Raw genomic sequence first — 144,179 nt, 5'->3', positions numbered from 1 at the left:
TAGATGAATAAATAAATAAGAGGTGATATAAATACAATGGAATATTATTCAGCCATAAAAAAGAATGAAATCTTGCCATTTGCAACAATATGAATGGAGTCAGAGATTAAAATTCTCAGTGAAAGAAGTTAGTCAGAGAAAGACAAATATCATATGATTTCACTTATGTGTGGAATTTAAGAAATAAAACAAATGTGCAAAGGAAAAAAACATATATATATATACATATACATATACATATATATACATATGTATATATATACATATGTATATATATGTATATGTATATGTATATATATATACATATATATATGTATATGTATATATATATATATATACAGAGAGAGAGAAGCAATAAACTGATTGTTCCAGAGGGATGGTGGGGAGAGATGAGTGAAATAGGTGATGAGGATTAAAGGGAACACTTATTATGACACAAAAAATGAAACAAAACAAAAGAATTTTTAAGAACACAGTTAATACTAATTCCCATACTTTAAATTTTCTTCCTTTTCCTCTCTGCGTGGTGTTTTGAGTTGAAAACAAACAACCTCTCACTCTAGCATATTTTTACTTATGCCAAACTTCTATTTTAGAGAGGATGGGGTTGAGTAGGTCCTCTGACCTACCAACATTTTTAACATTAACACACCAAATATTTATGCACAAAAACATGAGAATCCACAATTTCAGTTGTTGTTTTGCTTACCTATTAGATTTCTGGTCTAGTGCTTCTCAGTTTCAATCTGTTGGAAACTTTCAGGCATCTCTACTTCTTTGGTTAAAGTCAATAGAGTCTAGAATCTAAAAGGAGAAATGAGAACTTTATGATTTTGGTGATAATTTATTTTTAATCCAGCATGTAATTCTGTCACAAATCACGGGAAATAATGGTCATATTCTTTTGAAACAATCTTTCATCACTGGTAAATATTTATAAACTCTTTGTTTAGAATGATCTGGGTGCAATCTTAGCCATCTAGTATCATTTTCTTTCCCAAGTTTTGTTGCTGCTGTTGTTCCTAATTATTTCAAATCAAACTAATATTCAGATTCTAAGCCTTTGTGCTAATCTATATTCTGACACCAACCTTTGAGGTCGATGGCAAGATTGATGGAAAGATGTCAACTGACAAAGACAAATGATACACATCTTCTTAAATGGAAAAGTAACTGAAAAATTACCAAGACAACTATAAAAATAAGGAACCATGAAGCATCTTTCTAAGTCCTCAGTTTCCTGTGAGAACAGAGGTCTGCAGAAGATTCTTCCAGCCATAAGAAACTTGCCTTGCCATTATAAAAATAAATCTATCTTGGTTACTCTTCCGGAGAACTTGGCTACCTACTGGTATAAGTAACGAATGCAAATAATTTCATTTCATTTTATGAACTTTTTTGGACACTGAATGAATTTGAATTATCAGTCTGCAAGGTAATCCAAGGCTTTATATATGCTTGAGTTAAGTTACTTGCTTGGGCATCCACAAGTGAGGTAAAACCTGGATTCAAAACGAGGTCACTCTCCTTACTCTACTATACTGCCTGTACATTGTCACAGACTCTTACAGAACTGATTTCAGTTCATTAAGCTTTGAAGTTTTAGCTCAACTTATACTGATAGAGGAATAAAAGCAGATGCAGACTTACTATTCCTTTAATAAAAGTCCATGACACAAATTACTTTAAAATATAGGTATTTAAAATCCTTGTCTCTCCTTACCACATCATTTTCTCATGGACAAAGAAAATTATGCAACTAGTGACATTTTCTTATTTTGTTTTGGCTATCAGGAGATTCAAAGTCAAATTGGGGAACACATTTTGTAATGCATAGGAAATCTGCCCTCATTTCATTTACATTTTCCTTGAAGCTGCAACATAACATTCTTTATTTAGTGCTGTTTCACAGGGGGGAAAAAAAACAATAACTATTATGTGGATAATAATAGTACAATAACTTATAATAATTGATTTTATTCTAACTCTTTTACATACAACCTCTTATTTAATCCTCACATTTTCCTTCGGAGGTGTAAACCATTATTTTCCCAGTCAGTGGAAATAAAGAGATTTGAGGGCAACTTTATTTAAGGCTGTGACATAGAAGCTGTATCTAACTGGACATAATGTAGCCATATAAAGATCAGCCAGGCATATGGATTGTGGATAAGTAGAATTTTTTTGTATTGTTTAAATCCATATTTATTTATTTATTAATTCGTATTTAAATATGAAACACTTTGGCCTGAATTATCCAGTTAAACTATTTACATTGATCATATAAACTAGTAAGTATTGCCATATCCCTCAAGTTATTTCTATATATAAAGATTAAGTTATACTCTATTAATGTTTATTGAAAAATATGCAATTATATAAGGCAAATGATTTAAAATTGCTGGAACACATTACAAATTGTCTGAAGAATATTGTATATTTAATTTGAAATACTTTCATCATAATGACCCATGCAAGGACCCATGCCCTTTTACTATGATTTTAGTTTACTTTCCTATAAAAAAACACATATGTGTCATTTATTATTAATATTTTATATTGAGTATGATTTATTACATTCTATTTTATTGGGTACATGTCAAGCACATCAGATTTTAATGCATTGGCTATCCTGAGCCATGGCACATAATTTAATTTTTATTCCACTAGTCATAAGTTTGGCAATATATTTGTGTCATGAAACTGTTTTCAATAAATATACTGAAATTAATTTGTATTGACATCAGTATTTAAGAGCAGTTGTGAAATATCTTATAACTATAGATCCATAACTAACAAAATTCAAAACCACTCTGTTTTGACAAATTTTTCCTTATTGGAAGTTTCTATAAACCAAATATTTATTGGGTACAAGGATTTTTTTTTATTTTTTGTGTTCTAGTATCATCTTAACTTGAAGACTGATATAAAAACAGCAGGAACTCCAGCCTCCTTCCACAAGATAATTAGAGACTGAAGGCTCCTGAGAAGACGGACCAACTTAGTCAAAGGTGTCTCAGCATATTCAACCAGGTTGAGGATGGGGATTGAGGTAATTTTTGCAAAAGAAAAAATCGTTTAGCCTTGTTTTGGAAATATATGAAGATAGTATCCGCAATTGATAACTTTAAATGGTATTTCTTTTTTTTAGTAGTATTGAGTTTGAAAATAAAAATCATCTCTTTTTCTCTTTGTCATTTATCACCCGTTTTTTTCTGTAACTGGAAGTCTAGAGTCTTAGAATTGATGTAAATCAATTTTCTGTTGTGTAAATAAGTAAATGCAATTTGAAGGACATTAAATTACTTGGTTGAGAACGTGCACTACTTAGTGAAGAACATGTCTATGTATTAATTCAACAATAGTTTTAAACACCTATACACCAGAACCTGGCATGGGTATTGGAGGTAGTGTGGTAAAGGAAATAGTCTCTGCCTTTGTGAAGCTTCCAGTTTAGACAGGAAAAAGGAAACAACAATTAAATACACTGGGATAAAGTTACACGGCGTTATTGGTAGTATGGAGAAAATAAACACGTAACTACTACTCCTAGAGTGGGTGACCTCAGCCAGCTTGCAGGATCAGGCAAAGCTTCGGTGAGAAAATGGCCTTTTACCTAAGATATGGATAAGGAAGAGATCTTAACTGCCAATTACTGATTTTGTGGTGCGTTTTTGTTAGGTTTTAACGTTGCAGACTCGCTGTAGTGCTCTTCCTTCCATCTGTCCTTATTTCTCAGTAGTATGTAAGTAAAATATTATTCTAAAACCAAAATAAAATATCTCCACACATCAAAATGGTGTAGAAAATAATATCAAATGCTGGCAATGATGTAAGAAACTGGATCACTCATAAATTGCTAGTGGGAACGGATTGTAAAATGATACAGCCACACCAGAGAACATTTAGCCAGATTCTTATAAAACTATTCACTAACCATATGATCCAGAAATTGCACTCTTGGGAATTTAGTTTATAGAATATGAATTCTCCTAGCAGCTTTATTAACAGCCCCAAACTGGAAATAGCCCAGATGTCCTTTAACAGGTGAATAATTAAGCAAACTATGATACGCCTACACTAATGTGATACTCCATACTAATAAAACAGAACACACTATTGAAATCTACATACATACTGAGTAAACCTAGCATGTAGATTTTAGTTTCTAATACCATTCTCCAATAAGAGGAAGCAGGGCTCTTTAAATAAATGGCCAATTCTATGACTGATGAAGTAAGTATAAAAGATGAGCCTGGAATATCTTGTATTGCCAGCAAATAAGGAATCAACAAGAATAAGGAAGAAAATACACACACACAATAATGGGGGTATATGAAAAAGACACAAGAGCCAACCAAAGGAGGTCCTAATGACCCAAGCTGAAACAATTTAAACAAAATCAAACATTGTTGGAATATAAAGCATGAAACAAGTACCCATGAGTTTATGGTAAATAAGAAAATGAAAAAATAAAGGGGGAAGAAGAGACAAATCTCCAAAGAAAAAGCCTGTATAATTTATAACACACTTTCTCATCAAGGAGGTGGAGCACATTTCTCACTTTTTAAGGGTGGACTACACACAGTGACTTCCCAAGAATACTGTTTGGAAAGTGGGAAAAAAAAAGAAAAAAACCCAGCTTTTCAGTGAGGAAACCTGACAAATACTATCTCAAATGATTAAGGTTAATATCAGCAGTGATAAGTCATATTGATAGCATGAACCCCTGACAAGATGTGATGAAAATGGTACTTTACCTTTGTGATCTTCCCACCAGAACTCATAAATCCAGTCTGATCATGAGAATAAAACAAAACAAAACAAAACCCAGAAAACATCAGGGGCGCCTGGGTGGCTCAGTCAGTTGAGCATCTGACTTATGCTCAGGTCATGATCTCACAGCTCGTGGGGTTGAGTCCCGCATCGGGCTCTGTGCTGACAGCTCAGAGCCTGGAGCCTGCCTCTGATTCTGTGTCTCCCTCTCTCTCTGCCCCACCCCACTCGTGCTCTGTGTCTCTTTCTCTCTCAAAAATAAATACACATTAAAAAAAAAAATCAGACAAATACAACTGAGGGACATTCTTCAAAATACCTGAACAGTACTCCTCAAAACTGCCAAGGTTATCAAAAAAAATTTCTGAGAAACTGTCACAGCCGAGAGGATATTAAGGAAAATTGACAACTAAATGTAATGTGGTATTCTGGATAGAATCCTGGAACAGAAAAGGTGGATGATATTTACGTAAATACTGAGGAAATATGGAAGAGCTTCTACTTTAATGATAATGTATCAATATTATTTCATTAATTGTAATGATTGTGCTATATTGTAAGGTGTAAGGTGTTAATAATAGGGGAAACTGGGTGCAGGCACATCAGGACCCTCTGAACAATCTTCATAACTCCCCTGTAAATCTCAAGTATCCTAAAAAATTAAAAAGTTTATTATCAAAAAACAATGAAGGAAAAAATTTAAAGCTTGCACACATTCAACTTATGTAATATCCTTCAAATGATAATACTTTAAAAATGGAGAATAGTTAGTGGTTGTCAGAAATTATAAAGGAAGGAGGAAGAGAGGTAACCGTGGCCACAGAAGGGTATAATAAGCGATCCTTATGATGGAATTGTTCTGTATATTGGCTATGGTCTATGACTATAGTCATGTGATTCTATACATGATAAGATTGTGTAGAAATATACACAGATATGGAGCACTTGGGGGGCTCAGTCGGTTAAGGGTCTGACTCTGGATTTCAGTTCAGGTCATGATCTACCAGTTCATGGGATGGAGCTCCAGGTGTAGCTCTGCATTGAAAGCATGGAGCCTGCTTGGGATTCTCTCTCTCCCTCTCTCTCTGTCCCTTCCCCACTCTCTAAACAAATAAACAAAACAAACATTAAGAAAATAAATATACACATACAAATAAGTACATATAAAACCAATGAAAACTGAGCAATGTTGGTCGATTGTATAAATGCTGATTTCCTGGTTGTGATAGTATACTGTAATTATGTAAAATGTTATTGGAAAAATAGGTGAAAAGTTGACAAAATATTTCTGTATTTATTATCTCTGAGAACTGCATGGGAATATATAATTATCTTAAAATAAAAAAGTTTATTTTTAAAAAATGCTTATTAATTTATTTTGAGAAAGAGAGACAGCACAAACAGGGGATGGGCAAAGAGACAGGAAGAGAGAGAGAGAATCCCAAGCAAGTTCCATGCTCAGCACGGATCCCATGTAGACCTTGATCTCATGACTGTGACATCATCACCTGAGCCAAAATCAAGAGTCGGACCCTTAATCAATTGAGTCACCCAGGAGCCCCTCATTAAAATATTTTATCTTATAATCATGTCAATATATTTAATGGTATACAATAAAGAAAGTAGGATAAGGACCCAAGGTTGTAAAAATCTTCATAGATAGAAAGGACATCACATGCAAAAAAACTTGTCATAGAAGAGATCATGTTGTATTCCCTGAACAAACAGAACAAAGAACCAATGTGGCTGGGGTTTCAGAGTCTAGGAGATGGGGATTCAATATGAGGTTGGTTGGAGTAAATAGTGACCATATCTTGTTGAGCCTTTTAGGACACATCAAATTTATGCTCTAAATTTTAAGTGCCTTTTAAGACATGAAAGTGTTAGAATTAAGCTTTTAGTAGATGTAGTCAAGGATAAGTTTATTTCTTAGAAATTCTATGATACTTAGAAACTATTAACTATTGTAAGATTAATTATATGTGTCTCTTGGCCAGATTCTCCCATATTTATAACATAGGTCCTTATCATCACTGGATGTTTGACCTTGAGCTACATATTTATCCCTTGTAAACCTCAGTTTTTCACTAGTATTTACTCAGATGTGTCTACCTAATTGATCACCAAACTCTCAGAAGTATGCAATCAGGATCAAACAACATAAACCATGTGCAGCACTTAGCATATTGAACTTTACACATTAGTCATTAATTTCTGTTTCTCAGAGACTTAAGAATTATACAACAAATACAGATCAATTATATAAAATGTCTGAAAATAAACATGAAATAAAATTTAAAACACCAGTTATGGCACCCTGTGTCCCTAAACACCATTAAATGGCCATGCACCAGTTAAACTCAATTATATTGGAAAAGGGAGATAGTGAGGACAGCTAGGAGTCTGCCATATCAATTTTCCTCATTAATTTTAAGGGCTCACAACAACACTTTTCCATTGTTGTTTATCCAAAACAGAAAGGAACACAATAAATATTTGCTAAATAGATGGGTTAAATTAAAGGTAATATATAATGGCCTCCATTTTTCCTGTGAAGTAGCAGGTAAGATTTTCAACAGAGGAATGAGTGAGAGTGAAGGAGAGAGAAGATTTAAGAAAGTGGTGAATCTTTGAGATAACAACTACAGAAATGTAAAATATCAGATACATCAAAAAGAGTAAGTGCTAAAAAGTGCTGAAGTTTCAGATGAATGTTAGACCACACAAACACAACATCACAAATTGAATGTTTCTCTCTAATATGCCCTCCAGTTTTAGCTAAGATTAAAATCAGAGAAAGGTGTGGCCAAATTGAGCCAGCAATAAGGGCAAGCAGTACAAGAGTAGTGAAAATAGAAAGAACAAGACTTGTAGGTATTAATTAAATAGTGTATTTGCAAGAAAAGGGGGTGGAATTGGGGTGGTAGTCTGTAGATGCTAAAAGAAACAGATGGAAACATGGAAAGTATTGATGTACAGGAAGGGTCAGTATATAAGTCTAAGATAGTGAAAGGATAGAATGTTGGGTTGCTGAAAAGGGTATACTCATATAGTTCTATACTTTGTGTACATGGCAATGATTAGGTGCATTTTGTTCATTTTATCAATCTTCATATATTATCAATTATTTTGCCCTGTCTCACCTATAACTAAATAAATAATTTGTATCTAGGTCAAATTATACATTTAGAGACAATTGGAATGAGCACAATAATCATTTAGGTGTGTATTTTGTATGTTTATTTAATTAATTGAAATTTTGAGAATATGTCTCACAATGTATAAATGTATTTCTATAGCACTATTTTATCACACATATAAATATGTAAAAAGATATACTGAGAATACCTAACATGATATCTTCATGGTTGTACAATAACAATGGATTCGAGGGGCGCCTGGGTGGCTCAGTCAGTTGAGCGTCCGACTTCGGCTCAGGTCATGATCTCGCGGTCCGTGAGTTCGAGCCCCCCATCAGGCTCTGTGCTGACAGCTCAGAGCCTGGAGCCTGTTTCAGATTCTGTGTCTCCCTCTCTCTCTGACCCTCCCCCGTTCATGCTGTCTCTCCCTGTCTCAAAAATAAATAAACGTTAAAAAAAATTTAAAAAAAAAAAAAGAAAAACAATGGATTTGAGATTAGTATCCAAGAGGATGAAAGAACAGATGCCAGTAACGGATATTGGAGAACAACTGAGTTGGAGATATGGAATGGTTATTGAAATTTAACACTGCTATCTTTTTTTAACGTTTATTTATTTATTTTGAGAGGGTAGGGAAGGGCAGAAAGTGGAGAGAGAGAATCCCAAACAGGCTGTTTACTATCAGCAGAGAGCCCAACGTGGGACTCAATCTTATGAACCTTGAGATCATGACCTGAGCCAAAATCAAGTCAGACACTTAACCGAATGAGCCACCCAGGTGCCCCGAAATTTAACACTGTTCCTAAATTTAATCTGACATATTTATTCTTTAGTAAATAGAGAACATCTTCCAAAAGAAATGTTAAAAAAATATATGTAGATGGCCTGCCTGGGCAATATCATAAACAAACAAAAATAAACAAAAAACTAAGTAAACACATGCCCCTAGGAAAATCATTTACCTTCTCTAAATCTCAATTTTCTCATTGGGAAATGAAAATAATTGGTTACTACTCGAGTAGGATTACTAGAATAACTTTTTTTTGTAACACAAAATTATGTTCTATGTTATAGTCTATACAAATGCAAAGAATTATTTTTGTTACCAAAAAAGTAAGAGAATAAAAGGAATCAAAGGCTTTGAGATGCCAAGAACTGATGTTTCCCGCATCAGCCCTGAAGTATCAGTATGACTTAAGCTGCTGTTCATTCAAGAAAGTAGCTGAGGTTACAGGAAGATGTCTTTAATCCTTTTTACTCTCACACCCCAAACTGACACAATTCTCTAAAATAAAATAAGTCACTGATGAGCAACTCATCTCTAGAGGGAAAGGATAGAAAAAGCAATGAAGATAGGGCACCTGGGTGTCTCAGTCAGTTGAGTGTCTGACTTTGGCTCAGATCATGATCTCACTGTCTGTGAGTTCCAGCCCCCAGTCGGTCTCTGTGCCGACAGCTCAGAGCCTGGAGCCTGCTTCGGATTCTGTGTCTCCCTCTCTCTCTAACCCTCCCCCGCTCATGCTCTGTCTCTCTCTGTCTCAAAAAAATAAGTAAAGGTTAATTTTTTTTTTCAAAAAAGAAAAAACGAAGAAGCAACAGTGCCTGTGGAAGAAAGACTTAGATGGCATGCCCAGATAAGCCGCATATGAAACAAAAAAAATTGTTGGAAGAGATTCAGTCTGTCTTTTATCTTTTACACAGCTGGTCAAGGAATAAGCAACTTCTAAAACTATAATCACTGGCTGTTTTTACAGAACTCATATTAAAAGAGAAAGGCTTTTCATGTGGCTAAATCCTTTTCAGACTTTCAATTCCAGAGATGAGACATTGCTTTTTTTATTCAATTACTTTAACTCTTTATTCGATTCTCTGAGATTAAGTATTCTGTCTATATGGATTTTTCATAAGAATGTGTGTATAAAGAAGTAGGTGTCACAAAGACATAATTATGAAATTATACCCATTTCTTGGTATCTTTGGAAATGATGGTTAGAGCAAAAAAAGGCATAATAATAATTATCAGCATTTTTGGTACGTTTATATGAATAAATATATGAACAAAGTTGAATGGCGAAAGAGAAGAGATCTTAAGACAGTGTATATAAAAATGTGACAGTTTTAAAATTTTAAAAACTAATATCCAAAAGATAGTAGTTTATAAAAAATATAAATTATATATTAAATTATATATTTTTATATTATATAAATTATATATTATTAATTATATAATTGTATGATACATTGTATAAAAATACTATAATATGAAATACAATATAAATTATATAATATATAAAATATACTATAATATCTAATAGAAAACAATGATATATGTATATTTTATAAATATATAATTATTAATAATATAACTATTATTAATGTATTATATAATGAAAATATATAAATAGTATATAAAATAATATTTTCTAAAATGTTTTGTTATTCAGCATTATTTTTTTCATTTTTGACTTGTAAAAAATAATTTTTCTCCAGCTAAATAATATACTATATGAGCAATCAGATCTTGCTATTACTTTATGATTATATTGTATATTACTACTGTCTGTTATTATTTTTTTATTTTTCATTTTAGAGACACAGAGCACAAGCAAGTTAGAGGAGCAGAGGGAAAGAGAGAGAGAATCTTAAGCAGGCTCTACACTCACTGTAGAGCTCGATGTGGGGCTCGATCCAACAACCCTGGGATCATGACCTGAGCCGAAATCAAGACTCAGTTGCTCAACCAACTGAGCCAGCCAGGAACCCCTCCCCACCAATTGTTGTTATTTAAAAGAAAGACAGACATTGTCAATGAGTACCACTAAAGCATTTTTCTATAGTGCATGTGCGGACTTGTGTTTTTGTGAACTTGTTGATAATTGAAGTATCAAAATTATTTGAATGAGTTATATTCTAGAAATACTATCAGATATTTTTGCCATATCTTTTTTTTTTTTTCTGTCCAAATTGTAGTTAAAAAGTACTAGTGATTCTGATAAAAAATTTCCCAGAGTAGCTATTCAAATGTAGCCAGCAGAGGTCTCTCTTAGACTCATCCAATCAAGACAATGTGTCCCTTTCTCCTCCTTGAGTTGGAACTCAACATGCAAAGCAACTTTGTTGAGGATACTAAAATTTAATGGCACTTGTTCCTTGAAGTACTATCAATGTAATTTAAGCAGGCTGCCAAATGTCAAGATGACCTAATTTCCAAACAAAGGAAAAGAAAAAAAAATGTTTCTTTTATCTTTAGAGAAATAACTGCCTGGTTCAAGAAGAAAAATACAAGACACCGTGAGGCTGAATGGTTAAAAGTAATGGCACAAACAAAACAAAACAAAAGCTCTAATTCACATCTGTAAAGAAATAAATAGTTCTATCAAGGAAATCTATAACAAATGTGAATAATCTGTGCAGCATTGTGCAACATTAGTATACTCTGAATGAACTAAATTCAGATTTGTCAAAACATGAAAAAAACACAAGGATTAAAATTGAAATTATAATCAGTTGTATGTACACACAACGTTGGTAAGCTGAAATTTAAAGACACATTTAATTCTTGATGTTTAATTTCTTCCCTTTATAAATATCTCCAGGACTTTTTGTAGGCAAGTAATTTACTCAATAAGCTCCCCTCGCACTTATGTCCTCTTATGAACTGCTATCAAACTTAACAAATGAGGATTCACATTTTTAAAATTCTTGAAATCATATATAAGAGTTTTCAAAGTTTTATAAACTTTTTATATGTCATTTTTCTTTAAGATTTATCTACTTTTTTGTTTTTATCACTGGTTATGAATCCTTTCAATTAACTTTTGAATATATAACTTTGAAACCTGTCACCCAGTACATGAACATTTCCAGAAGTGGAAAATAGCAATTTTTGCTAATAAAAACACTCTAGGTATGTTAAAATTGGCTCCGATCTCTTGATCTGAGTGTTAGAAGAGGTCATTGACAGGAGGTGACTGCTGGTTGACCCACAAGCTGGACTCAGGCCATCAGAGACTCTTTACCCACTTCCCTGCTCTTGGAATAAACATTCACACCACTGTTTCCCCCCTAGCATCTGTTTCAAAAATGTAGTCTTGAGAGCAGAAGGTGGTGTTAGGATCATTTGGACTGTACAGGTGACTGAACCCCACTAAGACTCTATATAAACTTTTAAAATGTGACTGTGGATGCAAAGATCTTCTTATCTTACATCCATTGAAGACAAGCCTAGTATGTAAATTCCTGTGTGTATTCAACTTGCCACTTCCCAGTCTGGAGTGAGGTCGTAGCCCTGCCTCCATGGATGGAGGCTAGTTTCAAATTTCACCTGGGGAATTCCTCAGGATGCAAACCAACACTGACTTCGATTATCTTATTTGCTGGTTTTAGTGGCCTTTTTTAATGATCTGCACAAACTGAGCTTATTGTCTCCTATAACTCTTCTATTTTTCAATAAAATGTCATACTCATTTCTCAGCTAAAATTTATTTCATTCAGCCCTGTCATCTGATGGTCAAATTATTTATAAACATACTTGACACTTTATAAACTTAACGGGTAATATATACTCACAGAAAATGTTAAATAACATAGAAGTTGGCTTTCCTACCATTTCTATCTGTCGTTTTTTTAGTTTCCCTACCCATAGACAAGTTTTGATACTAGTTCTTTTTTTTCTTTATAAAGGTATTAGATAAACTTTGAACATTTAACTTCCTTTCAGATACACATTCTGTTCCTTATCCAGTACAGTACTCCAAGGCATTGAAGATGCCATATGAACTCCTTTTGATAGTATCATTCTTTTTCACTTTAATTCATAAGACTGAAAACAGGACAGCAGCTTTCTATCAAGTTTTCATCATGCCCTGGCTTAAATTCTCCTTGTGTGCTATGCTATGTCATACTATTCTGTTTCTTTTAGTCAATCAAAGATTATAATTGAGCACCTATACTGTACCTAATACTATTCTGTGCATGAGAATACAGCAGTGAAAACAATAGAAATTAAATTAATTTAATTTAATTCAGCTAGATATCATGTAATCTAACGGGTGACTTCAGGTGCTTCTTACAGTTGAGTAGTCATATTCAGAGCTATTTAACATACATATTGAGACGTAGTTGCAAGAATTGCATTTGAAGGACACTATTTCAATTCCCAGGAATAGCGACATTGCATTTCTGGACAAAATAATGCTCTTAAATGGGAGGATAAGCGCCCAGATGTCAGGGAACCTTCAGGGACTGACTTATAGATACAATGCGCAAGTCTGCATGTGTGCATATGAGTTTGTGTGTGTGTGTGTGTGTGTGTGTGTGTGTGTGTGTGTGTTTGTGTGTGTGTGGTAGGCAGGGGATTGGTTACAAGGGATACAAAATAAGGATCTATGAAACAAGACTAACCAACTTGATTGATTCAATGCTGGGAAGATAACCCGTTGTCCTCTTTCAATGTTGCAAAATGAATTTCTTAATTTGACTCTGTCAAGGGCACACAAAACAAGGCCAGACCAATCCCTGACTGATTTTACCAATAAAGATACAATGAGTCACTTTCAGATTCAGAGACTTTATTCCTTACATAGAGAAAAAAATGATTAGCTAAAGGAACCAGCTCCCCACAATCTTTGTACCAGCACCAGAAAGAATGGCACTGAAACCAAATGAGCTGAATGGGCGTGAGACATCCTGTTGCTGAAGGGCTCATTCTCAACAGAGGCTAAGCAGCTTTATGTTTTGAAGTTTCATTCGGAGTGTGGAGTTCTGGAAGTCTAGTATCACATCAGAACCCAGGAGGTGATAAGAAACTGTCTCATGTTAACCTCCAAGGGAATATGGGTGAAAGGCCTGAGTGGGATGCCTTGTGGATGCTCTCCACATTCCTTCTTATCTTCTTGTGTTCTGGTAGCATCATAAAGCATCCTGTCAGGACTCAGATTAGCTGGGGCTCAAATTTCTGCCTGTGTACCCCATATGAATACATGCAAGTTTGCCAAGGTGCCACATGGAGTTCTCCTACAGCGACGGGACCAAAATTTGAGTCACTAAAAGCACTTAACATGCTGCTTTTTCATTTTTGTCTCCATAGATTTTCTAACATGCTGTATGAGAAATTGGATCAACTGTCATCGTTTACGTTATCTCAGTTTTAAGCATCTTTCAGATGATCTAAAAGATAATGTATAAAATGACATTATTTCTAGCCAATCCATTTTATTAAATTTCATTGGCAACAGACTAACCTCACCCACTACTGGGAAATGTCCATTTCATCCGAGTGTAACCGAATACTAAGTTCTGCTTCAGTGATAACCTTTTCAGTTAGTCCAGTTGCGTATCAGTTATTCCTTCCCCACCATGTTATTTGTATTGCCATTACTCTGCCTCAAACACAATTCCTAACGATAGTTACAGAAATCCCCAGCAAGTTTTTCTCTGTATAAAAAATGTTTACACCATCTGATTAGACAATATTTCATCTTCTGCCTCTTTTTAAGAATAAATAGCTTTACAGTGGTTAAAATGTAATCCCAGAGTGGTTATTCATCATGGATTTTGGTGCCTGGTGGTCCAGAATTCACAGTGATACTTTTTTTTAAAAAACTTTAAAACTAAATTAAATCTTGAACCCTGCAAAATTATACACAATGCATATGGTAAGGACACTTAATGGACTCTATCAGTTTGGTGCTAACAGCTATTTTCTCCTCATAAATTTTCTTCATAGGTTCCATCCATACTACCAACCAAACGAAAAAAAAAAAGAAGTTAGAGGAGGGAAATAGAACAATATAAACATTTTATTTTTCTTCTAAAATCAGGACCATTCCCTATTGACCGATGGAAGGGGGAAATAAGGTATATTTGACCAAAAAAGAAAAAAAAATCACATTTCCTGCTTCACAAGAAAAAGGGGGGGGGCGGTCAGAGAAAGAGAAAGAGGGAAGAAGAAGGAAAAGAAAGGGAAGGAGAAGGAGAAAATATAACTAACACATTAGGAATAATCACTTGGATTTAATTAATAGACATTTGCCATATTTAGACCTAATATTTGTTAAAGAACTAAAATATTACAAAAGAAGTTGAAGGCTCTTGAATATCTTTACAATTTTATTTCTCACCTTTACTTCACTGAAAGAAAAATTATTTTATTTATGCGATAATTCTACCCTTGCTTGAATAAACTTACCATGTAAGTATACATAAATTTTCTTTTGTGTATTATTAACAAATGTATAGTATATATTTTTATAATTATACAAAAACCATCAGTATAGTAAGTATTCAAAAGCTTCCTTCTATTTTTCTTCTTTATCAATGTTTTAGCTTATCTTGGCTTTTTCAGTTTTGTATACATTCAGGAAGAGTTTAATCAAATTCTGTGAAATAGAATGAATGGAATAGATTTTCTCGGCCAGAACTGGCATCTTTACAATGCTGAGGTTAGCCACCCACAAACACAGTCTGTGTCTTCCCTCATTTAACATTCTTTTATTTATTTCTGTAAGTAGTTTTATGTTTTTCCCATAAATATATTACATTCTCCTTTTTCAATTTATTCCTGCGTAAAAGTATTTCTTACTATGGTTATTGATATTTTTAAGTTTATTTATTTTTAGAGAGAGAGAGAGTGCAGGGAGGGGCAGACAGACAGGGAGAGAGAGAGAATCCCAAGCAGCCTCCTCACTGTCTCCACAGAGCCCAATGTAGGGCTTGAGCTCATGGACCGTGAGATCATGACCTGAGCCAAAACCAAGAGTCATCCACTTAACTTACTGCGCCACCAAGGTGCCACAATAGTTATTGATATTTTTAAATTAAATTTCCTTATTCTCTTTTCATTTTTGCTTTATTTTGTCAAAATTATACATATAGTGAACTTGAGTATTTTTAAGTTTATCTCCAAACTCCTCCTAAACTCAAGCAAATCTACATGACAGGAAGAAAAATACTCATTACATCTTTTAAAAAGTAGGCAATAAGAGTCCCTACAAATCTCAGAACAAACATGAGGTTGACCAAACCACCAAAGCAGCAACGATATAATAGCAGCTGGGAGAGTGAAAATACATATAAAAATAACCGTAAATCATGGAAATACTTCTCCTTTCCCCAAAAGCCAGAAAGAAATTATTACCACTTAATATAATGTGTTTTACCTTGAGTGGAAACCTGAATAGATGCAATGAGAAATAACTAGTAAAACTGGGGAAATTACTCACAGAGGATAATGGCAATGCAAAAACCTCTGAGCAGGTATACAAGATTGAATATTGCCACTTCAGCATATCCTCCTGAGAATTTCAGATATCAAGTTCATACTCTCTTGCAAAGGAAAATGGCTCACAGAAAACAAATATTAATTACAACATTGAAAATTAATAAGATAAGGGGCACCTGGGTGGCTCAGTCTGTTAAGCATTAGCCTTTGGCTCAGGTCATGATCTCACGGTTCATGGGTTCGAGCCCCACGTCAGGCTCTGTGCTGACAGTTCAGAGCCTGGAGCTTGCTTCAGAGTCTGTGTCCCTTTCTCTGTCTGTCCCTCCCCTGATCACGTTTTGTCTCCCTCTCTCTCTCAAAAATAAGTAATACATTTTAAAAAATTAGAAAATGAATAGGACAAAAACAGTGGACCTTCAGTTCAAAGAAGGTATCACAGATAGCAAATGCTCGAAAAAACCATGAAATTTGAAAATGTGTTCCAGCTATTTGTTTTTCGGGAAAAGCCTCATGATTTAAACATAAGATACTTAAAAATAATAAATAGAACAAAATCTAACTCCATCCCATTTATTATAAGAAAAAAAGATAAAAATAAACCTTATGTTTGAATGAATAATGGAAAAACACCAGGAATTCACATTGACAAAGACCAGTAATTTGTATATACAGGTGGAGAAAATGTTTTTAAAACTATGCAATCATTGAAAGATTGACTGAAATGCAATTTGTAAAATATCAGAAATGTATGTGTACAAGAAGTTCTAGTTCAAGACGATGACACAGGAAGATCCTGAACTCACCTCTTCCAACAGACTTACTTAGTCAATGGCTACACATAGATAATTTTTTTCTTAAATGCTGACTGTTATGAGTACACAACAGGTAAATGATAAGAAAACTATATTGATGTAGGTACACACACACACACACACACACACAGACACACACACACACAGGGTTATTATTCAGCCATAAAAAAGGATGAGATCTTGTCATTTGTGACAACATGGATGGATCTCGAGGGCATTATACTAACTACAATAAGTCAGATGTCTTTCTCTTAGATTTGTCTTATATGTGGAATCTAATGACAAATAAAACACCAACCTCATAGGTACAGAAAACAGATTACTGGTTGCCAGAGGCAGGGGTAAGGGGTGAAAGAAATGAGTGAAAGGGGTCCAAAGATAAAAATGAATAAATAGACAAATAAATAAACAAAGAAGATATTGGTCAAGACCACTGGGAGATTTATTATAAAAGCTATTTAATAAGGGTGTCTCTTTCTAAACTAGAAATATAGCATTAAATTTAGCCCTCCTTGATTTCAAAGAAATTTTAGTGTACTTCATTGTAATCAGGGCTAAGGATCATTAGGCAAATTAAACCTTAGGAAAATAAAAATTAATAAAAACAATGAAATAAAATGAGTGCATACCTACAATAAATATTTTTTAAGAAGAAATATATGTCTGGGTGACCAATAGTATACAACGAAACCTGTCAGGTATTAGGAAAGACATACTGGTGTGGCAAAGAGATGTCACAGAAAAAAAAGAGTAAGGAACAAACAGAAGATAGAAAAAGAGGTTGTACAAAAATATTTGAGAAATGAGAAAAACAGAAGGGAGAGAGGAAAGAGTATTTTAAAAGGTAAATGAAAATAAAGAGTAAATATATTTAAAAATCATAGATGATAAAAAATTACAAGCAGTGGTAAAGGTGTAATAACAGGGGACAGAGTTATAATCCCATCTGAAACAACCAAAAAGCATAGAGAAGGAAAGAAAAAAGAAAGAAAGAAAAAGAAAGAAAGAAAGAGGAAAAAGAGGGAGGGAGGGAGAGAAAGAAAGAAAGGAAGAAAGAAAGAAAAAAGAAAGAGAAAGAAAGAAAATAAAAAGATGTTTTAGCATATTTTAAAATGTATTTTACATTTTTTTTGCAGAAACAGTGTATTAAATTATATTTTACCAGTAGTAAAATATGTGTGAGAAATATGTGAGAAAGCCTCTGGCCATTTTCATAAAGTTTTATCTGATGGAAAGAACTTACTGCTTTAATTTATGTTTCTTGATTAATAAAGTTGAAAAATATGCATATTTTTGTCATTTATTTTCCTCCTTTTGTCTTTTTTTACTTATTTTTTCTGGTAGTGTGACTTCTGTTTTTTAAATTGAGAATTTATGTTTTAGAGCAGTTTTAGATTGACAACATAACCGAAAAGAAAGTACAGAGATTTCTCATCCATCCTGCTCCCTGACGCATACATAGTGTCCCTCATTATCAATACCTCCACTAAACAATACAAGTTTTCTCAAGTCAATAAGCTGGGATCAACCTCTTCCGGTTTGCTTCTCCTCTTTCAGGTCTCACTCATTGTCTTTTGTTGTTTAATGTTCAGTGTCTGAAAAACTATCTTTTTAAGGCAGTGAAAGTACTCTGGAAACATAATGATGGGTAGATGTCATTATACATTCATCCATATCCATAGAATGTACAACATGAGGAGTGATGCCTAAATGGAAACTGTGAACTTCAGGTGATTATGAGTAAAATACTCAGGAGAGTCTTGCCTCAGGAATGGGGAATAATTAGCCCAATACTTAGCACTGTTCTAGAACCACCTAAAAAAAAACAAAAAACAAAAAACAAAAAACAAAAAAACACGAAAGCAAGACCCAAATGGATTCACTGATTCTAGCTAACTAAACTTCCTCCTGGAGCAGAGATCAAAAATGTTTACAGAAAATCAAAACTAGATAGTACCATTTGAATATAAAATTTGACATGTTCAGCATCCAATCGTAGGACCAGACATGATAAGAAAAAGGAAAATATGACCTCTAATGAGGGGAAAAAACAATTATCGCAAACTGACAGAGCTTGACACGAATGTTATGATCTGTGGAAAAGGACATTAAGCTATATTGTAACTGTATTACATGTGTTAAAAGAAAATAAACCCAAATTCTAGAGATAAAAACAATTTCCGAGATGAAAATATACACAGGGGGTGCCTGGGTGGCTCAGTCTGTTTAGCGCCCGACTCTTGATTTCAGCTCAGGTCATGATCTCGCAGTTCATGAGTTTGAGCCCCATGTAGGGCTCTGTGCTGATGGTACAGAGCCTGCTTGGGATCTCTCTCTCTCCCTCTCTCTCTGCCCCTCCTCCACACATGCACGTGCTTGTGTGCTCTCTCTTTTTCTCCCTCTCACTAAATATAATAAACAATCTCAATAGATAAATAAATAAATAAATAAATAATAAAAAAATACACTGAATGAGATTAATGGAATATCATAGGTTGTAGTAGAAAAGATATGTCAATTTGAAGACAAAAATTAGTATGCAAAATGAAATACAAATAAATAAAAGTTATCTACAAAAATTCTATAGCTGGCATTAACCTTCATATTGAAGATAATATGCTTTCACCTTAAGAATGGAACCAAAGCAAGAATATTTGCTTTTACCTTAAGATTAGAACCAAGGCTATGTTTATTTGCTTTTACTACTTCTATTCAACATAATCGTCTCTAGACTCATTCAACACCCAGAAGTTTAAAGAAAAGAAGAAAAAGTCTTGTTTTGCTCCTGTTTTCAAAGAAGATACTGATAATCCTGAGAAACTTAACAGAAAACCTTGGGGGAAGGGAAGGTGGAAAAAAATATAGTTACAAACAGAGAGGGAGGGAGGCAAACCATAAGAGACTCTTAAATACGGAGGGAGAACAAACTGAGGGTTGTTGGGGGGGTTGGGGAGAGGGGAAAATGAGTGACGAGCATTGAGAAGGGCACTTGGGATGAGCACTGGGTGTTATATGTAAACAATGAACCCCGGGAATCTACCCCAAAAAACAAAAGCACATTTTACACACTTTGCAAATTTATTTGACAATAAATTATATTAAAAAATTAAGATGCTGATATTATTGTATTAATAGTTATAAGGTTTGCTGAAGGCCACAAGTAAGTAGCTTCTAGAAAATTAAGGAGATCTTTCAATTACAAATTTTACATTCTTATAAATGTTTAATATTATGATTTTTTTCTTATCTCACTTAAAGGTACTATATGTTCTCTCTTTTTTAATCTATTAATATAGTGAATACTAAATCATCATTTAGTATTGAGGTTTAACTCTCTTATATCCTGAAATAAATGTTGAAAGAACACAATTAGTTTAATGTATTAATATTTCACTTATGGTCTTGATTTTTTGTTCATCATTAAATAGAACTGAATTTTTATTTATTTATTTACATTCAAGTTAGTTAGCATACAATGTAGTATTGGTTTCAGGAGAAGAACCCACTGATTCATCACTTACATGTAACACCCAGTGCTCATCTCAACAAGTGCCCTCCGTAATGCCCATCACCCATTTATCCCATCCCCCACTCATTTCCTCTCCAGCAACCCTCAGTTTGATCTCTGTATTTAAGAGTCTTTTAGAGTTTGTCTCCTTCTCTGTTTTTATCTTATTTTTTTCTTCCCTTCCCCTATGTTCATCTGTTTTGTTTCTTAAATTCCACATATGAGCACAATCATATATTTGTCTTTCTCTGACTGACTTATTTTGCTTAGCATAATACACTTTATTTCCATCCATGTTGTTGCAAATGGCAAAATTTCATTCTTTTTGATCACTGAGTAGTATTCCATTGTATGTACATATGTGTGTGTGTGTGTGTGTGTGTGTGTGTGTGTGTGTGTATCACTTCTTCTTTATTCATTCATCAATCAGTGGATATTTGGGCTCTTTCCATAATTTGGTTAATGTTGATAACACTGCTATAAACATTGGGGTGCGTGTGCCCCTTCGAATCTGTATTTTTGTATCCCTTGGGTAAATACCTATTGGTACCATTGTTGGGTTGTAAGGTAGTTCTATTTTTAACTTTTTGAGAAACCTCAAAAGTGGTTTTCCAAAGTGGCTGAACCAGTTTGCATTCCCCCAACAGTGCAAAAGAGTTCCCCTTTCTCCACATCCTACCAACATGATGCTGAATTCTTTTCATGTGTCTCTAGCCAACTGGATGTCTTCTTTGGATAGTGTCTATTCATTTTTTCTGCCCATTTCTTCACTGTATTATTTATTTTTTGGGTGTTGAGTTTGATAAGTTCTTTATAGATTTTGAATACTAACCCTTTATCCAATATGTCATTTGCAAATATCTCCTCCCATTGCGTTGGTTGCCTTTTAGTTTTGTTGATTGTTTCCTACACTGTGCAGAAGCTTTTTATTTTCATGAGATCCCAATAGCTCACTTTTGCTTTTATTTCCCTAGCCTCCAGAGATATATCTAGTAAGAAGTTGCTCTCACCAATGTCAAAGAGGTTATAGCTTGTTTTCTCCTCTAGGATTTTGATGGTTTCCTGTCTCGCATTTAGTTCTTTCATCCATTACAAATTTATTTTTGTATGTAGTATAAGAAAGTGGTCCAGGTTCATTCTTCTGCATGTCACTGTCCAGGTTTCCCAGCACCATTTGCTGAATGGGCAATCCTTTTTCCAATGGATACTTTTTCCTGCTTTGTCGAAGATTAGTGGCCATACACTGGTGGGTCTATTTCTGTCACGCCCTCTATCTGTTCCATTGATCTATATGTCTGTTTTTGTGCCAGTACCATAGTGTCTTGATTACAGCTTTTTAATTCAGCCTGAAGTCCAGAATTGTGATGTCTCCAGCTTTGATTTTCTTTTTCAACATTACTTTCGCTATTCAGGGTCTTTTCTGGTTCTGTACAAATTTTAGGATTGTTTGTTCTACCTCCGTGAAGAATGCTTGTGTTATTTTGATAAGGATTGCATTGAATGTGTATATTGCTGTCGGTAAAATAGACATTTTGACAATATTTGTTCTTCCAATCCATGAGCATGTGATGTTTTTTTCCATTTCATTATGTCTTTTTCAATTTCTTTCATAAGCTTTCTATAGTTTTCTGGGTACAGATCTTTTACCTCTTTGGATAGGTTTATTCTTAGGTGTTTTATAGTTTTTGATACAATTGCAAATGGGATCAGTTCTTGATTTCTCTCTCTTCTGCTTCATTTTTGATGTATAGAAATACAAGTTATTTTTTATGTTGATTTTATATCCCTTGACTTTGTTGAATTCGTGTATCAGTTCTAGCAGGTTTTTAGAGAGATCTTTCCAGGTTTTTCATATAGAGTATCATGTCATCTGCAAAGAGTGAAAGTTTGAATTCTTCTTTGTCAATTCGAATGCCTTTTATTTTTTAATGTTATTTGATTGCTGAGGCCAGGACTTCCAGTACTATGAACAACAGTGGTGAGAGTGGACATTCCCTGTCATGTTCCTGACCTTAGGGGTAATGTCAGGAACATGAACTTTTGTTTTTCCCCAATGAGAATGATATTAGATCTGAGCTTTTCATATATGTTTTTTATGATGTTGAGGTATGTTACTTCTATCCCTACTTTCTTGAGGGTTTTTATCAAGAAAGGATGCTGTATTCTGTCAAATGCTTTTTCTGAGTCTTTGAAAGGATCATATGGGTCTTGACCTTTCTTTTATTAATGTGGTATATCACAATGGTTGATTTGCAAATATTGAACCAGCCCTGCAGCCCAGAATTAAATCTCACTTGATCATGGTGAAACATTCTTTTAATGTACTATTGAATTCAATTTGCTAGTATCTTGTTGAGAATTTTTGCATCCACATTCATCAGGTTTATTGGCCTGTAATTCTCCTTTTTAGTACGGTATTTGTCTGGTTTTGGAATCCAGGTAATGCTGGCTTTATTGAATGAGTTTGGGAGCTTTTTTTCCATTTCTGTTTTGGAATAATTTGAGAATAGGTATTAACTCTTCTTTAAATGGCTGGTAGAATTCCCCTGGGAAGCCATCTGGCCCAGGACTCTTATTTGTTGGGAGATTTTATTTTACTAATTCAATTTCTTTGCTGGTTTGGGGCCTGTTCAAAGTTTCTGTTTCTTCCCACTGAGTTTTGGTAGTGTGTGAGTGCCTAGGAATTTGTCCATTTTTTCCAGATTGTCCATTTTGTTGGCTTATTATATTTTATAGTATTCTTATAATTGTTTCTATTTCTGTGGTGTTGGTTGTAATTTCTCCTCTTTTAGTTTTTTTTTTTTTTTTTTTTTTTTTTTTTTTCCTATTTGGGTCTTCTTTCCTTTTTTTATGAGAAATGTGGCTAGGGTTTACCAATTTTTTTGTTCTTTCAAAAACTAGCATTTAGTTTCATTGATCTTCTACTGTTTATTTTTTGTTTGCTTATTTGTATGTTTGTTTGTTACTAAACTGCTTATTTCTGCTCTAATCTTTATTATTTCCTTTCTGCTGGCTTTAGAGTTTATTGGCTTCTGCTTTTCTAGCTCCTTTAGGAGTAAGGTTAGATTGTGTATTTGGATCATTCTTGCCTCTTAAGATAGGCCTGAATTTCAATGTGCTTTCCTCTTAGGACGCCATTGTTGCATCCCAAAGGGTTTAGACTGTCGTATGTTCATATGTTCATTTTCATTTGCTTCCATGTATATTTTTATTGCTTCTTTAATTTCCTGGAAAACCCATTCATTCTTTAATAGGATGTTCTTTAACCTCCATATATTTGAGAGCTTTCCAAATTTTTTTCTTGTGGTTGACTTCAAGTTTCATAACATTATATTCTGAAAATATATATGGTATAATCTTGATCTTTTTGTACCTGTTCAGGGCTAATTTGTGACCCAGTGTATGATTTGTTCTAGAGAATGTTCCATGTGCACTCTAGAAAAATGTGTATTCTGCTGCTTTATGATGAAATGTTCTGAATATATCTGTTAAGTCCATCTGGTCCACTGTGTCATTCAAAGTCATTGTTTCCTTGGTGATTTTCTGCATACATGATATGTCCATTACTATAATTGGGGTAATAACGTCTCCTATCATTGTAGTATTATTATCAATGAGTTTCTTTATGTTTGTGATTAATTAATTGATTTATTTGTACCAAGTTGGGGGCAAAAATAATTATAATTGTTAGGTTTTCTTGAGATAGATCCCTTAATTATGATAAAATGCCCTTCTTCATCACTTGTTACAGTAGTGATGTACTTGTCACTTTTAAAATCTAGTTTGTCTGATATAAATATGGCTACTCTGGCTTTCTTTTGACCTCCATTAGTATGATAGATGGTTCCCCATCCCCTTGCAATCTTCAGGTGTGCTGACATTTAAAATGAGTCTCTTGTAGGCAGGATATAGACAGATTTGTTTTTTATCCGTTTTGATACCTTATGTCTTTTGATTGGGGCATTTACTCCATTAAATTTTTTTTTTACATTTATTTATTTTTGAAAGACAGAGACAGAGCGTGAGCAGGAGAGGGGCAGAGAGCAAGGGAGACACAGAATTTGAAGCAGGCTCCAGGCTCCGAGCTGTCAGCACAGAGCCCAATGCAGGACTCCATCCCACGAACCGTGAGATCATGACCTGAGCCGAAGTCAGATGCTTAACTGACTGAGCCACCCAGGTGCCCTGCATTTAGTCCATTTATATTAAGAGTGATTATTGAAAGATGCCATTGTGCTATCTGTGCATTGGTGATTCTGGTGATGTTCTCTGGTCTGCTGCTTTAGTCTTTTTTTTTTTTCCCTGCACTACAGAATCCCCCTTAAAATTTCTTACAGGGCTGGTTTAGTGGTCACAAATTGTGTTAGGTTTTCTTGTTGTTGTTGTTGTTGTTGTTGTTGTTTTTCCCCCTCTGGGAAAATCTTTATCTCTCCTTCTATTCTGAATATAGCCTTGCTGGATTAAGGATTCTTGGCTGCATATTTTTCCTATTCAGCACATTGAATATTCCCTGCCACTCTCTTCTGGCCTGACAAGTTTCAGTGGACAGATCAGCTACTAACCTTATGTGTCTACCTTGTTACTTTGTAGGTTAAGTACCTTTTGTCCCTAGCTGCTTTCAGAATTCTCTTTATACTTTTATTTTGCAAGTTTCACTATGATACATTATGGTGTCAGTCTGGTTGTTGTTGTTGTTGTTGTTGTTGTTGTTGTGGCTGTTTTCCCCAAGGAATTCTTTGTGATTCTTGGACTTGAATGACTGTTTTCTTTGCCAAATTAGGGAAGTCAGCTATCATTTGTTCAAATAAGACTTCTGCCCCATTTTCTTGCTCTTCTTCTTCTGGGAATCTTGTGATATGGATATTGTTTCATTTCATAGAAGCACTTAGTTCTCTAAGCATCCCTTCAGGATTTAGCAATTCTCTTTCCCTCTTTTTTTTTTCAGTTACATTATTTTCCATAATTTTATCTTCTAATTCACCTATTCTTTCTGCTGATTATTAAATCTTCACTGTCATTGTATCTAGTTCATTTTGCATCTCAGCTATAGCATTTTTTTAATTCATCCTGACTAGTTCTTCAGAGTTTGATCTCTGCAGCAAGGGTTTCTCCGGTGTCTTCTGTGCTTTTTTCAAGCCCAGCTGGTAGTCTTATGACTATTATTCTAAATTCTTGTTCATATATATTGCTTATATCTGCTTTGAACAAGTCCTTGCCTGTGATTTCAAGAAGAAATCTTCTTGACATTTCTTTTGGGGAGAATTCCTCAATCTTTCATTTTGGTTAAGTTTCTGTCTTTTGCATGTTTTAAAAGCTTATTATGTTTCTTGCACCTGAGAGTACTGCTATATTAAAAAGTGATCATACACTGTCCAGGGCCTGGCACTCCAGGGAGTGTTTCTTGTGTGTGCTTTGTCGCAATCTGCTGTTGTGTTTTGGTTGCTCCATCCCACTGGTCAGTCCGCTGCAGAGCTCCTCCTTGGTTGCAGTGGTGGAGTGTTTGAGCTTTTAACTAGGTGTGCTTTGATTTGTTTTTTGAAGTAACCCTGGGGGAAGAGAGGAGGGAGTGAAGCCTGATCCCAAAAGAAGAGAAAAAGGAAAGGGGAAAAATAAATAAAAAGAGAATTAAAAAAACAAAAACAAACCCAAAACTATAAGGCTGATTTCAACGATTAAGAAAGGGAAAAAAATAGGAAAAAAAGCCAGAGAAAAGAAAAAAGAAGGAAAAAGAAAATAATAAAAAAGTCTTATCAACAAGAAAAAAAGGAGAGAGAGAAAAGGAAATGAAAAACAAAATAAAACAATAAAAGAACAATGAGCTCAATTCCAAAAGAAAAAAAAAAGGAGAAAAAAAGAAAAAGAGAGTTTCCTATTGGTTCCTGGGTGTTGGTTGTGCTGGTCTTCTGGAAGAGAGGCAGGCTGTGTGGGTTCAGAGTCAGTCTTGCCCCTGTAAACCAGCAGTTGCAGGCAAGGGGGAGGGGGGGTGAGAGGCGGGAGGGCAGGGTTTAGTGTTAGCTGGTTCTGCCTTCACCAGGGGCTGCTATGTTGCTCTCTGAAGTCCCACCATGGTGGTGGTGGTGGGGAAAATAGCACCACCCCAATATCTCATCCCTGGTCCAGGGATCACAACTCCTGCTGTTCAGGCAGCCCTCACAGAATAGCAGGGGGAGTCAGCTCATCCTGCACCAAACCTCTCCTGCATTTTTTCTTTGGTGCGCATCAGGGATTCAAAACCTGAAGTCTTAAAAGACACAGCACAGCACAGATCTTCTCCCCTTCTCCAACCTGCTGGTGAAAGGCATTTGGCTGGCACCCGCAGGGTCTTTTGTCCTTGACAAGGCAATAAACCCTCTTCCAAAAGTACTCCAGGAAGGGGATCATTCTTTCCCAGTGTGCCCCGGAGATCGCTACAGCACAGTCCACACTCCAATGCCAACTCCCACCTCCCCAGGAGTGCCTGCCATGGCTCTGTTCTGGTGAAAGTATCGTGCTTCCAAAACCTCAGTTGCAGCTCAAAAAGCTGTTTGCAAAAAAAGAACTGGGACACTCAGTACTTTTTACTCTCCAGTCCATGGTACAGAAAGGTTTTTCTCTTGTGCTAAATTGATGCCACACTACCTCAATCCCTTTCTCTTTCTCTCCTTTTATTCTCTTCACAGAAAGGGTTCCCTCCTCTCAGTGGCTCTGGTGTTCCCTCCCTCCCCAGTTTACATTCACCCACCTCAAACCTGCCATGCTGTCTCCTTCCAACTGTGGAGAACTTTCTGCCATTTGTAGACAGATTTCTTGGGTCTTCAGAGTGATCTGACCTCAATACAGCTGTGTTGAGGGACGAGGAAAGGCTAGAGTCCCCCTACTTCTTCACCATCTTGACTCATCCTCCCAGAACTGATTTTTTATACTTTGATATTGTCAGGATTTTTAAAAAATCAAGTTTATACATAAACTATGAGAGAAGCTGAGAGGTGTTCTTTGTCCTTTCACAAGCCATTGTAGGGATTCTCAACTCTTGGTGACATGGAAACCTATTGGTAGTCTATTATACAGAAATGAAGCATGAACAGAATCACACTTTTAACATGAAAATTCTGGTATGTTAAAAATACACTGCAATATGGGTAGAGACAAGGACGGAGAACAGAAAAGTCACTTGGGAAACTATTGCAATAATCCAGATGAAAAATAATGGTGGCTCGGGTCAAAGATTTAGTCCTCAACAGTTAGAAAAGAGTTCCCACTAATTTTAGAAATTTTCTAAAACATCTGTAGATGGACCATGTGTGGAGGCAGTGGAATAAACATATTAGAAGCTCGGCTTTGAGTATAGTCAATTAGATACGTGTGTTAAGACATTCCAGGTGAAGATGTCAAAGGGGTAACTGTCTATATGAAGCTGGATTGCAGGGGAAAGAAGATTGCAGGTATATAATTGGGAAGCATTAACATATAAATGACATTTAAAGGTCACCAAGGGAATTAGCATAAATAGAAAAGAAAAGAAATCCAGATACTGATCCCCCGTAAGCCCAAACAGTGTGACTGAGAGTCAAGGAGGAAGCAGTTAAGGTGCATGAAAGAATTATATTTTTAGAAAGAAAAAAAAAAACCAACAGAGAGTATAATTTCCTCAAAGCTACAAATACATCAAATGATGATAGTAGATCAAATAAAATAAAACAGAGAAATAACCATGGAAATCTGTTATTGGGATTCATTGGTGACCTTGAGAAGAGCCCATTTTGGTTGAGTGTTGGCAACGAAAGCCTGTAGGTGGAGGTTCAGTAAAGAATGGGAAAATTTAAATTGGAAAAAGTGAGTATAGACAAGGAGATAAGCGGAGCAGTCCTGGAAGGGATGTAAAGTTAAGAAAGGTGTTTTTATCGTTGTTGTTATTTGTTTGTTTGTACGAAAGAAGTTCATGTCTATGTACTTAGGGAAGATTCCAGTAGAGAGGGAAAACTTGGTGACAAGAGAAAGGGAAAATTGCTGAGCAAAGACATTGTCTGTGATAGATGATGTGATCTAATTCACAAGGTGAGAGGGTGAAGATGTGTGGCAGAGAAGGACAATATACAAGTTCAGATGCAGGTGGATTATTGGAAGTAGGGTGGGGGCTTGTGGAAAGTCTCTTCTGATTGTCCCTATCTTCTCAGTGAACTAGGTGGCAAGGTCATTAACTGAGGTAGTAGGGAGTGGAAAAGAAGGGATGAAATACTTGTGGGGAAACTTCTGAGTATAAATGGAATAGTGAAATGTAATATTATTGTCAAGCAACTTGAAAGCACATAATCAAGGTTTATGATTAGGAATTTTAATTGAGAGCAGGCTATGGGTGTGGGGGTGTGGGGGGATGCATGGTTACGTGTGTGTTCTAGCCACATGTGGTGTACAAGTGTATATGTGGAATAACAAAAGGTTAGCAAGTCTTTCCATAATATAATGATGAAATCAGAGAAGGTTGAGAAGTTTGGAATTATAAGCTAGTAAAAGAGAATGAGGTCACGCTAGGTGTGAGGTACGGAAAAAATGTTAGGACCAATGTTTTGTAAGTGTTCTGGGTTGAACTGTGTCCCCCAAAAGATACATTCAAGACCTAACCCCTGGTATCCATGAATGTGACCACATTTGGAAATAGTCTCTGCAGATGTAATCAAATTAACATGCGGTCATGCTAGATTAGGGTGGCCATAATGTAATAACTGGTGACCTTATACGAAAAGGAAATCTGAAACAGACACAGAGGTAAGACAGCCATGTGAAGACACAGGTGGAGAATGGCACTATGCTGCCACAAACTAAAAAGCACCAAGAAGCCTAGAAACCACCAAATCTAAAAAAAGGCAAGGAAGGATACCTCTGCATGGCCCTGCTGACCCTTGATTATGGACTTCTTAACTCTTGATTATGGTCTCCAGAATTGTGACAGAATAAATGCCTGTTGTTTGAAACCGCACAGTTCATGATACGTTGTTATATAGCAGCCCTGGTGAACTAACACAGTAAGTCAGAGCAACATCAAAGTTGTAGCCGAACCAGAGATATTTAGCCATGGAGACAGGAAGTGATGGCTGGACCGCTCAGGATGGAGTGCTTATCTATGGCAGAGTGGTAGATGGAATGTGAAGATCATCGGATAAGAGAACTTCAAGAAACTGAGATGCCAGGGAATTGCAAGGATTATCTTTGTGGATGTTAAAATCATCAAAAACGAAGCCAATAGTGACATTAAAGAGAGTGATGCAAATGTGGAAGTCCAAATATGACACTAACACTGGAAACTGATTTTAGGGTTTTAGATGACAACAAAAAAGAGGGAAATGGGTAGAATCCTCTGATGACGTAAGATTTAAAGCTGATATTATTTTGTACGTTTAAAAGCATCATTTAATTGGTAACAATATGTATTCTTCAAACTGAATTTGTGTGTAGCCTTATATTTGACATTTATCCATATAAATATATGTTCACCAATTTCTGCCATGTAGTAGTCCATTGAAAGCTACGCCAGATTATTTATCAATTCCCCTGTTAATAGATGTCTGTTTTTTCTAGTTCTTAATATTAAAAGCAAAACTCTCTTTCATTGTTTTTTTTTTGTTTTTATCTTACTGCACCTATAATTTTGTGTCCATTATTTTATTATTTATTTATTTATTTATCTATCTATTTAGAGAAAAAAAGAAAGGCTTTAGTCAAAATCTTTACAATAAAATAATTATAATTATAAATGGAATGGAAATGAATAGTTTTCCAAGCAAATCGAATACAGAAATATGCCATCTTTTAGAGTAAAATGCCAGTTTAACATTCTTAAACAGCTGTGTGAGACAATGGCTCTGCTTTGTGCGAAACATGATAAGCAAAATTAAGAAAAAACTCTGCAAAATTCTTTAGTTACTCAAGGAAATTGCCTAAAAAGAAAATAGTACAAGAAAAAAAAAAAAGGAGTACATTCTAGTATTTGATTTGTATACAGAGGCTAGCATGACCAGCACTAATGTAAGCCTCATACCTGCTAAATAAATTCTTGGGTAGTTTCAGTTTGAAGTTAATAGCTGAAGTCCTAGAAACTGTGCTTTTCTGCAGCCACATGGCCAAAAAGGTAGATGTTATCATAAAGGTGCCCTACAAAATCTTCACTAATGTGTTGAGCAGCACGACAGATATTTCAGATAAATTCTTTTTGACATTTTATTCTTTACATGAGGTCTAGTGAGGTCAAGGGAAAGAATCAATGAGCAGCACAGTATGTAGACAACATCAGGACTGAGGCCGAGTTCTCGCATTAAATCGGGGTTACAAGCACAGAATCTATGTGAGAACTTTGTTATGAGACTTTCAAGATACTCCTCATGCTCTTCAGAGGCGTTGATATGACGAAATAATTCTCTTGGTACATTGGGCAAGAATTGATTTCTAAAATTATGCAACATTACAAGGTCATCCAAGACATCTCTTTTTTTCACCAAGATAGAGTCTCCTTTTTTAGTATTCTTGTACAGAAGATAAACTTTGCTATTTCCCTTGGTGACTCATCTAGGATACCCTTGGACATAAAGGAGTTTATTCCCTCCTCTGGGTTGGCATTAAAGGTGAGGCTACGTTCATCCAGCCGCATATACAATTTTCTGAAAGAAAATCCTGGGGGAGGGTTCTTACTATACATGGAACAGTGACCCCAAGTGGATTGACACAACTCTCACCAGAGAAGTTCATCATTTGCAAGGTCCTGCCAAAAGCATGACCCTAGGCAGAAGTCTGTTGCATTCAGGTAGGACAAGAGGGTAAAGCTTAGCTCGGGGCCAACATTTCCAGATTAATGAATTTTTCCTGATCTTTAGCTTCCTGTGCCTTCAAAGGATGATATATATCAATGCCTCCTTGGACTTGTTTACGACGACTGGTGTTAGACGTCCATCCTGCTCTGCTGTCTGCTGAAGTAGCTGGGCTCTCTATGGCCTTCCTGCTGTAGCTGCTGGTGTCCCGCCACTCTCCACAGCCCCTCACCAATCTGCAAGTTGTTAGAAACAGGCTCACTTGACTCTGGAGGTGGGGAAGGTGGGGGGGGGGGCAAGCATGGAATCTGTGGGTCAGGCTATCAGGAAAGACAGGCTGGAACTCTCTGGAATGGGCTGAAACTGCCCTCCGCAAGCAAAATTTCTTCTTCTGGGCCTGACATTATTTTAAAATTGTGCCTCCGGTCTTTCTTGGCTGACCCGTCCTTTCTGAATTTTTTTTTCTCTTTTATTAGCCTTTGCAAAAACCTGGATTTTTTTTTTAATATATATTCTTTGTTTTTTCTTTGTTTCCTAGAAGTGATTATTTATTATTTTTTTATTTTATCGTATTTATTTACATATTTCTAGACGTTGTGGGAGCACTATTATGGATATTATTTCACTGTTTGATGTAGAATAAGCACTTATGTCGTTTATTCTGATTTTTCTCAATTTTTAAAAAAATTCACTTGAGATTTAAATTTCTATGGTTTTTGCTACATTTCACAACTATAGATATCCTCTCCATTCAGTTATTAATATTTTATAATTTCCAGTGAGTTATTCTTTGAATTCAGTTTTAACTAATAACATGGAGAATGTTACATACGCTTTCAGTTGTATGTTGTTTTGTTTCTTGCATGCCCCTTTTTTCTTCTAAGCTTTAGGTCTCTTTTGTTGAGATTCATCTTCTACTAATTCCTTCAACAGTGTTAAAGCCTCTTATGCTTTTGTATGCAAACATTTTTATTTTCTAGTCAGTCCTGAATCACAGACATTCAGGTAGAAGTATACAGTGTCTGCCTGATAAATTATTTTTGCCATTAATGACTCCCTTTATCTGTATAAAAGTATATTAATTGTATATTAACATTATTATATGTGTAATACTTGGCTGATCCCTTCCCATTTCTTGAATTTTAAACTTTCTTCATCATTATATTTTAGGTATGATTCTTTTAAATAAAATTTGTTACTTTATCAGACCTAACATTCTCTGTATTTAAAGAGGCAGATTTATATTTGGACATATTTCAATTTGTTTTGTTTTGTGGATCTACTCATCATGTTTTCTTTGTTCTTTTTACTTTATTGACTTCTTTAAAACTGATACACATTTATCTATTTTCTTTTCCCCATTATTATTTCAGTTGTTATTTGTATTCCAAATTTTGTGTATGTGTACCTGACACTTTTTACCTCTTTCTAGAAATAGATCATTCTTCATTGTACAACTCAATGAGTTTTCACAAAGTGAGCATGTCCTTATAACCAGCCTCCAGATTAAGAAGCCAAAGATTCCAAACATTCCAGAAAATCCTCGGTGCTTCCTGCCAGTCACTATCTGTAGTTGCTTAGCTTTCTGTGTGGCATGTTAACCTAATTCCTTAGATTCATCCCCCAGTTAACAAATTCTCTGTTTAGCTCCAACTAATCTCTTTAGTCTTTCCGTTGAGTTTTCAGTTCCATTATTGTACACATACTATTCACAAGTTCTATTTTATTTTTTCACATTTGTTCTTTTCTTCCTTTATTAGCTCTTCGGTTGTTTTAAGTCAATTAGCTCTTCGATAGTGTATATTTAATGGTATCCTTATTATTCTCCTATTTTAGCTTTTAACTTCAATTTCCGTTTCTTGCAATTACTAACACCCTCATGGAGGCTCCCTTATCATGTTTTAAAATTGAGTTTTATGAGTTAATTTTCATCAACCTTTTTTTTTTCACATCTCATCATATTCTTTCAGTTTCCTTGTTTCTGACAAGGTTATATAGATTTCAGTATTCTAGGGGAAATTGTAGGTGAATATTATCAATTTGAAAGCTGGGTTTAGACCTGTTTGGCCCCAAGCCTTTGATTTTTCCTAGCTGCCTTTATACCTTTTTACTCAAGACTGTAGACAGAACAGAAATTTTATGGCCACATCTTTGTTTGTGTATAGAGTTTTTCTAGTTCACTTTTAATGGATGGAGAATATCTATGAAAAGATTTTCAAGCAGTATTTTACACAGCCTGAGGCCATTTTTTTTGTCTTCCTGTGTAGATTAGAAGGCTAGGCTTCAGCCTCTAAAGCCTAAATATACGGTCAAAATCTCTATGGGCTATAGGGACATCAACATACCATGTTAATTTTTATTATTCTCTGTACTCCTGAATCGTTCCTTTCATTCCTTTGTGTTTGACTAGATATTATTTTTTAGAGTGTTATTGTACATATAATCTCATCTTAGTAGCAGATAGGAAATTCTCTGAGTCAGCTTAGGGCATCGTGTTTTTAATAAAAGAAAGGAGTATAAACACTCGACTAACTTTTCCTATTAAAGACAGTAGGCAGCTGGACTCATCTGTGTCTCCTTTACTATGCTTAATCCTCATGACCCCTATTCTCTTTTGCACATTTCTCACTAGCCTCTGTTGTTACTCCCCAAACAACCAGAGACCTAATCTCCTCACTCATATGCGGCAGTTCTTCCATTTCACTCCAAACACCAAAACTCTTTCCTGAACTTCAGTTTCATCAAATGTAATTCCCAGGAATAATTTCTCTAATTATAGACTTAGGAAAATCAATTTACCACTCTATTTTTAAAAATTAGTTTTTAAACGTTGATTTTTCAATAGCGTGTTGTAGAAAAGACACTCTCATTGTTAGAGAAAACAAAAACAAAAAGCCCATGGGGCGCCTGGGTGGCTCAGTCGGTTCAGTGACCAACCTCGGCTCAGGTCATGATCTCATGGTTTGTGAGTTCGAGCCCCGCGTCGGGCTCTGTGCTGACAGCTCAGAGCCTGGAACCTGCTTCTGATGCTGTGTCTCCCTCTCTCTCTGCCCCTCCCCCACTCATGCTCTGTCTCTGTCTCAGAAATAAACATAAAAATTAAGCAACAATAACAACAACAACAACAACAACAACAACAACAAAAGCCCACAAAAGACCTAACATGCTCTATAAGATTTATAACTCCAACGTAAGAAAGGACTGGAAAATCATGCACACAAAACTGTAAGGAGACATAAAACTATCATGAAAACCATGGTTATGCCACAATCCTTGATTAGCTGGAATAGCAGTTTGGTATACATCTTATACCATATGTAAAGCCATTAGTCAGCAGAGTAAAATCATTCCAATACTGATTCAGTTCGATGCAAATTGAAATCATCCGATTTGCTGATTTCAGATTTTCGTATTTACTTTCTTTTGCTCATATGTTCTCTAGAGTCAAAGAGTTTTCCTATATGATTTCTTCAAGCTATTTGGTTTAATGTTTCAAAACTATGATCATTAAAAGTGAGGCTTTTTGTCGCACAACATTGTGAATGTACTCAATGCCACTGAATTGTGCACCTCTGAAGGTTAGTTTTATGTTATGTGAATTTCACCATAATAAAAAAAAAAAGTGGGATTTTTCTCACCACCAATGTTGACAGAGTAGAAACAATTAATTTCTACTTATACACTGAATTCACTCCTGACTTAGTCCTTGCTTAAGTTCACACTTAAGCAAGAGGTGGAAATAAGACCTCTGAGAGACTGTGTCTGGCATCCCCTCATTTTTGCGCCCAATTTCCCATTAATATGTACATTCTATTAATATGCACATTAATATGTACGCTACTACCTGATTTTCACCTGTGCAATTCCGGGAACAGCTCTAATGACAGTTTCCCTGTTTGACAAATACCTTAAGCTTTCTGCAGTATTAAAAGTGGAGATAAAAAAACTTCCTCTTGGGGCACATATTCATGTCGGTTAAGCGTCTGACTCTTGATTTCAGCTCAGGTCATGATCTCCAGGTTCGTGAGTTCAGGCCTCACATGAAGCTCTGTGTGCAGTGTAGAGCCTGCTTAAGATTCTCTCCCCCTTTCTCTCATGCTCTCTCTCTCTCTCTCAAAAAAAAATTAAATGAATGAATGAATAAATAAATAAACCTCTGAACACTCTAAGAAAATTCAATTAATATAAACTCCATGAGACAAAGACCATATTAGCTATTCCACAAATATATTAATTGGATGAATTAATGAATCAAAAAGTGTATTTTACTTACATATTTGGCATCTGTATTTTTATTCAGGACATCAAAAATGTTATCTTTCCTATATTTCTAAGATAATGTTAAGACACTACTTACATATTTTTTCTATGGTTTGTATATGCAACAGATAAATATTGTGTTATGAAATAGTCTGTTCGTTCTTCCTTGCTTCTGTCAGTAATTCTGAACTGAGATGCAGCCAAATTACTATTATTACTTCTTAGATGTATAAAAGCTCTCTTTAGACCAACGTCAATGTTTTTTATTCTAACATTACTTTTTTAAAAGGGAAATTACTACTACCAAACTCACAGTTAAGGAAGGAAGAAATGTTGTCATCAGCTATGGGCATTACATTAAATAGTGAGTAATAATACTGTTTATTTGAAAAGAAACTATTTGCACCTGCATGCTTTCATTTGGCTGTATATAGATATCTTTTTAAAATTATGCGATGATTATAATATTTGCTGTATTCATAAAATATCCCACTTTTTGCAATTATAAAAGAGTCTAAGGTATTTATTAATTCAGCTACACTTAGAATCAAATATTTTGTGCAACGTCATGACTTAGAAGATTTTCCCCAACTTCTGACCAACACTATGTGATTGTCAAGATAATGAAATTATAGCTCTACTCTCTTTTTCACGGGATTTTAAGTTAATATCAGTTTGTTTTGCCCTATTATTTTTATTGTGAAAGTTTAGCTTTATCATCAACTTATTTTACTTTTCCACTTCTTAGCCATTACTGGAACATAGTACATTTTATTATATATCTTTATATATATAAAATAAGATATTATGTGTCTTTATTAAATTGTCATTGTCATTTTAATCAATCTCCCCCTTCTGCTAGTTTTATGCTCTAAGTTGATTCAAACATTCTGACTTTCAAGCCATTCTATTTTTCTACTACTTTTCTGAATAAATTATTTGTACCTGTATTCTCTTCTTCCCCTGGGTCACTGCAATTAATTAAAAGAAAAGCAGACATGCTTTTAAGTATTCTTTCTTTAATTCAATCTATCTTGGCTAGAGGATATTTGGAGGCTGACAATTTGGGTCCAAGTTTCTGTAAAACAGTGAGTAAAGCTGGGCTCAGTCACCATAGCAACACCAAGAGAGAAGCATCCCCTCAGGAAGCGTGGCTCTAATTTTTCACTCCAGAAATTGGTTTATCCTCATACCATCAACTACCTTGACCAAGTCTTTGTAGAAACTCACTTTACTGTTGACACATTAAACAGTGAATTCAGGATGACAATTGTTTAGAAGAATATAAATGCAAATATTATTTCACAATTTGGAATAAGGAAAAAATATAAGAAAAAAAGAAAAACATTAAAAATCAGTATCGCTCTATTTTGGGGAGTCTTTATTTCCTCTTCACAGATATTCAGAAAAAAATTACTGTCACTGAACTATTTTACCCTGGATCTTCTACTCATTTAGGATCTCCTACTCATTTAAAATTCCACAAAATGGGGCACCTGGATGGCTCAGTCAGTTAAGTGTCCAACTCTTGATTTCTGCTCAGGTCATGAGGTCACAGTTCATAGGATTGGCCTTGCGTGCGGTTCCCTGCTAACAGTGCAAGGCCTACTTGAGATTCCCTTTCTCCCTCTCTATTTGCCCTTACCCCACTTGTGTGTGTGTGTGTGTGTGTGTGTGTGTGTACATGTGCATGCATTCTCTGTCAAAAATAAAGTTTAAAAATACAACATTTAAAAATATAATAACACAAAATGCTGCATTTTTTTACCATTTTGCATGTAAATTAAGCAGAATTCTTCCCTATTGTACAAATGTACTATAAAGATATATGTTTACCTCATATCTCCGATGTTTCAATAGAATTTACCTTCTCTGTGACTTTGTAAGTGTCACCTTGGCAAACTTATGCCAACTGAGTTATTTTTATCAACAAGGGAGGATTTGTTTAGACATATAAATGGTCTTAAAAACATTAGTATAAAGTTACATTAATGTGAATTCAGGGAATAAGAACGGGTTCAAATTCTAGCTTCAGCATTTAGTACTTGCATGAGTTTTCCCAAATTATTTGACTTTCCTAAATCTAAGTTCCCTCTGACTTCATGGGATGCCATCTGTTGTGCAGTTCAGAGCCCAGGAAGTCATATACGTGAGCCAAAGAAACTTTTCTGTTATTCTCTTGAATGTGACTGGTAATACCTCATGATTGTGTCTTTTTTGTGGTGGAAATGGATGGCTAACTTATGTAATTTATGTATTTAGAAAAATGTCTTGAACCCCGTACCTTCCCAATGATTACGGAATATTAGTGTTATTAGCTTTTATCCCTCATCTACTTTTGCTGCACAACTACTTTGAAAATACTTTAAACTCTATTATCCAATATTTCATAAGCTCTGATTAATCCATTACCTGCTACCATTTATTTTATCTACCCTGTGTCAGAAGTAGCATCAAAATCTGTTATGCAACCCGTACAAAATAAAACAAATTAGAAATCTGAGACATAACATTTACCCAGTAGTTTGTGAAAAATACTTTACTTTTGTGAGGAATAATTAACCATATTGCAATATCTGTGATCTATAAACCTATGATTATTCACATGTTAACTTCATCTGACAATATCACTTCCAGTAATACTGTATAGCTTCAATACCCTCTAGAACAGATTATATGAAGACACAACAGAAATCTACTAAGCATTACTTCATTGCTCTAAAATAATTCATCATAATTAACACTTAATTGCAATAATTAACTTACCCTTGCTCTGCCTCTGTCTCTTCTTGAGTGTTTTATGTTGGAGATGAAATGATATACTCCATAGAGAAAACTTTTTACTGAAAACAAATTTAATTTGAGGTCAAGAGAAGAAAGACGAAAGAAAAGGCACAGTGTAACTATTCGTGTGGAGTTGTCCAAAGTCCTTTGTGCTTCTTAGTTGTCTTTCAAAAGGGTAAGATTGAAAGGAGGTTTGGGGATCATCTCTGATTTGTAGTATTTGTTCTGAATTGTCTGGAATTCTATTTGTTTTCTCGCCCAGTGCTGACATGGGGTTGATGGCTGTAAGTTTCTTGTCATTGTCCCCACAGGATCCTTTTCCTTATCAGCTCTTGGCAGATTGTGACCATTTAAGGAAAGACTTCTTTACTGGTTTATCAACCTTATTTTCATAGCTTCTCATTTCCCAATGTCAAAAAGTATTATGTACATTAAAAAAATGCACTCATCCACGCCAGGCAATTGTAAGTGGAATTGTATTTTAAGTGATACAGCAAACAAAAGTGACCTTGGTAAGTCTCACAGCTCGTCAGAAATATGACTATTTCTTCAATTCGAGTTTTATTTAAAGAACTCTAGAGCTAAGCTTAAGGGAGGTGGACTGTTTTTAGAAGAAAAAAATAGAAAATGATAGCTTATGATTTTAAAGCCCATCAACTCACACTATTATAAAAACCCACCAAGGAGTGTGGGGGGACGGAAGAGCTAAACTGCACATAATAAACAGCAAAACAAAACCTTATAAGGGAGAATAGCAAAAGTCAGAAAGGAAAGAACCCCAACCCCAAACCTTGCAATGTTCCCTTTGACTCACTGCTAATCACAAACAATTCCAGTGATTTACTACCAAACAAGGCAAGAATTCAGGATCCACATGTTGAGGATTTACTCTACGATGCAGCTTATGAAAACAGTGAACCAATTTGCCATCAGAAAAAAGTGTGCACTAACCAGAAATTTCTTGAGAAAATATTGCCAGATTGGGTAATAGCTTTGTGAATAAGCCTGGAAAGTAGAGGGCTTTATGGAGCTTAATAATCAAGACAGACTCTGGGAGTTGAACAAAATGCCTTTTGTCTTCAGTCATTTGCATAACAGCAGTTTTTTTTATTTTAAAAGGTTTCATGCTGAAACTAGAAATGCTCTAAAAAGAGAAACAGTGAGAATCCCCATTTTGCAAACAAGCTGAGTAGGAGTGAAACTATCGCCAAGTGGTCTGGCTGCATCTCAGGATTGTTGTAAAAATAAGTTATGGTGAACTCAGGCCTGAGTCAAAGGCTATGGACACAGGGGTCAGGATAATGGCTGAGTACTGAGGAGCACATTCCATTCCCATTGCTATGAAAATAGAAAGCAAGTATGAAGAATGACGTTTTGGTGGGTGCAGAGAATTGCAGGCAGTGCCCTTACTGAGGGGAAGGTTTGCTTTTTCCTCCTGAAGAAAGGATACGTAAAATGGTGCACCTTTCCCTTCAGATTCATAAAGCATCAGACGTGTGCATATTACTAACAACATCATGATAATATCACTGCCCTAAGCAATTGTTTTTTATGGAAATGAGTACCAACAATTAAAGTGGATCACTTCTTACAAGTATTAAAAACTTTACATCCTTGTAACATGTACTTTATAATACAGGAACTCCTTTAAACTTGAATAGACAAATTTTGCAAAAAAGTTTTAGCTTGCAGACCAAATATGACTGCCAAATAATAAGCTTTAACACAAAATATAGCTTTTTAAATTCTCAAATTTTAAATTCTTTAACCACTTTTTTAGATATAGTTCATAACCAGTTGACTATCTCAAAATAGTAATTTTTATTTAATGTTGACATCGTGTTAAAGCCCATATTTTGCTATCGTCCACTGTATTTTCTACTTATTGGTAATTTTCTCCATCAGTCTTTGAGGTTAACTTTCATTGTTTTATGAAGGCAATTTAGCTGTCGATATAAATAAGAGAAAATATGCCTAGATCTCAATACTTGTATGCAAGCCATCAATTACTAATTTCCTACTTGGAAAAAAATCATTATAAATAATGTATCCTATTCTTACCCACTGGAGAATAACTTTCTAAACAAAGAATCTTGAAAATGATAACATTTTAAGACCATAAAGAAGTTTAACTGAAATATCATCTGGTATAACTCCCACTGCATAGATAAGGAAACTGAACCTCAAATTACAGTAATTTTCCCATATCACATAGTAACAAAATTAAGAGTCAGATTAATTCCCAGCAGATTATAAACTCTTTGAGGGAAGGGCACTTTTTTTAACCTTTAAAGTTTACAGAGCACATATTATAATGCCTTGCACATATAGTCACTAGGTAATATTTAATGAATACAATATGTTTTTGAGCTGTTTTTAGTCTGAAAATTGGGGATGATATATGTATGTTCGCAAAGTCAAGATTTAACATTTCATCTCACTGAAATTTAAATTTCTTAATTTAAGTGTTTGGGGGTAATATATTTATTGTATGTGTCTCATAACAAAGCACAGTGCCCAATACCTAGTAAACGTTAAGTGAAAAATAGCTCAGTGAATACAAAGTATTACACATTTTATATATTGGTTGTAGTAATGAATAGTGATTAATTTTAATATTGAACATTCATATTAATAGTTGGATTAGTGACTATTAAATACATCGAATATATATAAAATATATCTCACTTTAAAGAAAACAAGGGGCACCTGGGCGGCTCTGATAGTTAGGCATCCGACTCTTGATTCCGGCTCAGATCATGATCTCACAGTTTGTGTGACCAGCCCCGTGTTGGGCTCTGTGTGGTCAGCTCAGAGGCAGAGTCTGTTTGGGATTCTCTCTCCTCCTCTCTCTGGCTTTCCCCATCACATTCTCTCTTCCTCTCTCTCCCTCTCTCTCCCTCTCTCTCTCTCTCTCTCAAAATAAATAAATAATTTTTTTAATAAGCAAACGACAAAACCAGATAACCAGATGTGATGGTTAGTTTACGCACCAGTTTAGCAAGGTTATCGCACCCAATTATTTAATCAAACTACTCTAGGTGTTGCCGTGCAGGCATTAGGTAGATGCGGCTCACACCAAAAACCAGTTGGCTTTAAGTCAAGCTTACCCTGGATAGTATGAGTGGGTCTCATCCAGTCAGCTGAAGCCCTTAAAAGCAAAAACTGAGGTTTCTTAGAGAAATAGGAATTCCGCCGTAAGGCTGTGACGTGGAAACCCTGAGTGTCTAGTTTGCCAGCCTGCCTAAAGGTTTCAAAAGTGCCAGTCCCCCCAGTGATGCAAGCCTAGTCCTTAAATTACACATAATATACATATATCTTGTCCGTTCTGTTGCTCTGGTGAACTCTGAGTGACACACCAGAATTATGAAATCAACTTGGGAAATATTTGGCACTTCCTGTTAACAGTTTTGTTAGAATATATTACTGTCATTCTTAACATTAGACAATTTAAACTATTTAAGGATACGTGATCAAAAGAAAACAGAAACAATTAAATATATTGCTGATTAGCTATCTAAAAATGTGTATTATCGATGCCTGGGTGTCTCAGCTGGTTAAACATCAGACTTCGGCTCAGATCACGGTCTCATGGTTCCTGAGTGAGCCTGGGCCCCACCTCAGGCCCTCTGCTGTCAGTGAAGAGGCCAGTTCAGAAAACTCTGTCTTCCTCTTTACCCCTCCCCCACTCACTCCTGCATGCATGCACATGCATACACAAGCATGCTCTCTCTCTCTCTCTCTCTCTCTCTCTCTCTCTCAAAAATAAATAAACTTTAAAAACATTTACGTTGTCTTATTTATTCATTTTCTTCTCTCCTTAACGAAGCATTCAGAATCTTAGCCAGGGCTTTCTATGATAGCTCATGATTTTCACAAACATATTCAATTCTTTATAAGCAAATGTGGCTTAAATATTCCTCCTCTGTGACCAGGTTTATATATCCAATCCCTTGAACACAATCACCTACTTCCCTATTGTATGGTTGAAACATGTCACAGAAAGGAAAACAATGTTTTATAATATTCTGCACAAATACTGAAACAAATTAACTGATTTATGTTACAGAAAGAAAGAAAGAAAGAAAGAGAAGAATATGTAAAAATCCAGACACCTGGTTTACCCTTGCTGAATATGTGTTTTGAAAAAGTTTAATTGAAACCATCTGTTGATGAATCATTCACTGTTGAATCATCTCAAGTATTTTTTTTCTCCAATTTATACCAATGTTCCACAACATGCCTTTCAAAATTTCTAAATTACCATTTTCGACCAAAACAAAGTCAACCCAAAAAGTACATATTGAAATTAATGAATCAGTGAAGGTTTTTTCCTGAAATTGAAATGATCGTGTGATTTTTCTTCATTGGTTTGTTTTCTATACATGTTTTATTTTTTATTATTTTTAGCTTTATTGAAATATAATTGACACATAACCTTGTGTAAGTTACAGTGTATAACGTGTTAATTTCATACAATTATAAACTGCAAAACAATGAGTACTGTAGTATTATCTACCACCTCCATCACATCATATAGTTATCATTTCTTTTTCGGTGGTGAGAATCTTTAAGATCTATTCTCTTAGCAACATTCAAGTATATGATAGAGTATTATTAGCTATAAACACCCTACTATACATTAGATCCTCAACCTCATTAATCTTATAACTGGAAGTTTCTGCCCTTTGATTAATATCTCCCCATTTCTCTCACCCTCCAACCCCAGAAACCACAACTCTGCTCTCTTTCTCTGAGTTTGTCTTCTTTAGATTCCACATATAAGTGACATCATATAGTATTTATCTTTTTCTGTCTGACTTGTCACTTAGCTTAATACACTCATAGTCTATCCAAGTTGTCCCATTGGTGGGATTTTCTTTTTTCTCATAGCTAATGGTATTTTATATATCATAATATAAATACATATACACATTTTCTTTATCTATTCATCAATTGACAGACACTTAGATTGTTTCCATATCTTGGCTATTATGAGTAAAGCTGCAGGGAACATGGGAGTGTAGATATCTCTACAAGATTCTGGTTTCAGGGCACCTGGGTGGCTCAGTGGGTTGAATGGCCGACTCTTGATTTTGGCTCAGGTCATGATCTTACAGTTGTGGGGTGAGCCCCGTATTAGAGTTCATGGAGCCTGTTTGGGATTCTTTCTCTCCCTTTCTCTCTCTCCCAGCTCATGTGCATATGCTCGCTCTCTCTCTCTCTCTCTCTCTCTGTCTCTCTCTCAATAAGTAAATAAACATTTTTTTAATCCTGATTTCAGGGGTGCCTGAGTGACTCATTAGGTTCAGTGTCCAGCTTCACCTCAGGTCATAATCTCACAGTTTGTGAGTTTGAGCCCTGCGTTGGGCTCTGTGCTGACAGCTCAGAGCCTGGAGCCTGCTTCAGATTCTGTGTCTCCCTCTCTCTCTGCCCCTCCCCTGCTCACACTCTGTCTCTCTCTCAAAAGTAAATAAACATTAAAAACTAATTTAATTCCTGATTTCAATTATTTTGAATACATACCCAGAAGTGGAATTGGTGGGTTATATGGTAGTTTATGATATTATAATGATTAAAATCCAGGTGTTGTAGAAGTAGGATTTCAATTATCTGAATCATAAGGAAGAGATAAAGATATGGAAATATCTTTCTAGGCCTCTTGAGGAGAGAGTGAGAGCTTGATCACATGACAGAAATGAAGAAAGGTATTTTAATATATTTCAAAACTGACCATGATTGAAGGACTTGGCAAAAAGCCAAAGGGAGAAAGTAAATAGAAGATGAACAAATAGAAGATGAAAGAATAGAAGAGGGAATGATCAATGGAACAATGTGACCAAGGGAATGAAGGTGTGATGGGTTATCAGCAGCATAGCCTACAAGGGTCATGGCTGGGGAACACAGGAAGATGTTTATTTAGAAAAGGGAAATAGCATTTCCTCCTTTGAAAAGAGAAAGGATTAGGGTGCCTGGGTGGCTCAGTTGGTTAAGTGTCTGACTTTGTTTCAGGTCATGATCTCATGGTTCATGAGTTCGAGCCCTACATCGGGCTCACTGCTGTCAGCGTGGAGCCTGATTCAGATCCTCTGTCCCCATCTCTCTGTCAGTCTCCCACTCATGCTCTCTCCCTCCCTCTTGCTGTCTCAAAAATAAAATAAATAGGTAGATAAATAAATAAATAATAAAACATTAAAAAAAGAAAATAGAAATGATTAGCAAATCATGAAAAATGTTCAAAGAAATTTTGACAGAGATGGGTACCAACACTAAAGAAGTCATAATAAATGGCTTTATTTGTAAGTTAGGAGGCAAACTTAACTCATTGTAATAGTGAGAGGGTCAGAATGGCCTTAGGACCTTCAGGGAAATGAAAATCTTACAGTATCTGCAATGAGAAATGTATAGGGATTTATTTATGTATGAATAAAAAGAACACCATTTAGCACAAAAGACCCAGCTGAGGTTAGACGCTATGAATTTTAATGAAATGCAGAAGCCTGACTAAATAATTTCTCTCAAATCTAGTAACAAAATGTGTCCACTATTTTCAATGATGCAAGAGGGAGAGGATTGGAGACTTAACAAGGTGATGGACTTTGGACATCAGTTAATGGGCACCTGGAATTTAAATATTTCTAAGATACTAATTGAATTCTGAAAGTAATAGGAGGTATTTACTATTCCCCAGAATCTAACATAATAGGCGGAAAAAAAAAACCAATTTTAACACTGTTTCCACTCATATGATCATCTTCAGTTGTAACTCAGTTATTTTATTTCTTTTTTGTATTTTCCTGGAATTTTTATTCCCTTTTCTCTCCTTTATTTTTTAATCTGTATCCTTATTCCACCAGTTCACTATCTTTTTCCTTACAGCGTGCATTCTTTCTCTCATTCCTTTGCTAACTCCCCTAGAAATCTATTTTTTAGCTTTTATTTAAACAAATCTATATTTTCTCCATACTTAAAAAGATTAATTTTCTAAGGAAAAATATACCTATAAAGTCATGATTTTAAAATTAAACAACAAAAATTAAATTATATTAAATAATACTCTTGAGTATTATAATAATCTACCTATATAATGTTAATTTATAATCCATACTCAGGTTTTCCATATAATCTGATCAAAACTAAAAGCACGTGCACAGGCCAAATTATCAAAATAAGCAACTGGAACGAGCCTCCTTTTTTTCATATTTGATTGTTACCTATCATTTTGTGATTTTTATCCACATGCGTTAAATTTTAGACCTTTTCAAACAAAAAAGAAAGCATTTTACTTGAAGTTTTCATTGCTAATTGCAACTACGGTTAGCAGTTCAGTTAAAAAAATGACAAAAAAAAATTCAGCCTTGCATGTGGGCAGAGAGAATTTCTTATGCCACAACGTTTTACTAAATTTTTGAAACCCTACTATTGTCTAAAGCACGATGCATCTGATGGCAATGAGAATCTGTACCAGAACGATGTTAATACTTTGATTCACATTTTCAATTTAATTAAAATTCTTCCCTGTCTTTAGATTGTTTTCATTTATATCTGAAGTCAAATCCCTTTGTGTCCTCTGCCTGTGGGCCCAAGTTGATTTATGTAGCTGCACTTGTGACAGTTCAAAAACATGCTTAGAATAGTTTATTCCATTTTCACTGTTTTGATTTAAATACGTGCTTCAAACATCAAGGGCAATCGCTTCCCAAGGCCTATAGGAAAATTGTACAAGTCTTCTTTCTAGTTTCGTCAGTAATTGTGGCAGTATTAGGCCGACTAACATGCCTGGTTTGAGGTCTACATTTAAAGGCATGTCTAAGCTGTTATAGCACAATTATAACTGGGAATGACATCAAACAAAGTTGAAAAGCATACCATGTGAGACATATTCTTCATAGAAATGAGAGCTCAGGCATATAAAACCTTGCTAAAACTCTTGGACTTACACTTAAGTTTAGCTGAAATGAAGGTACAAATATATCACATAGTAGTTTATAAGTTGGATAGCCAATTCTTTTTTTTTTTTATCTTTTCTTAAAAGTTTTTATTTAAATCCCAATTAGTTAACATAGCACTGTATAGTTCCAGGTGTACAATACAGTGATTCAACACTTCCATAAACACCTGGTGCTCATCACAGCAAGTGCACCCCTTCATCCCCATCACCTATGTCACCCCCATCCCCCCACCCTGTCCCCTCTGGTAACCATCATTTTGTTGTCTACAGTTAATACTGTTTCTTGGTTTGCCTCTCTCTCTTTTATTGCCCTTTGCTCATTTGTTTGTTTGGTTTCTTAAATTCCACATATGAGTGAAAAAGTTGCAAAAAAGTTGAATAATCCAATGTATAGCCAATTCTGTTGGTAGTAGAGAAGATGAGTAGAGCATCACCCACAATTATAAGGCAAAGAATTTGAAGGGCACAAGAGAACAGTATTAAATATCATCTCTTCATAAATCTCTGTGAAGAAGACATTTATTACTCAAAGTCAAATCATAATCCTTTTTTTAAATTTATTTCTTTATTTTGAGACAGAGACAGTATGAGTGGAGGAGGGGCAGAGAGAGAGGGAGAGAGAGAATCCCAAGCAGGTTCTGCACCATCAGCGGAGCGTCTAACTTGGTGCCCAAACTCGCGAACAGTGAGGTCACGACTTGAAAAGCGATCAAGAGTCCAACACTTAACCAACTACGCCACCCAGGTGCCCCTCTGTGAGTGTACTGTCAGTGCAGAGCCCAAGGAAAAGGCCTAATCACGAAATCGTGAGGTCATGATACGAGCCCACTACCAAGAGTCAGACGCTTCACTGACTGAGCCACCCAGGCGCCCCAAATCATAATCTTTACAATCAAGTATTTCTCCATCTTCAAAATGTAAATATAAAAAATGTCCAAACTAATACATTTTTTAATATGGAATATCTTAGGTGTTAATTTTGCCTGGCATAGAATTCGACACTTCTATATTAAAATATATTTCTCTGTAGCCAATAACGTTGTCCTTAATTGTGGACTTAACACACGCAGGCATATACAGAGACGCATGAAACAAATGAGTAGTTTTAGAGAAATACCCTATATATTATATGGTGAATTTCCCAACATCAACGCCTACCTTTCTTTATTAAACCCATGTAGGGTTTCCCATGGGCCAAACACTCTTCCAACTACCTTATGGGTATAAACATATTTAATGCTCAAAATCATCCTAAAGTTATGCAGTATGAGTGCCACTATTTTACATATGAGGAAACTGAGGCACAGAGGGGTTGAGCGAATTGCCCAAGGTAGTGTCAGAGCAAGATTGTAGAAAGCTTCTAAGATGAGATTCAAACCCAAGCACTTCATGTAGTTTCCTTGAGCAGGGCTGTGTCCACCACTGCTAAAAGAAAGCAAATTTAGGGTTATGCTTCTCTACATTTTATCCACAGTTATCTATTTTAGAGACTGAGACATTCTCATCAAAGTGCCTAATGGTATCTACTTTTCTTCCTTGCTTTTTCCCCTCATTACTTTCTTTCCTTCCTCCTTTAATTTTTTCTCAGTGCTGATGAGGTGCCAGGCATAATTTCTGGTCTCTGAGGCTGAAAAGCACTCAAAATGCTGAAAACAAACACAATGTGCATATAGGTATACAGACAAGTGTGGGCTGAACATAGTCGCTCACATTATATGAAGATGCATGTGGGGTGGAAAGCTTTACCCATCCTAGATGCAGGGCTTTCCTAGATCTCCTGAAAGTGACCTCTAAGGTGGGCTTATGCAAATGTGGTGATAAGTAAATACCATGGGGGTGGATAGCAAAGGGCAGACGATACAAAGATGAGAAAATGTGAGCAGTTCTGGGAACTGCAAATAGTATGTTGTAAAACCAGAAAATTAAATAGGAATCAGAGCATTAAAAGACTAGTTGAGAAGGTAGGATTTTATTCTCCAGATTACCATATGACATTGAAAATTTTCAGTTAGGACAGTATCTAAACTCTGTGAGGTAATAAGATCATCCCAGAAAATACACCAGTTACTGAGGAAATGTTTAATCATGCACTATGAAATTCTTTTTTTTTTTTTTTAATGTTCATTTATTTTTGAAAGAAAGGGAGGCACACAAGCAGGGGAGGGGCAGAGAGAGAGGAAGACACAGAATCCAAAGCAGGCTTCAGGTTCTGAGCTGTCAGCACAGAGCCCAATGCGGGGCTTAAACCCAAGAACTGAGAGATCATGACCTGAGCCGAAGTCAGATGTTTAACAGACTGAGCCACCCAGGCTCCCTTCTCATGTGAAATTCTTAATGCCAGGCAACTTTACCAGAGCAGGAGAATGAGGAGGAGACATACGTGACAAAATTGGTGATAAGTACATTTTAGGATGTCTATACGTTGAGGTAATTATGGGACATTCAGGTATCAGAGTAGAAGTGTAGTTCCTATATAGGAACAGAATTTAAAGACAGGCCTAGAATGAAGGCAGATCTCTTGGAGTCTACAGCTTATGGAGGAGAGTTGAAATCATTAGAAATGGTGAGATATCTCAGAAAGAGTGCATACAAATTAGTGCAGATTAAATGTAAATAACAGAACGTACTTATTTAGAGTGGGCTTTGGGTGAGAAAGTCAGGAAGAAGACTGAAAATAAAGATTGGGTAGGTAGGAAGAAAACAAGAACACCTAGGACCAGGGAAACCAAGAGAAGAGAGATCTTCAGAAGTATGGAGAGTTAAATGGTTTCAAATGATACAGCAATAATAAATAAGCACAGAGGATGTAAAAGGGACTTAGCAACAAAAATGCAATTAGCAACAAAGGCAAAAAGAGTTTTGGTGACTTGTTGGAGTCAAGGATGTAGCAACGCTAAGACACATCACTACTTTGATGAGCAAAGAGGAGCAGAAAAACCAAGTATCTACTTAAAAAAACAAACAAAAAACAACACACAAAAAAAAACAAAACAAAAAAACTTAGCCACGTAGTTCTGTGGCTTCCTAGCTCCAGTAGTCTGTTCTCCATTCACATTCACCCGGTCCCAAAGAATCACAGCCACAACTGACACTTACCATTAAGTGAAATTTCCTCACTCCCAACCACAATGCAGTACCCCACAACCTTTCCCACACATTTTATCCAGCCCTCCACTCCTGTCCTCATTGCTTTTTGACATTGTGATGACCTTCCTCTATAAATCATGATCTCCCCTATATAACTCAGTATGATCAACCTATTACATGATACTTCCTTCCACACCATAGGATCCTTTCCTCACTACATCAGTCAGACTCTTGGGGCTGTGAGTGACCCAAATCCAATTCCAAACAGATTCAGCATAAAAAGAAGTTTATTGGCTCATGTAACAGAAAAGCCCTATGGTACACAAGCTTTAGGCACAAAGGAATTCAGGTGATCAAACCATACTGTCATGAGCACATGTCTCCATGTCTTGGCTCTGCTTTCTTCTGTGCTGCAGTAATTCTCAGACAGATGTTCTTAATACATTGGTGAGGAGGATGGCTCCCCGAAGCTTCAGACCTACATACTTATTATGGCTTGTGTGATACTGTGATTTATAATAAGTCTTCATCCACTTCATCCACCATCCATAATTGGTCTTCATCCACTATTCCAGGCAAAAAGCTCCAGAAACCTTGGAATTTTGTAATTGAGGAGAGCAAGAGCAACCAAAGTATCTTTTACGATGTTATGAGGTGATTTTGGGAAAGCACCTAAGGACAGGGGGTGTTGGTTAGGAGAACCAACTATGGGATTTGAAGATAGGAAATTTCAGTCCTACCCTGTGACCTCTGGAGAGAGAAGAGGGGCTAGACATTGAGTTCAATCGTTGAGAGACAATGATTTAATCAATCGTGCTTACATAATGAAATCACCACAAAAACTCAAAAGGATGGGGTTTAGACAACTTCCTGGTTGGTGAACATGTGGAGATTTGGGAAGAATGGCATGCTCAGAGAAGTCATGAGACTTCTGTGTTCTTTCCTCTTGCCTAATGCATCTCTTCTATCTGGCTGTTCCTGACTTAGACCTTTTTTATAATAAACTGGTAATCTAGTAAGTAAAATGTTCCTCTGAATTTTGTGAGGCACTGTAAATTAGTTGAACTCAGGGAGAAGGTTATTTGACTCTCTAATCTGTAGTCACTTGATCAGAAAACCATAATCTAGGGGCACCTGAGTGGCTCAGTTGGCTAAGCATCCGATTTTGGCTCAGGTCATGATCTCGCAGTCCCTGAGTTCAAACCCCGTGTCAGGCCCTGTGCCAACAGCTCAGAGCCTGGAGCCTGCTTCGGATTCTGTGTCTCCCTCTCTCTCTGCCCCTCACCTGCTCACACTCTGTCTCTCAAAAATGAATAAATGTTTTAAAAAAAAAAGTTAAAAAAAAAAAAAAAGCATGATCTAGACTTGTGATAGGTGTCTGAAGGGGGTACCAGGCAGTCTTTGTAGGATTGAACTCTTGACCTGTGGGACCTGATGCTATCTCTAAGTAGTGTCAGAATTCAGTTAATTTGTAGGACACGCGGCTGGTGTTGCAGAGAATCACTTGGTGGTGTGGGGAAACCAAGTGATAGTTTCCTATGGAAACTATGGAACTAGTTTGGACTATGATCAGTATTGTAGCTTGCATTAAGATCTTCATTAAGACTCTGATTGGCCCACTAGCCTATCCTTGAAGTTGGAGAAAAGTATCAGTCCCAGTAAAGCACATAGGATAAAAATGAGGGAAAGTGGCTTCTGAAGTTAAAGAAAATAATAATAATAAAAATTCAAAAAAATAAAGAAAAAAAGGTCTGTTTAAAAAAACAATAATAATAAAAGTGGGGCAAAGGCACCTAGGGAGCTCAGTCAGTTAAGCACCTGACTGCTGATTCCAGTTCAGGTCATGATCTCATAGTTCACGGGTTTGAGCCGTGTTTTTCACGCTCCATGCTGATGGTGCGGAATCTGGTTGACATTCTCTCTCCCTCTTTGTCTGCTCCTGCCCCTCCCTGCTCCCTCCGTCTTTCTCTCTCTCTCTCTCTCTCTCTCTCTCTTCCTCTAAATAAATAAATAAACTTAAAAAAGTGGGGCAGAGGGATGCTATCTGGAAAATAAAGCTAAATACAGCTAATGACCACACCAAAACACTAAACCACAATTCCCTACATGCCTGTCCGATCCCTAAACGCGAGTTCTTCATTTCTTCAATATGGCATATTGGAAAATTCATAGGTTTGAATCAGACATAGCAGGTGGTAGGGATGAACTTGACAATCCATGTTCTGTCAGACTGGTCATAAAACGTGTTGGCCTCCAATAACTCTGTGGAAACATATTTTGGCCTAGTGCTTAAGGCAATCATTCCTGGTCTCCCAAAGCTGTCCTCACGCCAGGGAGCAGCCGGCCTTCCCCCAAAGCAGCAGTGACACGAGGCCTTCTGCCTTGCCATCCATAAAGCTGGGACCACGAGACTTGGAATAAGCCCCCTGATGACACGGGGGGGTGGGGGGGTGGCGGGGAGCGATTCTCTCACATACAATCCATCACCACAAGCACTGAACGGGCAGGAGAGAGCTGGAGCCAGGGTTTGACGAGGCCTGTTGTTGCAATCCCTTCACAGTGATCAAAGCACGCAGTTTACAAAAACCCAGGGCCCACTGTCATATTTGCTGTCCCAAAACATGAAGGCTGAACCTGCCAGAACACCACACAGAGGCCTAGAATAGACAGTAGGCAGTGAGGGATCCACACCCCTGTTCCTAAATTCTGCTTCTGAAGCCACCTCAATGAACTCTGCTTCCGCAAGCCTGGTAAGTATTTGGGTCTTAATTTGCCTTTGCCATATGGTAAAATACCTATTTCACGTCAAAGTGATTTTTTTTCCTTAAGACAATTATTTAATCGTAGCGTCTGACCACCCGAATGTGTGCTTGATTACTGAGCAAATGATGATTTCATCAGAGCTTCGTGATCCACTGCCTTGTATATGTTAAAATTTCCTAAACTGACTCACATTCAGCTGATTTTCCAAGATCTTAGATAAAGAAAGCTATTTTTTGTTTCCAATGCTTAAATTTTACATTTATATCTTAGATCACATCCCTAGCTACAACAAAATACTCTTGTAGAAAACTATGACGGTTTTTTATTTATTTCTTTTTAATTTATATTTATAAAATATGTTATTAATTACTATTAATATTGCTATTATAGGGGTGCCTGGGTGGCTCAGTCAGTTAAGCATCTTTCGGCTCAGGTCATGCTCTCATTTGTTAGTGAGTTCAAGCCCCGTGTTGGGCTCTGTGCTGGCAGCTCAGAGCCTGGAGCCTGCTTCAGATTCTGTCTCCCTCTCTCTCTGCCCCTCCCCCACTCATGCTCTGTCTATCTCTCTTTGTCTCTCTCAAAAATAAACATTAAAAAATTATTATTATTATTATTATTATTACTATTTTAGCACTTGGAAAAAAGGCACAAAACATTAGCTACACTATAAATTATCACAGAGCAAAACCCATGTAACCAAAACCAAAGTCAGGAGACGTCGCATGGCCAATAAAACAAGAATCCCCTATTCCTTTGCCAATCATTAGGCTCTCCAAACGTCTGGAAAACGTCTATCCAGAATTTTACAGTAATCATTTCCTCGTTTGTTTGTATGTATGTTTGTTTGTTCATAGCTTTGCCACCAAACCTTACACACCTAAACATTATATTTAATTTTTGCTCGTTATTTTATTGTTGTTGCTATTGATATTGTTATTCTTTACGGAAATGGACTATAACACATTTTCTTTTCCTCAACACCTTTTTTTTTGACATGTCCATGTGGTTTCAAGTAGCTGTAATTAATTTACTTTCATTTCATTTCTGTATCATAACCCAGGAGTGATGCCAAAGACCAATGATACAGCGACATCTTCCTTTGCATTTGTTGGTGGACATGTATATGCATTCCTGTTGGGTATACACCTAGGAATAAAATTTCCATGCCTATCTTCAACTTCAGTAGATAATATAAAATACTTTTCCCAAGGGGTTCACTCCCCTGTTGCGCCCCACCTTACCATTGTTATTGTCAGTCTCTTTAAAATGTAGCCATTCTGGGTGTGTACTGGCATTATATTGTGGTTGCAAACTGTACAGCCTTAGTTTCCATTCAGGATGAAAACTTTATTATATTTATTGTGCACTTGGAGATTTCCCTATGGCATTCTCTCTCTCTCTCTCTTTTTTTCTTATTGATTGTTAGGAGTTTCTTATATACTCTTGATTGACCATCCTGTTAGTTGTATGTGTTGCAAATATCTTTGCTCCACATGCAACTTCTTCTTCACTCTGTTAATGGTCATTTTATAACCGACTCTGATAAAGATGAATGTTTTAGATTAAGAGTAGTACAAGGGAAATATATTTTAAGCACCAATTAACTAGTATATGAAACCATAAAAACTAGGCCTAGTTTATTTGCAACACATGTAACTAACAGGATTGTCAGTCTTGAGTATCTAACTCTCCATGAGTTTCTATGTAACTATTTTTGAAGTAAATATACACACATAAATACACCCATATCATCTTTTTGAAGTAAATATACACATATAAATACACCATATCATCAGAGATCACTGATTAAATACCAATTCCAAGGTCAAAAAATAAATATCATTAGCAATCCAGAAGCCTCTCTCTTACTCTCTTCCTTTTTTTTAAATATAACTTAACTACTAACCTTTCTTCCTCTTTAAAGATAATTGCTACTTTGACTTCTAAAATCAAAGTATAGTTTTATGAGTTTTTGAATTTTGTCTACATAGAATCATTCTACGTATTCTTTTTGTGTGTGACTTTTTCTCACTTTTATGTTTGTCAGATTTATCCATGTTATTACACATAACAATAGCTTATCATTTTGTTGCCATATGGTTCTTCATTGTATGAAATATGTGCCATGTTTTATTTATTCTTTCTACTCTTGCTTTCCATTCAAATTATTTCCACTTTGAGGCTCCTGTAAATAATGCTGCTATGAGCACTCATTATTCACGTACATCGCACACACACATGCACACTCATGAAATTCTGTTGAATATATACTTAGGATTGAAATTTTGGAGCTCTAGGTTATGCATATTCTAACTTTTGCTGAAAATTCCAGATTCCCAAAATGATTATATCAGTATGTACTTCCTTCAACATGGCTTCATGTGTTCCACATCCTCTTCAACACTTGGCATAACCGGACTGATTCATTTTAGCTATCCTTATTGGTTTGCAGTGGTATCTATTTGTGATTTTAATTTTAATTTTCCAGATGAGGTTAAGCATATTTTTGTGAACTTTGTGATCATTTGGACATTCGCTTTTCTTAAAATAAATGTTAAGTTTATTTGTCCATTTTTGGATGGATTTCCTCTTTTTTATTGGTTTGTAGGACCTATCTATTTGCATTTTGGGGGGGGAGACTTTTAATTTATTAAAATTTTTGCATTTTTATTTGAACATAAACTACAGGTATCTCTTTCCACTACCTTCATTTTCTTCATTTTTACTCTTAATAATGCCTTGTGATGAAAAGTCCTTAAATTTGATATGGTTCAATTAATCATTTTCCTTATGTTTTATGTTTTAAATATTTTCTTTCAAAAAGCTTTCTTACCCATAACTGCATGATGATATTTTCCTGTGTTATCTTCCAGGAACATATTGCTCTGCCTTTTGTATGTTGATCTATAAAATGCCCAGAATTGACTTGCATGTGGCATGAAGTGCAAGTCAGGTTTCATTCTTTTCCAAATGAATATTGAACTGACCCACTACTATTTGATAAAAAATATGTCTATCTTTTCTGTCTTTTTATTACCTTTTTTTTTATAAATCAGTTATCCCATTGGCATCTGGATTCCCTGTTCATATTGAAAAAAATCAAGTACTAATCTAATTATTGGTGTTTGGTGAATAATATATTTTTTTTCATTTGCCTGTTTTTAAATGTATTTCTGTGTCTTTAACTTTTACCTGTGTTACTATAATGTATATGCATACATTTTTTTAAATTTTTCCTATTGTGATTCTGTGTCTTTCTTCACTATTCAGAAATTTTGAACCATTATCTTTTTAGATATTGATTCTGCCTCATTTTATCTCTCCTGTGTCTCAGGTTATATGTCTTTTAACCCATCTCACTGTATTCTCTAAGTTTCTTACTCTCTCTTCTGTATTATTCATTATTTTTTCTCTCTATGCTTCATATTGAATATGTTATTCTGATCAAACTTCCAGTTCACTAATTATTACTTCTCTGATTCTTATGTGCCATTAAATAAAATCATTTCATATAATATATTATTTTATTCTTGTTTCAAAAAGAACTTGTTTTATTAACCTTCCATGTAATTTATTTTTATTATTTCCAGTTCTTTGGTAAATTCTTTATATTATTATTATTATTATTGTTGTTGTTGTTGTTGTTGTTGTTACTTTGACCTAGAGGAATAGAAGCTTGATTATTTAAAAGTCTGATAGAAAATTCTAATATCAGGCCCCTTTAGGTCTGTTTTAAATTTCTATTGTTTTTCTTGCTTCTCCTCCTGTTGACTTCCCTGTTCACATAACTGGTTGTTTTATACAGTGTGCCAAGATTCCTACATGAAAAATTGTTAAAAGTATTTCATTCCTATCATTATCTCATCTTCCTCCAAGGAAGATTGCTTTGGGCTGGTACTTGGAGAGTAGTAATCTTAGATCAGCTTTTTCCAGTTTCAAGGTAGTCTCTAACTATCTCAAACGAAAGTATAAAATATATGCACACCAGTTTTTTCCCCTTCACCCCCTTGGTATACCCTGATTTTTAACCTCGGTCACATTAGACTGCAGATGTTTTCAAATTACCACTTAGGCTTTCAGCCTCTTGTCTGTTTCTTCTGGTATCAGCTAACCCCTCCTAGTGAAAAGTGTCTGTGGCTTTAGCTAATTTCTCTTGATTATTTCCTCTCCATGATTTTCATCACATAATTCTTTGTTAATTTATTGATTTCTGATGCTTTGAAGGAACAAAAAAAGTAAATATTTTCAATCTTTTCTGTTTACCTAATGATAAAGATTGACATAAATTTTCAAATGCACCATTATTGAAAGTAAAGAGTCTCTACTCTGGATTTTTTTGGGGTCATTATTATTTTTTCTTAGTATTGACATGTAATATTCTTCCTAGTAGAATATTAAATATCTTAAAAACTAAGAGCTTCTTCCAAATAAACTACCTTTAAAAAAATAAATTAATGCTAAACTTAATAAAATAGTATGTACTCATAATCACTTTCTTATGACCCATTCACTTCCTCATCTGTTATAATATTGTTTTTGATATGGGGATGCCTGGGTGGCTTAGGTGATTAAGCATCTGAATATTGTTTTTGGCTTAGGTCATGATCTCATGATTTGTGGGATTGGATTGAGCCTGGCATCAGACTCTGAGCTGACAGCACAGAGCTTGCTTGGGAGTCTCTCTTTCTCTCTCTCTCTCTCTGCCCCTCTCCTGTTCATGCTCACATGTGTGTGCACTCTCTCTCAAAATAAATAAATATTTAAAAAAATTTAAAAAATAAACAGTATTGGTTTTGATCTGTATACATTCAACAAATATTCTATAGAGTACCTAACATTTAGTCACTCTACTTAAATCTACTTGCTTTCTTACAGATAACTGAATTTGTATATATGTATATAATTTTTATTTATATTTATAATATATATGATTATATATATAGTTTATAATAATTTATAACATATATAATTATATACATAATATTTTAAACATTTATTGATTTTTTTTGAGAGACAGAGACAGAGTATGAGTGGGGGAGGGGCAGAGAGAAAGGGAGACACAGAATTTGACTCAGGTTTCAGGCTCTGAGCCGTCAGCACAGAGCCCAATGCGGGGCTCGGACACATGAACTGTGAGATCATGACCTGAGTTGAAGTCCGATGCTTAACCAACCCAGCCACCCAGATGCCCCCTGAATATATATATTTTAATTGGTAATTCAAAACCCATTACAAACAACACACCCCAATACACTCGCTCAGACTTACCCATTGAGTTATCAACAGCTTTAACCCTTTGGGTAACAATTATTTCCATCTTAATTTGCTTTATATGAATACTTATCATTTGCTTAATTTTTTACTTCCTTAATTCTTTTTCTTTTCCTGTGTTTTCTAACATTTTATTTATGGCCCCTTTGTGGTCTTTCTTTATAGTTTTGAAGTACAAAATAATCATTAGTTGATGCTGGAAGAAGTCTTCTATTTCCTCTAAAATGCCCTGCAAGATGTTGTTCTTCTATGATAATTATCAGTGAAACTCCTGCATAGTACTCTGCAGCTATACGTCTCTAACATGAACCATTTGTTGATGTTCACTGTCTGCAATAACCAAGACTCAGAGTGTTCTGTTGTCATGGGGAAAAACTTCTTAGGTCTCTTTTTGGAGCAGTTACTTTCTGATTGCATTCTAAGCTGAAAATAAATTTGTCACATTTTCTGTATTACCTTCTCCCAGAAAGAGAAGGAATTATTATTTCAGCATTTCATGCATACACAGTATTATATAGATCTGTAACTTCCCAACCTGATTGTTTTTCAGAATAGTGTTTTAAAAAAAAATACAGAACCCCATGGTGCCACCTAAACCTACTGAATCAGAATTCTTTAGGATAGAACTTAGCAACTTCTTGATGTACTTCTGTTTTATTTGGTTTTTGACCTCCTTTGATAACTGTGATAACCAGCCAGGACTGCAATCTGCTACAGCGGCTGCTTATACTTCTCAAACCAAATCTTCTAGCCAAAAAACTTCACACTAGTTTTTAGTTATGTCTTATTACATCCTGATATAGCTCTACTTAAATCTATATTTTTGCTAATTATTTCACAATTCTTAACCACCTAGGATTGTAATACCAAACTTATCATTAACTTTGTTCTCTCCTGCCTTCATCTCCAATTTCTATCCAGTCTCCAAAACATATTGATTCCATTTCCACAATATTTCTCTCATCGATCTTTACGTTTCCAGTGTAACTACTCAAATTCGGATCCCATTTCTCTTGCTAGGACTTTTTAAAGAGCCTATTCTCCCTGACTCTGAGATCAGTGCCACATAATCCATCCTATACCCTAATCTCAAAAACCATAGCTTGACCTTAGTGTGCTTTTTTCAAACATTTTTAACAGGTTTTTTTTTTTTTATTTTTTCCGTGAAGAGTGAGTGTCCATAGACTGATTGGCATTTAAAATATATAATTATCTGCTCATGATGTACTATTTTAGCATTGTCTCTCTTTTTTTCCCTCTTCATACAACTACCTGTTAGTCTCATTATTTCCCTAAACCTGCTCTGTACTCTTAGCTTTTATGCATTTGCTTAAACTATCTTTTTATTTGATTTGTCCTTCCTCCTTCCCTATCAGTTCAAATATTATTTGTACGCCAAAATAAAGTTCAAATGCCACATTCTTCAAATCTTCCTTGATCTCAAATGGTTGCAATGATCCATTTGTCTTCACAGTCTTATTACTTTGTGTTATAGATATTTTGCATGGAGCTTTTCTGCCTTCATTGTTTGTAAGCTCACTGAAAGTTGAAACTGTAAATTATTCAGCTTTCTTTGCTCCAGAATACCTGGCACAATGCCTTGCCCACAATGAAGGTGCAGTAATTTATGGAAAAAATTGATGGGTGCATGCAGAAATGGCTATACTGAGAATCATAAACTAGCAGTAAAATGACTATCCAGGCATCACTAAAATTTGCTTACAAGATTCTAATGGGAGAAATTGAGAGTAACAGAGCGACAAACATATTATTATTACCTAAGAATTATTTCACTTCGATGAGATGAATAAGTGATTATCTCTGCCTGAACATATAATGACAGAATATGTACAAAGCTCTACTTAGTAGTTATTTAAAATGAATTTGTTTCCATCATAATATTTAGAGGAGTGAATTGCCAATGTAAAATATTACATATTCCTGAGCAAGATGTTTTGTGTTTGTTTTTAAATAATTCTTATCTGGAAAATAACTATTTTTAAGATTAGGTAACAAATATTTATACACATTTCTGAAAGAAAATTACCCAATACGTTGTCTACTGTTTTAGTAAAAAATAGGATTTTACGGGGCGCCTGGGTGGCTCAGTCGGTTAAGCCTGACTTCAGCTCAGGTCACAATCTCGCGGTCCACGAGTTCGAGCCCCGTGTCGGGCTATGGGCTGATGGCTCAGAGCCTGGAGCCTGCTTCCGATTCTGTGTTTCCCTCTCTCTCTGCCCCTCCCCCGTTCATGCTGTGTCTCTCTCTGTCTCAAAAATAAATAAACGTTAAAAAAAAATTAAAAAAAAATAGGATTTTAACTTGGCTCTCATTATGCAGACTACCAGCAACTTTCCTTTCAAAGTAGTTGTCATTTATTGAGGAAATGGAGCTTCTTTTCATTCATCTTAGACTATACTATGTCTTTGGCCTTTAGAGGTAGTAAAATACATAATGCTATTTAAACAAAATTTTGATCTGCATATGTCAGAATTAAAGGTTTATGTTTAAAGTACTCACCTTGATTTAAAAGTGGGCAGGATTTGTAAATTTAACATTTCCATTTGCAGCAGAGAGTAAGAATTACTATGAACGTGTTCTACAAAGGAACTTCAGATAATGTTATCTCTTCTTAAAAAAAAGGCAATCCATTGTTTATAGTTTAGAGTTAAAGACATATTTTCAGATATTAGTTTAATGAATAAGTGACCTCTAAGGGCATTCATAGAATTCATATTCAGGTAGCTTGAAGCAAATGATTAGAGTTTTAGCATTTTTCCTTGTTTCTTCCTTTCTGCTTATGCCTCTCTTAATATTGACCATCCTTGCTTTATAATTCTGCTCACTGTCATTCTTCCTCAGGCTGCCAGAAATGGCTAATGGACTATGATCATTCTTTTTTGAAGCCTTTGTAATGTTTTTTTTTTCTCTCTTCATGTTATTAGTTTATTATTTGGTTTTGGAGATACTATAATATCCCTTAAAAAACACCTATCGATTGCTGTGAAAATTCTGGCTTCTTTATCATGCTACCAAAGTTATTCCTTTCTCTGAAACAGAATAACCATAATCTATTGTGTGTTTTTTTTCTCTCCATTTAAAACTGTTCCTGAACCTATAAAAAGAAGGTATGTAACAAAGCATCAGTCCTTGGCAAAAGATAAAGAGAGAGAGAGAGAAAGAGAGAGAGTAAAAACAGAGCATTGTATTTTTATTGTTATTTATTTCTGGCTTTTGACCTATATGCTATGTAGTTGCCTAGCATGAATTACATGACTATATAGAGTGATAGTTTTTATGTGCCTAAGACCAAGTAAGAATTTAGTCAACTGAAACTGGAAAGATAGATAACTCATTTTCTGTAGGAGGAAAGTAAGCCCAGGTTCTATTGTATATCAGAGGAGAAAAAAAAAAAAAAAACTATCTCAAAATAGATTAAACACTGTAGAAAAAAGTTAGTGGATTATGCAGGTATAGTCTAGGATAAACATGGCTTTAAGCAGGGCTGGATCCAAAACACAAAGCATGCCATAGTACTCCAGGTCTTTCCATTCTTCTCTTTCCTGTAATTAGGCTTCCTTTAAAAAATGTAATTGCAGCTTTAGACTCACATTGTCTTTATGATTTGTGATTCTAGAGAACATAGTGGGTGTTTTCTGAAGATACCAGCAACCCAGAGACAATTCTGTCTGGCTCAGCAAGAGATTCTGGGTCCCATGTTGACAATATGGACAATGTGATTGACAGGTTTATCAAGTGGGGGGAGTCTTTCCAAGAGCAAATTCATGTGGAGTGGCAAGTATCTAATATTGACTGTCGGCAAGCACCAACCAGCAACTTTAAAGATGCGCTGGTAGGTAAACATTTGAGGAAAGAAGCACCAAAAATGGACCACCTGCTAAAATAATTGAAATACCCTAAAAGAGGACCAAAGTCTCATTGGAAAGAAGACTAAGAATATTGAGAATTAGACTTTGCCATTAAGCACTAATTTGTTTGCTTTTCTGAGATAAAGCATCAGTGTCCTTGCATAATTAAATCTTTTTGATCAGGAAATAGTGTATGTTATTTCCTCCCAATATGCCCTTCTCCTTTGAGAAATAAGTCTTCTCATGTGTTTTCTATTATGTCTATTGCAATAAATAACTAAAAGCCTTGATACATCTTTCCTATCTACTTTTCTTTATTCAACTAACCTATCACTAATTGACTTCACTCCTGTCTTTTAAATATGTCTTGAAGGCATTATCATCACCCTACCTGTCATGACATTAATGACCTGTCAACATAGAGTACCTCCACTATTGACTTATCTCTAAAGCAGTCTTAGTGCCTACATGTTACCCTTCTTACACCTGGTCATGAGGGTGGCGGTGCTTAAAAACATATCTAATTAAGTTAATAGCTTACCTCAAATTAAATCTGTAGCTGCATAGGTGGCTTCCATGAGCTACGTTCATGATATGGCACAGCTTTCATTGAAATAACTTCCCTGACTTGTCATCATGCTTTGGTGATATAGAAATACACGTACTTCTGTCATAATGTTACAGTATTAGGTATCTCCATGTACTGATTGCTCCAGTGCAAACAAAGTCCAATAACTACCCTTCAGTTCTCCTTTTTTTTATTATTATTATTGCATTTTCACGGAGTATTTTATCTGTTTACACACCTCACTCTCATTATTCACATAGGCTCTGTTTCTTAAAGGTGTAATCTATGACCTTCATACTCAAAATATTATTCCAAGGACCAGGAATATGAGGATAACCAAGGTGTTGTTTAGAAATGAAGAATTTTGTGCCTGCCACAGGCCTACTGAATCAGAATATGAATTTTAACAAAACCTTCAGATGATTCAAATAGACTTTAAATTTTGAGGAGCATTGACTTTTGACATATTCTTTGCATTTTAATACAAGTGTCTAGCAAATAGGTACTTATACCTAGTAAACAGTAGATAATTTACACATTTTACATTTATTCAAATGTAAAGAAATTTATCTCATCATGATGTGGTTTTTAAGTTTATTTATTTATTTTGAGAGAGAGAGAGAGAAAGAGAGAGAGAATCCCAAGCAGGCTCTAAGCTGTCAGCACATAGAGCCCAAGTAGGGCTCAATCTCATAAACTGTGAGATCATAACCTGGGCTGAAATCAAGAGTTGGACACTTAACCGACTGAGCCACCCAGGTGGCCCACATCATGATGGTTTGTTTTTTTTTTTTTTTCTTTTTGAGCCTTGGAAAAAATCTTCATTCTTCCGAGAAGTATTATACTGAGGGCCTTGTCTCCTAAGAAGTTAAAGATCCTGTGATAATGTTTTATTCCCAGACTGCAGATTTCATATTTGACTATATCCCTTCCTTCAAATCCCGGAAAACTTCTTTTTGTTTCCTCTAAGCTCACCATTGCCCATAAAAGTGAAAACAGTGATGAGGAAAAAATGTAGGTGAGAATTCAAGCTGAGGCACAGCTTGCTGCAGGACGTTGACTGCATTATTTGGTGGTGCCCTCCCCCAGGGAGTCCGGGTTTGGGCGCGTGATTGCTTTAGCTAATGGAATCGGTACACATTCAATGTGATCAGAGGCTCAGGCACTTCCATTTCCTTCTTCTTGCTTCTTGCCTTCACTATTGGAGCAAGGAGAAGAGCCCAGTAGGCCCAGTTTTTTGTACCAGTTGAGGCCTAGACATGACAGAAGGCTCAGTCAAGATCAAAAAAGCCAACTTGCAGCTGATGAACAGCAGACTGTAGATACGAATGAGTCCCTCTGATCCCAACTAGCCAACACTCACAACCATGAGCACAAATATTTATTGATATATTGTTGTATGTTACTGAGGTTTAGTGGTTGTTTGTTAATGTAACATCACTGAGGCACTAGATCACTGTTACAGCAATGGAATGTAGTTCAAGTACACTCAGTTACAGTTGTGGTTCATTCACAACTTGAATCAGTTTTTAGGTACTTAAAAAAACAACAGAAAGTATTCTCTATACTTAAATATCTTAGTTATAAATCTTAATTATAGGAATAAACATATGTTAATAAATATGATAAAGCTGCTTTCAAAAGATTTTGAATCTCTGTAGGAACTTGTTTAGCATTTTATAATTTCTTCCCATTGTACCATTCATCTGTGGGTTCAGAAGGTCAAACAAGATCGCTTACATAAATTACTAGGTAATAACTTAGGAGTTGCTGGCAAAAAATAAATAAACCAAGAAATAAATAAATACACACACACACATACACACACATACACCAAATACATGTAACATACATGTCATATATAATATATATTGTTGCATATACATATTACCTATATATAATATAGGTATATATATTCAACATATATAGTCAGCATGCACATATATATAAAAAGAAATTTGTTAAAAAGTGGAAATGCTTCTAACAAAGGAAGGCCCGAAGGAACTTTTGTTATGTAGGCACCTTTCTTGCTTTCTTCTTAGGTTCCCATAATTTTTCATTGGGAAATCTATTCTTTAGATATACTTTGGCTAATTAATCCCTTCTGTCTTTCAGATGGTTTAAATCATGTGTATTAAAAAACATAAATAAAGAGTCTGAGAAACCTAGTGACTCTGCTTGTGTCTTAATGATACCTAAGCAACAAAGAGCTAAAATATTTACAGAGTAAGGAGGAAATGATGAAGAGTACTTCTGAAAAAAATTATATATTAATTTACTCAAAGCACCATTGGCCAAGGTATATAGATGTGGGTGGTAGGTGGACTAGGCAGCAGCTGGGAGTTATCACTCAATGCTCACATCACCTGTGGAATGGGTTTATCACTGGTAGAGGTGAGCCCTACAGATCTAGAGGTCTCAGTTTTCCTGATTGTAAATACGAAATTTTTGTTCCTTAATATTTTCCCACACACTCTCCTTTTCTGAAATCAAGTGTTTTTTTGCTTTTGATACTTAACTGCTTGTAACTCTTTTATCTAGACGCAACCCAAAATATCACTGTTTGCTGTCCAGTCTGTATAAGTGAGATGTCATTAGAATGAACTAAATGAGTCTCTAAGTGATTTTCAAGGAAAATTCTATCACAATGCCTATGAATAATTGGCAGTGATTTCTTCTACCATATCCTTAGGTCATTCTATAATGTACAATATATATAGTTTGCATTTATCAATTCCAGCTTTGCCTGAGTCTACTATTTCCTCCAAATTTTTCCAAAATTCAATTATAGCAATTGCATCCTTCATCAGTAAGGAGTATAATCTTGTTTATATTAATGAAAGTAAAGTAAATTTTATTAATGTAGCTTATGTATTTTTAATTACAGAATTACAAAATGTTTCATTTATTTTCTAGATGCTTTTAATATTCCCTTTTGTAAAATAAAATAATTATGGTTTATTTGTTTTTCTTTAATTGAATCTCCTAGTACATCTATGACGATGATTCAAGGAAGAAACATGAAAGTACTGTTTATGATGTTTGTTTTCTCTACATTTCTATAAACTAAGATTTCCATGCTACAAGATGCTTGCTAACAGTTTAAAGGAAAAATGTGAACTGTAGGTTGATTTACTTTCTTCTTTAAAGTGTTCACTGTTTGCTAAAGACTATGTGACTTGTGGGGCGCCTGGGTGGCTCAGCAGGTTGAGCGTCCGACTTCAGCTCAGGTCAAGATCTCGCGCTTTGTGAGTTGGAGTCCCGCCTCAGGCTCTGTGCTGACAGCTCAGAGCCTGGAGCCTGCTTCGGATTCTGTGTCTCCTTCTCTCTCTGCCCCGCCCTCATTTGTACTCTGTCTCTCTCTGTCTATCAAAAATAAATAAATGTAATTAAAAAAATTTAAAAAAAAAAGACTGTGACTTGTATGTAAGAAAGTAGAGGTTTCAAGACTATGTCAGCACGATCTAAAAGAAACAGAACTTACCAAATGACAATGACACAAAGCAATTATGGAATATGACCTATTATACTCTTATAAAGGGATTACTTCTAAATTAATCCATCTTTAAATAAAATCATGTGAGCATGTTATTAAAAGGTATGCTTTTAAAATTGTATAAAATTGAGTATTTCAGAATTGCTGTTTTGTATTAACGCAATGGTTAACATTTATTGTCCAATTTCAATTTTGAGAAAATTTCTAAGAATCAATATTTTATTTACTATTTTTGGAAATGTAACATCACCTTTGTTACTTTATCATTTAATATCCACTTATGTAGTTTTCATCCAGTGTTCAGAAGTTCTTAATATTCTGCCTACTTTAACAGCTGCAGAAAACCAACAGATTTCTGAGTCTATCTACTGAAAGCTGTAAGACAGACAATACCTTAATAGCATAAAAGTGCCACAATTCTCACTGAATCATTTGCTGTGCCTCTACTCAAGAATTGATCTATTTCATTACAAATTGTAAATGCTATTCAGCCAGATAAGTTTGATTATACAAGAACTATATTCTGATATGAAGAAAACTGGAAATCTGGGGAAATTAAAAATCAACCCTCCAAACAAAGCAAACATACAAAAAAAAGATAAAACACGCAAAAAAATTAGCCTAAATATTAGAGTTGATTACTCACAGTATTTTTTCCCTTCTACAATGAATTTGCATGTATAAATTGGGTTATATTTTCTTTCTTCTTTTTAATATTTATTTCTTTATTTGTGTGTGTGTGTGTGTGTGTGAGAGAGAGAGAGAGAGAGAGAGAGAGAGAGAGAGTGCTCTTTTTCCAGAGAGCATGCACAGGTGAGACGCGGGGGTGGGGGGGGGAGGGGGAGAGAGAAAATCCCAAGCAGGCTCTGCCCTGACATGGCGGGGGGGCTTGAACTCAGAAACCATGAGATCATGACCTGAGCTGAAATCAAGAGTCAGACGCTTAACCAAGCTAGGCACCCAAAATCGGGTTATATTTTCATATGTATTTTTCCTTAATATGCTGATAATATAAACCAACTGAGTAGCACTGGGTATCCTTATAATGGAAAAAAAGACATTATATATGATTCCTGTTTTTTCTTTCAAATCTTTATCAATTATGAAAAGTAAATCATTAATTTTGCAATATATTGTTAATCTTCATTGCAAATAAGTAATAGACAACAAAAATATAGAGTATCAATTATGTCATTTAAGAAATCATTAATAACATTTATTGACTTTTATACCATGCATTATCGTTATAGAATTTGTTTCATCTTGTATCATGCTTTGTAATTTCATAAATCAACAAGATAAATGTGAAAATAAAAATTTACATTTGGTCAAAATGAAAAGTGTGACTTTCCTAATTAAGAGTTGTTTTGAAAGAAAAGGCAAAAGTGCTAGTACACTAAGGAAATATCAAGGCTCAAGATAATCTGTCCAGAGTTTAAAGAAAAAAGTTGTTCACGGTATTTTCTTCATAACAAGATGAACAAAATATAAAATCTCATGCAGCCTCCTGAGTCATACGAAGAATGTTAAAGGGTGAAAAACTAAAATATTATCATACCATGATTTGGGGACATACTCCACAATGCCTACATCTTGGGGATAAAAATTGCAATGCTACTTTCAGACATGAATACAAACAAATTATTCAAATCAAGTTCAATGCTCAATTAGGACAAAAGAAGAGGGAGAAAACATTATCTTATGACTTAAAGATAAACAATCAAAAGACTGATGAAACAGGAAAAGAAAAAGTTTTTACAGGCCAACCACAGAAATCTCCTTGCCAATAATCCTCTATTATCCAAGTTGGAGATCATGAGTTAGAGTCCTCTTGCCAGTACAAAGATAAATTGTAGTCCAAGATTTCCATGCCAAGAAATACCCAGAGATGAAATCAAAAATATCCCAGGAGGTTAAAAGAAAAACAGTTTCAAAGTGTTTTCCTCTGAGCAGCTGGTGTCATCAAATGGTCAGGGAAGTCTCAGGCTGCCTGGTCGCTGTGACTTTCTCGTCGAGTTCACCTGCTTCATGGGTGGTGGAATCTGTATCCTTAATGCTGCTTGTTTAGACTTAAATATCTAAGGATGTATTCTGAGCATCCTCGGTCTTCAAAAGAGGCATACTAAAATATTTTAACAATTTGTCAAACATCATTCTGCCATCATCTTGGGTAAAGCAATGTGTTCCAAAATTACTCGATTCCTTTTCTTCAGATTTTTTTTATCTTTTAGATTTATGTTTTCCCAAAGAAGAAAAAAATCTTCAACCTGTAAATTTAAATTTTCACTTGGCTAGAAGGCTATATTGCAGGATTAAGCAGTTTAGGTGATTCCAGATCAGGTAGGTAGATTTACATGGTAAAATGCAACATGGCCACCTATGATCTGGTAAGTAGAGTAATAATAACTACACATCTGATGTAGAATAAGCAAGTGTAAATTTATAAGGTACATCCTTAAGCATTATTACAGAGACAGAATAATGCTTATATAGAAATAAATTCCACAGTTAGTAGAGATAAATGGATGTCAAAATGGAAACCATTTATTCAAGGACTTAAGAACTCTGTGTCATAGTATTTTGGTATTATACTCATCTCTATAGTTAGTATTAACCAAGTGACCATGGACAAATTAACATCTCTAAGCCTTAAATTCCTCATATTTAAAATCAAGATAATGACGGAGTCTGCTTTAGAGGATGTTGAGAATGTTCGATAAGTTCATGTGGACTTAACACTCAGCACAATGCCTGTATATTACAGTTTTACACACAAATAGAAAATGTTTTATATCTATTCTATTTTATCATTTAGTGAGTGCCTAATATACTCCTGGCAAAGAATTTTGTAATTTATTAAATTATTTCAAATCATTACAAAAGCCCCACAGGTTGATATAATTAACCCCATCATATAGATGTGGAACTTTAGGATCAGGAAGAGTTTTATTGCTCAAATGTACATGGGTTATTAAGTCGTTCATGACAATAGGACCTATATATGTCTAATTATTTTTGATTCCACAGGTATGATTAGAAGCAAGAGTTCTGATAGTAAAATACACCTCGATTGTAAGTGACCTTTTCAGACCTGGTAGGAAACTAGTTGCAGATCTTATATGTTCTAAAGAATTCTGGAAGGACACCCGCCTCCTGCTTCCAAATATTATTCCTGTTTACATGACACAAGAAATTTTGTACAGCAAAATGTGATTTTTCTAATTTAAGCACTTGTTCTACAAATGTGCCTCTCTGTCAGTATACAGATATTCCCAGAGAGTGATGGGGTATAAGACATTGAGAGTGACTCCTACTGCACGTATTTTTTGTTTGTTTAAGAATTCTTCTCTCGTTTTCATAGTTTCTAGAGAAGATTCATAGCAATGCAAACAATATTAAGTGCCTAAAACAGTGGAAAATAAGGTAAATTTCTAGTTTTGAAACGATACTCAATGTCTGGTTTTGTCTTTTAAAGCAACTTTGTATTACTCCAAATCCCTGTTGAGGCTCCATTTCCCGAATATGAAATACCTTAAATTTTATTATGGAGGCAGCCAAAAAACTCAGACTCAAACTGCTGAAGCAGCCTTGAAGTCCATCAATCTGTGTGCTTCCAAATAACTCTATAAAACTCTTTTTTATGAAAGAAACGTGAAGGATGCTTTCAAGAATGTTTTGGTAAACACCAGATTCGTCATCTCAAATAGTCCCGTCCCATAAGATCATCTCATCTATCATAATGTATATTCACATTTGTGATGAGGTAGGAAAAACCCTAGATCTGAAACAAAGAACATAGATACAGAAAGAGATTTTGTGAAAATGTCATAACACCCATTTCAAAATGGCTACCGTGAAGAGGCATCTGGGTAGCTCAGTCAGTTAAACATTGGACTCTTGATTTCAGTTCAGGTCATGATCACACCGTCATGAGACAGAGCCCTATGTTGGGCTCTGTGCTGAGTGTGGAGCCTTCTTAAGATTCTCTCTCTCTCTCTCTCTCTCTCTCTCTCTCCCTCTGCCCCTCTTCCTCATCCTTTCTCTCTCTCTATCTCAAAAACAAAACAAAACAAAATTGAAAATTAAAAAAAAAGAAGTATTCACAATCAGATACTTTACCCAAACTTTTTTTTTAATCTTTTCCTTATATGGTAATTGCAGATTTTTGCTTGGAAGTCATTGCAATCATAATGGTTCCAATAAAGACGAAGTTTTAATAATATTCAGATGAAATCATAGTAAAATAAATAAACCAGAAAGTTTATTATCACTAAGCAATGGAAACAGATTTCAAAACTCCAGACAAAACTCTTAACGACAAAGGGAGAATTTCAACTATTTTTAAGTGTCAAAGCTGAGCTGTTGAGATGCCTGTTTCCTCCTTTACATCTTCTTGTCACAGTTGAAAATGAGGCAGAAAAATCTTAAAAGGCTCAAAACATTATACAAGTTAAGATTTTTCTGACTCCTGTTGGGACCATAGAAACCATCAAGCCATCATAGGACATTCTGTATAGAACAAGTAATGAGGTGAGAAGCAGCTCCATTTCTATTTCCTCTGAGTGGGAAAACATGTGGAGCAGAAACTGGACAGACACAAAGTGAGCCATGAGCCACATGCCATTGTCTGAACTCTGAGGCGAGGAAGCATTACACATGCGCACATCTGCACAAGACCATATGCTTCCCAGATTTCTGCCTAAGAAGAAACTAATTCTTTACGATTCAGGGGAACACAACAGATTCCTTAGTACGGCTGCAGAATGTGAACCGTAGAGAAGAACTCACAGAGACTAAAATCACAATGTATTGCTGATAGCAATCGTCCATTTCATAACTAAGAACTCTTTGGAATATATTGATACTGCTTGAGACCAACCACTCTTTCTTCCCACCCCCCCCCCCGTATTTTTTATTTCAGGTAGTATAACCCTATCTTGGGTTTCACAATTCTAAAGCACAGTGCCAAATGCCATGTGGTCTTAATAAAAATTAATCTGACTTTCAGCAGAAAAACCAAAGGAGAGGTTTTTTTTTTTTCTTTTAGATTCCTTTCTTAACAAATTTCTCTCCTAAATAGTTATAGCTATAAGTATCTGTTACTTAAAATGTATGTCACAGAATATTATGTAAATATCATGTGTGTGTGTGTGTGTGTGTGTGTGTGTAGTATATAAATAGAACTCTTAGCCATTTAAAGTTCTTAAATACTACCTCCTCTAAATAGCATAAGTCCTCAAAATTTACCTGCCTGGCTTGGATCTCAAAAATGTCTTGTCCATAGACCTATGTTCCAAGTGGGGACCGGAGCCTCTTCTGCCAAAACTACCAATACCCAGATGTCATGATAAACTTACACCCTCAATTTGTTTTCTCATAATTCAACTTTAAAATGATAAATATTTTTACAAATCAAACAACTGGTTTATCAAAAAAAAGTTGCCTAGGGATGACCCAAAAGACAGAAGGAGAGGTGCAGAATCTCTTGAAGCAACTTTCTCTAGAAATCTAAAGATTTCAAGAGTAGCACTAATTTTGTGTATTGAAATACAAGCCTTTGGAGCAAGATTTCTTTTAAATACAAAGATATGTTTCTTAAAGAATTTTTGGAAAATTCTAAGACATAAAAAAAATAAAAACAAAACAAACAAACAAAAAAACCCAAAAAACACAAGGGCACCTGGGTGGCTCAGTCAGTTAAGTGTCTGAGTCTTGGTTTCAGCTCAGGTCATGATGTTGCGGTTTCGTGAGTTAGAGTCCTGCATCGGGCTCTGTGCTGACAGCGTGAGGCCTGCATGGGATTCTCACTCTCTGTCTCTCTGCCCTTCCCCCACTTGCACTGTCTCTCTCTCTCACAATAAATCAACTTAAAAAAAATAAAAATAAAATAAGAATAAAACATAAAAAAACAAAGTTAGAGGACATTAAATGAATAGCTAAAGTCAAGTAATGTATTAGCAATAGAGCTAAACTTACAACTCTGCCTCAATGTCATGTACACCATCGAATGTAGGCATCTTTCTGATTTTGTTTTTTTTTAAATCAATTAAGAAGCAACCTAAGTATGTACCGCCTATGTTCTCCTATGCATTCAGTTTATTTTGATATATTTCAACCTAGGTTTAAAATAAAAGTTCAGAAACCAAGAAGAGGTAACCCAGTGCTTATAGCTATTGAATAAATACAGGGAACTCATAGAAAATAACATGTGTGTTTTAGCAACGTACATGTGAGCACCAGACTATAAATATCAATAAACTAATTTCACTTCTATATACCTGTGTCAATGATACTCCCTTTTATTTACCATTTTAAATGTCCAAACGAAAAAGGTACAGTCTATAGAATAGTCTTGTAGAACTCAAATATTCCTGTTCTTAATTTAAATGTTTCAATACGGCAAATTTGTTCAGAGATCCAACTGTCTTTTCAAATATATCTCCATCATTAGCTTGTGTTTTCAGCACTCCTGTCGCATCTGTACATCGTGACAAGATGTCATTTCCAAACCCACCGTTTAGACATATTTAACTAGGCTTTTAAAGCAATTGAGAACGGCCTCAATCGAGAAGCTTAAAGCAGAGGAACTAAAATAAAGTGATTTACAGTCTAGAATTATTTGCGAAAGTTTTTGAGTAAGATAAACTTCGAGAAGGCTGATGTTCAGTACATATTTTAAAGTTCTGGAGTATTTTGTCCAGCTAAAACTAAATACGCTGGCAAACTGGGAAGTCGGTTTACTTAAGCTTGAAAATTGCGTTTCATTCAAATTGGATACAGTAGTTCGGTAAAACAATGGGGCTTCTATTTTCTGCCACATGTTATTTTTTTGGAAAAACGTATACAAACGCTGTCATACGAGCAGCCTGTTTGCCGGCTCAGCGCAAGGTTTCATGTTTCTGAAAGGCCTCCACCCCCATCTCTTAATGCCGAAAATAAATCAATTTCATCTGTTGGTTGTTTTATTTCTAGGGTTTTTTTTCCCCCTGCTTCCTTTTAGGCCAGTTTCCACAAAGCCATATGGCAGCTGAGGGGAGGAAAGCAATGAGCTGTATTTTCAGATCTGAACAAAAGGGGCTGTGGTGTGAAAGCGGCCCATGAATGCATGAGACACAGTCACTTGGAGAAGGGCCCCAGCCCTGTCAGGGAGCGACCAAAGAGAAGGCTGATGGGGCTGCCGCTCCTTACACAGAGGACATGTGAGTGCTTTCCTTGCTCCTATCATCCACTTTCGTCTACCCCCACTTTTACCACATCCCTTTCCAGTTGATTTGGTGCCAAGACCCCATTAGCTTTATTAATGACATATGGTTGGAGGAAGTGAGTGGCAGGACAATAAAGGCACAAATTGAGCATTCTCTCTCTTCATTTCTGATATTTGTATCACAGGATGCCAGAATCCCAGCAAAGATTGTGGCCACCACGTTTCTTTAGAGCTCAAAATGCACTAGAGAAGAGAGCCCATAAAACATGATGACTTCTCTCTCCCTTTGTCCACTTGAACTCTTCTGTCCTCTAGCAGTAGAAAACAGGAGTGGATGTCTAAACGTTAAAAAAATAGAACATGTCCCTAGGCTTTACGTTTTTAAGTCTTTTTTTTTTAATTTTTTTTTTTTAACGTTTATTTATTTTTGAGACAGAGAGAGACAGAGCATGAACGGGGGAGGGTCAGAGAGAGGGAGACACAGAATCTGAAACAGGCTCCGGGCTCTGAGCTGTCAGCAGAGAGCCCGACACGGGGCTCGAACTCACTGACCGTGAGATCATGACCTGAGCTGAAGTCGGCCGCTTAACCCACTGAGCCACCCAGTCGCCCCACGTTTTTAAGTCTTAAGACATTTTGACATAGAGATTTGAAATTCTGATAGGCGAATGGTCAGAAATTCCTGATCTCACTGACACATGCGTACACAGACTTTCGAAACAGTTAAGCTTCAAACCTTTCTAGTCATGTAAAGCAATTGCATAGCAAACAAATAATTTTATCGACCAGCATTTAGAATAACAAGTCAAGATGTACACGAAGGCAATGATGCAAAATTTCCAAAAGGAGTAAATAAATACATACGCTGCTCCCGTTCATCCCAGTGCCTCACACGGAACTTTATATTCACACTGGCAGGTGATTAATAAGATGAAAAAACGTTAGGTACGCATAACACTTTTTCCCTCTAAAGGGAGGACATTGAAAGAGAGGCAAGGGAGATGTGAAGGATCGCTCCTACCCATACATGTGAGTATCCCCTTAATTTCCATTGCTTTAAAATCATGGCCAAATTGGAGTGTAGAACTGCAGCCACTTCTAATCCTGCCCAGTAGGATTCTTTACTGAATTCTTTACTCAGTAATTGAATATTATAATTAGTATTTAAAGAAGTAATAGGCATTTAAATATTTAGTTTGTAAGGGAATTAGAAGCATGGAGGAAGAGGTTAATGGACAATTAATTAACTACCATTAGAAAAAATATTGACGGCTGAGGGCAGGGAGAACTAGCAGTCCTGGGACCTGAGCAACAATAATGATGATCTAAATACAATGGCTCATCATGGTATGTGCTTCGAAGTGATGATATATCTATACCTGTAGATCTAAACCTGTGTCATCTATTTGAATTTTGCTAGCACCCCACTCACAGGTACCAAAGTACCAAAGTCTGCTCAGACAATCCTAAAACAACATTAATTCTTTTTTTTAAATTTTTATTTATTTTTGAGAGAGACAAGGCACGAGCAGGGAAGGGACATAGAGAGGGGGAGACACAGAATCCGAAGCAGGCTCCAGGCTCTGAGCTGTCAGCACAGAGCCCGACATAGGGCTCGAACCCACAAACTGTGAGATCATGACCTGAGCCGAAGTCAAACCCGCTGAAGTCAAACCCACCGAACCACCCAGGTGCCCCTCAACAACATTAATTCTAACTTCACGCACACATCTGCTGTTTATCAAGGACAGCTCATTCCTATTCCATTCAGGGTCAGCTGGGGAGGTTTGAAGGCAGGGCTGGAATCATCTGAAGATGCACTCACTCGGATAGTAGAGGTTGATGCTACCTCTTGGCTGAGACTTCAGCCGGATCTGGGGGTCGGACTGGATGGAACACCTTCACCTGGCCAATCCATGTAGCTGTTTGGCTTCTGCACAACACAGTAGCTCTTTTCCAGGATCAAGAATCCCAAAAGGATGAAGCAGAAAAGCAGAAGCTTTATTTCCTCTTAAAATTTAGTCACAAAAGTCATATATTGTCAGATTTGCCATAGCTGAGCCTCACCAAATGCAAGAGAAGCCATAAAATCTACCTCTCCATTGTACAAAGAGCATTTAAGATAGAATATATTGGTGGGAACATCTTCAGAAATTATTATCTGTCACAATAGCGTTTCTTTAGTGTGAGAAAATAAATCTGTGTTATTAGATGATGCCGTCATAGCCAAATTCTTCTAGCATGCGCATTTTCTGTTATGATACATATTGTATATGTCTTTGTTTCCATGTTTAAAATGTGTCCTCTACTAGACTGGAAACTGCAGTAGGGCAGAGGTTATGTCTTCTGTGCTCCCTGTCTTGTTCACAGTAGCCGTTAATTTTAATAAGAATCTGTGGAAATGCACCCTGAAGCACTTGAGAGAAAGCTCAGAGTTTTGGGAGTTCAATGCCTTTCACTGTGGTTACTACAGGGTTCCATGTTGCAATACATTGACTCACAGGAACCGGGACGGAGACTCCTGGGCCTGATCCACTCCTAAACCTTGAAGGTGGGCCTCTTTCTCAGAATGCTTAGGAATTATAAATAATTCCTCTCTGTGTGTGTGTGTGTGTGTGTGTGTGTGTGTGTGTTAGCAAAGACTCTGAAAACAAACAACAAAAAATGAACACAGTTTCTTGGCAATAACTTTCTAAGGATATTTTATTGGCAAGTTCAGTCTGCTCTACAAGTTCCTAATGAAAGCAATTTTGGGGTAACCGTGAACTTGTACAGTAGAGCAAATTGGAAGAGGTAAGAATGATTTAAATTTAGGTAGGATGGTATGAAAATGTTTGAATTTTATACAAAAGGCCATGAAAAACAATGTCAATGTGGAAACCTGTCAAATAATATGCCCAGAAAGCATTAAAAATAACAACAGTAATGTCATTAGCAGTTTTACATTCATTAGTAACAAGACAAACTGTTACCATAATTACTAGATGTGTTGTTTAAAGTAGTTTTTTTAAAATGATTTCATGCATTGGACTGCATAATGTTTACCCTATTTCTTCTGAAGTATAAATTCAATGATGGGAAAAAAGTGAACATGAAACTTTTTTCTTCCCTTATGACACATGCGATTACCTCACTCTCTAAAGAATTTATGTTGCAAATACTGGATTTATAGCAACACCTCAGATAATTGCAGTTTCAGGGGTACTGAGCAGAGAAAGAATTGCTGACTGTCCACACAATGCCCTCTTTTATTCAATATTAGTCTTGGAAGAATGTGACGATGTAGGTTAACTATGTTTATGTTGTCCTTAAGGAGAAAAAGTTTATATTTTTTAAGAGGGTAATATTCTTTTAACAAGCTAAACCAACTTGTAAGAAAGAAATAAAGCCTTATAAAAATCAGAATAAATGTCTTCAAACCACTATGTTATTTGAAACACTGTTTTACATGGTACATTCATTTTTGTCTTACCATCGCATAACTCTGCAAATAGCTATTGAATTCAAGCTGTCTCAAGGGTAAAAGTATAAAGCTGAATGTTTCTGTTGGATTTAGCTGAGCTCAAGGAACGTCTGGATTTGTTGGTCATGGCATTCCCTCTTAAACCCTCAAGTGTCTGTTTGAACCCAGTTATACTAGAGCAATTCAACAACTCAGGGTTTTCTTTTACGTGTAAAAACATCTGTTTACTTGGCTTATGTTTAGATGAATATAAGCCTATTACCATTTACTGAAAAAAAAAAAAAGTCAAGATGGTATATACCTTTTGTACCTAGCAATCCTTATTCTATGCTCCAATATTTTAGTAAATTGTAGGATATAGTTTCTCTTTGCTTTGGACTATTTCTAGTAGCAAATAGTCAATCAGAAAACAGATTTCAAACCCAATCTTGATAAAAATATTTTTAAAAAACACTATTTGTTATTGATATGGGTAAGGGCAAATATATTGTTCGGAAAATTAGCATTGTTACATCCACTTGTTTACAGATCTTTGTAAAACTCAAACAGAGAGGAAACAGATTATAAAATAATTTATTAGATCGGCCTATTTCTGTTTACTCACAGGTTGTGCTACAACCACATACCTATATAAACAGAAGAATGGAATATCAACCAATAGGGTAGGTTAAAAAGGAGGGAGATACAATTTATTTATTTTGTTTCCTCTGCTGCTTCTCCTATTTTGGAAATTCCATGGTTTGACCTTTCCAAAGTATGCGAAAGAAAGCAAGCAGAAAAGGACTGGAAAGTAGTCACTTCACTTATATTGCTACAGTGTTATATCTTAGCAGTTTCTGGACTTCAAATATATCTAAAAAACTTAGCCAGTCAGCATTATTACAATGTGGAGGTAGAGATATTTTGTGCAATCTGAATGCAAAAATAAGACAAGTCTTGAATTTGTGTGTAATAGTGCATATTAGAGATAAATTCCTCCTCACTTGAGGGTTCTGCAAACACCATGGCTGCATAAACAAAGAATGTAATTCACAAGATGAAGCAATTTTGCTCCTAGATCTTTTTTTTTTGTGTGGGGGGGGGGTGGTGGTGGTGGTGTTGTTGTTGCTGTTGTTTTGAAATTCTCTAACCCTGCGGATAGCTGGACTACAATCCTCACTGGGTGGGTGCAAGACATTTCATGCCTTGTCATTTTGCCACTCCTTGCTTATCCCTTGGGCGTCTGGTGGTTTGATAAGATTTAGCCCAAGGTATTGTCACCCTTTCAGTTGTCTCCCTTTGACAGACTCAAAATTGACCCTTTTCTGGTTATTTTCCTTGACTGAACGCATTTGGAGCGTGTATACTCAAACATTCTATTTTTTTTTTTTTTTTTGCAATAAAATCTGTGGGTGCATGATTTTCTTCCTATGCAACTATTACACCTTCCTCCTATTTGTGTGGCCTCACTTCTGGTTCTTGAGTCCCCGGGGAACATATATCAAGCTCTCCTCTTGGTCACTTTGAAGACTTCATTCCACTTGAAGGGACAAGTTGACTTCTTCAACTTGAAGGGCCCCTTCATATCAAGGGCTGGGGGGGGGGGAGGTTGTACTCAGGGAACAAAAATTCTCCCCATTTAAAATCCTCTTCTCTTGGGGCGCCTGGGTGGCGCAGTCGGTTAAGCGTCCGACTTCAGCCAGGTCACGATCTCGCGGTCCGTGAGTTCGAGCCCCGCGTCAGGCTCTGGGCTGATGGCTCGGAGCCTGGAGCCTGTTTCCGATTCTGTGTCTCCCTCTCTCTCTGCCCCTCCCCCGTTCATGCTCTGTCTCTCTCTGTCCCAAAAATAAATAAAAAACGTTGAAAAAAAATTAAAAATAAAATAAAATAAAATCCTCTTCTCACATTTAACAAGGCTACTCTCTGCCTCATAGTCTCTTCCATAGGCTATTAAAGATAAAAACCACTTTATTCTCCTCAATATTGTCTAGACACTTCTGCTGAGACCAGAAGTAAAATGATGGTATTATAATCCTCTTGCATAATTATACCTACCATATTTATACTCTGATGTAAGTTAGCAGTTCTGGATATCCACTGAAGGAAAGTGATTTGTCCAAAATAATAAAACACGAGATTGCATTGCTGCACTCACAACAATAGGGGGATTTTTCCAAGTCTTAAGTACACAAGTGTTTTTATTGGAACATGGAAGGCAGATTCACATTCATTGGACAGGGAAACTAGTATTTCTTGACTATATGCCAAATCCTGTGATAGGCACATCAACACAGATAACTTAATTATATTTAATTATATCGTACCAACAATAAAGGACATAGTTAATATTTTTCTCATTTTACAAAAGAAGTACACACATAGAAAGCTAATTTTTATTCTCAGAGTAAGTTATTAAGTAACAGGGCAAAATCGTTGTATCCAATGCTTGCTGTGTCAAAGATACCTTGCTGCTTCTTCACAGATTAGGAAGTTTTTCTTCACTATTACTATAGTTTTAGAAACTTGAATGAGTTCTTTGGTCTAAATATACATGCCCCATTAAACATTGTACATTTTCTCTAAAGTCTATATTATGTGTCTACTTTGGCTATGATGTTGCTAACATGCATATGCTTGGAATTTTCAGCAATAAATGCTATAGTGATTTTGGAGATCATAGAACAAGGAAAATAGGGAAAAGAAAAAGAAAAAAGAAGGAAAAAACCTGGAGCACAATATTGCTAAATTATGTATTTGGGGTTAATCCAAAATAATTGTGCCAAAAATGTTCCTAGGGGCTAGGGAAGCAATCAGTTGCTGATATAATCACAGGGGTATGTTAAGCAGTGACCACAATGAAAAGAGTAAGAGTGAGGAGACAAGTTTCCTACATCATAGGCCTTGTGATCAACAGTGGATCCTTAGCAATGTTTTAGTAGTTAGAAAAACCTTCAATTTAAGAAATTACTAATTGTTTCTTGTTTATTTTGCTTAATTGACATCTTGAGTCATAAGGAGCAAAGACAGATTTGAGTGAAATGACTAGATTGAGTTTACATTTCACATACACACAAAAAAATTGTATTTATCTTGTGATTCCTTTTGCCCCACTATTATTGCATGGTCTGAATGTGTCCCTTCAAATCCGTACATTGAAAATCTAATGCCCAGTGTGGAAGGTATTAGGAGGTGGGACCTTTCAGAGGCGATTAGACCAGGAGGGTGGAACCCTCATGAATGGGATTAATGTCCTATATTATGACAGAGGTCCCACAGAGCTTCTTAGCCCCTTCTACCATAAAGGTACAAGGATAAATCAGCAACTCAGAAGAGGGACCTCTTATGACAATGTGGCACCCCGATCTCAGACTTCCAGGCTCCAGGGCTGTGAGAAATAAATTTGTTATTTATAAACTACCCAGTCTATAATATTTTGTTTTAGCAGCCTGAACAGACTAAGCCAGTTAAAAAACAAACAAACAAACAAACAAACAAAACCAAAACAAAGCAAAACAAAAAAACAAAACACTGCATTTTAAAATATGAAACTGTGGGAAGAAACTTCAATTTCTCTTTATTTTTCATAATATTTTTGTCAGTTTTGTATGTAAAGGACACACTTCCTCGTTTAGGGTCAAATGTAGCCTTTCATTCTCAAGTCTTGCCTACAGCAATGTCACCTAGATATACTTACTTAAAATGTAATTATACTTGGTTAAGAAATAAATTCCTAAGTTATAAGTGGACTATAGTGACTTTTAGGTTGATGATTGACCCCAATAACTTATTCTAGATTGAAACCTGATCAATTTAGTGTTTCCAAAGAAATGTTATTTTTAAAATTTCGTCCCTCAAGATAAAGCTTTCACAAAAAAAAAATAGCCTGTGTTCCTTTCATCATTTGGATTAGCCAGGGAAGAGGGAGGTATTACTGTGAACTGACATGCAAGTGAAGTTCATTGCCGGTGTGAGTAATAACTATTGTCTAAGAGCTATCTAGAGAAAAAAAATGAAATGGTGCAATTCACAGGGGTTTAAGTTTCTGTTGAAAAAAATAATGAAACTCTCTTCCAATGTATTTCCCTTCCTCTATGTTCTAATTTCATAAACCATGATCAAAATTGCAAGTTTGGCATCTTAAGTCTCGGTGCCTGTAACAATTTTTTCCCAGGTAGTAACAGACTCATTTCTGCTAAAATTCTATTACTCTAAACAATTTCTCTCAAGGATTGTAACAATTCTTCTGAAAACAGATCAGCAGCTTTCAGTATAATCTTACTTCATCTAACTGGAACAAGGTCCACTTCTGGTAAATCCTGCAACTGGATGTGACAGGAATAGAAAACTCTATTTCAGTACCTTGCAGAGTATGATGAAAGGCATTTGGAAGGTGGTTTGGATTGTTTTTTGCTTTGTTTTCCTTTTGGTCTTTCTCTTAGAATTAACTTTTCTTCCATTTTATTTTTAGTAATGCTTTAAAATGACAGCTCTGATATTTTAAGCAGAAATAAAATGAAGGGAAATAAGGAAGTTATCTTTCAAATGTTAATTGAACATATAAAACAATATAAACAAAGGCCTTTTAGAAATATTTTAAAATTATTACTTTAAAATAGGTTCAGAAATAAACTGCTGAATTCTATATACAGATATACTCATTCACAAGCTATAGACACACATGTACACACTCAAAAGCTAGGACTGAAAATGCTAAAATTGAAAAGAAAAAAAAAACTTTATCTGAATGTAAAGCTGAGAAGGAAAAGAGAGAGAGGAGAATAGGGAAAAAAAAACACAAAAAGGGACAGAGAGGGCAGCAGAGAAAGAAGAGAGACAAATGAGCTAAAATCATTTCAGTTGTATTTACTGTAATAGTCTACAACAGGTTGATAAAGTTATTTAAAGCTTAATTTAGTCAAGGAAGTTAATTTAAAGAAAGTTCAATTGAAAGTTTAATTTAAAGGAAAACAATCTCGTGAAGAACATCTATTCCTCAAGATAGTTAAATTGCAGAGAGGTATTAATTATCACTTTACAAAGAATCTAAATGACTTTCCCCAGGAGATAGAGCCAAAAAGTGATATAACCAGGTCTGTGGCAAATTAAAAAAAAAAGAGAGAGAGAGAGAGCGAGAAGAAAAGAAGAAAAAAGAATCTCACAACCAAAATATCTGTTGATTGACAAAGTGGTAGCCCACATTAATAGGAAAGGATAAGAACCATATGATCCTGTCAATAGATACAGAAAAAGCATTTGACAAAATACAGCACCCCTTCTTAATAAAAACCCTCAAGAAAGTCAGGATAGAAGGAACATACCTTAACATCATGAAAGCCATATATAAACGGCCCACGGCTAATATTATCCTCAAAGGAGAAAACCTGAGAGCTTTCTCTGTGAGATCGGGAACATGACAGGATGTCCACTCTCACCACTATTGTTTAACATACTGTTGGAAATCCTAGCATCAGCGATCAGACAAAGAAAGAAGGAAAGAAAGAAAGAAAGAAAGAAAGAAAGAAAGAAAGAAAGAAAGAGAGAAAGAAAAAGAAAAGTCATCCAAATCAGTGAGGAAGAGGTCAAACTTCCACTCTTCGCAGATGACATGATATTTTACATGGAAAACCAGAAAGACTCCACAAAAAACTGCTAGAGCTGATACGTGAATTCAGCAAAGTCGCAGGATATATAATCAATGCACAGAATTTGTTTGCATTTCTATACACCAACAATGAAGCAACAGAAAGAGATATCAAGGAATCGATCCCATATATAATTGCATGAAGAACCATGAAATATTTAGGAAATAAACCTAACTAAAGAAGTAACAAGATATGAATGCTTAAAACTATAGAAAGCTTATGAAAGAAATTGAAGAAGCCTCAAATAAATGGAAAAACATTCCATACTCATAGGTTAGAAGAACACATATTCTTAAAATGTTGGTACTACCCAAAGCAATCTACACATTCAATGCAGTTCCAATCAAAATAGCACCAACATTCTTCACAGAGCTAGAACAAACTATCTTAAAATTTGTATGGAACCAGAAAAGACTTCGTATAGCCAAAGTAATCTTGAAAAAGAAAACCAAAGCTGGAGACATTACAATCCTGGACTTTAACTTGTACTACAAAGCTGTAATCATCAAGACAGTATGGTATTGGCACCAAAACAGACACATATACCAATGGAATAGAATAGAGAACCCAGAATTGGACCCACAATATATGACCAACTAATCTTTGACAAAGCAGGAAAGAGTATCCAGTGGGCAAAAGACAGAAAATGGTGCTGGGAGAAATGGACAGTAACATGCAGAACTATGAACCTGGACCACCTTCTTACACCACACACAAAAATAAATTTCAAATGGATGCAATATCTCAATGTGAGACACGAAACCATCAAAATCCTAGAAGAGAAAACAGGTAGCAATCTCTTTGACCTCAGCTGCAGCAACTTCTTACTTGACATGTCCATGAAGGCAAGGGAAATAAAAGCAAAAATGAACTGTTGGGACCTCATCAAGATAAGAAGCTTCTGCACTGCAAAGGAAACAATCAACAAAATTAAAAAGCAACTGATGGCATGGGAGAAGATATTTGCAAATGACATATCAGATAAAGGGTTAGTATCAAAAATCTCTAAAGAACTTACAAAACTCAAAACCTGAAAAACAAATAATCCGGTGATTATTCCTTTCCAAAGAAGACATTTGGATGGCTAACAGACACATGAAAAGATGTTCAACATTGCTGATCATTAAGGGAATACAAATTAAAATCACATTGAGATACCACCTCACACTGGTCAGAGTGGCTAAATTAGCAACTCCAGAAACAACAGATGTTGGTGAGGATGTGGAGAAAGGGAAACCTTTTTGCACTGTTGGTGGGAATGCAAACTGGTGCAGCCACTCTGGAAAACAGTATGGAGGTTCCTCAAAAAATTAAAAGTGGAATTACCCTATGACGCAGCAATTGCACTACTAGGAATTTATCCAAGGGATACAGGAGTGCTGACTTAATGGGACACATGTAGGGGTGTCTGGGTGGCTCAGTCGGCTGAGAGACCAACTTTGGCCTTGGTCATGATCTCAAGGTTCACAAGTTTGAGACCTGCATCAGGCTCTGTGCTGACAGCTCAGAGCCTGGAGCCTGCTGCGGATTCTGTGTCTCCCTCTCTCTCTGTGTCTCTCCCACTTGTATTCTATCTCTCTCTCTCAGAAATAAATAAAGATTAAAATAAATTTTAAAGGGACACATGCACTCCAATGTTTTTAGCAGCACTATCAGCAATAGCCAAATTATAGAAAAAGCCCAAATGTCCATCAACTGATGAATGGATAAAGACGTGGTATATATATGTATGTGCACACATATATATGTACACAGACACACACACACACACACTAAAATATTACTCAGCGATCAAAAAGAATAAAATCTTTCATTTGCAACAACATGAATGGAACAGGAGGGTATTATGCTAAGCCAAATAAGTCAATCAGAGAAAGATGGGCATCATATGGTTTCACTCATATGTAGAATTTGAAAAACTCAACAGATGACCATAGGGGAAGGGAAGGAAAAATAAAATAAAAACAGGGAAATTGGCAAACCATAAGGGACTCTTATATGCAGAGAACAAACTGAGGGCTAATGGGGGCAGTGGGTTGGGAGGTGGGGAAAATGGGGGATGGGCAGTGAGGAGGGCACTTGTTGGGATGAGCACTGGGTGTTGTATGTAAATGATGAATCATGGGAATCTACTCTTGAAGTCAAGACTACACTGTATGTAAGCTAACTTCAGAATAAATAAATAAATATATACATACATACAGTTTCCATTAATTGAAATTGATATCAGCTTTCTAATGTTTAACAGGTTTTTTTTTTGTAATGTTTATTTTTTTTGAAAGAGAGAGAGACAGAGCATGAATGGGGCATGGGCAAAGAGAGAGGGAGACAGAATCCTAAGCAGGCTCCAGGCTCTGAGCTGTCAGCACAGAGCCCGACATGGGGCTCACACTCAAAATCTACAACATCATGACCTAAGCTGAAGTCAGATGCTTAATAATGTTTAACAGTTCTTAAAAAAAATTCTTTCAGAATGAATTCAAAATAATTCATTACAGTGTTCATAATAATCTCTGTAAGGATTACAGAACAGTGTATAACCAGGTATATGGGGAGGATTTTTATGCCTTTCTCCCATCCCCTTTCTTCTCTTCCCTCTCCCTTTTTTTTTTCTTTTTGCCTGTGTCCTTCTTTTCTTCCTCTTATTCCTCCTCATAACAACTACCATTTATTTAGTATGGTAGCTTTACCAATGTTTCTGTCCAATGCTGAGTGTTTACATATTATATCTGGTCCCATCTCCAAAGCTAGTCTCATTGTAACTTTTACTATTCACTTACAAAGACATCAAGACTCAGTTTGGAGAACAGCTAACCCTAGTGCTGTATTCTTTTTTTTTTTAATTTATTTATTGATTTTGAGAGAGACAGAGACAGCATGAGTGAGAGAGGGGCAGAGACAGTGGGAGAGAGAGAGAGAATCCCAACCAGGTTCCATGCTTCTAGCACAGAACCCGGTGTGGGGGTCAAACCCACAAAGCCGTGAGACCATAACCTGAGCCCAAACCCAAGAAATGCATAGTTAACTCACTGAACTACCCAGGTGCCCTGCTCCCCCAGTACTGTACTCTTTATGCTACACATTGTATTACAATATTTTGCAACTCCACTGAAGAGTTGCAAAGAAGTCAATACATATAGTGTGCCAAAATAAACAAATATTGATTTCTTCTTTTCCTTTTTTTTTTAACTCTAAGAGTTAGAGCTTGGGTTAGTTAGTACGTATGGCTAGGACTTTACAAGGTAAGAGTAGAAAGTATAGGATGTTCCCTACACCTGTCAACAATCTAGGGTTTTAGAAGTCAGAGTGAGCAAATACCATTTTGAATTCTGCAGACTGTTTAAGAATTGTCATTTAATCATTCCTACCAACTCTAAAGAGGGTGAATAAGGACGACAGTGGTTTGAAAGACTAACAAAAAGTGCCCCTCTTTGATTATTTGATTAGAATAGCTGTGCTACATTAAAAAGCAATATTTTTATACTAATTAGCTCCACACTGTATTAAATTAAAATAAAAGTGAGAAATCCGGGGATATTTCGACAATCAATCTGAATAATTCATGCTTTCAAATTGGGAGTTTTGAGAAATTCCCATTAGAACATTAAATATTTTCACACTGTACAGAATTAAAGATTAAATATATATATGTGTGTGTGTATATATATATGTATATATACATATATATATATGTATATATACATATATGTTTAGTTTCTGTCTTCAAAGTTTTATACTAGTTGCAAAGATGTTAACTTCCAAAAAGTTTAATGTTATAAAAATAGCCAATTAGCGACATATAGCAAAAATATTTAAAGAGGCTATATAAGGCCAATTAAACAAAATAGGCATAAAATAACTCAGGAATTAAAGATATCACTGGGAACTATGTAAATTTTCTGCTTTGTATCATTTGTAAAAGGACAGATAGCCTGGGAGTGGAAGAAAGATATCAGAGAATACTACAGAGAGAAAAATGGCTGTGTTAAAGTAGAGCCCTATGTAATGACAGACTTGTAAACAGCTGGAAATCTGAACCAGGTCAGAAAACAATCTAGGCACCCGCTTTCCCTCTTTAAACCGTGGACCAAGTTTATGGAAGATAGCCCCAAACCAAGGGGTCGTAAAATAAGAGAACAGAGAGAAACAGAAGATTGAAAATTTCCAGATATGAAACTAACATAGTATTTCAAAGAAGGCATAAAGCCAGGAACCATAGGAGGACATTAACCCCTAATTTAGGCAAGAAAAAGTTATATTAGCCAACATGCAAAACTCAGGGAATATACGGACAGTTTCAATTAATCAGAATATTCAAAATGCTTCAAGTACCAGGCAAATACACAGGATTCAGAAATACACGAATAGCAGATGCTGAAGTAGACTAGGAAAAAAAGAAACCTAATAAATAATCAGGATAAGAGACCAAAGCACTGGGAAGAATTAGAATTAGCACTTGGAATTTTAAATAATTTCCATCTCAAAGATTTGATTCCTCTTGGGGAAAGAGACAATTCCTGGGTAAAGACACGTCAGTGCTTATAGGATCAGAATATAACAAAACAAAACAAACAAACAAACAAACAAAAAAACATAGAGATTAGCAAGTGGGCAACAGTGGGATCTGTGAAAATATGGGTCAGAGCTTGTTAAATGTTAGCAAAAGCACACAGACAAAAGGTAAATGCAAATACCAATGAGTTAACTTCTATTATAAACAGACTACAAAATGTATATTGCTTAAATGCAATAGAAGTTTCTTTCTCACATAATGGTAATTGAGAGTGTCATCCTCCACTCAGGAACTCAAGCTGACAGAGTTTCTGCCATTTTCAACACATGGCTTCCCAGAGGGTCATCTGCACTCCAAAGGGGAGAAAAGCATTCTGGACTTTAGCAATCAAGACAATGCTCTTCCCAAATCTCTGAATGCAGGGAGCAAAACTGACTGATGGTTGCAGCTGTTGTACTCTGAAATCGAACACTGCATTTGTGCAGAAGTCACACTTCCCACCGTCCATGACTGGGCATGGCAGAAATACTAAGGCAGGCCTGATCTGGGAGACTCACACTTCTCTGATGTGCAGATTTGGCTATCTGTCTTGCTGAAAATCTCTAAGAATTGCACGGTAGTCTAAGACTTTCCCTACACAAAGTTCCTTCCTTCCCTCTCTCCTCCATGGGGATCAGACCTATATCAAGGACTGAGCCCCCTCCCACGCTTTTCTGGCTTTCCATTTCCCCTCAGATGATTTTCTTCAGTAAATGACTTGCATGTCTAAACCTAATATATTTTTCTGAGAGGACCCAAACAAATGGAAGCAGTGCCAGAAAGCAGGCAGTAAAATGGGGTCTGGGACTAAGTCACTCACTGTCAGGCAAGGAGGTTGCTATTCTGAAGAACAGGGGCACAGATAGTTGCTTGCACATGGTACACTTGAATCACTAATGATTTCACAGAGGTGACCTAGGAAAATATCCCTGTGGAAGGAAATTCTTTTACAGATTTAATAATTCAGGCATTTGAAAAATATTAGAGCAACAATGCTCAGAAGGCATGGAAGCTGATTACTGAAAAGTTGGATTATTGCCTTGCGGAAGGATAATGTGACATTCAGGCCTTAAAGTTACAGTGTGAGAGCCACAGGGCTCTGAGATAGCTTTCAGACAGCCTCTTACTCTGCAATGAAAGAACAAACAGAGCTAAGCATCCAACAGAAGACTGCACAATTGGAGTTTCACAGTTCCGGACATGCTTACATGCCCAGCTACGGTGGGTGTGCCATTCTAAAATCACGGCTTTCATTGGAACGCTGGAACATAAGCTGAGGGTTCCTGAATGGACTCCTCCGAAGGTGGTGTCTCTGCAGATATTTTTGTTCTAAATCCTCCGAGTTCACAGTTTGTGTACTTTTCCGTAGTAAGAGCGAGCTCCTTGCCTGAAGACGCTAAAGAGGTTCTTCTCCTATGAGGACTCAGGAGCTTCTCTCAGGAACTCCCTTCAACAACTCTCCCAGCTACTAAGTCAATCACAGGGGTTAAATCACAGGACTATTGGGCTGGGAAAATGCCGGGTCAAGAAGGGAGGAAAGGAATTATACATTGGAGGAAACATAACAATTATTGGCATACCAGTAACATGAGCCAAGGACCGTCTTTAGGATTTTAAGGGAAGTTGATCAAGCGGAGTAGTATATATCACTGGATGGGCAATATTTTATTGACTTGAAATATTAGTAATATTTCAAAATTGGGGCACATTCTGAAAGATATAGTGAATTATCACCCTAGCAAGGACCCCATGGAATGGCACACATTACTTACTCCTCCAGTGATTCAGATAGGCCTAAAAGGGGGCTGTGACCAATGCTGAGCAAAGAGGACATGCTAAAGCTGTCTAGACTGACAGTAGAGAAGGGAATAAGGAGACCAAGTAAAGTGGCATGCTGGAATGGATATATTATGTGAGGCCAAGAGAATCACCAGGTCAGGTTTTATGTGAGGTCCCCAGGACATACCATTTTCCAAGGCCATCAGGAACGTCTGGTGACAGGGGAGCCAGCGCCACAGGAAAAGATCAATATCAGCCCTTGTCTGCAGTCACAGAGCCGGCCCTTTAATATCCCTGATGATGTTGTTCCATGAAGTAAACAGAGCTCAGATGGTAGAGCTTAATTGTTAGAAATCAAGAGGCAAATTATTATATACTTTCAAGGCTGGAGGAACAGCAGAAAAGGATTGCCCAGCAGGATGTTTGGAGATAGCTCATCAACAATAATATCCCAAGGGGCAAATAGGCTGGTAGTCAGTAAGGATGTTGTTTGACTTTCACAACCAGAAAAAGGGGAAGAATGAAGAAACAGGAGAATGAAGGCAGTTGTCCCAACAGGAAGGCATCAGGACTTGCTCGATTCTCAACCTTGAACCAATTTTCATATCCAGAACTTACTAACTAAAGAAGTGGCCAGGTGTCAAGAGGGAAGGATTCTGCCATACTCTGGCAAGTGCACACTATAATGATTACCACAGTCCTTCCCCAGGAGGACCTACATACCCAAACATTTCCAGGATCAGTGAGCACAGGGTCTGAGTTGACACTGATATACACAGTTACCTAAATTGCTATCAAGCTCTCTTTACAGTAGGTGATTACAGGTGCTAGGTAATAAATGGAGCCAAGGATAAAGTTTACTTTAAAATGAGACTGCTGACCCCATAGACCCCATCTAGTGGTAATTTCACCAGATCCCAAGTACATAATTGGAGTTGATATGGTTAGCAGTTGAAAATAATCCCCACATTGGTCTGGCCTATGGAGTAAGAGATTTTATAGTAGGCAAGACCAACTGGAAATCTCTGTCACCTCTTTCCTGATACCCAAAACTTTATTTTTTAATATATTAATGTTTATTTATTTTGAGAAAGAGAGAGAGAGAGACAGAGCACGAGTGGGGGAGGGGCAGAGGGAGAGGGAGACACAGAATCCGAAGCGGGCTCCAAGCTCCGAGCTGTCAGCACAGAGCCCAACACGGGGCTCAAACTCACAGACTGCGAAATCATAATCTGAGCAGAGGCTGGATGCTTAACCGACTGAGCCACTCAGGTGCCCCTTGACAGCCAAAATTTTAAATCAAAAGAGCCTTTTATCAAGGGATGGGGGATAATGGAAATGATGATGATGATGATGATGATGATTAAAGTAATAAGGGATGCAGCGGTAGTGGTCATTATCATCTCTGTTTAATTCACTAATCTGATCCCTGCAGAAACCAGGTAGATTCTGAAAAATATATGTAGACTATCGCAGGCTTAACCAAATCCAATCACAACAACTACTTGTATGTATCATTGCTAGAGTAGATTAATAAGACCTTGGCTATATGCTCTTGAGCCGATAATCAAGTAAGTAGATTTTTTCAAATCCAATCAGTTTAGAAGATCATAAAAAGTTTGCATTCACTGGAAAGGGCAATAATACTCAATTTAAAATTTCTTCTCAGGACTAAATTCATGATCTTTCCCTGTGCTATAATATACTACAAAGAAATTAGACCAATTAGATGTCCTTAAGAACACTATGCTGATTCATAACATTTAGGACTTGATGCTGGTTAGGCAGAAGAAGCAAAAGGTGACTAGAATTGTGGAGGCATTGGTAATATACATGCTCTCCAGAGGTAGTAGATAAACCCTACATTTATCAAGGAAACTTCTTTTCTATGAAGATTTTAGAATTCTTAAAATCAGGATATACCAAGATCTTTCCTCAAAATAAAAAATAAATAATTGCTTCCTGCATCCTCTACTATAAATAAGGAAGCATAGTGTCTGGTGGGTCATTTGGGGTTTTGGAAAGCAAACATATTCTACACCTAGGACCATTGCTTTGTTTCATAATCCTTGTGTCATGGAAAGCTAACTTTGGATCAGGCCTGGAGCAGGAAAGAGTTCTGCAACAGGGCCAGACTGCAATGCAAGTTACCCTGTCATTTGGCCCATATAATAAGGTAGACTGTATGCTATTGGAGATGGGAAAAGTTGGAAGATGGATCTAATGGCAGACCCTAGTGGAAGGATTGTAGTGTGGACATTGGGATTCAGGAGCAAGACCATGCCATCTAAAGCAGAGAAGTATATGCCTTTTATTAAAGAGCCTCTGGCATGTCACTAAGAGTGAGAATTCTTGGGCCATGGAGCACCACATTCTCATGAACCTGGAACAGCCTGATGCAGGTTGGGGTCTGTTGGACAGGCCAAGCCATAATGCCAGATGAAGTCCAGTGTGTGATATGTTTGACATCAATCCTGAGCAGGGAAAGAGAACAAGTTGCATAAGCAGGTAGCCCAGACTCCATGTAATTCACAGCAGTTGGGATAACACCTCCTCTTATCTCACACTTATGACTACATGAGAATGAAGAATTTATACAATACATTGAAAGAGAACAAAAGAAAAGTCAGATCTGGATTTACTGATGGCTTGGCTCAATGTGTGGAAGCAAATGAACAATGGATAGTGGTTAATTCTCGCCACATTTAAGGACTACTTTGAAAAAGAGTGGGTAGAGGCAATATATCTAATGGGTTGATCTATTATTGGTACACTTGGTCATCCATTTAATAGGGAGGAAAAAATGACCCAAGGTGAGATTACTGATCAGTCTGTGACAAACGACCTAGGCATCTGGTTGAGGCTTAAAAGAAAAAGAACAGAAAGAGCAAAGACAAATGGGGCTGGAGTAGAGACATGTGAATTTATATGTGGAATAGGCATGAAAAAAGTGGAAATTTTATATCACGTGATTATGGCTTCCAGAATAAATCCACCATGGAATAGGCACTGCATAATTAAATGAATCAAATAACTGGACCAGCATACTTAAGCCAGCCTTCATCATTGGCCACCCTAGAACTAGTATGGTGGACATATGAATGGCATGACCATGGAGACCAAGGATCTACATGGGTCCAACAGCTTGATCTCCCACTTTCCAATGTCTGTCCACTATTATCTCTTAAAGTTTAATATGTCAGCAACAGAGACCAATGCTGATTATCCAACATAACATTAATCCTTATGGAATCCACCCACATAATAGAAGGCTGACTACACTGAGCCACATTCACCTTAGGAAAGTTAGTGATTATTCCTGATAAGGACCAATACCTACTCTGGGTATCAATTTGTCTCTTCTTCCTACAGATGCTCAGCCAGGGCCACGATCCAGAGACTTGTGAAATGCATGGAATTCCATACACCATAGCATACTACCAGAAGCTTCTCTTCATGACACAAGAAATGTGGTAGTGAGCCCATGGCCATATGACTCATGGGTTGTATCACGTACTACATTATCTCAAGGAAGGTGGCCTGACCGACTGCTAGAATAGCCTTCTAAAAGCACAGCTGAAACACAAGTTCAAAGGCAACACTCTGAAAACAAAATCCTCCCACCTTCAAGATGTAGCATATGCATTAACTTAGAGACCTTGACGTGGAATTATATCCCCAATAGGAAGAATATATGGGTCCAAGAACGTGGAAACAGGAGTAGCCCAATTGCCATCCTTGGTGATTAATTTTATGTGTCACCTTAGCTGGACTGTGGTGCCCAGATATTTTGTCAAACATTATTGTGGGTGTGTCTGTAGAGGTGCTTTTTTAGATGAGATTAAATTAAAATCCACAGACCCTGAGTAAAATAGATTACATTCCATAATGTGAGTGAACTTCACCAAATCAGTCGAAACCCTCAAGAAAAAAGATCAACCTCTTCCAAGCAAGAGAGAATTCTGCAGCATACTGCCTTTGTACCGAAACAGCAACTCTTCTCTGGGCCTCCAGCCGACCTGCCTACCCCCTCAGATTTTATACTCACCCAGCCTCCACATTCGCATGAGTCAATTCCTTGAAATAAGTCTCTCTGTATGGTTCTGTTTCTCTGAGAGCTCTAATGAATACAACCACGATTCCCAAAGACTCACGGTGGAGTAAGGGGATGGTTCTGGGCTTCTGGTTTCTCAACTCTAGATTCAGCAGGGTTACAGGATTTGGTCTACAGAGGGAGTGCACTTTCGTCAGGGGAAACAATAGGATTCTATTTAAGTACATGCTACAGAGCATTTTAGGCTCCTTACATCAAGAGACCAACAGGCAAGGAAGGCATCACCATGCTGGCAGCAGTAATTGACTCCAATTAGAAACTTTGTAACTGATGTGATCCGTTTCCGTGTCCATGTCATACCCTACTGTAACTATGAATGGACAGGTGCCACATTCGTTTTTGAGAAATGTTTGGCTGCCAAGATTTCAGACTTCTCAGGAATGAAGGTTGGAATCACACTAGCAGCTAAGCCACCAAGAACTGCCAAGGTAAGAGTTGGGAGTAAAGGGAATTTAGAATGGATATATGAAACATGGAGGGGATGAGTTCTATTTATCACCTTGAGACAACTGCAGCTCAGGGGTTCTAGTTTGTCACACTAACCTCAGTCTTCTGAGTTTCTCCCACAGAAGCAGGAAGAGCTTCTCATCAAACCTGTATGGAAAAGTTGATCTGTGTGGTGAAAGGAGTAGAATGTGGCAGCCAAGGAAATTCACCTCTCCATAAATGCACCTCCCAGTGCAAGGAGTGTAGGTGACTTCAGGTCACAGATACGATCCCTCTGGGTCTTCCACCATTTGACAAAGACACACTTCCTACAGGTTGGCCCCAACAAATGATGGAGTGCATCAGGGAGAGCAAAGCAGACACATTCTGGGGAGGTGCAGGAATCCTCTAACAGGCACTTTTAACTTAAGGATTCTCCCTGGCCTTGCAGAAACTTTCCCAGAACTGCACTGCAGCTAAAGATGTTTCTGGTGTAATTTCATTCCCTTTTCTCTCCGCAACATGGCTGAGACCTGGAAAGCTTTTCCTGCACACATACGTCTCCCTCCCCATTTCCCCCAATAAATCTCTTGCACGTTCAATCCCATATTGGCACCTGTTTGTAGGAGGAACATGTGGAAGGCTTATATAGGGGAGACTTGGAAAGGGGACCCTTCTTTCCATTCATAGTGCAATGCCTATAACTCAGTCATATACCTGCACCAATCCACAACGGAGTTAAGGAAATGTGACCTAAGACAGAAGGGGAAAATATGGATTTAGTGGGCAGCAAGAAAACACTGCACAGCAGTAGTGTAGAAGGCCAATGGTATAGAGAAACTGAGGACAAATCATTAAAATGGCATCTTCATAAATATTAAATTATCCAAAGATATGAGGTGGGTTTTTGTTGTTGTTGTTGTTGTTGCTCTTGGTTGGTTTTTAATGTGCTTGTGTGTTTCACATATACACAAGTATGTACTTGTATATTATATAATTATATTTGCATATACAATTTGAATCATTTTTGACAATAGATATTCATGGGATCAGTACAAATTTCCCAATTATTTTAACGTCTTCATAATATCTCATCAGCTGTTTGTACCATAATTTACTTAATCATTCATCCATTATTGGATTGTTAGGGTTTTTTTTTTCTTTCTCTATAATTACAGACAAGACTGGATGATATATATCTTTTGTGACGATATATATACATATATCTTTTGCTTTCTCAGTTGGTGTGAGACACTTACCCCATTTACCTAAATAACTTCTCATATTTCACCTTTGAATTTAAATATCATTTTATCAGGATGCCTCCCCAGATCATCTGGACCATAGCTTATTCTCTCACTTTTACGCTATCCCCACAGCTTGTATTTAATAGTTTGTTAGTCTAAAATTCTGCAAGTATTTAATTTTTTTAAATACTCTCTTTTGCACTAAAATGTATTATACATGAGGACAGAGATATTATATTATTGACCTTGCTTAATATTTTATCCATGGCACAGTAATCACCATATAACAAATATTCAATCAATGACCAAATTTACTTTTCACAATTTCTAATTAAAAGGACATTTTCTTAAGACTGCCTTCTTCAATTTTTGATTCACTTAATAAATAACATTTTATATATGGAAACATCATGTGTGTTTTAGTTAATTTGTGTGAACTCTCTATTTAGTAGGAAGATTGGCTTGTTAAGATGCTCAGTACAAAATATTTCCTTACAAAATGTTCTTCGTGTTGTAAAAGGTTGTATAAGAAGATTATCAGGTAAATATGTGCAGAAATCTGTGTAAGTTAAAAATGAAAATATAAAAAAAAAATACAATATTTGTTTTACACCGCATTGAGTTTTAATTGTCCATCAGGTCCTGGTAGAGCTATCCGGATGGAAGGTGGAAATAAAACCTTGAAACTGGGTATTCTGAGATAAATGTTTCTGTTTCCCCTCACCCCCAAATTCATATGTTGAAGCATAACCCCAATGAGATGGCATCAGAAATGGGGTCTTGGGGAATTAATTAGGTTTGATGAGGTCATAAGAATGGAGTCCCCATGATGGGATTATTGCCTTTATAATAGAGACTCCAAGGCTTCCTCTCTTTGCCAGGTTAGGATATAGCAAAAAGGCAGCCATCTGCAAGCCAGGAAGAAGGCCCTCACCAAGAGCCAAATCAGCTGGCACCCACAACATGGGACTTCCTGGCCTCTACAACTGTGACAAATAAATGTCTGTCGTGTAAGCCACCCAATCTGTGGTATTTTGTCATAGTCGCCCACAGAGTCGAAGACACTCCATCTGAGAAGACCGGACATCTGCAATAGTTAAAGTCCATGTATTTTCCTAAAGAATAAAATGTTAGGAAATACTCACATTTAAAGGACCATGAAACAAAAAAGTGAGAAGAATCACGAAGTTAAAGTTATAGGATAAGCAGCGGAATTAAAAAGTATGGACTCAAAGAAGAAAAGAGGATAATTCTAAGAAGTGATCAAAAGTGCCATAACCTATTTCATTGACAAAATACGAAGAAGCTTGAGAAAAATAAATAAGGTTAGAAAAATGGTTCTTAGGAGAGACTGGGAGAAGCAGAGGGATTCTAGCAGACACCAAGTTTTCCTTTAATTCAACACAGGTTAATACTGCTACCGTTAAGATGCTCTGTAAACCACTGCAGATTCAATGGAACAAGGCAGACACCATCTTTCCTTGTACAAGAGAAAGTCAAAATAAATAGTCAAATACTTTTAGAAATATGAATTGTGAAACATGCAAGCTCTGTGATTGAGAATAACATAGCATTTACACTTATATTTTGCTCAAAAAAGAATACTTAAACTGAAATTTGAAGGATAAGGAGGAACTAGTTGTGAGAAAAAAAAAAAAAAAAAAAACAACAACACCATATGCAACAGCCTTCTATGGGGGGTTATTAAATTCCAGAAACTAAAAGAAAGTCATAAAAGCTGGAGCACAAGAAGGAAGGAAGAAAGCAGACGGATGTGAGACTGGAGATGTAGGAAGGAGAAAGATCATGCAATGCTTTTCTAACAACCAAAGGGTTTGGAATTTCTTTTTCTTTGTGCAATGAGCCACTTAGGGCATTTGGTATGAGTGCAAAATGATATGACTTCTGTAAACATAATAAACATCTGACAGCATTATAGACTACAATGTAGAATAGATTAGATGGAGCAGGAGTGATAAAGAATACCAGTCAGGAGGCTATTAAAATATTCTGGAAAGAGAGAATGATTATCTGGATTAAGGGTTTGGACAGAAAAACAAATGCTTAATAGCCTGGGAGTCTCTTAGTTAAAAACGCATGGGTATAAAAATGTCTCTGCCATGTGCTATGTTGTGGCATTAATCTCCACTTATTTTCAAAGAAATTCAAATTTACCATATATAAAATAGAAGTGTTGCAGGTCCAGATGACTGGGAAAGAGATTCTGAATCTGAGCTTATGAAGGAAGACTCAGGATCAACACTTGTGGCAGAGGGAAGGAAGCAGGATTGAACATTTATATAAGAATGAAACTAACTTACAACAACAAAAGTAATTTCAAAAACAAGAACAAATTGGGAGAATTTATACCATCTGGTTTCAAGGTTTTAGAAAGCTATAGTAATCAAAAGAGTGCTGATAATCAAAGGATAAACATATACATCAATGGCATAGAATAGTCAGAAAATAGACCTACATATATATCATCAGTTGCTTTTATTTTTTTATTTTTTATTTTTTTAATTTTTTTAACGTTTATTCATTTTTGAGACAGAGAGAGACAAAATATGAATGGGGGAGGGTCAGAGAGAGAGACAGACACAGAATCTGAACCAGGCTCCAGGCTCTGTGCTGTCAGAGCCTGATGCGGGGCTTGAACTCACAGACTGCGAGATCATGACCTGAGCTGAAGTCGGACACTTAACTGACTGAGCCACCCAGGCGCCCCATCAGTTGCTTTTAAATAAAAGTTCTATGCAATTCAATGGAGGAAAGAAAAGTCTTCCAACATAATGTGGTGGGGCAACGATTATATCTACATGAGAAAAAAAGTGAACATCTCACACAGAACACCTCAATCAAAATAAAACAGATCACAGATCTAAAGGTAAAAGCTAATAAAATAAAGCTTTTAGAAGAAAATATGATAGAAAATGTTTAGCACTTTGGAGTAGGGAAAGATTTCCAAAATAGGACACCAAAACCATGAGCCTTTGGAAAATGGACAGAATTTTCTCACAACTCAAAGTGTTATCTCATTAAAGTCACTGTTAAGAAAACTAAAACAAACAAACAAAAAAAAAACAACAACAAAAAAAACAAAACAAAATCAAGACACAAAATGTGACATAATACTTGCAATATATATTCCTGACAAAAGACATGTATTCAGATAATATAAAGAACACTCCCACCTCAGTATGAAGCCAACAATGCTACCAACAAAGATACCAACAGATGCTTCATCAAAGAAGTATATTAATGGTCAATAAATGCATGAGAAGATGTACTATGTCACTAACTACCAAGGGAAATCCAAAGTTAAAACACAAGATACACTTCACCCAAACTAAGAAAATTTTAAAAGACTTACATTAACAAGTGTTAGCCAGGATACAAAATGGCTACAATGCAAAATGATGTTCGGATGTCTTTGGGTAACATATGACAGAGTTCAATAAATATATGAGTCTCTAGGTTCCTCTCCAGCTATAGCAAAGAAATTGGTTTCAGACCAACCCTCCCTCTGAAATCTGAGAACCCCAGAGACTATGCCCTGGCAGTAGGGGTTTACAGGAAATAAAATTCCTCACAGGTACTGAATCAAAGCTTTGAATGATCTCAATCACTGATTAGATTTCGTTTTTCTTACTTTAATTAAACTGTCAGAAATTAAACCAAAAGCTCTCTAAGGAAGTATAAGTTGTATGGAGCTTCAAATTAAGTCTCAAATTTTTCATTTGTAATGTCTGGCATTTGAGCAAAATTAGCCTAGCGTAAAAGTGTGCAAGATCTGACAAAAATCAAGATAAAGTATAGAAAAAGAGAAGAGAAAACATACGAAAGCCATATACTGGAGTTGTCTAAAGGAGATTTTAAAATAATTGTGATTTAATGTTCAAGTTATTAAAAGAAAAAAAAAACAGAAAATTTCATGAGAAAACTAGTGTCTATAAATAAACACACCAAAATTCCAGTACTGAACAATAACATAACTGAAGTTAATAACTAAACACATAAGGATGCCTGGGTGGCTCAGTCACTTGAGCATCCAACTCTTGATTTTGGCTCAGGTCATGATCCCAGGGTCATGGGATAGAGCCTCCTATGAGGCTCCACACTCAGAGTGGAGCCTGCTTCAGATTCTCCCTCTACCTCTGCCCTCTCCCTGGCTTGTGCGCTCTCTCTCTCTCTCTCTCTCTATCTCTCTCAAATAATTGAGCAGAGATGCAGAGATTAAAGAATGAGATGAAAGAAAAGAGGAGCATACACCAAAAAAACAAGCACAGTAAGAGGCATATAGTATTTACCACCAAGTTTAACTTAATATTCAATTTGGATCCCTAGAAGGCTATGATGTGAAACCCATGATATTTGAAGTGTTGGGACAATTCTCTAAAGTCAATGTTGAAGTTGTTTCATTGATGAAGATGTGTGAAGCACTGTGAACCTCAAGTTTTAAGAGTGACATTTCATTATGATGAAGGAGACAGTCCACCAAGACTATATAACAATTCTAAATTTGTGTGCACCTAGTAACAAACCTCAATATATGTAAAGTGAAAATTTACAAAACTAAGGAAAAATAGACATTTCTAAAATCAGAGTAGGAAATTTCAACATACCCTATCAGTCATTGATAGGATATGCAGACAAAAATCAACTCAATTACATGAGATTCAATATTATGCTAAACATGTTTGATCTAATTTAGATATATAACCTTGCACTCAACAATTGTAGAAAGAACATTTAGCAGGGTACTCTCCTCTCCTGATTTGTACAAAGCCAGAAACATTTGGGAATTGAACATTTTGAGCTTGTGATTGTTTTCTTAATCCTTTGTTTTTAACTTCTGAGGCTATATCAAACAAGTATATAGTAAATAAAATATATTGCTTTAATAAATCACAGACTTAAAATCGGAAGATTTTATCAAGAGTAACATTTCTTTACTTGAGGATACATGAACACAAACCTTCATTGTTTAAATATTGCCTTCCTTATTATTTTCAGCCCAGATCAGAATCATGTCTCAACTTACCTCACACACTTTCATCCGTCTATTAAAACTTTTTAATCTTCCTAAAGATTGTTAAGGTCAATAATCACATTAATTTCTATGTACCCAATAATACTGAACAAGTTTCTACATCAGGGGTCTGCAAACTACAGCGGGCAACTTGTTTTTATAAGGAAAGTTTCATTAGGGCACAGCCACAACTCTTTATTTACATATTGTCAGTAGTGGCTATCACATTACGATGGAATCTATAAGTAGTTGTGACCAAGATCATAACGCCGACAAACCTGAAATATTTACTCTCTGGCCCTTTAAGAAAAAAAGATTGCCAATCCTTGACTCCTGATCTACATGTTTGAACAAGCAGAGACTAATCTGAAGAAATTTAAACCATATGTCTATCTGAAGTCTATTACTCATTTATGTTTAAAGATTTGCAAAAAGCTCAATTTTTGCATAGTTCTTTTTGTTTGAGGTAGATTCCCTTATATTGGAAATTGCTAAATGTAGGGTTCCACTACGCTGGGAACTTCAATAAATAAAAACTGATATTGCAAATATTTTAATATAGCATGAACCAAAATTATGAAATGTATGGAGTTATCACATTCCTCTCTGCAAATTGGAGGTAATATTGTGACAAGGGCATTTTTTTAATCTGATCCAAGTATTCAAATCGCTCTCAGGACCACCACACAATGAAAATAAATAACATTTTAAGGAAGATAGAAAATGACACTTCATCATATCTGTCTTCCCTATTTCTTAGCATGTCCTTTCTCTCTCTTTTTTGTTTCAATTTCATTATAAGGAATATCAAATGCATCCCAAACTAACTCACCATAAAGTTGTTATAAAGAAAGAAAGAAAGAAAGAAAGAAAGAAAGAAAGAAAGAAAGAAAGAAAGACAGGAGAAATGAAATCACATCTCCACTTCTGGAAACAATCAAGCTGTATGAGTCAGACAGCAGGTCAGCGCTGTTTTACCAGAATACCATAGTACAACTCTACTGAAAAACTAAACCAACACTAAAAGTAGAAAAAAAAAAAACGGGGGGGGGGAGGGGGCAAATATGCAGAATATTTCAGACCATATGTACAGTTGGACACAGTGTGGATGATGGTCTTCACTCATGGAAACGTATCGGGAGAACTGTTGTGAACAGTGGTAATTAAACTTTGAAAATAAAAGACTAGCAGCAATTTCAGGACACACATTATGACACTTGTGTGATTTACTTATTTATTTTTTAACAATTGTGTGATTTAAAAGGAGTCTTTCAACATTTAAGGCTGCTTAATGCTTGTCCTTCAAGATGGACATCATGCGTTGTGTTTCATTTAATCACACCTATCTATATTCCTTTTGTGCTCCATATATATCCTGTAATAGTTAGAAATAACACTGTCCTACAGAGGAAGATTGCTAAACTTTAACTCCAATGTACCTATTTCAATACTGATACACATTTTGTAACTTTGCTGAACTGTCAGACAAACATAGAAGCCAGGGCAGACTAGATCTGGAAAACATGATTTTCAATTCACACTGGAGGGTACAAGTATATTTCTGGATCTAAGCAATTCCTTTTATTTTACTACTTCTTATTTTTGTCTAGTGGTGAAAATATATCCTTGTGTTGTATGGGTACATGTGTTTATACATAATGGTTTATAAATGTTACATGTATTAACATTTAACCAAAGCTTCAAGCTTTGTTGGAACAATAAAATGTATTTTTCTTTATGAACCTTGTGGAAGGAAACAGTAATAAGTTAAGGATAAATATTGATAATTTGATACCCCATGTGGGGTATTAAGTTGCATAGAGTTCCTGCAGTCATGTTTGAGTTTCTATGAAGAACAGTATATATTTATGGCTGTCAGGACTATCAAAAGATGAATAGATATATGACAGGATAGATAGATAAATAGTTACTACCACACACACACACACACACACACACAATCACACAACTTAAGACTGACTGGAATTTATGATCATAGTTGGTAATAAATGTTTGTACAAGGCCTCTGAAGATTCTATTTCATAAATTTGGGAAACGGCTTAGGTCTCAGTAAGACATTAATATTTTTTTCCTTTTAAGAATGCAACAATTTCTATTATCTTTCAAGTATTTCTATAAATATTGTGAACAAAATAAGACTAAAATAGAACTAAAATACGTTTTAGCAGCATGCCATTTTATCTTTGTAAAGTCTGCAAAAAGATTGTTAATTATATAGTCCTCATATTTCTTCTTTACCCAGAAGACTATTAATTATATGATAGTATTCTGCACATAGATTAATGATACCACTAACAATTCGTTGCAAAATTTCTTCCATTTAAAAAAAAATTAGCATGTGTATAGTGATACCAAGGAATTATAGGAGAAATAGACCAATTCCCTTGTAGTTTGGTTTATAAATGAAAATAAACATTTAATAATAATTCTTTCCCATTTTCAGAATAGATTAGGTAAGACAAACAGCAACTATATACATTTTTGACAAAGAATTGTTCATTTATATTGTTTAAAATGCATTATTTAATTACATTTTCAATAACAGGACATAAGTAATATTGACTGGTGGTTATTGATGGAATTGATGAAAGGAGTTCATTTTATGCATTCATTTATCAAATTTGCATTGTTTCCATACTGAGTATGAATCAGTCTGCTAACCTTTCAGGATACAGAAATGAATGGAGCATTATTCTGCCTTAGGAAACTGTAGTCTAATGGGAAATGCTGACTCGAAAATACGAACCATTCAGTACTAAAATAAAAACATAATCCCAAAAGCCCCAGATTCCATAAACAAATATTTTTTTCATACAGTTTTTCAGTTACCTCCACTTGCAAATGCAAGGAATTTTTAAATAAGGTTCTTCTTTAAAATCACAAAGTTTTTGTCTTTGTTCTTTAGTGTTGCTCTCTTTTGCAATGTCTTGAGCAAATGTATTCCTATATCAGTTGTCCATTTGCTTTGCTATGCCTAGAACAAGATAAATAAAATGAAGTACTAAATGTGTCAAATTATATATATTAAACATTATTTTACCAAATGAACTAACCTGAAAATTATGAAGTTTGCCTTTTTACTTTTCTTGTATAAGACTTAGATGATTTTAGATATTCTAGGGAATAACTTCCAAAGCTTCTCATCTCTTAAATGGATATACCCCTATTAAATTTAAAATTTGAGCTAATACTTGCTTTATCTTTACATTATTTGTCTACTAGACTATAACAAAATAGAGGTAATAAAGCCAGATTCGTGGTAGAAGGCCCAGGTAGTTTACTATCACATTAGTATGGAAGTTTTCTAACTTTCAGTAGGTGTTTGTTTTCTAAAAGAAAATATAAATTCTTCCAAGAACAAGACACAATCAGTTGAAAAAGCTGTTAAATGTGACAATCATTTTGTTCCAGGAGCAAATGTGGAAAATGGTAGAATCTGAAAACAATAAAACTGTAGTTTTGAGGTCAAGATGATCAGTATTATTTTCTCTTGAGCAACACAGGAAGTAAAAGGGACATTTTTGTTAATTCCATCTGGCTCACAGATGTCATTTGTTGTAAATTTGGAAATACATGAAAACCTTATGGTTAATCTGTTTGGAAACATTCATTTTTATGGCAAGATAAAAGTGGATATTATAGACATGTTTAAAGAGGATATATTTACATGTTTATCAAATCTAAAAATTTGTGTTACTAAATAATAAGTTTTTCAACTAATCATCCTCATATACAAACATATTCAACAAAAAATTTGCCAGTACAAAGAATGATTTTTTGATACAATATTTTTTAAGGAAATTTACTTTTATCACTAAAAGATACATGGAAACATGTAGTGCTTGTGCCAGGGGAAAACCCTTATTCATTTAATAGTGTTCTTGGTAAGTTCTGGCTTAGGAGTAATTTCTTTGGAAATTCTGCTACATTGTCTGTTTCCACTTAAATCTGGCCTCTAAGAAAACATTAAGTAGACATTTGATATTTACCTTTAGAATGTATATAGAATATAACATATTAAAGATTTGGTTTAAAAATGCACAAATTAGACCTTTAAAATAATGTCTATATAGACTGTCATAACACTAAATCTGTAAAACACACACACACACACACACACACACACACACACACACAGTTTTCATTCTGTGTCTGGCTTACTCACCACAGCTGTTGTTTTTTGTTTTTGTTTGTTTGTTTGTTTGTTTTGTTTTGTTTTGTTTTAAGAGAAAGAGAATGAGAGAGCTAGCGGAGTGAGGGGCAGAGGGAGACGGAGAGAGAGAACCTCAAGCAGGCTCAACACCCAGCACAGAGCCTGACCCAGGGCTTAATCTCATGAGATCACGACCTGAGCTGAAATCAAGAGCCTTATGCTTAATCGACTGAGCCACCCCGGCGGCCCACACACAACAACTTGTGTATGCATTAAAAACAATCTGGCTAATAACATGGTGTGTAAGTGAACTTTAAAGTGGTGCCTCACATTTTTGTGATATAGTCTGCTATTGTCCAGAGCCTAAATTACAGAATTACTCTCCTACTGTTTTTCCCATCAGACATAAATTCTCAAATGTATCTAGGGTCCCTGAAGTACATTATACAGCCTCCTGCAGGTCAGCTAAGAGGGAAGGGTTATAAGTTCAGAAAATACTGCAGAACTAAACAGCTTATGATTTCACCTATAAACTAATAGGCATACAAATATACTTGCTCAGTATCCTATAGAAAGACATGAACCATTGCTTGTGATTTGGGGTCAGGCATCTGTACTGAGATGATAACACTAAGGTCCAGTAAACACAGCAAACACAGCATTACTATGATATACAAGTTTCTCTTTAAACCAACAACAAGATTCCACTTAATTATGACCTCATTGAAGCTAAGCTATATGTGCCATAGGCAAAAATAGAAGGGAGAAGGATGAGTTAGAGGTGAGGACATGATTAAAAAATGCTTATCCGTCCCTTTCCTGTGCCTTTACAACATGTGAAAGTAATTTGAAATTTTGATTCCACAAATACATCCCATGTTCTTTTAATTTCTTTGATCAATATGTACCACATTTCCTACACAAGGTACATATTGCTAAGATGGCGTCAGGAATTTCATAATTAAGTTTAAATTGGAAGAATTTAAATATGATATCATAAAACTAAACATTAATTCAACTCAACCAAGATAACAGTTTCTCTGAGAATTTTGGTGCACATTTTAGGCAATGGTGTCTCTCTCTCTCTCTTTTTTAAGTTTATTTGTTTTGAGAGAGAGACAGTGCAAGAGGGGAGGCGCAGAGAGCAAGGAAGAGAGAGAGAGAGAGAGAGAGAGAGAGAGAGAGAGAGAGAGAGAATTCTAAGAAGGCTCCACAATGCTAGCGCAGAGCCAGAAGCAGGGCTCAGGCTCATGACCTGTGAGATCATGACCTGAGCCTTAACCAAGAGTTGGTTGCTTAACCGACCGAGTTACCCAGGTGCCGCTGCAATGGTGTCTCTTTTCACAGATATGAACGTCTTTTGGGGAAAATGAGTGGGAAGTAAGTAAACAGAATAATAGCCAGATGTATCCAAATTGGCTACCAGATCCACTCAGCTGAGACTCAAAAGACCTTAGAAGTCACATACAAGCTTTAAAACTATTCACAATACTGCTTACCTTATGAGACATTTCAACAGCTCACCGTGCAAAATGACCGCAATACTCAATAAAATTTTCTGACACGATGGCTTGGGGCTCCTGGCCTATGACAATTTTTGAGTTTCTGAAACTGACATCTCTACAATCAATTAAAATCAGCATTTGATTTTAGTCATATTTGCTTCCTTCTAGAATTTTGATAGGTATCATAATGCTGTGGTATTGATCAATATGCTATGCCCTGTGTCAATATAAAAAACACAAACATCCATTTAAGTTACTTAGAAACGTGTATGAGAACTCATGAAAACATCTCATTCATCTTAACATTCGTGACTAAAGATTTAGCAAATCTATCCTTTTTTGATGAGCATGTATCTTTGCCTAGGAAAATCACATAACCATGTACGATTCTAGTGAAATCACCTATGTTAGAAAAATGTCTGTTTAAGGGTGTTTTTTTGTTTGTTTGTTCATTCTCTAGTTCCTTGGCTGATCAGGTTGTGTTTATAATGGAAAATCATTTGAATAAAATACGATTTTATTATTCAAATGTGGATCTGGAGCAGATTTATCAGCTGTTTTTCAGAATGTACACCTGCATAGTGTTATGGAATGATAGGTTTTAAAAAGGAGTGCTTTAAAATACATCAGTTTCCTTTATTGCAGTTCCAAGCCTCACTCTTCCCGGTGTATGTGTTCAGCTGGTTCTCCAAACCTTGGTCACAGTCTCTCTGACCTTGGTTGCCTAGTTACAAAATCCTCTTTGTGATTTGTGAGATGCTTGTCTTGATGGAAAGCAATGGATTTTTTTTTCCTAAAGTAAACTTAAGAGAATTTCTATTTCAGACTAGAACATATTAAAAACAGTATATTTTTTCCAAATTTAGAACTTGTACTTCTTAGGGATTAAAATTATGAACTGGTATTTTTTTTTTGGTCCAATGCTATTTAATATTGCTAACATTTACTTTCTGTTTCTAGAGAATGGCATCTCAGATAGTTAGCATTGCAATCTAAGCTCCTTAAAAAGTGAGAAGACTTTATAAAACATAAGGTATACATATAAGAAGAAGTATGAAATATCATTGCATGTCTTCTAAATACAAATATTTTTAAATGAACCAATAACGTATAAGACACTTACTAGTTTTTCCATTCTATTAGTGAACTTAGAAGAACTATATTTCTAATAACTTTTGATGCTAGAAAATAATCTGTGATGTATATTTCATTGTGTTCATTATCATAGTACTTATCTTTCTGAAGTTCCACATCCTTATGCTAATGTCAAAAAACAGTATTACTTTTCAGATAAGTATTTGTTCAAACTTTTACATCCAGCTTCCTCAGATTTTTTTTCCCCAGAAAGTAAGATCCTTTGGTGTATGTATACCAGTAAGCGGTAATTTAATGAGCTTATTTAAAAAAACGCAAAACTATTAACACTTGCTTGTTGTGAGAGTGTAGGTGTATAATTCTGGAGATGACTTTAAATAGGAGTCCCTGGAAAAACAGCCTAAGGACCACGGTCAGGTTACAAACTCACAAGTCCGTTATATCATAGATTCAGCTCGCTCCTTGCACACTTGAGCATGTAAGTCCCACTGAAGTTAGTATAATTGGTACCAGCTGTTTAACTGCTGATTCTTTTTTTTTTTTTTTCATTTTGGACAAGAGCCAACTCGAGTTGAAAGCAATGCCACTAAAAAAAAGGGGGACTGAAGAATGATGCCAATGTATATGTATGTATTTTATTCAAGCCGTCTTCCTCAAGCAGTTCATCGCAAGGCCATGATGATTCAAACACAATAGTGATAATGGACTGTTTGGCTGCTAAAAGGCAGCTGGACTGGTTGAAGCCAAGATGAGTGGGGAAAAAACATTTCACTTTTAAACTTTTTCTTTACGAAAGAATAATTTTCTCTCAACAATATGGCAAATCATTTATTTTCATCTTCCTAATATTTTCTGTAACACAATCTCTGTGAGACCTGTTTGTAGCTAAAGTAACAAATGGGTCCTGAGTCTCCAAATTTTAGCTTCTTTATATACTTTTTTTCTTTCATGAAGGTATTGAGCAAAGATTTTTTTTTTTGCTAGAATCCAAATATCAGACAACATTCCCGTAGAGACAATAAAGCATTGTATAGCTGAGATATAGCTCGAAATTCATCTAAGAGGTCTATTGAAATTCATACAACTATTTAATGTTAAATCCTGGATCAACAAAAAAAGTCTCTTAATTCCTAGTTAAGGACCATTCTACTGAATGACATACTGGCCTTCTTACCTATTTTGCCAAGAGTCATTTTTACTTGTATTTTTTATTTTATTTTATTACGTATGGATGTTATTTATTTATTTATTTATCTATTTACATTTTTTGAGATAGAACATGAGCAGGGGAGGGGCAGAAGGAAAGGGAGTCACAGGGCTCAAATCCAAGACCCTGGGATCATGACCTGAGCTGAAATCAAGAGTTGGATGCTCAACCAACTGAGCCACCTAAGCACACCACTAAATAGTGATCTTTAAATACATATATAGTAGGTTACATATATATATATATATATATGCATATATATATAGTATACATATATACATATATATGTAACCTATAAATAAATATATATAGTACATAAACTGTACAATTCAAGGCTAATTAGTGAAATTAAACCAATAAACTAAAAGTAAAAAAAAATAAAGCTATAGACGTTTCCTTTTTGGCAAAAAACTTTGAAATGTGCTAAAAGTAGTAGACAGTATGCAGAACGATATCTTCTAAAAGGAGTAATTTGGCAGCATGGTAGTCAAAAATTTAATATTAAGGTCATGAGAAACAATCAGGAAACCATGGCAAGAATGGAAGTGCCTCTCAGAGTGTCACGTTCAGAAGAGAGAATAAAAGAATGTGAGAAAAGTACAGGAAAATGGAAAACTCTGGCTTGAAAAAAAAAACTAGATAAAACAAAGGAAGAGTATTAATGCATTGAAAGAGAGTTCATGTTTTGGATAATAAACGTTTATTCATTCAATAAATATTTATTGAACACTTATTGCCAACCAAGCACTCTTCTATTACTGTGATTTAGAAAAGAGTAGTATAAGGAGTGCCTGGGAGGCTCATTAGGTTGAGCGCCCTACTCTTGATTTCGTCTCAGGTCATGATCCGAGGGTGGTGGGCTCCAACCCCCATCAGGCTTCATGCTAAGCATAGAGCCTGCTTAATATTATCTCTCTCCCTCTGCCCCCCCCCATTTGTGCTCTCTCTCTTTCTCTCTCTCTCTCTCAAATAATTTTTTTAATTAAAAAACGAAAAAGAGTAATGTGTCACTGATAGAAATGGACAAGATTGCGGTTTCCATCTTTATCATTGATCAACACATTTGTCCTTAAACACCTTTGTTTCAATGATTCTTTCACATTTCTTATGTCTCTGGAATGTCATGAAAAATAGTAAGTATCTAGTGTATAGAGAAATAAATAGAAGGGCCTTGTATGCTAGTAGAATATTTAGTGAATGGGTAATTTGACTACCTTCAAGATAAAATGAATGTCCCTACAAAGTTTTGTGAATTACTCTCTCCCCTCTTTCCAGATCTTGTATAAGTACCTTCTACTTTCTTCATGAATGTGGATCTCACCTCTTTGGTACTTATTTCAAAAGAAACTTGAATCAGTGTGTGATTTGTGGGTGGGGGAAAACATTAATTCAGTCCTCCCTAACTAGCACTTCCATTAACTAATTAATTGAGTACTTTTACCGAAAAGTTCTTAAAGTTGAAAATAGATTCACAGAGAAAGAAATATTAGCATTTGCCATGTATCCCACCTCTAATTTCTCCCATGACACTGTAGCAGGATATTTTTATGGCCAGATAGGATTGGCTGGTACTGGATACAATGGGGTTTATCTTGGACCATAGATTTATCAGTCGGTGGGACTCCAAATTCATCCACTTGTCAACAGGGAGAAGACAATTAATCTACTCAGAATTCCTCAACCTTGGTACTATTGACATTTGGGGCCAGATAATTTTTGTTGTGAGGGAATGTCTTGTGCACAATAGGATGTTTAGCAGTATCTGTGATCTCTACTTAGTAGATGCCAGCAGCACGCTCCTTGCTGCCCCCCTACCAAAATTGTGACAATGGGTTGTCTCCAGACATTTCCAATGTTCTCTGGGAAAAGCACGCCCTTTTGAGAGGTGCTGGTCTAGCTGGACTGCAGTCCATTATACAATTGGAAGCAATTCAGTTCATAGGGGTCGGACAGGTTGATCTGTGTTCTCAGAACTCATATGGTGCCTTCCTGCCTCTGTGGATCAAAAGCATACCTTAAGTTTTTATATCAGAAATAAGTTCCCCCCCCCCGTGGCTAAAATAGTTTTAAGTCTATTCATTGGAAGCAAGGGATGGATTCTTATTAGTTCAGGGGCTTTGTGTACTTAGTAAGATGAAACTTAACACTACAAAGTAAAATACTTTCACAGTCACTTATTTTTCTGCCAGTAAAGGAATTTTACTTTCTTTGTGATCCCATTGTACAAACTTTGTAAAACAAACATAGACTTGTTCTTTTTACTCATCCCACAACTCCAAATGATCACAAATAGTACTTTACATCAATTGATCAAATTTATTTTGAATTCTCAGTTATCAATATGCTGGCCCATACATACCACGTATGTGCATATCAATTTTGGGTTCTGTTTTGTACTCAAGATTTTAATAATTTGATAATCTATATATGTGTGCTTTATTAAATAATTGCTCATATATTTCAAACAGTAGATACACATTAACTGCTAATTCTTTAGCCGTAAGATATAACATTTATGTTTTGCAATAAAAGTATAAAATACCAGTTTAATGAAAAGAATTCCATATATCCTTTCTACTGCATCCACAATCAACATTTAACAGAAACATGCATTCTCATCAGATCTTTATATTTCTAGATTTAATCAGGAAGAGAACAAATTAAACCAAGTACTTAGGATAATTGGGACTATAAACAAAAGCAAATCATTTGTTTGCCTGTTTTTTCCCTTAAGCACCGAATAAAAAGATATAAATCTTTTCTATTCTTTAATATATTTTAATGCTGTAATGCTTATCAAAGTCATTGTAATGCCATGACAGTTGTGAAATTATTCTTTTATAGTAACGATTGGGTTGTAGCTATAAAATAACCCATTGGCTATGTTATCAAGGGCCAAATTTCAATCATTTGGTATTGTCCATTTTTTTTTCTGCCTTAACCTTTCTTCAATTAGTCAATAATATGCACTGAATTTGCAAATTAAAGCCTACAACTTACCAGTTTCTGATTAGAATTCATCTTTAGGCAATTATGTCATAATAGCTAACCTTTAGAACAGTAAATTTTCTAGAAGCTTTTCAGATGTTTACTATTCTCTCATTTGATATTCTTATAAATGTTCTACCTATCCTGTCTTGAAACAATTTTTTACATAGTTTCAGAGGATTGTACTACAATAAAGAACCTACTAGACTTCTGGTATAGATCTTTTTTCACCAACTACATATATTGTAATCCTCAAGGTCATGAACCATTTCTTTGTATCCCATCCTGTCTTATGCACAGTAGGGACACAATTAATATTTGTTGATAGTTTACATGATTTATGCATGTGATGATTTTTAAAATCTAGCATTTGATTTTATGCTTCTCTAAGACTGGCAGAAAAGTAGAGGATTTTCAGCAATTGGATTGAGGTCTTATACTGCAGGTGAATTAATTCCACTCACGGCTTCAAGGTACAAGACAGCCTTGTATATTAATATTAACTTTTAAGTGCAATGTATGATATCCTGTAGGTGAACTGAAAACTCAAAGGTGTCTAAGATCCAACTTGCATATGTTGTGCTTATTTATCTGATTTTATTTAGTTTGCTTTCAGGAAATGTGATCATTTCAAAACATGGAAAATGCTCAAGAAGGAAATAGCTTTGTGTATATATTTGGAAATTGAAAATGAAATACCAATCATTAATTTCCTCTAATTAATCAATTTTAAAATTTGAAGAAAAATGTCTGGAATGTTTCACTTCTGCAGGATAGTTTGACTTCCAATTTAAAGCTATATTTGGGAAGAGGAAATTATTTTATTTTCTCTGAAGACAGTCTTTAATTTTTCATTGCAATAATCCTTCTTTCTATGTCACTCCTTGCCTGTTTTTACATATAAACCATTCCTTTTTAGTTCCCTTGGTGAGACTTTGGTATTTTGCCTAAAATATTAGTAGTAGAGGGGTGCCTGGGTGGCTCAGTGGGTAAAGCGTCAGACTTGAGCTCAGGTCATGATCTCGCGGTTCGTGAGGTCGAGCCCTAAATCCGGCTTTGTGCTGACAGCTCTGGAGTCTGGGAGCCTGCTGTGGATTCTGTGTCTCCATCCCTCTCTGTCCTTCCCCAACACATGCTCTCTCTCTCTCTCTCTCTCTCTCTCTCTCTCTCTGTCTCTCACTCTCTCTGTCCCTCACTCTTTCTCTCTCTCAAAAATGAATAAACATTAAAAAATAATAAAAATAAATAAATAAAATAGTAGTAGTAGATTTATTCTACTACTTTCTATTCATTCTACTGCTCTGCTTCTGATTAATCATGTGGGCACAATGAAGAGCCAGACATTTGTTTATTGATTCCCATTCAAAATATAAGCATGTTACAATAGATACATAATAATTCACAAATTAAAGGTATTCCTTAGGGTACCACCTTACTACTTATGTGTTATGTATTTTAAAACTCAAGAAAAATGTAAAGGCTTCTAACATTTACTGTGCACCCATCATTTATGGAGTATAATTTAAAAATATATGCTGGTGATTTTTTTAAGCCTGTATCCGGATAGTCACTTGGGAGTTTATAGTCCCAATTCAGTGATGGCCCCATCCCTTCAGGCATTTTGGAAAAGCACTTTTGGAAGTAGTTTTATAGTTTGTGGTATATTTTATTGACTCACCCAGTAGCGCCGGACTTTTATATTTTAAACTTGGAATTCATTTGACAAAAAAGACGGAGCTCATTTGGAACCAAGACTCATGAAAAATGTAAGCGATGGAATTGGGCCATGCCATTTTTAGCCCCCAAATAGTCTGTGTTTTTAATAGTTCTAAGATTGATTTTTGTTTCTGCATGACTCACATATTTGCAAGAATATACAAGAAGTTTTCCAAATTCTTTGTGTAATGGAATAAATAGACCCTCTCTCAAGATGTTCATTTTAAAGGACAGCACTCCTTTGATGAAGTAAATTTAGGTATGTTTATAAAAAACAATTATTTATAGTCACACATTTCACTTTCACTTAGGAACAATAAAGGGCTATTAGATTGCACAGAGCAGGACCTGGCTTGGAGGGCATTATATGTCTTGTCAGACATCTCAAGACAGCCATCCTGAGGTGGGACTACAAAACTGTTGCTATCAATAACTTTTAAACATTTTTTGAAAAACCAAAATACCTTTCCCTGTGCTGTGATCTTCTAACTTGGTTCTTGCCCTTACTAAATTAACTTGTTCAGTGTTACTTGAATTTTTGTAGCCTGGGAATCATTTGGACTTAAACAATCAACATAAGCTAATAATTCCCTGTTTCCCTTGCTATTCTAGTATACCAAGAACTGGGCATTTGTCCAAGAAAGAAAATGTTGATTATAAATCCAAAACACGAAGGACTACATCTTGGCTTTTCAGTTGCTGCCTTAATTTGGAAGGCGGGCGGGGGGCTGGTGAGAGGGGGGGTGTGGAGGGGGAGCAAGTGACATTTTAAAATTGAGTCTAAATATTTGTGGAAAACTCAATAAAAACTGAGTTCCTTGTAGAGAGCCTATGAAACCAGATATAACTGGACAGCTGTCATTTTGTGGAATTTATTTCCATGGAAAATTAGAGCTTCTCTCTAAACCCTTTTTAATTATACATCGTCAGAAAGGGCTTCTTTGTCTCTTGAGGCTGAGCCCATCCTGATGAAGTTTTGAGTCACAGTTCCTTTTGAAGTCTTATTTAAGGTAGCTATTGATCTTAGTGTTTCTCTTTTTAAATTCATGTCCTAGTAATAATAACTGGTACTTCATATAATGCATGTGGTGCTAAAATCCTTCATCAATAAAATTAGAATAAATAAAGCATCATTTTAAAATTCATCCATGCATTCATTTAATGTGTATTTAAGTATCTTTTTTGGTTTGGATGCAATGTTAAAAGTTCAAGCTATAGCTGTAAAACAAAAATAAACTGACTTCATGCCTTTGTGGGCCTCATAGCTTATCAAAATTAAGAAATTACTTCAAAAGATTATTATCCTATTATAAACCATACATCTCAAGTTTATCCAAATTGTCACGTATAGATAAAGAAATCCAATGGTATTCTCATTGATATTATCGCCTTTGAAGTAAGCACTTATAATAATAAGGCATATATGTAAATATTAACTTTAAAGAATTATTTTTCATTATCATCAATTATCAGATTGGGTAACACTCTATATAGTTTTGATAAAAACCAGGCCTATGACTTAATTAAACTTTCATAAATTTAACTTATACCTATAATTTTTGCTCCTTTACACAAATAACACCTAGTATACCAGCCATTTGTTTCATTTTCCCCAACATAAATAAAAGAAACTTTATTTGTACAAAATTGAAGCCAGTATTTGGACTTAATTAATTGACTTCTTTGATAATTAAGACTCTCATTATTTTTAATGTTGCTTATGTGATATAATATACCTATTCTCTACTGATATGCTCTATATTTCCAATATATATATTTTTCCTAACTATGTGTCCTATAAAATAAGTATCCAGAAACCTCTGAAGCAGATCAAATTTTTGAACACAATAAACATTATAATGGATTAGGAAAGGTAACTGGTGAAACAGACTTGACCATTTCAAACAATAAATTATTGTAAATTTATTGTGTTTACTAAAAGTAGCTAAAAACTCATAATTATTTTGTGTTTGATTTAACCAATCAAAAAAATTTCATGAGTAAGAATGTTTTTCTGATTATAATTCTAATTTCATGCGGTCATAAAGAAAATTATAGGTTTGTATTTTAATCTAAAAATGGTAAGAGTTGTTTCTAGAAAGGAGCAAAGTTATTTTGTAAAAATAAATCTTTCATTCCTTTTATCTTTTACACTTAAATCCAAAATTAGAATTAACGTCAATATATGATGCTAGATATGTTAAAGATCAGAAAATTAGCAGCACTTGTATTTATTAAATGAGAACTTTTTAAGTTTAATAAACTAGTTTTGTTTAGTTTAATGAACTAAAAAGATTTAGTTCCTAAAACCACATTTAATCACATTTTTTTTTACTTTTTTTATCACATTTTAAATAAGACTTTTAAATTCAGAATGACTACTCACTCAGTAATGTCATGTACATATGCAGCTCCTTTCGTATCAGAAAAATATCTAAAATTAAGATAGAGATCAGTAAATATTAGAATGACTACTCAATGAAAGATAGATAGAGGATCAGCATGCCACATCCAAATTTGTTTGGCTTTCTGTGCGTAGTTAGAAGTAGCATGAAATTGACCATCAATATAAGAGGTATTGTGAGCTACTAGATTCCTTAAGAAAAAATGCAATTTTTAAGCTGTTATGAAAGACAACGCAATGGGATCCTAACTATGGGATATACTGATAGTGAATCATAAATTTATGTTGAAGGAATTATATATTATAAACTGAAAATAAATAAGCTGTTCTAGGAAATAAATGGTAATTCTATAGTAGTGTAGAAATAAGTAGAAAAGAGATTATTTCCCCTGAAATAATTGAGTGATAATAAAAGATAGATACTCTCTATCTCAGAATTACGTGGTTATATGGATATGGTGACTGCTTTACATTAAGAGAAACAAACAAAGCAAACTTACCTAAATAATGTACCACAGTTAAAATGTATATCATTTTCCCCTTGAATATATGACTCTGGACTGTTCAAAGGTATTTTCACACCTCCTGATCAAATCCACATTTTAATTTTCACTGATAACTATAATTAAGAAATCTATTTGCCAGGTTATGTAACTTTTCTGCCAAGACATTGCTTATATGCCAACCTAGCATGATATGGGACATTGGATTAATAATCATGCCTGATTAAAAATGATTTGGGTATAAATTATTTTTCTTTTAAGTTAATTGATTTATTTTGAGAGAGAGGAGAGCATTCAAGCAGGAGAGGGGCAGAGAGAGGGAGAGAATCCCAAGCAGGATCCTGCTGTCAGCACAGAGCCTGAAATGGGCTCAGTTTCATGAACTGCGAGATCATGACCTGAGCTGAGGTCAAGACTCTCTCAACCGACTGAGCCAACCAGATGCCCCTACTTGAGTGAATTAATGAATTCCTTTTTTAAAACTGTTTTAAATGTTTTTATTTTTTATTTGTGTGAGAGAGAGAGACAGAGAGAGAGTGCATGTACATGCATAAATTGGGGAGAGGCAGAGAGAGGGAGACAGAATCTGAAGCAAGCTCCAGGCTCTGAACTGTCAGCACAGAGCTCAAAGAGAGGCTTGAACCTATGAACTGGGAGTTCATGACCTGAGCTGAAGTTGGACCTTAACCAACTGAACCACCCAGGTGCCCCTGAATTAATGAATTCTTACTGACAAAGTCTATATCTGGAAAGAGGGATTAGGGTAAAAATGAAAAATAACATGAGAAATATAAGACACTAGAAGTTTTATAAGAAGAAAGTTTATCGTTAATGTTACCATTAAGATTGTGCTATTTGCTTTGTGCTTTGAAGAATAAAAAAAAAAACTATGCAATTGGAGATATGAAACTAGAAATACACATCTGAAAATTGTTTTCCTTGAAGGCCTAGTTACAATCCCATGATTAGATGAAATGAACAAGGGGGGAGAGGCAACTCTTCAAGGTATACAGCTTACCTGCTATATGTAAGGCATGAAACGTACATTATTCAATTTCATTTTATCATTCCTACTGTGATGCAGGTTTTACTTCCACTTATTATAGATGAAAAACCAGAAGCTCAAACATGCTATGTGACCTGTCAAAATTCCAAAATTTATAAAGTGTAGGTCAGGAATTAAACCTTGTTGGGATTGACCCCAAAGTCTCTTAAAAAGAAGAGAACACATATATGTGGAAGAAATAATATCAAGCAGGGCAAAGGTGGACCAAAAAAAAAAATGTGGAATGTGCTACATATCTGCTACATTTTGATCTTGACACTTTAATTGATATTTCTTTCTCATGAGTAAATACCACTTGCCACCAACCATGTATTTATTATGGGGCAAATATGACAGCCTACAGTTGAATCATTTTCTTGAAGAGTGACATAGTTGTCCTATACGTACATGACATGAATTAATCCTATGGTATTGCTAAATAGGAGTTCAGCATCCACCTGGATAACTACAAGTAATGATATTCTAGGTGAATCATTCCTAGCACGTATTTGTCCATGGTCTCCTTCCCTTCAAACACCTTAGATAAAACATATCAGCAATGTTTGAAGGGTTGCCATGTTTGTGTTTATAGGTACAAGAAAACATGTTCCTATGTTAAGAAAAATAAACATGGTGATATCTAGGGAACTCTTTACCCTGAAGGGCAGAAGAGATAGTAATTAAGTCACTGGGTTTGGTACTAGGGGCTCAAGTCTTGGTCATCACTTACCAGGAACTTACTTTGGGTAAGCTGTTTAACTACCACATAGTGATAACTACCACAGAGCAACATATGCATATTGAACTCTAATTTTCTCAAATAGGCACAACAACCCTTGAAAATATCTATTACATATTTCATTTTTCAGTGAAGGAAATTGATGTCAATCAGTTTAAATTAGGTGGTTCAACTCCAAATTATTTACTGTTACTCACTATGCCAAACTGCCTTTCTTTCTTCCAAACTATGCTAAACCTTTATCTTTAGCCTTTTCATTCTCTTCCATTCCTTCCATCTTCATGAGACCCTGGCTCAAGGAACTATCCCTCCCACCACTCTTTGACCCTCAGAATCTCCTCATAGATCCTTCCTATCAACAACTGAGACTTAAGGCTTTTCTATCTCAGACATTATCTTTCAGTCTAAGAAAAACTTTGTCTCTTCATGGATTCCCTCAAAATTTGTTTATTTTTCCATCCTCAGTATAATACATTTTGGTGTCTGCCCTTATCACTCCAGAGAAATAAACAGCTTTGTCAAATTTCTATGACTTTTTTACTAAGCCATGTAAACCCTAGATAGCATTTGATTCAGTCAACTACTCTTCTTGGCAATATCTCATATTCTTGACCACATCCTTCTTAACACTTACAAAATACTGGTTACTAAATGGGCAATGGATGTAGTCTACATGTGCTTGAATGCCAGCTTCATTTCTTAACTCTGAAGTTCTGGGCAGTATTGAAATTCTTCTCTTGAGAATTCATAGGGATCTATTTAGGGGAGATAAAACATTCTCACCTAAAAATATATTGGCATTCAGGGAGTTAAAAATAAGAAACAATGGGAAGTGACTGATGTCTGCTTCAGACTGGATAAAAAGAGAGGACTTTTCTGAGGAGGAGGTCTTTAAGCTGATACATGATAAGGAGCACTGGGAAATAATCTCAGGCAAGTCAGAAGGAATAACCTTGCTGCCTCTGAAGAGTCATAAGAAGCCCGTGTGTCTAGAGAAGACAAAGCAAATAAGATAGAGACATGACATGGGTAGGAGACACAAGCTGATGCTAGAAGATGTAGGGCTTTGTAAACAGAGGTAAAGGTATTCTAAATGCAAAAGGAAGACATGAAAGAGTTTCAAACAGAAAATGATGAGTTTTAAATGCTTAACTATAGTTTTATATGCTTACCCTTGCCATGTATATAAGTAACTATATATGAGCAGTTGATCAAAGAAATTCAGTAGGAAGCTAGATCTGATTTGACTATAAATCTGAAATACCTGGAGGAAAAATACATAGAGATCTCTATGTTACATCGAGAGGAAATCAAACAAAAACATAGCTCTCCTCTGGGTGAGCAACTAAGCATTCAGTTCTGGTGAGTTCCACGCTATTTACTATCTGCACTTACAGATTGAGTTTGGAAGATTATAGCCAATTCCCCTTACCCAACATTAGTGGGAATCCTCACCCCATTCATTGGTGAAATTCTCTAAATTTCAAGTAACAGTTCGTATAATGCTGATGAGTAGTTCAAGGGATTTCCCTCATAATGCTTTATAGTTGTTATAAGCATTTTGTGAAAAAAGCTACAGCAATATTTGGAACATAGTAGGTGCTTCTGCCAAAGATACATACGGATATAAACAGATATAAGCATAGCTATAAATACGGACATATTTTGTCTTATTGACAATCCTAAATCCTGGAAAAATAAGTACAAGAAAGAGTAGTACAAAGTGACTCTGAAATATCCCCAAACTCACATAACTACTCAGCTCTAAGCCTAGACCACAGAAAATCTTTTATAAATTTGATCGCTTCATATCTATAGTGTTAGAAGTATTCATTAACTTCAAAGTATTAGAAATGGGTGGATCATCCTAAGCAATACAGATAATTCAGTTGTGATAAGCAAAATCGAAGGTATATGGCACTACATATAATTTGTATGGCAAAAGACACCAAAAGCTAGTATGTAAAAACATGTTAACTTGGGAAATATTTGCAGCACAAATGATAAACAAGTAACTAAAGCTTCCCATAAAACTAACAAATATGGGGGTGCCTGGGTGGCTCAGTCAGTTAAGCATCTGACTCTTGGTCTCAGTTTGGGTCATGATCTTGTGGTTTTGTGAGTTCGAGCCTATGCTGACATCAAGCTCTATGCTGACAGCATGGAGCCTGCTTGGGATTCTCTCTCTTCCCACCTCTCTCTGTCCCTCCCTCACTCATGCTGTCTCTGTCTCTGTCAAAAATTAAAAAAATACAAACTTAGAAAAATAACAAATATAGATTTATGCTTACCATAAAAATAGCAAATGTAAACTAATTGACAAATAACTGATAATAGATAATTGGCTAAAGGAGTCCAATGGCCAATAGCTCATGAGAAAGTGTTTAATGTTAATAGTCAGGCAGAGAAATACATATTAAATAAAGTAATGTAGCACATTAGTTTGACAAAAATGTTAAGAAGGAATAGCATATAGTGGTGAGGAGAATTCTCATAGAGATGAATGAAGTCGAAATTTGGGGAACCTTTGGAAGTAATATGGGAATTGGCATTAAAAAATCTATCAGTAGCTGTTAAAATTTAAAATACCATAAACTTTGATCCAGAAATCCTATTATTAAAATAATCTTACAGAAATAAAATAGCCAAGACATAAGTACAAGAATTTTTACTGCAAGGATTTTTATGTGCAAGGGTTTTATATATTCATAGAAGCAAAAAAACAAAACAATAACCATCAAGAGTGAAGTTGTTTAATAATTATATCAATTCTGAATTTACTGAGAAGAATAGCTGTTATATGTTTAAATTCAAGTTGTAGAAATTATAAAAATATGTTCATAAATGTTTATTACAATCTTTATTGTAAACAACTATACCAATAAGCCATACCTATAGGTTTGCATATTTTTATCTATGTCCATATGAAAATTCATAAAGGTATGGAAAAATACAAGACATGCTGTTATCATTAGTTAATTCAGTATGGTAGAAGGATATTCAAAACATTTTCCTTACACTTTGGATTGATTTACTGGATTAAATAAACATATACTACATTCATAATTTATACAGATAATACATTTTTAAAAGACATAATTTTTTTTAAGGGAATAAATGCAAGGGTGCTGTTCAATTTTCAGAAGAAAATGTTATTTTTCTGTGTCTTCTCCAGCTGCAGCCTCATTTCCAATCTTGCTTTTTCAAATTCACTTTCATCATGAGTTGTTTATGTGGATATTTCTCTGGTCCGCAGTGTCTCGATACCAATTAAAGGTTAAAACATCTGAAGTGCATAGTTTATTCCCCACAGAGCCCTAATATGGCTTAGAATATATAGCCCTTTGGCAGATGAGACAAACACAAAACTACTTCCTTTTAAAGAAATGAGAGTTGTATTATCTCTATAGAAGACATTTTTTCCTTTCAAGTTTCTCTGCCTTCTCTGAATATTGCAAAACACTGCAACATAATCAAATAACCAAACAATGCTTGTTTATCATCTTAATACACCAGTGCTCTACTAGCCAATGTACCAAAGAAATTAAGCAGCCATTATCACTTTATCCCTGCTGTTCTGAAACTAATAAAAACACATTAATAATAAAGTATAGTTAAATATAAAGGGCCATGTAACAAGATGAAGCAATAGAAAAAGTAAACATTATACAATTAAATACACACCTCCACAAAATTCTCATCAGTGGGACTGGTCTGAGTGCAGAAACGGTGACACTTATAAGTAGATAAAATAGAATGAAAAAAGGTTAAAAAATATTATATATATATTTTATATTATATATTAAATATATATTAAATAAATATATTATATTAATATATATTAAATATTATAGATTTTATATTATATATATTATATTATATAAATATATATTATTATAATATATTATATAAATATATATTATTTATATTATATATATTATATATATCGCTTCTCGGCCTTTTGGCTAAGATCAAGTGTAAAAAATATTATATATACATATAATATATATATTTAACTATATGTTACATACAAATAAGATATGTAAATATAAAACAAATATATAATAAATAAGTATTTTATACACACACACACATACACACAACAAAGATATGTAGATTGTATTGAGACATATAAGGATCTCGTATTGAGTGATTGATTCTTAGATAAAGACAGGCTGAGTATGTCAACTGTTTAGCAAAAGCAGAACAAGATAAGTTACAACAAATCCCAGAGGGGCACCTGGGTGGCTCAGTTGGTTAAGCGTCTGACTTCAGCTCAGGTCATGATCTCACAGTCTGTGAGTTCAAGCCCCGTGTAGGGCTCTGTGCTGACAGCTCAGAGCCTGGAGCCTGTTTTGGATTCTGTGTCTCCCTCTCTCTCTGCCCCTCCCCTGCTCATGCTCTGTGTCTCTCTATCTCAAAAATAAATAAAAACATTTTTTTAAAAAATCCCAGAAAGCAAACATGCAAACATCACCTACATTCTCTGCAAGACAGGGTCAAAAGGACTGACCATTGTCTAAATGTGTCCAAGGTGCCCGAGATTTTACAAATGGATATGTCCACTGACAGTGTAAAAGGTATATAACAGTTGGAGATCGAAGTACATAAAGCATTATGTTAAATTAGAGAAATAAGTCAGGATGGCAAAAATCCCAGTCACCTAGAAATCACTTTTAAAATTCTGACACAAAGCCAACTACTTTTGGTAGCCAATTCTCCATAAATCTCACATTTCTTTACATTTTGTGAGTAGAACTGCCCATTGCTTTTAATCCAGGCTGTCTTCTTGAGGATGTTTGTATAGCAAAAATCCTTGGAAGTTAAAGATAGTGTCTCCCTCTAGAACAAGCATGCTTTTTGTCTAGTATAATAAAGGTAATAACTCCCACAAGAGGAAAGATGGACAGGTTCATCCCCATTATAAAAGATCTGGGTCCCCTATGTTTAGGGTTCCTCTCTGTAAAACGTAGTCCATCTGGGCCCATGTGTGCTTCCCTGTGAGACTTGGGATAAGGGAAAATGATGCGAGTTTGTTGTTCAACTGTGCTATGAATAATAAAGGACTTTGTCTTTGACCAAGGAGTCTCCTGTTTCCCCCAGCGTCAACGAAATTGCAAGCTTATGAACTTGCAAGTAGGGTGAAATCTCAGCTCCTTCACAGTTCTTCAGTGTTGGGGACAAGACTGAGGTACTTACAGAGACAGGGGCTTTTGAAAGTGTGAGGTTGAGGGCTTTGTGGCACAGAGGAGATTTGATAAGAAGTTAGCAGGGATCAGTAGCAAACATCAAATATATTTTACAGAAGTATTTGTTTACATTGGATTAGAAAGCTTGGAAGGAATGAAAGAAACAAAGAGAAAAGGAAAGGAAGAAACGGAGGGACAAAAGGGAGAGAGGGAGGGAGAAAAGACAGAAGGTTTCCTTACCACTGCCATTTTAGAAGAACGGCTTTAGGCAATTTCTTCTCAATCTGAAAATGTTTTAAGAAGAAGATTCCCTTGGTTTGATAAATTCAACATTATTCTAATCCTGTTGGTTAATAAATGTTTTGATATGTTTAATCTGTGTGGTTTTAAGATTGCATTCGCCTAAAATGTTTTGGCTATGCAAAGTGATAGATCTATAAAGTTCAGCTCTAGGTTTTTCATTATTTTTGATTAACAAGACTGACCTAGATACCCTTCCCAACAAAAGTTGACTTTTAATTTTAAAATTTGTTAACAAAGCTGTTCAATTTCTTTACATATCATTCCAATGTATATAATTTGCAGCAAAGCCATTTTATGTGTGTGATTCAATAATCTTCATTCTTCTTCTCAATAGGAGGTACCCAATTTAAGAGATTTATTATAAGTTTGGAATGATAACTTAAAATAAAGGAAGAATTTTTGATTTACTTAAGCAAAAAATATATATGACAATTTGTTAAGCAATAGTACTGTAATTTTACAGGTCTTCTTTGGCTTTATTGATCAAAGACTAAAAAATATCTTAAAAGAGAAATTTTGGTTCTTATAGTGTCAAAGGCCACATTTTAAAGAGGTCTCAGCAGATTCTCTAAAAAAAAATGTAAGAAAACGATTGAAAAGAATAATGAACATATTCATGTACTAGGTTCCATACTGAGTTTTCAAATCCTGTGGCTTATTTGAGCTTCCTTTAAAAAAAAGTATTCTTTGGTTAACATTCATTAACCATACCCTGCTGATAACAAGAAATAAATGTAGGCAGCTGGATGACAGCGAATGTATTGAGTTGAAATTGCCCTGGACCGGTGATCCAAAGACCTACTTTTCTCCAACTTTACTGCTTAAACATGTTACCAAATGAAATGTATGTCAAAATTCTCTTTAAATTATTTTGCATGTATTGTTACCAATGATGCAGTCAAATAAGTATTGGTTGACTAAATAAATAATTGAAAGCAGTGTGTGTGTGTGTGTGTGTGTGTGTGTGTGTGTGTACTGTAGGGGTCAAGAGTAGGCTGCCCCTAGATGGGACACAGTGGCATGTAGATTATTGTTAACTGAAAACAATCCAGGCACAAAAAACTCAGAAAAAAATTTTGGTCTCCTCCCCAACTGCCTAAAAAGAATTTAGATAGAGGGCCTGTACCACAAAAAGATCTATTAATAGATATTCCTTTTTACTTAAGAGAGTTATCTGCATAATAGGGCAACTTTGTTTTCCAAATATCTCCTCTCACCTTTCTGCTAATGATTTCCTCCCCTTTGTATCCTCAAATACCTACCACCTCTCTTTATCTCAGGATGTTATACAAAGCCTCCTGTTGCCGAACTGCCTCTGAAATTTCATGTCTATGTGAATTCCTGGTATGTACCAAATACTCACACGCACACATATATGCACACACATGTATGCATATATATATATATATATGTACATACATATACCTATATGTACATTTGTGTGCATATATGTATGTGTGAGAGGCAGAAAATGAGAGAATATACACGTGTATATGGAAGTATACACATACATATGCATATATATATATATATAATACACACAAATACACAGAAGTCATTTATAACATTAATCTGTGGATCTCAATATTCAATCCATCAGCCTTGAATTGGGCCTAATAACTGATATCTATAGTCTTATACTGGAGAAATTGAGTGATATAGGAAAACGTGACTTTATTTAAAAACATTGTTTAAAAAAAAAAACATTACTTTCTAGCTTAGTTGACTCCATAACACTGCTTATTAGTCCTCTCTCGTCAACATAACATCCCTTATTCTTTAGAGACTTTGTTGTCATTAAGAAAAATCTACAAATGGGGGTGCCTGGGTGGCTCAGTCAGTTAAGCATCCCACTTCGGCTCAGCTCATGATCTCACAGTTCGTGAGTTCGAGCTGCACTTCAGGCTCTGTACTGACATCTCTGAGCCTGGAGTCTGTTTCGGATTCTGTATCTCCCTCTCTCTGTGCCCCTTGCCAGCTCACACTCTGTCTCTCTCTCTCTCAGAAATAAATAAACATTAAAAAAATTAAAAACAAAGAAAAATCTACAAATGTATCCACTTTATTATTAAATCTGCATCTACATGATATTTTCCTCTTCTGATATCTTATTGTTGAAAGCTGAATTACGTGCACTCATCCAGTTCCCAGCTCAAGATGTATGCTATCAATTGTGTCCTCTTTTTCCTGTATTGGAATCACTACCACTCTACCAGTTTCTTCATGTTATATTGTAAGCTATGCACAAGATACTTCTCCATGCATTTTCCCCCACATCAAATTGGTCAAGTACTTTCAGTGACTCTTCCTTGCTATTTATCAAATCTATCCATCATTCTTTTCTTTTACATGTTAACTCAATCTCTTATAAACTCTCTCGCAAATTTTTCATAGCCTCTTGTGTTTAGTCTTGCCCTCTCCCTCTAGTTTACTCTTCCTATTGCCACCAAATTGATTTTTCTAAAACAAAAACCTTAGCTTGATTCCCCTGCTTATAATGCTTATGACTTATAATTCTTTATGCTCTAAAGCCCATACCTCGTAGTTAGCTTACAAAACCCTTTTTGATACGGTCCCAATCTAAATCTCTTGCCTCATTTCCTTTAAATTTGTTTTATGTTTTAGTGGAGTAGATATTTTATAACTCCATTCTTTTACACGTAATATTTCTTCAGCTAGGAATAATTACACACATACACACACACACACACACACACACACGCTTTCACACACACCCTCACACATACTTTATCTCCTTAGAGTACTCCTAATTAGCATGGCATGGATAATTAGAAAAGCTTTTATACATACATGCATAGAGTTAATTACTGTATTTGTGATAGCTCTCTACATTTAACATGCTTCTTATTATTACATTTACCATATTGGACTGCCACATATGTGTGTCCATATTTATTTGCCTACCTTGATGTCCTAGAGGCTGATTCATGCAGAGAGCATCTTGTTCTTTTCTGCCTCTTCTGTGACTGGTATGAAGAGATTCAAAATATGTACGGTGAGTAAATAAATGGATAAACATTTATCTTTGTGATGAATGACATGATATATTACTAATGTGCAAAGGAGATGAATCATCATCAAAATGTATGCTAATCAGATTTCATGAAGAATAGCGAACATACTGTAAAGAATCTGAGCCTTCTCTGCTTTGCCATTAATCTGTAGATATGCTTCCCAGTTGGCTCTGTCATATTGTTAATGACAAATGTCACGTAAGACTATCTCTAAATTAAAATATAAGCCTCTGAGTGTAGGTTACTGGAAACATAGTCCTCATCCTACAACAAGGTTGTATATAAAATTTTTTCTTTTAATTCAAGCCTTTGGAACTCGGATGCTTTCTTCTGTGACAGCAGTATTGTGGACTATTAATTTTTTTCAAGAAGGTCACAAAAGGCAATTTACCCATAAAATTTCTGATCATAAAGAGTGAATTTTTTCAACTGTACTTAACTATTACTCCTTAAAACCACACATTTTCTCCTTCTGAAGGACTGAGACTCTCCACCTCCTGCCAATGTGTTCTTTCATCAGAATGCTGAATCTTTGGCAAGGAATGGATTGTATTCAAGGTCTTGCACTTAAGTTTTTTATATTCCAACAGGCTACTTACATTTTTGTAATAGCTTTTTCATGCAGTTGAAAAGGTAACCATCTATTTATTTTTTATTTTTTTAATTTTATTCATTTATTTTTGAGAGAGAGAGAGATGTGGGGAGGGGTAGAGAGAGAGAGATTCCAAGCAGATTCTGCACTGCCAACATAAAACCCAACATGGGGCTCAAACTCACGAACCAGGAGATCATCACCTGAGCAGAAATCAAGAGCCAACGCTTAACTGCCTGAGCCACCCAGGCACCGCGAAAAGGTAATCATCTAGTTTTAAATCCATGGCATTTATATTTCCTTTATGTCTTATATATTGTGGTAGGTACTCTAGAGGAAACACAGAGGTCTAAGACCCTGGTTAGGTTTTTAGAGCATTGAGAAAAAATAGGGAGCTGAATGCCCCCATTTTTTTATCACATAAAATACTCAATGGTACTAGATGTGACTAGAAAGTGTGAGACGAGTACATTTCATACAGGTTCTTGAATGTCGTGCTAAGAGTTTTACCCTCAAGCAGGATGCATTAAGATGTCATGAAAAGCTTTGGACATACACTTTTGAAAGTATAATTAGTAAGTGATAGGTATGAAAGCATAAAAGGGACAATGACTGCTAGAGGATCCGTTAGGTTATTGCAATAGCTTCATTTCTGCTTAAAATTGAGGAACAATGATCAAATGTCTCCAGTAAAGGACCAAAATCTACACAGACACAAAACTTCTCTGAAACTTCACATCTGATGGTGAATGGTTTCATAAGACAATGAGAGTACTAATCCTTAAAACATTCATACTTCAGAGGAATCACTACATTTAAGGTATGCATGAACGCTCAAATATTTCATGTTAGGCATCTTTCTACTAGGCACCTAACAACACATAATTACCATTTGAGAAAATATCTCCTTGTCACAATCTGTCACAGTGATGTGTAATCAAGTTGTACGGACATATTTACCACGAGAAGGAAAACGTTTTGTTTTATTTTCAAATATTTACTTATTTTTGACAGGGAGACAGCGTGCAAGCAGGGTAGGGGCAGAGAGAGAGGTGGATAGAGGATCTGAAGAGGGCTCCACAATAACAGCAGAGAGCACGATGTGGGGCTCAAACTCACAGACTGTGAGATCATGACCTGAGCCAAAGTCAGATACTCTGAGCTGAAGTCTGATGCTTATCCAATTGAGCCACCCAGGCACCCTATGATGAAAATGCTTTGAAAGACACGTGACTTTCCCCATCTGTTATACAGAAAGCATGGGTGGTTATACAGCATATGTAAGTATGTCAACTTTGAAAGTCTGAAAATAATGTTCCTAACTAACAAAAATTAAGCTAGCAAGAAAATTAAATTGAAAAAACTGAAACTTTAACAGATGCTTGAAAAAATCCTGACATTAAGCATATTGAGGCAAGCCTAATTTTTTGGATCACTGACATCCCACTCTGTGGTGGCTGCGTCTAAGAAAATACTAAGCTCCATGAAGAAATGTGATAATTAAAGTATTTGGTGGCAACATATATGTCATCACACTCTGGCATCTTCCTTTTCAAGATTCCACAGTGGAAAAAATACAAGCGTGTTGTGGTTTTTGGTGACTGTTGTTTTCCATCAAGAGCAGGAAACAATTGCATTTACTTTTTTCTTCTACACATACACACACAGGAAAAATGCCACCAAATATGGCTGAAAAGTTACAACATACTTAAAGGTACATATTTTAAAACCCAGACCGAAAACTGAAATTTTTCAACAGAAATTTCTTTTGACATAGAGAAAACTCTCTAAAGGTGATGAGTTTACTAAATGTCCTTTTTTTGCAAGTTGAAAGCTATGTAATTTTTGATACTGAATCCTCAGTAAACTGTAACCTTTAGATATCTGCTATAGCAATAATTGTCTTTTCAGGCCCATGACCCAACAATCAAGCCATTGGTAATTTCCAGGAATCCGCACATACTCTCACCTTCAGCCATTTTTTTTCTCCCACATAAAAAGCTTAAAGTGGATGGCCAGATGTAATACTCATAGTTCTGCCTAATGGGAAGGTATTTTCCTAACTCTTTCAAAATCAGCCCTGAATATGACCATCATATAGCCATCATCCATTCTTCGCTTTTGCCTTCAAATCAAACTGACCCATCCATAAGTTAGAAGTTGGAAATTTCCTCCTCTGTTAGCTACTGGTATGGACTTCTTACCCCACCTCTTCCCTGGTATGGTCATAGGTGCGAACTGGGGAAATGGCCCTGATGGAACTGTTGTGGAAGGTCTGGGGGTCTGGGATCTCTGCTCAGTCAGCTTATCTGTTCCTCCTCTTCCTGCTCAGTTTCCTTTTTAGGATGAGCTGCTATTTGGGCCCATACATCTTTATGACTTGGAAGGGTCTTAGTCTGTTTAGACTGCTATAACAAAATACCACTAACTGAGCAGTTTATAAACAGAAATTTATTTCTCACAGTTCTTGAGACTGGAAGTCCAATATCAGGGTATCGGCACGGTTAGGTGGGGACTCCCTTTCAAGTTACAGACTTTTCATTGTATCCTTACATGGCAGATAGGCTAAGGATCTCAAGAACACTGATCCGGTCCATAAGGGTTTCAGTTGTGTGACCTAATCACCTTCCAAAGACCTCACCTTGTAATACCATCACCTTTAAGAGTCAGGATTTTACCATATGAATTCTGGGGAGACACAAACATTCAGACCATAGTAGAATGTCTGACATAACCCAGATCATAGAAGCATGGTCATTTGGTGGCCTGCCGTCTAGTGCTCCATGTCTACAGAATCCCAGGGACTTGCCAAGAGCTACTTGTAGACAGGCACACAAATAGAACCCCAGGGCACTTTGTTATAAGTTTTTCACAAGAGCTTGACAAATACTACATACTATATATTTTCCAATCACTGGCATCTCTAGAGCCATAAGGCTTAAGGTGTCATCTGCACCTACTAGCCGAACAGCTTTCCCTACAGCCCAGACCTGCTACAGAGCCCTTGGTGCTCTAAGTGTCACTCAAAATTTGGTAGCCTCTGGTCATTCAAATCACTATCACTCAGTTTGTCAGAAGCAGTATTCCTAGGTTCAGAATATGTTGCCTCAAGAACTCAAAGAGGTCTATCAAGAGCTGTGTTTCATTCATTGTGATTAGGGATTGACATGTCCCTGAATAAAAATTGACTGAAGTGACAGGCCACTGAATCTTAATTCTGCCCTTTGGAGCATATGTGTGATAGAACAAAGTTCTCATAATTTAGCTACCTCTTGCTCATCCTGGCTGGTCAACTTGATACCTTGGTTTTTGTTTTTTATTTTTTTTAACATTTATTTATTTTTGAGACAGAGAGAGAGCATGAACAGGGGAGCTGTCAGCATGGAGCCCGACGCGGGGCTCGAACCCACGGACCGTGAGATGATGACCTGGGCCGAAGTTGGACGCTTAACCGACTGAGCCACCCAGGCGCCCCTTGATGCCTTTGTTTTAATGAATCAGTCTGATATTCTATGGGACTCCAGGTGGTACATACCTCTTCAGAATATGACAGAAGGTAGGGGAGCTAACATATCACTGATGCAACCCTGCCAGTGAATACTGTGGTCCAACTGAGGCAAATGCAAACTGTTCCTGATCCTCTTGGCTAAACAAAACAGCTGCACATCACATACTGAAAGCCTTATTAATCCTCTCCAGGAATAATTCCACATCCATCACAGCAGCTGTGAATGGGACTACCACTTGGTTGAGCTTGCAGTGGTCTATAGTCATTTTCTATGACCCATCCAGTTTCTGCAGGAACCAGGTTAGCGAAGGAAATTATAAGATAAGGAACATTATTCCTGATACTTTCGGATTTTACGGGTAGAACTAATATTTGCCATGTCTCCCCTTCCCCAGGATATAATCCTACTTTTGATTCACTTCTTTTAAGTCATTTTTTAAGGTTTCAGCTGAGTATTCCCCAAAGGCCAAGTACCCAGTGTAAGGTTTATTCCAACTGCCAAGTATATCACTCACTTCCAATATTGTACTCAGGAAGTTAGGAAATGACCGCTGGGAGGGTATGGAGACTAAGGAGGCCCACTGTGAGCTGGGCTTCAGCCAGGACTCCATTTACTGCCCAGTCCTGATAAATCTCCATCATGAGTGGAACCATGATGATACTTTAGGTCTCCAGGCATCAATGCCAACTCAGACTTTATGTCCAATTATCTTCAAAATGTCTAAGAACCACTTTCTCCAGTGTACCTGAGTAAATGGCCATAGTTTCCTTTGGGCAAGTCCTGGAGGAATTATATACATTCATTGCATTGCTGCAAGTTCCTCCAGTTTAGGAACATAGAGACCAGTCCTGTCAAAAAGATTTCTGGTTTAAAAACTGACTCAGGACTGAGACCTAAATGAAAGATCTTACTTTCAGTTTCTAACTCTTCTAATTCTGGCCTTTTGCTAGTTGTGTATGTTAAATAACACCCTTTTCAGCTGCCTTTCTATTTTGTGCCTCAGAACACCACATTCTGTGAACCATTTCCACAGGGTTTTGTTTGTCACTCCTCTTTCTACGCCTTCACCCTTGCTGGTTCTAATCATAATTTCAGTTTCCTGGCCTATTTTGTGGCGTGGTGTACCCGGTCCCTATTACTTTGGGGTCCAATCGTCCCCATGTGGAACTCAGCTCTGTGACCAGACTCCTCTCCCACTCTTAGTCCTGGCCTGCAGAAGAAATGAACTTTATAGCGATGCTGGTCCTCCCACAACTCATTCCTCATGTGTCCTCTGGGCCGTTATAAACTTGTAGTGTTTTTTTTTTTTTCACTTTGTGTAATACATCCATTGCAACATGCCCACTTAACCTCAGCCTCTTTATTTCTTGCTCTACTCTCTGCCAGGGCAACTTGATCATTTTCACATCACTCAGCACTGACATTGCTTTCTCTAGGCTTCTCAAAGCCATCCCAGCAGTGAATTTACTCCTGGTAAAGACTGAGGAATGGAGTGAACTCACTGAGGAGTGAAAAAAAACCACTACAAGTTTATATATACATCCAGTGGAGGAAATCTTGCCATTTGCGACAACATAGAACTTGAAGTCATTATACTTAGTGAAATAAATCAGAGAAAGGTAAATACTGCATGATCTCATGTATATGTGGAGTCAAAAAAACCAACAAACAAGCACACAGAAACAAAAACCCAACTCAGTTACAAAGAACAGATTGATGATTGCCAGAAGTGGGGAGTAAGGGGTGAGAAAAATGGGTGAAAATGGTCAAACGATACAAACTTCCATTTATAAAATAAATAAGTCATGGGGATATAATGCACAACATGGTGACTGTAGTTAATAATACTGCATTGTATATTTGAAATTTTCTAAAAGAGTGAATCTTAAAAGTTCTCTTCACAAGAAAAAAATTGTAACTATGTTTGGTGACGGATGTTCACTAGACTTACCGTGGTGATCGTTTCTCAGCATATACAAATATAGAATCATATAGAATGTGTTATGTTGCACAGCTAAACTTAATATGTTATATGTCAATTATATCTATGTAAAAAAATTGAACTACCCTAATCCAGCAATCCCATTTCTGGGCATATAATCAAAGGAAATCAAATCCTTATCTTGAAAAGATATCCTTCCTCTAGTGTTCATAGAAGCATTAGTCACAACAGCCAAGGTATGGAAACAGTCTAAATGTCCATTGATGGATGAGTGGATAAAGAAGACAGCATATATACGTGCAATGGAATATGATTCAGCCTTTAAAAAGAGGGATATCCTGTCATTTGTGACAACATGGATGAACCCGACATTATGTTAAGTGAAATAAACCAGGAAGAGAAAGACGAACACTGCATACCACAAGGTATCACTTGTATGTAGACTCTAAGTATATATGCATCCAACTGAAAAAAGTTGCCAATACTGGGGAAAAAGGAGAGGATGGTAAAAGGGTACACGTTTTCAGTTAAAAGATGAAAAAGGTTTGAGATTGAATGTATAACATGGTGACTATAGTTAATAACAGTGTATTATATAATTGAAATTTGCTGAGAATAGAACTTAAATATTCTCACCAAAGGAAAAACACATAAATAATTGAGGTGGTAGATGTGTTAACTAACTCAAATTGAGGGAATCCTTTCACAATAAACACGCATATTAAATTATCAAATTATCATATTGTTTACTTTAAGTATCTTACAGCTTTTTGTCAATTATATCTCAATAACACTAGAAAAATCTGTAATTAAAGTAAGTACCAGAAAATGCTCCCCACCCCACCCCCAAACCTTGTGTTCTGGGCATTATTGTTAATAGTGAGCTTTCTCATTCTGAAGAGACTACTTTGCATGATAAATTATATGGTCATCCAGACTAGAAAATAACTCCTGTTTTGTACATATCATGGATGTATACTCTTAACTCTATTGGTAATAAAGCTATAATTTATTGAGCATTCTATACCAGGGATATATCTTATATACATTACTTTATTTAATCCAATAAACTATCATCTCTCATCCCTAAGAGAGATTAATTTGTCAGATATTATCTTGCTGATAAGAGGTAGGAACAGAATATGAAGCCAGATCAATCTGATTCCATACCTTCTGTATTATGATCCTTCCTGTTCATCTCCGTGGATAGGTTCTTTTAAAAATTAACTGAAAATAGTTCCATTTCTGTCACTAATTTCTCTGGACCTTAGTTTCCTCATGTCTAAAAGGAAGAGATTGGCTATATAATTTCAGATGTTCCTTTTAAATCTAAAATCCTATGATCCTACATTAAGAAGCTGGTTTTATTACCATGGTTATCAAAGTGTTACGGTAGCCTGAATTTTGTCAAACACGGGAGGAACATACCAATTAAAAAGTATATGAATTCTTTCAAAAGCAACCACCGGGTGTTTTTTTTTGAAAAGTTCAATTATTCTGTATAAAATGACAATATTTCTGTAAGGGCAGCACCATAGAGATAACTTCATATTGTTCAGTAATACCAAATACGGAGGTATAGTCCTTCTTTTTCTTTAATTCATTTTTTTTTTATTTTTAGCATAGTTTCCACCATCAAATGGATCTATAAAGCCTATTAAGAGCAATAGCAGTCACATGCTCTCATCTCATTCTTTTAGCTCTTTCTTTAAGCACTTATTCTCATATCTATAAATAACATGCTTACAGTTCTACTCTGTGATTTTTTAAAGCCAGTCTCTATGGGCTTCCTACTATGAAAATTAAGTACTAAATTCTCTCATGTTCTCCATGTTTCAAACCACTGTTTATGTGTGCACTCCACACTTCACACTTCTCACTCCCTTCCCAAAATATGTTTATAATTTAACTTTATTAGTTTAATATCCAAGGTTGATATTACGGTAAATAAGCACGTGAAGACCAGTCCTAATTTAGCGTTAATGTGTACCAGGATGGTGTTTCCCCTTCTGGAAGAACCTTGGTTTCCCAGACAATTATTTGCCTTGTAATTTGCTCAGCTATCTAAGAACTTATCACTAATTTGCTCTAAAATCTCTTGTGTTAATATCCACCTCCCCTTAATACATCAGATATTTTACCTACTTAATTTCTTTCTTCAAGAGTCGATGCTTTACCGACTGAGCCACCCAGGCGCCCCTACCTACTTAAATGGCTCGAGGGAACGCTTTCTCCAGGGTTGTTAAGTCTCCAGTCTTGGCTGAAGGCTCTGAGGCTTCTGACTGAGGATCTTCCTCTCTCATCCTCGAGATACCTTTCTCCTCATTTTACATGGAATCTTCTTCCTAGGTCACATAGGTTTCTTTTTTTTTTCGTTTTTGGTTTACTTCCTTATTTGGGTGAAACATAGCAACTAGTAACTTCCTAAGAAAAAAGGCAACGGAGATAATATTGAGATTAAATGTCTCAAAATTTGTTTTTCTATTATCAAATTTCATTGACTTTTGGTTTATATTTTGCAAACAATTTCCCTCAGGTTTTTGAAGAGGTTTTTTATTTTCTCCTGCTTGCCTGTGTTGTAAAGATGGCTGATGCCATTCTGATTCCTGGTCCTTTTCAAGTAACCTATATCTTTTTTCCTCTCTGGAAACTTTCAGGATCCTCTGTTTGTTGAACTTCAGTTTTCCAGAGTTTCCATTTGATGGGCTTTGGTACAGGGAGTACTGGGCACTAAGTGGCTTATTTCTACCTAGACAACATGTTCTACTATTTTGGGAAACTTTCTTAGATGATTTGATATTTCATGCTTGCCCTGTTCTTTTTATTCTTTTCAGAAGTATTGTTTTCCTCTAATTTTCTAAACTTCTCCCAACTATTTCTCATCAATTTTTCTATTTTCCAACTTTCAATTTTATGTTCCAACCTTTCAAACGAGTATTTGAAAAACATTTCTGAACACACACATGTATTTATAGCTTTTTTTTTTTTTAGCTCTCTGAACAATCCTTTTGTTTCATGGATTATTATAATGTCTTCTTTTATTTTTCTGAGTACATTAATAAATTATTTGAATTTTTTTTTATCCTTTCTACTTATTCTTTTTGTGCATTTTGGTCTGCCTTTCCGGTTAGCACATTCCTCAAATTAATGATCTCTAACTATTTGCTAATATTTTTGATTAGTGCACTAAGAAGAGAATTGAAAATGCTCTGGGCAGGAAGCAACTTATGGGCTGGCAAAGCCTCAGGGAAGATAATTCCCTCTCCTGCCTGTGAGGATAACATTTATCTGTAAACATTATTTTTTTTAAGTTTATTTATTTATTCTGGAGAGAGAGAGTGAAGAGGGTCAGAGAGAAAGGGAGAGAGAGAGAGAATCCCAAGCAGTCTCCACACTGTCAGCGCAGAGCCCGACATGGGGCTTGAACTTACGAACTGTGAGATTATGACATGAGCCAAAATCAAGAGTCAGATGCTTAACCTACTGAATCACCCAGGGGCCCCTATCTGTAACATTGTAATGACCAAGAGAAGATGTAGGCCTTAGTATATGAACTTTCATGTTAATCCTCTATTTTTAATGGCAAATGTCCTTTTAAGTGAAAAATAGAAAAAAGGGGAATGTCTCTTACTTCCTGTTAGCTTTATTCAAATTATTCCTAACTTGTTAGGTATTTATGTAAAAGTTAAATACAAACGGCTTCTAGATAAGTGTATTCAACATACCAATAAAAAATATAAAGAAAATTCTAATTTGTCGATAAAAATGTAAAGGTATATGATAAAATGTATAATATAGTACATTACATACTATGTATTCATGTAGAACACCAAATCATACTTGAGAAAGCGTTCCAGTGAGAAGAAGGTTGGAGCTCAAGACAATCTCACATTTCTCCCAGGCATATGCTACCCATCATTCCATTTTGCAGCAAAGAGGACATTCAACATCTTCAGTCTTATTCTGGAGAATTAGAATTCCTTTCCATTATATTAATTCATATAGTCTATTGTATTTGGGGAGCTATTGCTGGTTTCTTCATGATGATAGTGCAAAGTCTTTACTAAGAATTAGACGTTCTATTCTCTGCTATTTCATTTTGCATTAAGGATATAATATAAAAAAATCTGTGTCTATTACTATTAGTTCTTTTCTCATTATTTTTCAGTATTAAGACCAAAGATCAGCCCTCACATGAGAAGATTCCTATCCGTATAATCATTCCAAAATTTTCAGTTGAAGATTGAGCTTTCACATTTGATGCTCTCATCTCTTTAGATAAAATCCACAGGTTCTGTCATAGGATGTATGATGGGTGATGGACAGAAGGAGTTAAATTTTAAAAGCTTTTTCAATATAGGGCAGGGTGGTTTATAATGCATATAAATCTTGGGGCACCTGGGTGGCTCAGTCAGTTGAACGACTGACTTCGGCTTAGGTCATGATCTCATGGTTTGTGAGTTTGAGCCCCGCACTGGGCTCTGTGCTGACAGCTCAGAGCCTGGAGCCTGCTTCTGATTCTGTGTCTCCCTCTCTCTCTGCCCCTCCCCCCACTCGTGCTCTGTCTCAGAAATAAATAAACATTAAAAAAATTATAATGCATATAAATCTTTATAAAGTGTTCTCCCTTGAGCCAGATGTGGATTCTGGCAATGCCTACTTCTATGCAGGTATCAGACCTCATAAAATCAAATATCATAAAATCCAGTAAGCCAAAAGTATTTCTATCTTCTCTAAATTACATGGAAATTTCGTATAATGCAGGGGTTAGGGAAAGCCATGTAGCAGTAACTTTTCCTTCAACAATCCATTGTGAATGTGGTACTCTAATACATATTTTCTGATCCTAACTAGTCTTAATAGAAGATACCTGAGCTGCAAACGTTTGTATTTTCACCATAGCACGTTGGGGTTTTAGAAAGCTTTGGCAAATGAAACAGCCACTCCTGACGGCATGTGGCACTTTTTCTTTAACCTTACCTTACAGAGAAAGGTTATGTTCAGTTATTCAGCAAAGTTCTCACCACTCATCCATGGACTTGCTCCCTTGCTTCCTTTAAACTGGCCAGGAGATTTTACTATGTATAAAAAAATAACCCAGCTTGTTTACTTCACCAGCTAATGCAACATAGCAAGGGAAGATCCAGCTGGTAGGTAAACAAGGACAACATTCTTTGTTCACTTCCCAAGTGGCCCAGGCTAAATTTAATTCTCCTTTTTAAACCTTTGGATTGATATGGACTCCTACATTTTTGACAAGCTATCATTTGATACATCTTTTCTATCAATATGAGAAATTAAATGATCTGTGTTTACAACAGTATCACATGTCTCATTTTCATGTACTTGCCATGAATTAAAACCCATTATGGTCCAGGAAGAAGAACACCTAAACTATTACTACATACAAAACAACAACAATAACAACAACACATGTTGCTCATAAATGTTATTATCCAAAAAGCTCATCAGCAGTATTCCTAAGAAAATAAGTTAAAACCTACTTTATATTGGTTCATATTGCAAGTTTAGGTGATGTTATTAACTAGACTGAACAATTTTAACACTGGGTTTATGATACTGATTTTGACACTTTAAGACAGGCTATAAAGGTATTTTTTCTAATGTTTATTTATTTTTGAGGGGGGGGGAGTAGCAGAGAGAGAGGGAGACACAGAATGTGAAGCAGACTCCAGGCTCTGGGCTGTCGGGGGCTCGAACCCACAAACCATGAGATCGTGACCTGAGCTGAAGTCAGATATTTAACCAACGGAGCCACCCAGTTGCCCTGAGGCTATAAATGTATTATGCTTAATAACTTCTCCTGATAGAGGAATAGAGTGGGAAGGAATAAATAAGCAAACAAATAAAAGGGTGCATAGTTAAGTGAATGCAGTCTACTGTGATAGAAATCCTACAGATGAGTTAAGCTTGGGGAAAAAGATGCTTGTTCAATTTCCACAATACTTTGTTTCCTACTTTTGCAACAGATTTTTGCTTTAAGTTTATAAGTGACTATTTTGGTAGTGGTATGGAGTAGACCAAATCTTCCCTCAGAAATTGCTTATTTTCTGTTTACTTTGATATTTAAAGACTCTTAAAGAAATGCACATTTTCCTTTAGTTTGTTTTTCAGATAGCACATTTCTAGAAATAAACGGAAGGATCCATTTATCCCTATGTCAAAGTGTATCTGACAGTCTATAATAGACTGTATTTATAAATATTCTAATTAATCATTTTTACATAAATGGATTTGCTCAAATATAAATAAGGTTAATTCAGTTACTTTTTCATCATTTTCCAATTATTATCATCAAAAAGCACTGATCAAAAATAAATTGCCACTTAACCTAGCTGTGGTTGCTATACACAGAATTCAATTAAATATTAAATATAGTTACTGGCTATAAATGACAAACTCTATGATAGGAATGTACAGTAAATCAGAAATGTGTATTGTAGTTTTCTAATGGCTTATCAATATAGGCAGGTTGTTTAGACCAGAGCACTTATCTTCCCATATGTAAACCAAATTTAAATACATTATTGAATGTTAAGTTTATATTCTTATTTCACATTTAACACAAAAATAACTCAGCCTCTAATCTATAGAGATTAGAGTGTCAGGGTTCATTTATCTCTCACATATATTTTCATAGGTAACAATGCTCTTAAAAAAAAAGAAGAAGAAGAAGAAAGAAGTCTTGGGGCACCTGCATGGCTCAGTTAAGCCTCAGACTTCAGCTCATGATCTCACAGTTCATGGGTTCAAGCCCCACGTCGGGTTCTGTGCTGACAGCTCAGAGCCTGGAGCCTGCTTCAGATTCCGTGTCTCCCTCTCTCTCTCTCTGTCCTTCCCCTGCTCGCTCTCTGGCTCTGTCTCTCTCTCAAAAATAAATAGACATTAAAAAAAAAGAGAGAGAGAGAGAGAGAGAGAGAGAAAGGGAAGTCTAAAACCAGAATACGATTGTGTGGAGTGGAAAGATTTTTAATTGAGCTCCTTTATTTTGAGATATCTCTACAAATCCTCTGCCAGCAACATCACCTAAAGAATTTTAGTCCAGAGATTTTCATAGCCATCAAGCCAATAGTATAAAGAGAAATTATTTTCCCAGAAAATAATTGAGTTCATAAAAATAATATAGAATGACAAAGACAAATAAAGCTCAAGGTGGGGACAGATTTTTAAATGAACATGAACTCAGAGAGGGAGTAATTTGATACATATGCTGGGAACCCCCAGAGAGAAACAGCAATGTGGAATTGCCATTAAGTTTCTGGGAATGTGGAAACTTTATTTCTCAGGCCAGGATATGTGAAGCAAAGCCGAGTTCCCAAATGTGAAACTGTCTGGCAGGCAGAGTTTTATTTTTAAAAATTTTACAACTGTTGGTGAAAACTTCAGCCATTTGAAAACATCAGATAGATTTTTTTTTTTAATCTGTAGCACAAGAACTGGTTTGTATCCATTCAACTTTGATGGTATCCAGAAAGTTAAAGAGAAACAAAGAGCTAGAAAACTCAGGGAAATATGTTTGCTTTTGACAGAAAAACAAACCATAAAAACCATTTGGGTTTTACATTTAAGTATATTGCAGTACTCTTCCTGACTAAGCAATAGAATGACATTCTCAGAATCAGAATGAGGTAGAATGGGCGACAAATGTCTTAACAAAACAATAAAATATCAGTGAACAACTTTGGCTGTAAATGTGCCATCTTTTTGAATGAATGTGCTAGTCTCCTTCCCCCCCATAACAAGTAGTTTTCCCTATTACAAAAATGAAGATACTTGCAAATGAACTGAAACTTTACTCTCACAGAAATGCAATCTTCATATTTCCCCATCGTATAGAAGAATTAACTGCGGAACGATATTTTAAAATAATATCCTGATCATATGATTGTTTCATTTTTAGGCTTTAAAAAGTATTATATAATTACAATGCCATTTGGTGATTTTTAACCCATTTTTATTTTTTTCCATATTTTTACTCAGCTTGCATTCATTTCTACTATTTCTCACATTAATTTTTTACATTTTAAATATACTAATTACAAACAATGTAACTAATATATTTTTAATGTTTTTTGTTATTTTTGAGAGCAAGAGAGAGCATGAGTGGGGAAGGGGTGGAGTGAGAGGGGGGCAGAGGATCCAAAGCAGGCTCTGCGCTGACAGCAGTGAGCCTGCTGTGGGGCTTGAATTCACAAACCACGAGATCACGACCTGAGCTGAAGTCCGACGCTCAACTGACTGAGCCACCCTAGTGCCCCATAACTAATGTTTTTAAAAACAATTCTCAGTATGGAAACTTTAGATATGCTAGTGAATAACAGAAGATTGCATTGACATCCAATGAACAAATAAGATGCACAGAATTTTAGAAATTACAGAGAATTTTTATCTTGAATCTATGTTTTGCATTTATAGTTTTATTTAAATGTCTGTATTGGTCTTTAGAACTAAAGGAATCAGGGGCACCTGGGTGGCTCAGTGTGTTAAGCGTCTGACTCTTGATTTCAGCTCAGGTCATGACCCCAGAGTCGTAGGATCAAGCCCTGTGTCTGGCTCTGTGCTGAGCGTGGAGCCTGCTTAGGATGCCCCCCAACTCCCCGCTTTGTCCCTCTCCCTCTGCTCCTTTCCCTTGCTTATACTCTCTTTCTCTCTCTCAAATTAATTAATTAGTTAATTAGAAATAAATAAATAAATAAATAAATAAGATTTGGGTTCTTTTCACAAAATCAATCAACAATATTAAGAGCCTCCACAAATAACAGACAATGATTGAGCTTTATATCATAGGACTCCCCAGGTTGTGCGTAAGTGGCCACCTTCACCTTTATGTCCAAGTTGAAATGCTCTAAGAGCTTCACTGCACAGGCCCAGGTGAAGTTTTTAAATGTTTCCAAAAGTCAGGAGTCAATTTCATTATCCATAGACCTGGCCAGCTTACCGCTCAGTTTTGTTACTGTTCCATTGGCACTACACAACTCAGGTCTGACTGGTCCACCAAGATGTTGCCTTGAAATAGCAGTTTCACTCCTAACCCCTCTGCCACCCACTGCTGTTGTTACTGCAGTTAGAATTCCACTCTATCGTTCTGAACTGGAAGGAAAGTGTCATTATCTATGACGGGTGAAGGGAGAAGATCTCGTAATAAGGTTCTTCAGGACAGAATTTTCACACGGTGAGTTCTGTGGGTTTTGCCCCCATCCGCTATAGCCAGCTAAGATGTCCTTCAGAGCCTGGACATCAACGAACTCTCTCTCATAGAGACTTTACCATGACAACTCTCCCTGGTCACCATTGTCAGAGTTCTCACTGCCATTATTACTGCTGCTGCTTGAGATATAAGGAGGGACCCTCTGAAGTTACAGTTGAGGATACAATGTATGCCAGGAGTTTCTTCATGGACCCTATTCCAGTTTTCACCTGCCTGTCACTTCACCCCAGGGCAAAGAGTTTATTACATTTTGTTCAATGTTTATAACGACTCTCCCTGGGAAGGGTAGTCCAATAGAAGGTATGATGAAATTACTGAAAAAAGGATCCCATATTGTACTTTGCATCTTCCTCCCCATTACCCTGTGGTACATATTCAAGAGATTGTGCCATATTCTGACTTAATGTGGGAAAATTCCTTTAGAACTAATAGCTTTATACAGATCCAAGATTTGCTTCCAAAATTTTTACATAAAGTGGTCTTTATCTCCTTTCTACTTTTATAGTTCTTTGTTATTTCTGTTCAATGTGTTCTTTACATCTCATTAATTTTCACAGCTAGTTGCATTTTTCCACTATTAAGAGCTCTCCAACTTTTTTCTTTCCTGTTGTAATTCTTGATACATAGAGCATGAAAAAGACACACATACAAGAGTATGGAATGACTGCGTATATCCAAAGCTGGTATGTTTTACACTATTTCCAACTGTGTACAATAACTGACTGTATTTCATATCATATACTATTGAAACATGAATGATATAAATAAATAAGTAAATAAATAAATAATAGAATGCAATCTTAATTTTTTTCCATTGTTAGCATCCTCTTTGAGAAATTAAATATTTTATATTATGTGTATTATTTTGCATAGCTTAAAAATTCTGTAACTTTATTTTTTTGCTTCTTTTCTATCAAAATTTTCTGCCAAAATTAGATGCCATGCTTTCTGTTTCTTTTCTTCTTTAGCTCTTTTCTTCTATTAACATAACTTAAACATAATATTTGGTCAAATCACTGAATTTTGTGGGTTTTTTTTAAGTTTCATTGCAGTGTCTGTCCATGGTGTGTACCACTCAGATATCCCTTCAAAAGGACCTACTATTTCAGGACAACTGGGAGTCTCCAGCTGTTGTACACCTTCAGATTCTCCATGGGGCTTAAGATGAGGCCAAACTTCATCCACCCTGTTGCCAATGACTGAGCATGTCAAGGGTACGAAAGATGGGCTCCTTCTGCCCAGTATTCCACCTCTATAATGAGAAATCATTTTCAGGATCTCTCTGTCAATTTTCTGAGAGTAGTTCTATAACATGAGCCCTTCCTATCTCTGCCTCCTCCTTTCTGTTTCCTTTTTTCCCCCCTATAGATGTTAGACCTGCATCATGTTGTGAAGGCTCTTTCTACTACTCTTGATCACTCCGTCTTTAACCTCAACAGGATTTTACCACAATAAAGCTTACTTGTGTCTAATTATATCTTGATGTCTTATCAGATGCTGTGAACAGAGAACATTGGTACTGAGACTGGTTTAAGAAAAAAAGCGAAAAGATGGATTGGGGACTGGTTCTCTTGTTGCCTGGCTAGCAAGGAGAATCCAATCCAAAGAAAAATATGGAACAAAAAATGGTGACCAGTTGCTTAATATTTCACTGGCAGTAGCAGCGAATTGCCTTAGTGGAAGGTAATAACCTTGCTGGTAATGATCCAGTTAGTTGAATGATGGCAGTGAAAATGAGGATTAGGATTTGAACAATGTCGTAAGAACAATGGATTTAGATGATTATTCTTAAGTTATACTGATGCATTGCCGAGGGAAAATAGTAAAATGATGGACTCTGAACATGTATGGTGTAACAGTAAAAGACGACTTCATTTTGCATCTCCTGTCACAGAGATAGAAGTACAAAGTTTTGAGAGCCTCTTAGGATTCCAAAAACAACACATTCCACACTTAGTATTACTGTATTGGCCCATATATCAAGAGACTCAAAAGTTCTGAGGCTTGAGTGGGATCTGAATAGGAAAGGACTTCACAGCAGGTCCTGGCTACAATTTAAGCAGCCATTGGCCTGGATCACAGTATCTGGAAGAGTCTATGGAGATGGAGATTTTAGTGGTGAGGAGATACAAATATAGTGTTTATAGCAAGGTCCAATGAGAAAATCATAATGTAGTTCCTTGGGGCTAGAGTTGAGTCCATGCAAGCTGTACTAGAAAATTATATACATTTCAAGAGATGGCTCTTGGGTGCTATCGAGCCCTGATAGAAAGAGAAGGTTGTCTATGGGACAAAAATTAAACATGTATCCGTCAGAGCTGGTTCTATCAGATGGATCCAGTCAAAAGTCAGACAGGGCTAGCAGTCTATCAGAAATGGGACATCAGGAACCAACTCAAGAAGGATAAGAGTAAGCAAATGAGCAGATAGCCCAAATTACTCAGATTTTATTCATACCTATCTTCCACCTCGTATCTGTGACCATATGGACTATACCTAGGACTAGCTTCTGGAGGAGGGAAAAGCCCAACTTGATTTATAGATAGGACATCTTGGTGTGTGGATTCAAACACAAATGGGTGGTGGCTATGTTACAACTATTTTCAGGGACTGCGCTGAAAGAAAGTAGAGAAAATCTTCCCATAAGTAACTCTGCAAGCTCTTGCTGGAAGCAAAAGTAGCCCTGGGAAACACTACGTACAGAGTCTTATACTGTGGTCAATGACCTAGTCAGGTTGTCAGGGTCCTGGAAGGAAAAAAATTATAATATTAAATGAGTAAGTCTGGCAAGAAGACAGTGGGTGGATATATGGGATATATATAGGACAAAGTGGAATTATTTTTGTATCACACACTAATACCTACCAGAATGCAACCCTTATGGAAGAGGTACTGAAAAACCAAGAAGAAAAATGACTTAGTCTGTAGATGTTACAGATTTTGTCAGTGGCTAACCCCAGAACCAACTCAATGGGTACATAAACAGAGTAGACATAGTAGGAGAAATGGAGACTATCCGTGGCCGAACAATATGTTCTCCTATGTACCCAACCCATGTTGACCATTGTCACCTCCAGGTGTCTTGCCTCCCAGTAACAGAGACCAAAACAGAGCCCTGATATGTGATTATTTCTCAAGGAAACCAACTGACCACCTGGTGACAATTGACTGCATTGGACCCCTTCTGTCTTGGGAGGGCCAACAATACATCACCACTGAATAAGGCTTTTATATTCTTGCCTGCAGAACCTCAACCTGCACTGCTAACTTGGGCCAATGGAATTCCTGGTCTATGAGTGTAGAACACCACAGGGCAGTGGGTAGTTCTGATCCATTTCTCAGCCTCTTCTTAGCCAGCTTTAAAATTCACCAAATGCTGACAAAGCGGAAACACTAACAGTGTAGAGTTCGCTTCCATGTGCCTCCCCTCTCTTTAGGATCTTGCCCTTGAAATCTCTGCCACCTTGGCAGCCCTGAACTCAAATTGTTGTCTTTCCAGCCACTTGATATTTTCAGTTGTTTTGCTGGCTTCTGTGTCCCTTGTATATGGCCCTTTGGCTGTGTTTTCTTCTCATGCAGAGGTAAGTGTTGGCAAATGCCCTAAGAAGAAAAGCATCATTTGAAGAATGATGACTAATTTCTCCTCGGTTGCCTTCTCTTTAGAATCACAGCCTCTCTAGTCCTGGTTGTCTTGGCAGCTTCCAAATGCCTTCAAACAGAATATTGTGCTTCTAGGGGCGCCTGGGTGGCTCAGTTGGTTAAGCTTACGACTTCAGCTTGGGTCACGATCTCACGGTTCATGAGTTCAAGCCCAGCGTCAGGCTCTGTGCTGGCAGCTTGCAGCCTAGACCCTGCTTCAGATTCTGTCTATCCGTGTCTGTCTATCTCTCTCTTTCTCTCTCTCTCTCTCTCTCTCTCTCTTTCTCCCTCTCTGCCCCTCCTTGGCTTGTGCTCTATCTCAAAACTAAATAAACTTTAAAAAAAAAAAAGAATATTGCGGTTCTTTACCAAATGTTCTGATTTTCCTTGGTGTGGGGAGTGCTTACAGTGCTACAAGATACTAATTTCTAGCTAGAAGTAGGATTGCTCTATTTGCACCTAAATAACACCCTAAGGGAAAAAATGTAAAAATTACTGTGGTACAGATTGACCATTTAGAAATGACGTTCATGATTTTTTACAATATCCCTTCATCAATGTTCAAACACCTATTAAACATTTCTTGGAATGATCTTACTTTTTACTTCCATAAAGGAAAAAAACAGGATCACCTGAACACACACAC

At 35.9% G+C, this 144,179-nt stretch overlaps 2 long non-coding RNA genes and 1 pseudogene across 3 annotated transcripts; 1 reads left to right on the top strand and 2 right to left on the bottom strand.

Moving 5' to 3' along the window:
- Positions 1 to 30,520: 30,520 nt before the first annotated feature.
- Positions 30,521 to 92,312, bottom strand: LOC102954869 (annotated as a pseudogene).
- An 8,976-nt stretch (positions 92,313 to 101,288) lies between these two features.
- On the bottom strand, positions 101,289 to 139,902 carry LOC122237668. Of its 2 annotated transcripts, XR_006216264.1 has the most exons (6): positions 139,625 to 139,902; positions 132,873 to 133,089; positions 124,513 to 124,574; positions 119,780 to 119,830; positions 113,791 to 113,838; positions 101,289 to 101,714 (listed from the first exon to the last, which is right to left on the bottom strand). It is a non-coding gene; the product is annotated as an uncharacterized LOC122237668 (long non-coding RNA). The 2 variants fall into 2 exon arrangements; XR_006216265.1 differs by lacking the exon at positions 132,873 to 133,089.
- A 128-nt stretch (positions 139,903 to 140,030) lies between these two features.
- Positions 140,031 to 141,352, top strand: LOC122237667. Its single transcript, XR_006216263.1, has 3 exons — positions 140,031 to 140,194; positions 140,522 to 140,577; positions 140,936 to 141,352. It is a non-coding gene; the product is annotated as an uncharacterized LOC122237667 (long non-coding RNA).
- The last annotated feature ends 2,827 nt before the right edge of the window (positions 141,353 to 144,179 follow it).

This window comes from Panthera tigris, chromosome B1, assembly GCF_018350195.1.
Source record: "Panthera tigris isolate Pti1 chromosome B1, P.tigris_Pti1_mat1.1, whole genome shotgun sequence".
In the NCBI taxonomy this organism is placed as follows: domain Eukaryota; kingdom Metazoa; phylum Chordata; class Mammalia; order Carnivora; family Felidae; genus Panthera; species Panthera tigris.
This window is presented reverse-complemented; position numbering and strand designations above follow the sequence as displayed.